Source organism: Hyperolius riggenbachi, chromosome 8, assembly GCF_040937935.1.
Source record: "Hyperolius riggenbachi isolate aHypRig1 chromosome 8, aHypRig1.pri, whole genome shotgun sequence".
NCBI lineage: Eukaryota > Metazoa > Chordata > Amphibia > Anura > Hyperoliidae > Hyperolius > Hyperolius riggenbachi.
In genome coordinates this window covers 37,090,989-37,214,718 of record NC_090653.1, presented here as the reverse complement: position 1 = coordinate 37,214,718, position 123,730 = coordinate 37,090,989, and the positions used below count along the sequence as shown (strand labels likewise).

The following is a 123,730-nucleotide window of genomic DNA, read 5'->3' as shown; positions in this document are numbered from 1 at the left end:
GTCCCTGGCGATGACGTCAGAGCGACCTCCAGGTCGCTCTGTACTGCGCCAGCCGCGCTGTCAATCACCGCCACGTGGGCCGGAGCGGACTGCGCAGTACTACTGTGCCTGCGCACGTGGCGGTGATTGACAGCTAGAGTTCGCTCTGACGTCATCGCCGGGGACCGGGACGGACCTGCGGCGAACGGCTGCGGGCAGAGCTGCGGCGAGGGACGTCCTGGGAGCTTGGAGCTGGAGGAAGCCCCCGGTAAGTACCACTTATTTTAGCATATTTCCCCTGATGACTCCTTTAAGTGTCCCTCTTTCTTATCTCAAAAATTTAGGAGATGTGCCATAACTAAAGAGAGGCTTTTACAGTAAAGTTTGGGAAGGGAGGAGGATGAGCTCAGTGCATGAAACATTTAAACACATAGAAAGGAATACAAGTGTTAGCATAAAAGTGTTTTGCGTGTCACATCCCTCTTCATCAGGCTCAAGTGCAGTAATTGTCTAATGACAACATAAGAGTCACAGCCGGATTGAGGATAAATGGGGCTTGGGGTTTGGTAGATGCTTTGGGCCATTCCCCACTGCTGCTCGGGCTCTGCAACCAGTAACCTAGAGGTGCGTACACACATGCGACTATAGTCGTTTGTAACGATCGTTCCCCGATCTTTACCAACGACGATCGTTACAAAAAACGAACCACCGACTATTAAGGCAAACGACGAACGAGCCAAATCGCTACAAAAGAAAGTTCTGTCTCGGCGGATTTTAACCAACGACGATCGTTTGCAAAAGTAGTACATCGTTGGAAACGATCGTTTGTACCAGGCTGGACATGCGCATTTCACTTTTTCTCCAGGGAACTTTACAATTTTATGCGCAGGCGCATTAAGTGCTTTTACGTGGTGTAACGTTCGTTCTAACGATGTGATCGTTACACACTTTTTAGAACTAACTTTACTCCGGTCGTTCTTTAGTCAATTAAAAGATCGTTCGTCGTTAACAACGCACGATCGTAGTCGCATGTGTGTACGTAGCATCGGGCTGGTTAAATAATGTGTCCAGGTGTATTTCCTAGCACTGCAGGTGTACGGCTCCTGCAGGTCTCTGATCCTCCTATTCAGTAATCTGATGCTCTGATGACAGCACTGCAAGCAGCTTCTGACTCCCTTTCAGAGATGGACAACATTTTCACCCTCTTCCATTATAAAGAGCTGCGGGAAAGCAATAGAAGCAGTTGGACTGACAGGGCTGCAGTCCTCTGACCTTTCCTATAACTGATCACTGGAAGTGAGGGCTGTGATGCAGAAGCAGCGGATCAGCGGTCACTCACATCGCTGTCACCACAGAGCTGTAGGAGCACCATCACAATACTGAAGAGAGGACCAGAGACAAGATGAAGCCATAGAGGAGAGCTCAGGTTTTCATTTCCATTCTGTGCTGGAGATACTCTTCAATATACTATAATATCTATCTATATATATAATAGACTAAGTGCCTCAACCTTGGAGCAAGAAGAAGAAGTACTTTGCATGAGAAAATTTATGCGTGCTCAATTACCAAGTTTAAGGCCTCTTTTCCACGGACTGTTGAGCTGTGTGCTCAGCAAGCAGTTACCAGGCAGCAGCGAGCAGTTACCAGGCAGCAGCGAGCAGTTACCAGGCAGCAGCAAGCTGTTACCGGGCAGTAGTGAGCAGTTGTAAGAGTTTGAGAGGCATTTTACTGCCTATCAACTGTCCGTGGTAAAGAGGCCTACCCTAGCAAGTCTGGCTTTGCAAATCTGGCCTAATTGGCTATTCATGAGGCAATGCTAATGCAAATTTGCTTTTGCATGCCAAACTATGCAGGGTCAAAAAACCAATACCGCAATGCGGTCGCCCTGCTACATGCCAGTGATGAGCGAAAATGCAAAAATTTGTTTCGACAAATTTTTACCGAATTTTCGCCTAATTTCGTTTTGACAAGCAAATTTTCCATCTAATTTTTTCGCGTTAATTTTCGCCTAATGCCAGTCATTTTCGCGTTACTTGCGTATTATTGCTGACATTATCCGCATAAGGGCATTAGCGTCCGCATTCAGAGAAGTTTCTTGCGCATCATTGCGGACATTTTTCCGTATAAACTTCCGCATAGACTGAATTTCCATGCGGATTATTGTGGACATTTTTCCGCATAAGGGCATAAGCATCCGCATACAATGAATTTTCGATGCTGGTCGAAAACGCAAATATTTCTGAAGATTTTCGTGAAAATTCGCCAAAACCGAAAACGGGATTTTCGATGCGAAACTGCTACATGCTACATTAGCACTATCCAGGAGCGCCAAAGGGAGGATTCCCAATGCCCCCTTTTTATACAACCAGGGGGACCGCGGGTCCCAGGCCCTCTCACTGCCTGGGAACCACAACGGCATCCCGGAGGGGGAGGCTAGGTGGTGCAGGCGACCCTCCCCCCCCCCCCCCCCCCCAAGCATGGCCAGTGCCGGGAGAGCCGTCTGCACCCACCTCCCAATATTAGAAACAGGCACTTACCTTAACATCCATTGCGTTCTGCTACAACTTAACTTGGGGGCACCACATGAGAAAGGAGTGAAGCATGGGTCACCCCAAGCTTTAGAGCTCAGGGCTGGCTCACATACAACACTCCAGAGGGGGGGGGGGGGGAGGACAGGCACAGACTACTCACTCCAGGGCTCACACCACCAGAGCAAGCCATCCACCACCTGCCTCCAAAGGATACAAACTGCAAAAAATGCTTTCCATGAGAAAATTAATGCGCATGTAGCAGAACGCAATGGACGTTAAGGTAAGTGCCTGTTTTTAATATTGGGAGGTGGGTGCGGACGGCTCTCCCTGGCGCTGGCCACACTTGGGGGGGGGGGGGGTCGGCTGCGCCACCCAGCCTCCCCCTCCGGGGTGCCACTGTGGTTCCCAGGCAGTGAGAGAGCCTGGGACCCTGCGGTCCCCCCGGTTGTATAAAAAGGGGGGCATTGGGAATCCTCCCCGTGGCGCTCCTGGATAGTGCTAATGTAGCATGAACTTATTCCCGCAGGGCGACCGCTTTGCAGTATTGGTTTTTTGACCCTGCATAGTTTGGCATGCGAAAGCAAATGCATATTTGCATGAGCATTGCCTCATTAATAGTCAATTAGGCCAGATTTGGAAAGCCAGACTTCCTAGGGTTAAACTTGGTGTTTGAGCACGCATACATTTTCTAATGGAAAGCCTAAAGGTGGGTACACACATCAGATAAAAGTCTTTGGAAAATGAAAGATCACAGACCAATGTTACCCCCTTCCATGTAGTATGAGAGCCATACCTACACAGTCTATTCTATTGAGCTGAACTCCCCATCAGATCAAATTTTTTTGCAAGATGCTGCACACAAAGATGCTGTACACATGCAACAGATCAGTATCTGCAAAAGATCTGTTCCTGCAAAAAATCAGTTTCTGCAAAATGCATTCATAGTCTATGATATCTGCAGATCTCATGCTGGGCATACACGGTATGTTTTCTACCATGTAATCGAGCCGCTGATGGCTCGATTGATAATTTCCGACGTGTCCGATACCCCGCCGGATCGATTCTGCGCTCGATACCGGCGGGCAGGACAAAAGAAGAAACGAGTGGAAAATAAGAAAGCGCTCGATTACACGGTAGAAAATGTACCATGTATGCCCAGCATAATACACACCTTGTTTGACAGACATTCATCTGCAGATCAGACAATCATCTGCAGATCCAAAGATCCATCCTGGTTGATCTGATCTGCAGATGATTGTCCGTTAAACAAGGTGTGTATGAGATCTGCAGATATAGACTATGAATGTATTTTGTAGGTACTGATCTTTTGCAGGAACTGATCTTTTGCGTCTGTACAGCATCTGTGTGTGCAGCATCTTGCAAAGATTTCTGTCTGATGGGGAGTTCAGCTCCATAGAATAGACTGTGTAGGTATGGCTCTCATACTACATGAAGGGTGGTAAGATTGGTCTGTGATCTTTGATTTTCCAAAGACTTTTATCTGATGTGTGTACCCACCTTTATTCTTCTTGCTTCAAGGTTGAGGCACGTACTCTATTAGATAGATAGAAGATGCGGCGTATGCTACGACGCGGGTCGGCTAGTAAGTGGTAAAAAGGCTAAAAGCTCAGGGGGTGTGGTGAAGATGCAGTTGCCAGCCACCTGGTCCTCCTAAACCCCCTTTTAGGCTCCAGGCAGGTGCTCTGAATGCCTTGTAGAAGAACCCAGCCCTGATGAGCACACCTCTTGTATTTGTTTCATTGGGAACATGGCTGACCATTTCATATGATAACAGAACATTCCTATCACTATAACATTTTCATAGGTAAGCATTGCACAAAACAACAGATGGAAATGTAACAAGCTGGTCTTTCGGGGTCGTTGTAGCCAAGAATCTAGCTTACATACAAGAGTCCAGGAAGGCTGTGTAAATATCTGGCACGCTGGATCTTTAAAGGGACTCCGAGCAGTGCGGAAACTATGGAAAGATGCATATCATTTTAAAGCTCTCTTTCTCCTCTTTCCAATGATATATAAACCACTGCCCTACGCCTTTTAGTTTTCGCGATTTTTGCGATTTAAATCGCGAAAATAAAGAAAACTAAAAGGCGTAGAGTGACGATTTAGGGGTCGTCAGAAAGAGGCGAAAGAGAGCTTTAAAGAGACTCCGTAACAAAAATTGCATCCTGTTTTTTATCATCCTACAAGTTCTAAAAGCTATTCTAATGTGTTCTGGCTAACTGCAGCACTTTATACTTTCACTGTCTCTGTAATAAATCAATGTATCTTTCCCCTGTCAGACTTGTCAGCCTGTGTCTGGAAGGCTGCCAAGTTCTTCAGTTTTGTCGTTCTGCTATGAACTCCCCCTTCCAGGCCCCTCTCTGCACACTGCCTGTGTGTTATTTAGGATTATAGCAGCTTCTCTCATCTTTTACAAGCTGGATAAATCGTCCTCTGAGCTGGCTGGGCTTTCACATACTGAGGAATTACAAACAAGGGCAAAGCTGTTTGCAGGAAGAAAAGAGCAGCCTGAAACTTCAGTGCATGGGGGAAAGAAACACACAAATGATCTCTTGAGATTCAAAAGGAATGCTGTATACAGCCTGCTTGTGTATGGATGTATTTTCTATGTGTGGACATACTGTACATCAACCTACTTCCTGTTTTGGTGGCCATTTTGTTTGTTTACAAACAAACTTTTAAAAACTGTTTTTAACCACTTTTAATGCGACGAGGAGCGGCGAAATTGTGACAGAGGGTAATAGGAGATGTCCCCTAACGCACTGGTATGTTTACTTTTGAGCGATTTTAACAATACAGATTCTCTTTAAAATGATATCCATCTTTCCATAGTTACATTGTATTACACAGGGCGACTTTTTCTGCTGAATGGAGCTGCTGACTTTGAGAAAAAGTCGTCCTGTGTAATACAATGTAACTATGGAAAGATGGATATCATTTTAAAGCTCTCTTTCTCCTCTTTCGGACGACCCCCAAATCGTCTCTCTTCGCCTTTTAGTTTTCTTTATTTTCGCGATTGAAATCGCGGCCGCGGCAATTTCAATCGCAAAAATCGTGAAAACTAAAAGGCGTAGCGCGGCGGTTTATATATCATTGGAAAGAGGAGAAAGAGAGCTTTAAAATGATATGCATCTTTTCATAGTTTCCGCACTGCTCGGAGTCCCTTTAAAGTGAACCTGAAGTAGAAATTTGAACAAAAGTTACCTCAAAAGAGGGAGGCCTCTAGATAGTCCTGCTGTTTCCTCCATCGCCCTCGCCGATCCAGTATTAGGACTCCCTAAGCAAATTCAAAAAGAGCTTGATGGATTTGCTCTCACAACCGCACTGGCACATAGAGTATGGTTCCCGCCTGTGCAGTAGCATGGAGCCACTCATACATGGCTTTTTCCTCTGTTCATGACCAAGCGGCTTTGTGTTACTGTGCAGACGTGACTCCCGCAGGCCCAGTGTGGCCGCGCTCATTCACAGAGGGTAACTCAGCGATGAAGAAGAGGGTAACGGCGAACGTCTGTGAAGGTGAGGAGGACATGGGTAGCCTCTGGATCTTCCAGAGGCTACCCTCTACGTTGATAAGCATTCAACTTTTGCTTATATTTAGCGGTTATCACGAGTCAGGCTAGGGGTGGAAAAACCAAGCCAGGAGCGGTAACCACAAGCATGACTCGTGGTAGCTGCTGGCAGAACTGTGCAAAGCATAGCGTGCACCGGCCTTTTCACTCATTCACCTCCCGGGGGATCCAGACGCCAGCAGTCATTCCCTTTCCTGTCCTCTGAGTCTCTGTATCGCTCGGGTGAGAGCGTCGTTTGTTGTCATGACGACAGATGGCAATCTCACAACAGGGTACAGTGCCACCCGAAGGACGGAGGGAGAATTGCAGCGCTGGATCCCAGGGAGGTGAGTGCTTGGGCTGCTGCAGATCTGTCTGCAGTGTGACTTTGTTTCCCGGTTTTAGGGTCTAAATGCCTGCAAAAAAATTGCACCGCTTTTAAAAAAATCTGGAAAGAATCAGACCGCCAAGGGGGTTAAGCAACACTGATGAGCAAATGCAGTAGGCTGCATGGTGGCTTAGTGGGTAGTGCTCTCGTCTTGCTGTGCTGGGTCCCCGGTTCGAATCATACCAAGGGGCACAGAGACTGTATGTTCTCCCCGTGTCTGCATGGGTTTTTCTGGGCACTCCGATTTCCTCCCACATATGTACAGATAAGTTATTTGGCTTTCCCTTAAATTGGCTCTAGACTACGATGCCTACACTACATGATATAGACATATGACTATAGTAGGGATTAGATTGTAAGGCCCTCTGAGGACCAGGTAAGTGACAAGACAATATACTCTGTAAATCGCTGTGGAAGCGTATAAATACTAAATAATAATAAAGTGCATTGTTCTCCTTATCCCACCCACAGGAAGCCATACTCAACCCCCTCCTACCCATAGCAACAGTACACAATGTAGGGTATATTGTACAGGGCTAATTGCCCGCTGTGTCAGCCTGATGGATCGACCTCCATACTTACAGGCTGCTTATAAAAAGTGCCTACTCATCTTTATGCAATAATTAAGATTCCAAGAATATTCACTTGTGAACAAAATCTTTGGAAGCTATAAGATATTCTGTTTCAGAAATCAATAATGCAATGCACATTTATTCCTTCACCTTTATTTCTGGATTTTAAATTTTTCAATCCTTTCTACAATGCACGTTTCCCTATCCCAAACTCTATAATAGACATCGAGAATTAGGGCTGTGTGTCTTACACACTAGTGCACATCCATAAACACCTTTTCTTCTGGAGGGTGAGGATGTAGGGAAGCCCACATGGGGGCGGGATCACAACATTCTTCTTTTACTTCATCGGTGGTTGCCTACATACAGTAACCCTAACAGTGTGAGTGAAACCATTGCCATTGTCTGTGACCTCACTGCTCTATAAGTTCTTCCCTTTGTTCTCTGCTGTCTTGGAGGTGTTTTTGAGTCCATCGGTTACAGGAGCGCTTCTCATCTGGGAAGCATCCAATAAGAAAGTCTGATGATGTCATCATTAATGATGTCACAGGGGTGGGGTATCCTACATCTGTAATGCCCGACCCCTTCCAGGCTAAAGTGGGATCCTCATTAAAATGTAATTGGTGGATGGCAGAACTAAGAGCCACTAACGTGGTCCACATTATTTTTTGCATAGATTCTACATAAGTAAAAATACATCTCATCCAATGTCGTCCAGTGATAAGTCTGATGTAACAGTGACATGTTGTGTTTGGCAAGGTGAGAACATTTCATACAAGGGGGACACAGTGATTGACGCACACAGAAGTTCCTGTAACAGAAAGATCTTCAGATTGCTCAGCAGCGATCACATGACCCTCTCTGTAGCCCAGGGCAATGTCCTGTAGATATATAAAGTGGTGATTGTTCTGTATCAGGCCAGATCACACTGAGCTCTACAGAGACCATTCTTCTCCTCCTCACTTACCATCTTCTGCTAATTCCCATCCTGGAAGAGGAAGAACACCATTAGGTTTGTGTATTCTGCTGCATCTTCTAGTTAAAAGGGACCAGCTGCCTAACCCCCCCCCCCCCCCACCCCCTTTAAAGAGAACCTGTAACCAAAAGATTTTTTTACCCTTCCTGGCTCCAGCGGGGGCACTGTTGCAGCTCTCCGCACGGAGATAGGCAAAAATAGCCAATCTCCGTCGGGTCCGCTCTACTACGCAGGTGCAGGAGACTTTCATCTGTGCAGTAGAGCGGCCCGACAGCGAGGCTGAGAGCCGATACTGCGCCTGTGATGGAGCCGGGAAGGTAAATATTTACATCCACGTTGTGCTTTTTCACGGCCGCGGTGGGTCCGAGGAGGACGGGGGGAGCCTCAATAGAATCTGGAGGCTTCGCCCACCCGAGGTGAGTACCCCCCAGGGAAGGTTTTTCTTGTTACAGGTTTTATTTAAGGACAAAGCCATTTTAAATGCGTGGAGGAGGGGTGTGTTGGGGGGTCAGGCAGCCGGATCCACAGTATAGTTAGCTAGGCATGGTGTCCCCAGTGTAGCCAGGTGTCCCCGTATTGCCAGCAAGCTTTACTCACCTCCCAGTCTCCAGCGATGAGCAGCTCTAGCCCCCTCCGCTCTTGCCGGCATTCCCACTTGCACTGCCGCTAAGTTCCGGGTCGCAGCTTGATGATGTCATCAAGCCGGGACCCGACACTTAAAGAGAATCTGAAGCGAGTATAAAACTCGCTTCTTCTCTTATATATAGCAGGGGCATGTGTGCCCCTGCTAATCCGCCGCAATACCGCCGCACAACGGGGGTCCCTTCACCCCCAAACCCACCCCAGTCCAGAGCGGAATCTCTTCCGCATAGAGGCAGGGCTAACTGCCGCAGCCCTGCCTCATGCGCGTCTATCAGACGCGTATCTCCGCCTCTCCCCCGCCCCTCTCAGTCTTCCTTCACTGAGAGGGGCGGGGGAGAGGCGGCGATGCGCGTCTGATAGACGCGCTGAGAGGCAGGGCTGCAGCCGTTAGCCCTGCCTCTCGGAGCAGCAAAATCTACGACCAATTTGGTCGTTGATTTTACGGGGGTGGGTTTGGGGAGTAAGGGACCCCCGTTGTGCGGCGGTATTGCGGCGGATTAGCAGGGGCACACATGCCCCTGCTATATATGAGACAAGAAGCGAGATTTTTACTCGCTTCAGTGTCTCTTTAAGGCAGAGTGAACGGGGATCCCGGATAGAGCAGAGCGGAGCGACGATCACCGGGGGAACATCAGGAAGGTGAGTCTCCGTCCTCTTCTTCCCATCAGAACGATCGGCCAGTGATCGTAGTGATCACATGATCAGGAGCCAATCGCGAGGGGAGATGTCAGCTGTCATATGACCGCTTAATCTCCCCTCTTGGGTGCGCATTATCACGTCGGGAGTGGAAATGGCAGGTGGCGTAAATCCTACACTGCATCAGAGTTAGGCAGCCACAAGTGCGGCGTAGGATTAATGCTGCACGGTCCCCAGAAGGTTAATCTGAATCGTCACATTCAGGGCCGGATTTACCGTAAGGTACTGTAGGCCTGATGATGGAAAGGCAGCTCACTCCTCTCTTCAAATGCCTCTCTCCCTCCCTCCCTATGCAGAGTACTTATAAGAGTATAAATTAGAGGTTCCTCACCCAGCTCTCAGCATTCCACTGATGGGATCTCCCTGCAGATGGGAGCACCTCTAGCTACTTAATACTGAGGTTCCTCAAGCTACCTAATACTTGAGGGCACCTGTAGGTACTTAGTATTGAGGATACCGCTGGCTACCTGACACTAAAGGGCACCTGTAGCTACCTATGAGGGGCAAGGAAAGTAAAGGAGAAGTGACAGCTGGGACAGCCAGCACATTTGTGGTGCAGTTTGGTGGGGGTTTGTAGGTCCATGGAGGGTGAAGTCTAGGGTTCCAGGACTCCTGTGAGGTAACTCCAAGCCTGCTTATGTTGCTGAACTGGTTACTCAAGTCTTCTGAAGAGATCCCTTCATTAAAGCTCACTGCAGACCCCACTAGTGAGACGTGAAGCTGCAGCAGCCAAAGGGGGCACATATGAAGAGTAGTGATAGAACATGTTAGCCAGAGAAAATTGCCGCAAACTTTACACAGAGTTTGCATTAGCCCTATACTTTAACACGGATCCATTTTTTTGGCAAGTGGGACAGGTCAACCAATTAAGCATTTTTACTACATGCCCTCCTTCCCCCATATTCACTTGCCATTGCAGTCTATAGGGCTTGCCGTGAACATTCTGTTCGCAAACTTTTGCAGAAATGTTTTCAAACAGTTGGCAAATGTTCATTCCTAGGGTAATGACATTGCAGAAGGGACACAGCATATACAAGAGCGGCCGCCACAGTGTAACACAGGACTAATGACACTGCAGAGGGGGGACACAGCATATAGCAGAGGGGCCGCCACAGTAACACAGGAGTAATGACACTGCAGAGGGGACACAGCATACAGCAAAGGGGCCGCCACAGTAACACAGGAGTAATGACACTGCAGAGGGGACACAGCATACAGCAGAGCGGCCGCCACAGTGTAACACAGGCGTAATGACACTGCAGAGGGGACACAGCATGGAGCAGAGCGGCTACTACAGTGTAACACAGGAATAATGACACTGCAGAGGGGACACAGCATGGAGCAGAGCGGCCACTACAGTGTAACACAGGAGTAATGACACTGCAGAGGGGACACAGCATACAGCAGAGCGGCCGCCACAGTGTAACACAGGAGTAACGACAGTGCAGAGGGGACACAGCATGGAGCAGAGCGGCCACTACAGTGTAACACAGGAGTAATGACACTGCAGAGGGGACACAGCATACAGCAGAGCGGCCACTATAGTGTAACACAGGAGTAATGATACTGCAGAGGGGGCACAGCATACAGCAGAGCGGCCACGACAGTGTAACAGAGGAGTGATGACACTGCAGATGGGACACAGAATACAGCAGAGCAGCCACCACAGTGTAACACAGGAGTAAGGACACTGCAGAGGGGGCATAGCATATAGCAGAGTGGCCACTATAGTGTAACACAGGCGTAATGACACTGCAGAGGGGACACAGCATACAGCAGAGCGGCCACTATAGTGTAACACAGGAGTAATGACACTGCAGAAGGGACACAGCATACAGCAGAGCGGCCGCCACAGTGTAACACAGGAGTGATGACACTGCAGAGGGGACACAGGATACAGCAGAGCGGCCACTATAGTGTAACAGAGGAGTGATGACACTGCAGATGGGACACAGAATACAGCAGAGCAGCCACCACAGTGTAACACAGGAGTAAGGACACTGCAGAGGGGGCACAGCATATAGCAGAGTGGCCACTATAGTGTAACACAGGCGTAATGACACTGCAGATGGGACACAGCATACAGCAGAGCGGCCACTATAGTGTAACACAGGCGTAATGACACTGCAGAGGGGACATTATAGTGTAACACAGGAGTGATGACACTGCAGAGGGGACACAGCATATAGCAGAGCGGCCACTATAGTGTAACACAGGAGTAATGATACTGCAGAGGGGGCACAGCATACAGCAGAGCGGCCACGACAGTGTAACACAGGCGTAATGACACTGCAGATGGGACACAGCATATAGCAGAGCGGCCACTATAGTGTAACAGAGGAGTGATGACACTGCAGAGGGGACACAGCATATAGCAGAGCGGCCACTACAGTGTAACACAGGAGTGATGACACTGCAGAGGGGACACAGCATATAGCAGAGCGGCCACTACAGTGTAACACAGGAGTGATGACACTGCAGAGGGGACACAGCATATAGCAGAGTGGCTGCCACAGTGTAACACAGGAGTAATGACACTGCAGAGGGGGCACAGCATATAGCAGAGTGGCCACTATAGTGTAACACAGGAGTAATGACACTGCAGAGGGGGCACAGCATATAGCAGAGTGGCCACTATAGTGTAACACAGGAGTGATGACACTGCAGAGGGGACACAGCATACAGCAGAGTGGCCGCCACAGTGTAACAGGTCAGGTAATGTCTGATTGCCTTATCAACTTTTGATGGTCCTTTCTCTACCATTGTTAAAGCTTACATCTGTTTTTTTAAATTACATTTGCTACTTGCTGTTCAGTACCTTCAACGAGAATCTATTATGGAGGGCAAGTCTGCCATTGTGACCACGGGTAATGGCCGGGGAATCAGGGTTCGATTCTGGTCCGGAGTTGGAGCCTGAGAAACGGCTACCACCACACATCCAAGGAAGGCAGCAGGCATGGCATGCACGTCCCGAGGTAGTGACCAGAAATAACAATACAGGAGGACTTTTAAGGCCCTGCTGTAGATGAGATGAATCAACTTTAAATACTTTAACGAGAATCTGTTATGGAGGGCAATGATGACACCACTTGCCTTTCACGAGAATCCTATTATGGAGGGCAAGTCTGCCATCCATTCAAGTGAAAGGTATGCACTGACTGCCAGGTATAATACAATGTGCAGTCACAGATGCAGTGGAAGGTATGCAGCCATTGATTGCAAACAGCTGTTTGTGTAGTGATGGCCGTGCTGGACTGGTACACACGATGGCGAGAGTGCAGGCGATGGGGGTTTTCAAGCCCATATGGTTGGGCTGAGGTAGCTCAATGACAGAACAGCAGTGACTGTCCAGCTGATCGTATTTGGTCTGTCCACAATGAAGCAATGACCTTGTCAACAGACACTCACTCATATAGCCGGTCATTGCTTCATTGTGATATGCAAGCCCCTTCAACGCGGCAAGGTAACGATCACGAAGGGGAACTGACACATGTACATGCCCTTTGTTTTGTTGTTGCAGCTGCAGCCGCAGCGCAGCCAGAAAAATTAGGCATGTACATGCACCAGAAACATTATTATACTTTTATGTAAGCGGCCGGTGCTAGCAGCGGCCTAAAAATTCAGGAATCCACCTAAAGTCCTGGACCCTGTTGGTGGTGGCGGAGAAGGCAATCAAGCGGCCTGCAGGCAGAGATGCTGTGTGGGGACCGACTTAGTCTTCTTGGGGCAGGCAGTAGTGGCCGGCAGGCAGGCAGAGATACCGCGAGGGGTGACTGACTTAGTCTTCGGGCGAGGAGTAGCCCTCCGGGATCCATGCCTCATTCATTTTGATAAAGGTGAGGTACTGAACACTTTTGTGACTTCTCTTCTCAGTGACAATGCCTCCAGCTGCGCTGAAGGTCCTTTCTGACAGGACGCTTGAGGCAGGGCAAGACAGAAGTTGGATGGCAAATTGGGACAGCTCTGGCCAAGGGTTCATCGCTGCTCACAGTGTCTACATCCACACTTAAAGCCAGGTAGTCAGCTACCTGCCGTTCCTGGCGTTGGTGGAGGGTGGATCCGGAAGGGCTAAGGTGAGGCATTGGACTAAAGAATGTCGGCATGTCCGACATCACTATGAGATCGCTGGAGCGTCCTGTCCCTGCCTGCGTGGACATGGTAGAAGGATTAGTGGCAGTGGTACCTTTATTCCGTTGTGCTGTGACATCACCCTTAAAAGCACTGTAAAGCATAGTTGCCACCTTGTTCTGCATGTGCTGCATCCTTTCTGTCTTCAGGGGAGTTGGTAACATGTCCGCCACTTTGGGCCTATACCGAGGGTCTAGTAGCGTGGCCTCCCAGTACAGCTCATTCCCCTTGAGTTTTTTTATACGGGGTCTCTCAACAGGCTGGACAGCATGAAAAACGCCATCTGCACAAAGTTGGATCCAGATGTACTATCCATCTCCTCTTGCTCTTCCTCAGTGAAGTCAGGTAAGTCCTCTTCCTCCCCCCAGCCATGAACAATACCACGGGAACGTCGAGCAGCACAAGCCCCCTGCTGCGGTTGTTCTTCTGTCGCCGCCTCCTCCTCCAAAGAAACACCTTCCTCATCATCTGAGTCTGACTCCTCTTCCCCACACCTCCTCCCTCTGTGCTGCCGCAGGTGTTGAGGAAACACCTGGGTCTGATGTGAATTGATCCCACAACGCTTCCGCCCGTAATTGTTCCTCTTCACGTTCCTCCACAGCTTGATCCACCACTCTACGCACGGCACGCTCCAGGAAGTAAGCGTACAGGATCAAGTCACTGATGGTGCCTTCATTGCGACTCACCAGGTTGGTCACCTCCTCAAACGGCCACATGAGCCTGCATGCATTTTGCACCAGATTCCAGTTGTTGGGCCAGAACATCCCCATCTCCCCAGATTGTGTCTTTTACTGTAATTATACAGGTACTGGGTGACGGCTTTCTCCTGTTCTAGCCAGCGAGAGAACATGACCAGGGTCGAATTCCAGCGAGTAGGGCTATCACATATCAAGCGTCTCACTGGCAAGTTGTTTTTCTGCTGAATGTCCGCAAAGCGTGCCATGGCCATGTAAGACCACCTGAAATGCCCACACAACATTCTGGCCTGCTTCAGGATGTCCTCTAAGCCTGGGTACTTTGTCACAAATCTTTGAATGACTAGATTCAGCACATGTGCCATGCAGGGTACATGTGTCAGCTTTCCCAAATTCAAAGCGGAAAGGAGATTGCTGCCGTTGTCACACACCATGTTGCCGATCTCCAGCTGGTGCGGGGTCAGCCACTGATCCACCTGTTTGTTAAGAGCAGCCAGGAGAGCTGCTCCAGTGTGACTCTCCGCTTTGAGGCAAGACATGTCTAAGATGGCGTGACACCATCGAACCTGGCATGCAGCATAGGCCCTGGGGAGCTGGGGCTGTGTAGCTGGAGAGGAGATCACTGCACCAGCCAAGGAGGAGGAGGAGGAGGTTGACGACAGCGAAGAGGATGTAGCAGGCGGAGAGGATGTGGCAGGAGTCCTGCCTGCAAGACGTGGAGGTGTTACAAGTTGGTCCGCTGCACAGCCACGTACTCCCTGCTTGCTATCGGTCACCAGGTTGACCCAATGGGCTGTGTACGTAATGTACCTGCCCTGACCGTGCTTGGCAGCCCAGGCATCCATGGTCAGATGGACCTGTGACCCAATGCTGTTCGCCAGAGATGACACCACTTGCCTCTCAACTTCATGGTACAGTTTGGGTATCGCCTTTTTAGAGAAATAATTCCGGCCTGGCATCTTCCACTGTGGTGTCCCAATGACCACAGGCCTCAGAGTCCACCAGCTGGTATGGTAACAGCTGGGCTGGCGAGCTAACAGTTCCGCCAAGCCAGCTGTCAGATGCTGGGCGAGGGGGTGAATGGCAGACATTGGCTTCTTACGCTCAAAGATTTCCTTCACAGACACCTGGCTGCTGTGGGCAGAGGAGCAGGAACCGCTCAAGGTGAGAGGCGGAGTGGAGAAGGGTGGCTGTGATTGTGAAGGTGCAAGGGAGAAAGATGCTGAAGATGATGCACCTGAAGGAGGAAGAGGAGAAGGAGGGTGGCTTTTCTTTTGTGTGCTGCTTTTGCTCAGGTGCTCTTCCCATTGCAGTTTGTGCCTTTTCTCCATGTGCCTCCGTAAGGCACTTGTCCCTAGGTGGGTGTTGGCCTTTCCACGGCTCAATTCTTGGAGGCTGAGAGTACAGATGGCATTGCTCTGATATGAGGCAGACACATTAAAAAATTTCCAAACCGCTGAGCCCCCCTGGGGTGATGGCACTATGGTGGCATCAGCAGCTGACATTGAAGGGCATGTTGGCTGGCTGTACATAGGTGGCGATACATGCCGCCGAACACTGCCACCAGCTGTTTCTGACGACGAGCTCCCCCTGCTTCTTTCAGGGACTCGACTCCTCCTACTCCTCTCTGACACCCTATCTGAACTGTCCCCTTGGTCATCTTGTCTATTAGGAACTCATGTGGGATCCGTATCATCATAATCATCCTGCCCAGCTTCGCTTGCCTCAGACACCTCCAAAACTGCACCAAAAGCAGGTACTTCATCATCCTCCTTCTCACACATTACGTCCATAGTGTTGCCTAACTGGCACATATGAGGTGGTGTAACTTGCTTAGCACCTTCATCTTGTTGTATTAGTAGTGGCTGTGGATCAGTGATTTCACCACCAAATAACTACTGCGAAGTGTCAAATGCAGCGGATGTGGTGCTTGTAGTAGCGCTGGTGGCTGCGGAAGATGAGGTGTTCTGTGTTAAATAGTCAACCTCGTCCTTACAATCTTGGGAGTTGATGGCACGTGCCTTCTTCTGAGCACTGTTCTTTGGGCCAGGGCCGTACGAAATCACATCAACACAACCTCGCACAGACCTCTGGGTCTGCCTCTACCTCTTCCTCTACCGGTTTTGTCAGTTTTGTCCATATCGGGGGGGATGAAGTGAAAGGTATGCACTGACTTGGCTAATACAATGTGCAGTCACACAGGTGCAGTTAACAGGTATGCACGGAGTGGTATATCACAATGCGTGCAATCACGTAGGTAGATGGGTGCACTGAACACAACAGGTAGGTATATATTATGCAGGGATGAGGTGGATGCACTCAACACAACAGGTAGGTATATATTATGCAGTGATGGGGTGGATGCACTGAAAACAACAGGTAGGTATATGCAGTGATGAGGTGGGTGCACTCCACACAACAAGTAGGTATATGCAGTGATGAGGTGGGTGCACTCAACACAACAGGTAGGTATATATTATGCAGTGATGAGGTGGGTGCACTCAACACAACAGCTAGGTATATATTATGCAGGGATGAGGTGGATGCACTCAACACAACAGGTAGGTATATATTATGCAGTGATGGGGTGGATGCACTGAAAACAACAGGTAGGTATATGCAGTGATGAGGTGGGTGCACTCCACACAACAAGTAGGTATATGCAGTGATGAGGTGGGTGCACTCAACACAACAGGTAGGTATATATTATGCAGTGGTGAGGTGGATGCACTCAACACAACAGGTAGGTATATATTATGCAGTGATGAGGTGGGTGCACTGAACACAACAGGTAGGTATATGCAGTGATGGGTATTACAATGTGCACCTGTCACACACACAGGTAGTCACTGAATGTGCTAGACCTGGTAGTGGCACACACACAGTATGATTTATCAAGGCTGTCTATGCAACAGAAGTGTCAGTGGGACACACAGAAAATAAAAATAGATCACAAGAACAAGATTAGCTCTCAAAAGAGCTGTTGTGAGGGGTGCTTTTTTAGCAATAAGAATCAGAAAGGAGCAAGCTAAGAAGCCTACAAGAGCCTAACTAATCTTTCCCTATGAGACAGTCTGCAGCAGCTTGCCCTTCTCTCACTATTGCAGGCACACGAGTGACTAAGATGGCCGGCGCTACCTGTCTTTTATAAGGCGGGGAGTGGCTCCAGGAGGGAGTGTAGCCTGATTGGCTACAATGTGCCTGCTGACTGTGATGTAGAGGGTCAAAGTTGTCCCTCATGATGCACTATGGGGGCGAACCGAACTTCCAGAAAAGTTTGCGGTTCTCTGTGATCGCGAACCCCGGAAGATCGCCGGCGAACCGTTCGGGCCATCTCTAATTAGATAGTGAGCCCCTCTGAGGACCAGTTAAGTGACAAGACAATATACTCTGTAAAATGCTGTGGAAGCGTATAAATACTAAATAATAATAAAGTGCATTGTTCATTCCTAGGGTAATGACATTGCAGAAGGGACACAGCATATAGCAGAGCGGCCACTACAGTGTAACACGGGAGTAATGACACTGCAGAGGCGGCCACTATAGTGTAACGCAGGAGTGATGACAATGCAGAGGGGACACAGCATATAGCAGAGCGGCCACCAGTGTAACACAGGAGTGATGACGCTGCAGAGGGGACACAGCAGATAATAATAATACTTACTGGCAGGTGGAGCATAAATTTCACGATTAACAGGAGTCCTCCCTGAAATGAACAGAAAATAATTTAGGAAATAAAGCCAGGAAATATTTCTATCCTGCATCCCCAATGTCCTCTGAGCATTCTGCTATCATCATTTAAAGGGAAGGTTAAGGGTGAGGCCAAAAAAAAAATCAAAATAAAAATCCACTTACCTGGGGCTTCCTCCAGCCCGTGGCAGGCAGGAGGTGCCCTCGGCGCCGCTCCGCAGGCTCCCAGTGGTCTCCGGTGGCGCGCCCAACCTGGCCAGGCCGGCGGCCAGATCAGGCTTCTTCTGCGCTCCAATCAGTAGTTCTGAGCCTGCGCAGTACAGCCCGGAGGACGTCCGATGACGTCAGCGCGCCGGCGTGCAACGCACAATGGAGCGCAGAAGAAGCCCGACCTGGCCAGGCCGGGTCGGCCATCGGAGACCACCGGGAGCCTGCGGAGCGGGCACCTCCTGCATGCCACGGGCTGGAGGAAGCCCCAGGTAAGTGGATTTTTATTTTGATTTTTTTTGGCCTCACCCTGAACCTTCCCTTTAATGAGTCTCTTTTCTTTGCAAATCATTTTTATTAATTTCATATGACATAAAGGAGAAATGATGACACTGACATCAGATATGAATAGGTGAAAGGAATATGCAGGGTGCAAGGTCACAGTGTACATGTTTCGCTGTGTTATAACGCTTGTTATAATCGCACTGTGATGCAATGTAATATTCCTACAATGGAAGCATTTGCACATGCAGGTCCATTCTGCAATGCATCAGATTCCATCATAAGAATGTAACCTGAGCTGTGCGCTTCTAATCACTGCACATGTTATGCCTGTGCTAGAGAACAACAATAAGGGCCCTTTTCCACTAGCGTGTTTGCGCTAGCTGAATCGAAAAATCGCAAACCGCTAGCGATTTTACAATCGCTAGGGTTTGCTAAATAACATAGGAATCGCGGTAGGTTATTTCCACTACCGCGATTCGTTTTTGCCTCAAATGCGATCGCGCCACGGAGCGATATATGCCGCGATTTTGCTATGCACTACAGCATAGCAAAATCGTGAACGCAATCGCCGGAGGTTTCCTGCACTTTTGCGATTCAGCTGAACGCTAGCGACTGCTAGTGGAAAAGGGCCCTCAGGCCTGGTGCACACCAGAGGAGTTTTTCTGAGTGTTTTGAGTTTTTAAATCTGCTGCTAATGTTATCCTATGTGTCTCTGCACACTGGAGCAATGAGGTTTTGTTAAAAAAAAAACCATAGTAATACATTGGGAAGAGCTTTTGAAACCTCTATCGCCCAGGATAACATTAGCAGCAGATTTAAAAACTCAAAACGCTCAGAAAAACTCCTCTGGTGTGCACCAGGCCTAATTCACTAAGCAGTTTAGACTAGTCTACTGATGGTTTTTAGTCTACTGATGGTTTGGTGTTAATCAGTTGCATCAAGAGGGAATTCACTAATAATTGCCAAATGTTTTAGACCTGTGTTTAGACCAGGTCTAAAACATTACACCAAACCATCAGTAAATAAAAAACCATCAGTAAACTAGTCTAAACTGCTTAGTCAAATGAGGCCAATATGGTAATGCAAGCCACTAATTTTGAAATCAGTTCACAATGCATTCAGTGTGAACTTAGCGTAACCTCCTTGCCGGTCTAATTAATACGGCAAGGAGGCAGCGCAGAACTTTTTTTTTATTTTTATTTTTTTAAAATCATGTAGCGAGCCCAGGGCTCACTACATGATAGCCGCTGAGCGGTGGCATCCCCCCACCCACTCCGATCGCCGATCAGAGTAAGCAGGAAATCCCGTTCAGAACGGGATTTCTTGCAGGGCTTCCCCGGTCGCCATGGCGACGGGGCGGGATGACGTCACCGACGTCATGACGTCACAGGGAATCCCGATCCGCCCCTCAGCGCTGCCTGGCACTGATTGGCCAGGCTGCGCAGGGGTCTGGGGCGGCTCGGCGCGGCCGGTAGCGGCGAATCGGCGGCGAGCGCGTACTACACGCAGCTAGCAAAGTGCTAGCTGCGTGTAGGAAAAACAAAATTATGCAAATCGGCCCAGCGGGGCCTGAGAAATCCTCCTGCGCAGGTTACCCCGAGCTGAGCTCGGGATAACCGGCAAGGAGGTTAAAGGTGGGTACACACATCAGATAAAAGTCTTTAGGTGGGTAGGATCAACAAAGGAGGATCCGCAGTCACAGCGAAGTAGTAAAAGCTGGTATTCTTTATTGAAAAACGCCACAAACTCTGTGGTCCTATATGTGTCATTTTTGTGGCGTTTTTCAATAAAGAATACCAGCTTTTACTACTTCGCTGTGACTGCGGATCCTCCTTTGTTGATCCTATCTCTGGCTTGGCTTGCCTGATCCTGCACCGGTGGAGTGTTTGCCTTTTGGGGGTTCTAGAGCGTTTGGCCTTCCATTCCTGTCTTTAGGTGGGTACACACATCAGATAAAAGTCTCTGGAAAATGAAAGATCACAGACCAATTTTAACCCATTCAATGTAGTATGAGAGCCATACCTACACAGTCTATTCTATTGAGCTTAATTTCCCATCAGATAAAAATCTTTGCAAGATCCTGCACAAAAAGATTCTGTACACATGCAAAAGATCAGTATCTGCAAAAGATCTGTTCCTGCAAAATGCATTCATAGTATATGATATCTGCAGATCCTCATACACACCTTGTTTAATGGACATTCATCTGCAGATCTGACAATCATCTGCAGATCCAAAGATCCATCCTGGTGGATCTGATTTGCAGATGAATGTCCGTTAAACAAGGTGTGATCTTTTGCAGATACTGATCTGTTGCATGTGTTCAGCATCTTGCAAAGATTTGTATCTGATGGGGAGTGCAGCTCCATAGAATAGACTGTGTAGAGTATGGCTCTCATCCTACATGGAAGGGGGTAAAATTGGTCTGTGATCTTTCATTTTCCAAAGACTTTTATCTCATGTGTGTACCCACCCTTTGGAAAAGGCAAGATCACAGACCAATTTTACCACACTCCATGTAGTATAATGCTGGGCATACACAGCCTCGATTATGCGCCGGATCGAGCCGCTGGGATCGAGCGGGGAAGCTATCCGGCAGGTCATCTGACCTGTCGGATATTATCAATCGAGCCATCAGCAGCTCGATTGATAAGGAGAAAACGCTCCGTGTATGCCCAGCATAAGAGCCATACCTACACAGTCTATTCTATTGAGCTGAACTCCCCATCAGATAAAATCTTTGCAAGATGCTGCACACACAGATGCTGTACACATGCAACAGATCAGTATCTGCAAAAGATCCATTCCTGCAAAATGCATTCATAGTCTAGGATATCTGCAGATCTCATACTCACCTTGTTTAATGGACAGTCATCTGCAGATCAGATCCACTAGGATGGATCTTCAGATATGCAGAAGAATGTCCGTTAAACAAGGTGTGTATGAGATCTGCAGATATAGACTATGAATGCATTTTGCAGGAACGGATCTTTTGCAGGAACAGATCTTTTGCAGATACTGATCTGTTGAATGTGTGCAGCATCTGTGTGTGCAGCATCTTGCAAAGATTTCTGTCTGATGGGGAGTTCAGCTCAATAGAATAGACTGTGTAGGTATGGCTCTCATACTACATGAAGGGTGGTAAGATTGGTCTGTGATCTTTGATTTTCCAAAGACTTTTATCTGATGTGTGTACCCGCCTTAACAGTCTACAGCAGTTTAGTATTCTGTAGATTTATATTAGATTTTATATAGCACTGACATCTTCTGCAGCACATTATAGAGTACATAGTCATGTCACTGACTGTCCTCAGAGGAGCTCACAGTCTAATCCCTACCATTGTCATACGTCCATCACACTCTAAGGGCTGGAACCCACAAGAGCGGTTTTGTGAGCATTTTGGCAGCGCTGCGATACGCTAGCGTTTTGCCAAAACGCTCAGCTGATGTTAATGGATGGGGCAACTTCCACAGGAGCGTTTGCGTTTCCCAAAAACGCGAACGCAGAACATGCAGCATTTTGGGAGCGTTAGCGCTTCAATGTTAAGTATATCATCGATGGCGTAATCGCTCATCAAAACCTGCAGGGAGCGATTTTGCTTGCGTTTTAAAGTTACTGCACACTGTAACAAAATTAAAATTAATTGAAAGGACCAATCAGACTTTAAACCGCTAATCGCTAATCGCTACACAACCGCTGGCAAATTGATACACTTTGTAAAATCACTTCCTAAAACGCTCATGAAACCGCTGACAAACTGCTCATACAAAATGCTAGCGCTTGCGATTAGCGATAGCGTTTTGCAGTGGGTTCCAGGCCTAAAGGTGGCCATACATCTAGTGATTTTGTGGCCAATTCATCATCTGATTCAATAATTATTATTGAATTGGAGGAAAATTGGTGCCACAACAAGCATGCTGGATCGGGGGTGGATCGCACATGCTGGGAATTCTCGGGCTGATGTAGTCGATCAGATGTGTGGCGGAAATGGCGACATTAGGATGAGCGATAGATGGGGCGGAACCCCCCCGGCCTCTGTCCCTCCAAATGTTATATGTGCCCCCCGGTGCCTGTGCATTAAACTACTTTACCTGCCACTCCTGCTGCTAGTGTCCAGCTGCTCCACATTCGCGCCCACTCACTGACAGCATATAGCATGTGACATCACACATGCGCCCCGTGCTATATGCCAGCAGCCACGTGCAGTGGCGGCTCCAGGAATTTTTTTTAGGGGGTGCTATGCAGGTGCTGGACCAATTCCCGGGGTAGCTGATAAAAAATGGGTGCGGCTACAAGGCAACAAATGGGCGTGGCCATGACCGGATGAGGGCAGGGCTAACTGTAATTTAACGTGAACCCGGGGTGAGAGTGATATGGAGGCTGCCATATTTATTTCCTTTTAAACAATTCTAGTTGCCTGGCAGCCTTGCTGATCTATTTGGCTGCAGTAGTGAACTGAATTACACCAGAAACAAGCATGCAGCTAATCTTGTCAGTTCTGACAATATTGTCAGAAACCCCTGACCTGCTGCATGCTTGTTCAGGGTCTATGGTTGAAAGAATTAGAGGCAGAGGACCAACACGGCAGCCAGGCAACTGGTATTACTTAAAGGGAGATAAATATGGCAGCCTCAATATTATTCTCACCTCGGGTTCCCTTTAAAAGTGCAACGCAAAGACAGAGGGCCCAAGTTTTGGTGACTCTTTCCCGAAAAAATTCACATAATTGTGCAGGTTTTCTGAAGAAAATACACGTAATGTGAGCAGATTCGAACAAAAACACGTTCAATAATTTAGCAGATCTGACCCCAATATGCACAATCGTTAGCAGATCTGACCACAATATGCACAATCCTCAGCAGTTCTGACCACAATATGCACAATCCTCAGCAGATCTGACCCCAATTTGCACAATCGTTAGCAGAAATGACCCCAATATGCACAATCGTTAGCAGATATGACCCCAATATGCACAATCGTTAGCAGATATGACCCCAATATGCACAATCGTTAGCAGATCTGACCACAATTTGCACAATCCTCAGCAGATCTGACCCCAATTTGCACAATCGTTAGCAGTTCTGACCACAATATGCACAATCCTCAGCAGATCTGACCTGACCCCAATTTGCACAATCGTTAGCAGATATGACCCCAATATGCACAATCGTTAGCAGATATGACCCCAATATGCACAATCGTTAGCAGATATGACCCCAATATGCACAATCGTTAGCAGATATGACCCCAATATGCACAATCGTTAGCAGATATGACCCCAATATGCACAATCGTTAGCAGATCTGACCACAATTTGCACAATCCTCAGCAGATCTGACCACAATATGCACAATCGTTAGCAGATCTGACCACAATTTGCACAATCCTGAGCAGATCTGACCACACTATGCACAATCCTCAGCAGATCTGACCACAATATGCACAATCCTCAGCAGTTCTGACCACAATATGCACAATCCTCAGCATTTCTGACCACAAGATGCACAATCCTCAGCAGATCTGACCACAATATGCACAATCCTCAGCAGTTCTGACCACAATCAGCACCACCTGAAAAAGAAAAAACATTTACTCACCTACAGTCAGAAGACCTCCTGTCCCGACCTCCTTGTGGCGCGCAGCTCCCACGATCCTCTTCCTTCCCGACGTCACGTGACTTCCTGCCTGTTACATTGAGAGTTATCAGGCATAATAAATGAAAATAAGTGCTAGTTACCTGGGGCCTCATCCAGCCCTAAGCTCCCAGCATGTCCCTTGCCGCAGCTCTGCAGTCAGCCGTTCGCTGCCACTGCCTCCCGGTCCCCAGCGATGACGTCAGGCTGACCTGGAGGTCAGCCTGTACTGCGCCTGCATAGTAGTTCTGCTCCGGTCCACGTGGCGGTGATTGACAGCGCTGCTCGCGCAGTACAGGCCGACCGGGAGGTCGCCCAGATGTCATCGCTGGGGACCGGGAGGCAGTGGTGGCGAATGGCTGACTGCAGAGCTGCGGCAAGGGACATGCTGGGAGCTTGGGGCTGGACGAAGTAATTTTTTTTGGGTTAAGCCAATTAGCTTATGTGTATGTTGTTGGGATATGGGAGTGCCCATGCAAACATGAGAACAAGAAGCCTAAAGCTGAATGGTATGGGAGTTTACCAGCTACCTCTGTAGACTGCGTCAGAATACTGCAGTATTTACCCATACCGCCAATCTGCAACCATTATAAAACATGTGCTACTTGGTCATGTGCACTCACCTTGCCTCTCATTTGTAGCAGTTTACTCACACCACTGGCACCAGTGAGCTGTACAGAATGTAAGGGGACAGATCAGGCACAATATGTCAGCACAGTGCTGCAGGGTTATGCTGGAGCTGCTGTTCTGCACCTGCACAGTACACCGAGGACTGAGACGCAGTATGAGGATCACCCCGAGGTCGGCCTCCGTACCGCCAGGAACACCGGGCCGGCGGCTGTGAGCGGAGCTGCGGCGTGGGACATATCGTCAGCAAGGGGCTGGAGCAAGCCTTTTTTTTCCTTGATGACTCCTTTAAGGACATTAGATCAAAGTTTGATCAGCCTGCAGTGTTTTTTCCACTTTAATTTTGAGTGTGACTCCACATCCAGACCTCCATGGGTTGATACATTTGATTGCCATTGATAATTTTTGTGTGATTTTGTTGTCAGCATATTCAACTATGTAAAGAACAAAGTATTTAATACGAATATTTCATTCATTTAGATCTAGGATGTCTTATTTTTGTGTTCCCTTTATTGTTTTGAGCAATATATATATGTATCCGGCGGAAGAAGGAAGTGCAAAGTGCTATAGTGAGTGGTGGAACGCGTCCCATAGGTCACGTATTACAGTGGTGACACGTATAGGATCCACAGACTTCTGGGTAAGTTAGCCCCCCCTATCCGGTGGTCACAGGAGCAGTAATTAATCTTCATTAGAATTCCCAATTCTAGTAGTTCAGTACTCAAAAGCCCATCCCTGCCATAAGAAAGCATAGAGCGCATAAGCAGGGCAGGTTCTAGACTTTTTGCTGCCCGATACAAACTTGTGAGGGATATTTGGGGAGGTGCAAATAATCACAGGGACACCAGACAATGGGTGGCAGAGCATGACCTCTTCTGCTGACCAACAAAGCAGCATACTACAGGGTGGGCCATTTATATGGACACACCTTAATAAAATGGGAATGGTTGGTGATATTAACTTCCTGTTTGTGACACATTAGTATATGTGAGAGGGGAAACTTTTCAAGATGGGTGGTGACCATGGTGGCCATTTTGAAGTCGGCCATTTTGAATCCAACCTTTGTTTTTTTCAATAGGAAGAGGGTCATGTGACACATCAAACTTATTTGGAATTTCACAAGAAAAACAATGGTGTACTCGATTTTAACATAACTTTATCCTTTCATGAGTTATTTACAAGTTTCTCTTTGTTTACAGCCATTGACATGTCGCCGAGTTTAACACGTGAGGAGCGGATAGAAATTGTGTTGATGTCTGGTGAACGCAGTAACCGGGTCATTGCAGCAGATTTCAATGCAAGGCACCCTACGAGACCACCCATCTCCCATGCTACAGTTAGCAAACTGCTTGCTAAGTTTCGGGAAACTGGTTCAGTGCTGGATTTGCCAAAATGTGGACGCATGAAATCTGTCACTAATGAAGAAACATCAGTGGCTGTCCTAGCTTCATTCAGCAAGAGCCCACAGCGTAGCACTCGCCGCATGTCACTGGAGAGTGGCATTAGTCGAACATCCCTTCAGCAGATATTCGCTACTCACAAATGGCACCCTTACAAACTCCAGCTACTGCAGCATCTCAATGAGGATGACCCAGATCGGTGCACTGAATTTGCAGAATGGGCAAAACAAAAATTGGAACAGGACCCTCAGTTTACGCAGAAGATTTTGTTCAGTGATGAGGCAAACTTTTATGTGAATGGTGAAGTTAACAAACAAAACCACCGATATTGGTCTGACACTAACCAACATTGGATAGATCCCTCCAAGACTGTTGGGACAAAAAAATTGATGGTATGGTGTGGTATATGGGGTACAAAGATAGTGGGGCCATTCTTCATCAATGGAAACCTCAAGTCCACTGGACATGGGAAATTGCTACATGACAATGGCCTCAATTCACTAAGATCATGCTGGAGATAATAAGGCAAGAGAAAACTTACCTCCACACTGTAAGAGAGTTATCTTATCTCTTCATTCCTTATGTTTCCTCTTCTGTAGTTAATTTACCTCCTCTGTAGTTAAGTTACCTCCTCTGTAGTTATTTTCACACGCAGTTAATGAACAGCCTGTCTTTAACTCTGGAGTTATTTTAAGGATTAAAGAGTTAACTTAAAGACAGAAGAGTTAACTTTAGGTTTGCCTGAGGTAAAATGTTTCCTGAATACTACATGCCTTATCACCATGGTAACAACTCTAGAAGAGTTATTAAAGACAGGAGATAAGCTTAGTGAATTGAGGCCAATGTGTTTCCCTCTTTATGCACTGAAGCTGGCACGTTCCCTGAGTTTTTCCAGCAAGATGGTGCACCACCACATTATGGGTGTCAGGTCCGAGCATTCCTAGATGAACAGTTTCCTGGAAAGTGGATTGGTCATCGTGGGCCAGTTGAATGGCTCCCAAGATTTCCGATCTGACCCCCTTAGACTTTTATCTTTGGGGTCATCTGAAGGCAATTGTCTATGCTGTGAAGATACGAGATGTGCAGCACCTGAAACTACGAATACTGGATAGCATTTCTCCTGCGGTGTTGCTATCAGTGTGTGAAGAGTGGGAGAAGAGGGTTGCATTGACAATCCAACACAATGGGCAGCACATTGAACACGTTTTATAAGTGGTCAGAAACTTGTAAATAACTCATGAAAGAATAAAGTTAAGTTAAAACCAAGCACCATTTTTTTTCTTGGAGATTCCCAATAAGTCTGATGTGTCACATAACCCTCTTCCTATTGAAAAAACAAAAGTTGGATTCAAAATGGCCGACTTCAAAATGGCCGCCATGGTCACCACCCATCTTGAAAAGTTTTCCCCCTCACATACACTAATGTGCCACAAACAGGAAGTTAATATCACCAACCATTCCCATTTTATTATGGTGTATCTATATAAATGGCCCACTGTAACACACGAGGCAGCTGCGGCGAACAGCACCGCCACCGCAGCTGCCTCCATCCGTCCTCCCGGCGTCTAGGACGCCGAGGACGGAACGTTCTTTTGATCAAGTGGTCGCCGTCTCGCGCGGGCACAGCCGGGACCTTTATGCGGGGAGGAAGCCAGTCAGCTGACCTGCTGGTCGGCTGACGTCAGGGGAGTCCCACGGTGCCCAGGATTGGCGGATTCAGGAGGGGCGGGCCAGTGGGGTCTCCTCTGCTTCTTAAGCCTCCGGGCTTCATTCAGAGGTTGTCTGTTGTCGTGAATACCTCGCGTGTTAGCGCTCAGACCTTAGACTAGATCCCAGGTGTTGATATCAAGGACTTCACACCTAGACTAGGATATTGTTATATTGTACTGATTACCTGTGTATGACTCTTGGCTAAACTCTGACTCGGATCTCGCTTTCTGATTCTGTACTTCTGCCTATCTGCCTTATTAGTTGCTGAACCTCTGCCTGATTACCGGTTACTCTCTTGCCTTACGATTCTATACCGATACTTACCTCTCTGTTGCTGAACCTCTGCCTGATTACCGATTACTCTCCTGCCTGACGATTCTGTATCACTACTTACCAGTCTGTTGCCGAACCTTGCCTGTCAGACCATTCTACTCACCAGTGGGCCCTCGCCACTGGTGAGGTGCTAGCTTCACCAGCTCCGCTGGTGAAGTTATTCTTTAATGCAGTACTGTTTGCGTTTTCTGCTCCTAGGCTGCAGTACAGTCTGAATCACCTGCTTCTCAGGCGATCATTAGTGCAGTACTGTTTATGTCTCCTGCTCCTAGGCTGCAGTACAGTCTGAGTCACCCGCTCCTCGGGTGATCACTCGGCTGCAGTACACTCTGAATCACCCGATCCTCGGGAGATTCGGTCTCTTCATTATTGTATTTCCAGCTTGCTGGAGCTTGAACCCTATTACACGGTCAGTGTATCGATAGTACCTCACCAGTCCCTCTGGTGAGGTCTCATAAAACTATTAAAGTTACGGTTGCACCAAACACTACACACTCAGCTCCTTGTGTTGCTATACTGGTATTATTGGTGATTTTGCAGATCACACATAATCAGGTATAGCATCTGCATTATTGGTGATTCTGCAGATCACCAAATAATCAGACATCTGAGTTGCGACACCCAACCGTTACACCCACCCTGTACATAGAGATCATTCAACAAAACATATACTGAAATAAGCATGGTCCAATACCAAACATCTAGAAAAGTGTGCCATTTTAGTACGCTGACCTTACCACTTTGGTACTATAGTGAATTTCCTGTATTCTGGGCTTCTTTATTTACATGCTTTTCTTTCTGCTTTATGCCATCCACAGATATGAGATGATCTATGCCCAGGAAGCAGGTGGAATACAAGCAGGAAGGGGAAAGGAGATGCAGAGAGGAATAATCAGATCTTATCTGCAGATCACTGATATGTGAGTAGCTTTCATGTAGAGATGGGATGCAGTGGGGGATTGCAGTGAGCAGGGAGAGGCATGGGAAAGCTGGCATAGTGCAGAAAGAACAATGCTGATTCGTCGAGTATAAAAATGTAATTGTGGCTATGTCAGGAAAATAAACAGCTGTATGACCATATAAATCCGTTCCAGCACTTACTTTTGTACACGAGGACTCCAGCAAAAACTGCAACGATAACAGACAGACAGCAGATGGCAATGGCAGCAATCACAGCAGAAGAGAGGCCATTGTTGGGTTCTGGGAGAGAAACACAAAGGAAACATGAGATGAGATCCTATCTGTCAATAGATCAGGACAAGAGACTCTAGAGAAATGGGTACACGATTCAACTTCCTGGTCAATGGGATTTAACAGATTATTTTTGACATGATAACGGGATTGATTTTGGAATGTTTTCATCAGAAAATTGATCCCATTATTGATCAAGAGCAGTTTGGACATGTACACATGATGCAACCTCGTCAGCTTACCCATTGATCTGGCAGGAAATTGAATTGTGTGTACCCAGCATAAGGGTGACACAATAATTATATAGCATCAGACTGGACTTTCTGCTGTACTAAACAGGAGCTTTCCCCACCTGATGCTCTGCTTCCCTATAAATGTGTCCTCTATGACATGGTGCTCGTCATGGAAAACTCAATTTAAAGTGAACCTAAGACGAATAATGTCTCAGGATTTATACTTACCTGGGGCTTCCTCTAGCCCCCTGCAGGCTGTTCGATCCCTCACCATCTCTCTGGGCCACTCCAGTCGTCCTCTAGCTGTCCCAGTATTCCTGTTAGTCACACTTCGTCACACATGCACGGCCCAGCAGCACACATGCACCCGTCGCCAGGAGCATCCTGCACAGTAGTACTGCACAGTCGCAGAATGCACTCAGCGATTGGGGCGGATCGGCGGCCATCCAGCGGGGACTGGAGTTGCCTGGGGAGACGATGAGGGATTGGACAACTTAAAGTGTAACGGTCGGGCATAAAATCAAAAATCAATTCTTTATTTTTTTCTGGTAAACAAGTAATAAGGATGCTAATCAGTCAATCCAAAAGTTAAAATCTCTTTTACTTTTCTTGTTTATAAATGATCATTCCCCAGTTTACCCGACTCTTATTTGGTACATTGCCGCACAAAGGAAGTTGCAGGGCATGCTGGGTTGTCCTTTTTTGCTTCTGCGCATTAGTTAAGTCTGAGGGGAAATAAAGAAGCAAAAAAAGACAACCCAGCATGCCCTGCAACTTCCTTTGTGCGGCAAAGTACCAAATAAGAGTCAGGTAAACTGAGAAATGATCATTTATAAACAAGAAAAGTAATAGAGATTTTAACTTTTTGATTGCCTGGTTAGCATCCGTATTACTTGTTCACCAGATAAAAATAAAGAATTGATTTTTTATTTTATGCCCAACAGTTACACTTTAAAGAAGATCTGTGGTGAATTTACAGCACATTCAAATAAACATATTACTGTTTCCTGCATTATTCCCCCTCTTCATTTATCCTATTTTCGCTGCTCCCTGCTGCCAATAAATAACTCCGTTAATAAAGTATCATTTTTAAACCTTTGGGCAAGATGGCTGCAATGTAAAGTGCTTCCAGGTCAGTACACCGTCTCCCTGTACTGCTGTGCACCAGAGATCAGCTGAAGCCACAAGAGGCAGATCTCCCTCCCCCTGCTTTCTGGAGCTTGCAGAAAGGTCAGGGATGACTCATCAGATGACGTGCAGCAGGGGGAGGTGTAGGGAGGAACAGCTGCTAGACTGTCTGCCTCTTCCTGCAGCACAATATTAGTCTAACTAGATGAATAATTAGAAAGGAGCAGGAGAGAGACAGCACAGCTGTTTCTACATGAGACAGGGAAAAAAGATTAGTACTTATGAAAGGAACATATCTCTTCATTTAAATTGCATTTTGAAAAAGGGCCACAGAATCCCTTTAAAGGGGGCTGGAGGAAGCCCCAGGTAAGTGTGTCTTACAGCTGCAGTATAGACTTGTGCATTTTTAATGCACATTTTGTGAAATATATAATGATTCGCAATGCATAAAGTTCTCCACCAAAACCGTTTCAACAATTATTTTTTTTACCTGGCTAGGTGGGTTTGCAAAACTAACTTCCAGTGTGAATGTCAGATGCAGTTTGAGGAGACTGAATAGCAGTCTGTTATCTGCCCAAACTCCTTCCCCTACCCCATCATCACTCATATGCGAGCGTAAAGGAGAATCTTGGAGGGGACATTAACCATCATTCAGTTTGAATACAGAGCTGACTCAACCCAACCCCTCTGCACTGTTGCTGAACTATTCTGAAATATTAACTCTTTGCAGATGGAATGGCAGCTCTGCAAAATTCTATTATCATTCCCTCTCTAGTTCCCTTCTTCTCTATTTATAATATAACATTTATGTATTCATGTATTTGGTTGTTGTTGGGCCAGGCCACTTTTGCTAACTTGGACACTCAGTCAGACAATGACCAAGTGTGTGAGCTCTGAGAATGGAAGTAGTTTACATTTTCCCATTTAAAATTCCCCTTGCAAATCAAAAGATTAATTTTGATTGTCTGTTGAAGGCTCCACTCACTTTCCTGAATATTAATGACCAGTCATCTAATGACCGACTGTAGCAGGTTTGAGGCCTCTGCCATTAACAGTGTAAGAGTGGCAGCAATGTAAATATTTCCCTTGCAAATCAATAGGTGATATTTGATTGGCTGTTGTAGGCTCCACCCACTTTTGTGATTATTCCCAGTCACCCAGAGACCAAGTGTGCCAAGTTTGAGAACTCTGTGATTAACAGTCTAAGGCCACGTTCACAGTGTCTGCTTTTAGAAAACGTAAACAGAAACGCATCAAAATTGCACATAGAAAAATGTGCGCTTGGATGCGTTTTTCTAGCAGAGGGATGAAGCCGGCACCATCAATAAAGTATTATGCTCTTTTATTCTTCATAGCAATCAGTCACATAGATATGCGACGTTTCGGGGGAATCCCCCTTTCTCAAGCAAGTGACAGGATATGAAATGACAAACATACAAGACAATTTATATATAGCCACCAAGTATTTCACCAATCATTGGTCCCAATTTTTTGACCAATCACACAGTCAAATGAGCTGTGCGGACCTGATGGGAAACTTAAAAGTTAGGAAGGGAGCCAATAGGAAGATGGAGACACTCACCCACATGTCAAAACCTCCGAAGACCGAGTCACGCCGCATCCATGTATGGAGGACGCCATCTGTGGCCGAGCACCGCTCCCAGGAGGCGCTCCCACATTGGTGCGCGGCCGGGGGAGCACCACGTGACCAGCTCCAAGATGAGCTGGTCACAAGCGAGGCCTGAAGTGGAACGCGGAAGCGACGCGTCACACGCAAGAACGCGTCACTCTCCAGCGTCCACGTGACCACGCCGGCGCCGCCCCAACCGCATCACCATAGCAACCACCATCACAGAGCCGCGCAAGAGCAGACACTTTGGCAGTGACAGTATGATGCAGCAGGGCAGAAGAGGAGCAAGTATATTGAAGAAAAGATACAGACAAGATGATCCTTGCATAGAAATAGGCATAAGTCCATATGTGATCACAAATAATATATCGTTCCCAATATGTGCGATATTAGTGACGGACACTAAAATATCCAATCAGGGCATAAGTTCTAGAACATGAAAATAAAAATAGATATAAAATACAAAATAAAAAATAAAGAATTAAAAATAAGAAATAAAGCAACAAAAGAGCTAGAAAAACTGAAACAAATATTAAAATAAAAACAAACAACAAAAACTTAACAGTGAAATAATTATAATAAAGGCGATAATTCAAATTCCCTGTTAAGGCCCCAAGGATCAAGGCAATCTAATGTCCTGATCCAATGGGCTTCCCTGTAGGCTGATGGTGTAATGGTTAAGGGCTCTGCCCCTGACACAGGAGACCAGGGTTCGAATCTCGGCTCTGCCTGTTCAGTATGCCAGCACTAATTCAGTAGGAGACCTTTGGCAAGTCTCCCTTACACTGCTACTGCCAATAGAGCGCGCCCTAGTGGCTGCTGCTCTGCTCTGGCGCTTTGAGTCCGCAAGGAGGAAAGCGCAATATAAATGTTGTCTTGTCTTGTCTTATAGTAATTTTTTTGTCCTACTACCACCTCTTCTCATAGGTGGAATTGCTTCGATAATTTGACATCTAAGCTGATTAACGTTATGTCCAAATTTTACAAAATGTGAGGGAACAGCTTGTTCTATCAATTTATTTCTTATAGCTGATTTATGAGCCGATAGTCTAACCTTGAATTTAGATGTAGTCTGACCTACATAGATGAGGCCACAGGGGCACTTAAGTAGGTATACCACATATTGGGAATCACAGTTATAGCAACCTTTAATCGGGTATTGTTTCCCTGTATAGGGGTGTACTATATAAGGAGATCTGATGATGGAGTGGCAATGCACGCAGTTAAGACAGGGGAATGTCCCCCTGCGAGAACGACACTCTGGGGGTCTCACCAAGGTCCTCATCTCAGCGTGTAACAATCTGTCCCGCAAAGTAGGGGCCCGCTTGTACGAAAATAATGGTGGGTTTTGAAATTCATTAATGGAGGGGAAGGAGCGAGACAACGTACTCCAATGTCTTTTTATAATTCTACTAATGGGATCACTCCATATATTAAATTTAGAAACAAAGGGTAATCGGCTGCCTACGCTCCCTCTCCCCCTATGACGCACAGGCGTCTCTCTCGCCTCCCTGCGTGCATGGGCCACCACATCACCAGGATACTGTCGCTCTAAGAATTTTTTTGTCATATCATCTAGTGGGGACTCAAGTTTTTCATCATCACCCACTATGCGGCCCAACCGCATGAATTGACTTTTGGGTATGGCACATTTAGTGCTTCTAGGGTGGAAGCTGTCAAAAGAGAGAATTGCATTACGATCTGTGGGTTTTATATACAGATCTGTATACAGTCTCCCATTATTAATAGTGACCAAAGTGTATAAAAAATTGACACTCTCCACATCACAATGTAAAGTGAGGCGGATTGTCTCACATTGTTAATGTAGCTGAGAGACCAGCTCCTCTAGGGCCGAACGTGGCCCCGCCCACACGCAAAATATATCATCAATATATCTTAGCCAAATTTTGGCATATTTTTTAAAATTTGGATTATTATAGACAAAAAACTTTCCTTATAAACGTTCATGTATATATTTGCGTAGGACGGAGCCACGTTCGACCCCATAGCTGTACCACGTACCTGTAAATAGAAACGGTCGTTAAAGGAGAACTGTAGTGAAAGGTATATGGAGGCTACCATATTGATTTCCTTTTAAGCAATACCAGTTACCTGGCTATCCTGCAGATCCTCTGCCTCCAATGCTTTTAGCCCTAGACCCTGAACAAGCATGCAGCAGATCTGGTGTTTGACATTTTTGTAAGATCTGACAAGATTAGCTGCATGCTTGTTTCTGGTGTGATTCACACTACTGCAGCCAAATAGACCAGCAGGGCTGCCAGGCAACTGGTATAGCTTAAAAGGAAATCAATATGGCAGCCTCCATATACCTTTCACTACAGTTCTCCTTTAAATACAAAATAATTGCATTTCAAAACAATATATAACAGATCAATTAAGAACTGGATCTGAGGATCTGAGAAATCCGAAGCTATAAAGAGCATATGGCGGACAGCCTCCACACCTCCATCATGAGGGATGGAGGTGTAGAGGCTCTCAACATCCATAGTAACCAGTAAGGTCTCCTCAGGAATATCCTGAAGAGACGCAATGGTGTCCAGGAACATGGTAGTGTACCTTAAGTATGACTTCTGTGCTATGACAAATGGGTGAAGAATGTATTCTAAATATTTTGCAAGCGGTGAAAGAACTGAATCTATCCCTGATACTATAGGGCGGCCTGGAGGATGTTTTTTTGTGGATTTTTGGTACCAAATATAGTACCGGTGTTCTTGTATATTCTATTTGGAGGAATTTGACTAATTTGTTATCAACTATCCTATCTTGGACGGCTTTGTTTAGAACACCAGAGATACGTTTTTGTATATCAGATAGGGGGTCACAGGGTAGTGATTGATAGGTGTTAAAGTCAGATAATTGACGCATTGCTTCAGACATATAGTCTTCAATGTTCATCACTACCACTGCTCCCCCTTTGTCCGCCGGTTTTATAATGATGGAATCGTTCAATTCAAGTTCCCGTAGTGCATGGCGTTCCTCAGAAGAGAGGTTGTGTTGGATATAAGTTCCAGGATTGCCTGTCCTAAATAGACTGTCAATGTCTTTAGATACATTGGCCTCAATTCACTAAGCTTATCTCCTGTCTTTAATAACTCTTCTAGAGTTGTTACCATGGTGATAAGGCATGTAGTATTCAGGAAACATTTTACCTCAAGCAAGCAACTCTTCTGTCTTTAAGTTAACTCTCCAATCCTTAAAATAACTCTAGAGTTAAAGACAGGCTGTTAATTAACTGCGTGTGAAAATAACTACAGAGGAGGTAGATTAACTACAGAGGATTTAAATTAACTACAGAGGAGTTAAATTAACTACAGAGGAGGTAAATTAACTACAGAGGAGGTAACTTAAGGAATGAAGAGATAAGATAACTCTCTCACTGTGTGGAGGTAAGTTTTCTCTTGCCTTATTATCTCCAGCATGATCTTAGTGAATTGAGGCCATTGTCTATGAAGTTATCAATGATTTGGCAAGAAGGTGGATTAAAGGAGCTTTTCAAACGAAGTGTAGAATCTCCTAATGTTAGCACAGACTCATCATGGTCACTAGAGTATGGTGAAAAACGGGGTAAGCTGAATAAGTGTTTGAGTTTCACGTTTCTATAGAATCTCTGCAGGCCCAAATCTAGTTGGAGACAGTCAGGCCAGTGGGTGGGGGCAAACGATAGTCCTCTATTAAGTACACGTTGTTGGAATTCAGTTAGAGTAAGTGTGGAGATGTTAACCACAATATTGTTACATGCTACTTCTTCGGCTTCTGTTTCTGGCGCAGTCTTTCTTTTATACCTCCTGTGGCGTCCACCACGCCGCTTTCGTCTTGACTGGACACATCTGTGGTGTCCTCTGGGGTACTGATTGGCAAAAAATCAGAGGAGCCATTCCCAGATGGTAGAGGTTCTGTTGGTTTAGATGGACGTGGTCCTCCTTTTGGTGGTCTAGGTGGATTTTTAGGCCTCCTCCTCATATACTTACATGTCTCTTAACCACGTGGAGTGCACCCTACCCTACTTCGCCACCATGGAGCCGGTGGATATGGATACGCTTACCTTTTCTTTTACACCTGATGAGACAGCACGGGCCGTCTCTTCTGTTCATTCTGGGGTGGCCTTTCTGGCAGCCACTGATGTGCGTACACTACGTAAACAGATTGAACGTATAGAAAAGACACGAATTGCCTATGAGTTACATGCGGCAACATTGGGAGAATATCTGAGAGTGGGCCGGATCCCAAGAGGTATAAGATCCCATGTAAGTCCGATCATGTTTCCTACTGATGCATCTTTCTGCCATACATGGTCCTTTATCTGGAACAAGGCTGCATTTGATTCTATGGTGCTGACCATTAACCGTATCCAGAGTGAAATTCCTAAACTTAATACACAACTTGAGAGCATGACACGGAAGCTCCAAGAGCTCATGAAGGAAGATGAATTTGATACATTTCAAAAAGAAATGGAAACATTTCGCAACACTATTACCACCCAGATTGAGACCATAAAACGGCAAAAATTCCAACGTGATGCTGCGGATTACAATTCAGGTTATGTGTACGTGTGGCAACAACCGTACAAACGACCAATAAGGCCTAAAAATCCACCTAGACCACCAAAAGGAGGACCATGTCCATCTAAACCAACAGAACCTCTACCATCTGGGAATGGCTCCTCTGATTTTTTGCCAATCAGTACCCCAGAGGACACCACAGATGTGTCCAGTCAAGACGAAAGCGGCGTGGTGGACGCCACAGGAGGTATAAAAGAAAGGCTGCGCCAGAAACAGAAGCCGAAGAAGTAGCATGTAACAATATTGTGGTTAACATCTCCACACTTACTCTAACTGAATTCCAACAACGTGTACTTAATAGAGGACTATCGTTTGCCCCCACCCACTGGCCTGACCGTCTCCAACTAGATTTGGACCTGCAGAGATTCTATAGAAACGTGAAACTTTTTTCAGTTTACCCCGTTTTTCACCATCCTCTAGTGACCATGATGAGTCTGTGCTAACATTAGGAGATACTACACTTCGTTTGAAAAGCTCCTTTAATCCACCTTCTTGCCAAATCATTGATAACTTCATAGACAATGTATCTAAAGACATTGACAGTCTATTTAGGACAGGCAATCCTGGAACTTATATCCAACACAACCTCTCTTCTGGGGAACGCCATGCACTACGGGAACTTGAATTCAACGATTCCATCATTATAAAACCGGCGGACAAAGGGGGAGCAGTGGTAGTGATGAACATTGAAGACTATATGTCTGAAGCAATGCATCAATTATCTGACTTTAACACCTATCAATCACTACCCTGTGACCCCCTATCTGATATACAAAAACGTATCTCTGGTGTTCTAAACAAAGCCACCCAAGATAGGATAGTTGATGACAAATTAGTCAAATTCCTCCAAATAGAATATCCAAGAACACCGGTACTATATTTGGTACCAAAAATCCACAAAAATGTACAACATCCTCCAGGCCGCCCTATAGTATCAGGGATAGATTAAGTTCTTTCACCGCTTGCAAAATATTTAGACTACATTCTTCACCCATTTGTCATAGCACAGAAGTCATACTTAAGGGACACTACCATGTTCCTGGACACCATTGCGTCTCTTCAGGATATTCCTGAGGAGACCTTACTGGTTACTATGGATGTTGAGAGCCTCTACACCTCCATCCCTCATGATGGAGGTGTGGAGGCTGTCCGCCATATGCTCTTTATAGCTTCGGATTTCTCAGATCCTCAGATCCAGTTCTTAATTGATCTGTTATATATTGTTTTGAAATGCAATTATTTTGTATTTAATGACCGTTTCTATTTACAGGTACGTGGTACAGCTATGGGGTCGAACGTGGCTCCGTCCTACGCAAATAACCAAAATTAGCTTACCTGGTAATGCTGTTTTTAATAACCCTCCAGGACAGGTGCTACATATGAGATTTAGGCCCGCCCCCAACAGGAAACACAAAGATCTAGCTCTCTATAAGTTCCACCTCTAATCTCTACCTGCCAGTCTGTTCCAATTAACTGTTCCGATAGAATACTTTAACTCCACATATTAATAACACTCTAACCATTTACTCCTTATTGGTCATGTTTACAACATATAGATAGTTATACCTTCATAAATTTAGGGTGGGTCACCTGTCCTGGAGGGTTATTAAAAACAGCATTACCAGGTAAGCTAATTTTGGTTTTTTCAAATAACCCTCCAGGACAGGTGCTACATATGAGATGATATGCAATAAATAACACTAACCTTAGGGAGGGATCACAGCCTGAAGAACTTTTCTTCCAAAAGTCTGTTCTTCCGCTGCTAGTAGATCTAGTCTGTAGTGTCTGATGAAGGTGTTCACTGTCTTCCATGTCGCTGCCTTGCAGATATCGGTTGCCGTTGCTCCAGCCTTGTAGGCCCAGGAGGTTGCAACTGACCTAGCTGAGTGTGCTGTTATCTCTTTTGGACATGGAACTCCTTTAAGTTTATAAGCTTCATTAATACAGGCTTTAATCCATCTTGCTATAGATGCCTTGGACATGCCTTCACCCTTCGTTGCTCCCATAAAGTTAACAAATAGTGCTGTAGATTTCCTAAAGTCTTTTACCCTATCTAGGTAAAAAAGTAAACATCTCCTAACATCTAACTTATGCCACCTAACTTCCCTAGGATCCGTGGCATTTTTGCAAAAGGATGGCAATATGATTTCCTGCATCCTATTGGATAGGGTAGCTACCTTTGGTAAAAATTCACTTGTTGTTTTTAAAACTACCCTGTCCTGGAGAACTAAACCAAATGGTTCTACCGAACTTAGAGCTTCCAGCTCACTTATCCTCCTCGCTGAGGTAATTGCTATCAAAAAAATTGTCTTCATTGTTAATAATCTTAACGAAATATCCCTTAATGGTTCAAACACATCACTCATTAACATATTCAAAACTAAAGTTAAGTCCCATCTGGGATACGAACGTTTCCATACCGGCCTGGAACGTTCTACTGATTTGAAAAATCTTACAACTAAAGGTTCTAAGGCTAACCGCCTATTAAGAAAAACCGAAAGGGCTGCAACCTGCACTTTCAAGGTACTTAGTGCTAACTTTTTTTCTATTCCATCTTGCAAGAATTCCAGAACTGTGGCCAGTCTATTGGATCTTAGCCCTTTATCCTTCTTCCAACTACAAAAAAATTTCCAATATTTTGAGTAGATTGCCCTCGTCACATTCTTTCTACTGTTAAGTATAGTCTCTGTGACCCTGTCAGATAGACCTCTTCTTTTCAAGATTTGCCCCTCAGAAACCACGCTGTCAGCTGAAGATTGGGAATCTGAGTCCGCTCTCCTTCTTTTCTGAGGATGTTGAGTCTGTTTTTCAACTGTACTGGTTTGTCCACCAACATCGATTTTATCATCGGGAACAAGATACGTTTTGGCCAGTTTGGAGCAATCAATATCAGATACATTGCTGTTGATTTTAGCTTCTGTAACAGTATTGGTAATAGAGGTATTGGAGGGAAAGCATATGCCATGTGAAAGTCCCATCTCTGGGCCAACGCATCTACCCCTAAAGCACCTTTTGGGTCTAGCGAGAAAAACTGACTGCAGTGAGTATTCTCCCAGTTGGCAAACAAATCTATTTGTGGATGGCCCCATCTCTGTGTCAGCTCTTTGAATATTTTTGGACTTAGACTTAGTTCTGAATTTGACAGTTTCTTTCTGCTCAGGAGATCTGCCATAGTATTTAGCGAACCCTTGAGATGTACCGCTGAGATTGACTGTAGATTTTGTTCTGCCCAGTTCAATATCTCCAGTACTAGTGTTAGGAGTGGTTCCGATTTCGTGCCCCCCTGTTTGTTTAAATACATTACTACTGTAATGTTGTCTGACCGGATTTGGAGATGGTGACCTCTTATTCTGTCTACTGTATGAGTCAGTGCCTCCTTTACTGCCCGTAATTCTCGAAAGTTGGATGATTGCGTCATCACTTCCCTTGACCAGATGCCCTGTAAACATATGCCTTCTATGTGGGCCCCCCAACCTGTGAGGCTGGCATCTGTCGTTAGTACTTTTGTTATTGGACACCTCCATAGACGACCACTTGTTAAATTGTCCTCCTGTAGCCACCAATTTAGGGACTGCTTGACAACTGTTGGCATCGAAAGAGTCCGATCCAGATCTGACTGGACTCCCTTCCAATTCTGCAGCAACCACTGCTGTAGTGGTCTTATATGCATCAGTGCCCAATATACTGCTGGAGCTGTGGAGGTTAAAAAACCAATCAGCCTCATCACAAGTCTTATAGTTGTACTTTTTTCTCCCTGACACTGATGTATCAAAGTCTGGAGCTTTATTACCTTGTCCTGTGGCAGATATAATCTCTGAGACAGTGAATCTACTGTGAATCCCAAAAATTGGATTTCTTGCGTTGGAATCAGATTTGATTCTTGTCGATTCACTAGCCACCCCGTCTGTTCTAAGAGATCCATTACTGAACTCTTGTGGTCCTCCAGTTTGTGTATACTGTCGGCCACTACCAGCAAATCGTCCAGATAGGGTATTATCAGGATGCCCTTCAGATGTAAAGCCCCCACTATCTCCGTCATTACTTTTGTAAATATTCTGGGTGCTGAAGAGATACCGAATGGGAGACAGCAAAATTGAAAATGTTCTAGACCTGAACTTGTCTTTACAGAAAACCGAAGGAAAGCTTGAGATTCTTTTCTTATTGGGATATGCCAATAGGCATCTGTTAGATCGATATTGATCATAAAACAGCCTGGAGATAGAAGGTTTCGCATTGTAAAGACTGTCTCCATTCGGAATCTCTCGTACCTTATATAAGGATTCAGAGGTTTTAGGTTTAGTATCAGCCGATACTTCCCCGTGGGCTTTTTTACCAAAAAGATTCTTGAATAGAACCCCTGTTTCTCCTGATCTACTGGGACCTTGCATACTACTTCTCTTGCCAGCATATCCTGTACTATTTGTAACATAGCGTTTTTTTCCTCTGGCACTCTGGGGGATTGAGTCATTAAAAATCGTTTGGGAGGAGATCTTGAAAATTGGATTTTGTACCCGTTTTCTATTAGGTCTAGAATGAACTTGTTCTTTGTCATTTCCTTCCAACCCAATAGAAATGTCTTTAATCTTCCTCCCACCTTGCTGGCGTCATGGTTTATCCTTATTTTCCGTTGTTCTAAACAACGGATTTTTCTTGGGGAACCCCCTATTGTTTGCCCAAGGCTTACGTCTCTGCTGTTCTCTGCCTTGTGTTTGTCTTCTCCGAAAAAACGGTTTCTTTTTAGGCTCAAATTTCCGTTTCTTGGGAAAAGTTGTCTTTTTACTGGCTGTACGCTCTAACACCTCCTGCAGTTGTGGCCCAAACAGTAAATCCCCAGAAAAAGGAAGGCTACAAGCCCTAGCCTTTGATGTCTGGCTACCATCCCATGTTTTCAACCATAGGTTACGTCTTGCATTATTTATAAGTGCTGTGGATTTTGCAGTTACTCTCAAGGATTCTGAGGCCGCATCAATCACATAATCGTTACCCCCTTCAACTACCTCAATTGCTTCTAGAATATCCTTTTTTGGTGCATCCTCATTCACCAATTTTTTTATTCTTTCTAACCATACAGACATGGTACGTGAAACGCAGGTAGTTGCTGCGGCTGGCTTAAAGTTAGTCGCACTGGCTGACCAGGCTTTCTTTAGTGAGAATTCAATCCTCTTGTCCCCTGGATCTTTTAAACGACCCAGGTCCTCAAATGCGAGTTCGTTATCTTTTTCTACCTGACTGAAAGCTACGTCCAGCTTGGGACATGACTCCCACAATTTAGCATCCTCTTCTGAGAATGGGAACCTTCTCTTAAATCCTTTTGAGATAAATAGTCTTTTCTCAGGTTCCTTCCACTGTAAAGATATTACATTTTTCATTGAGCTATGAACCGGGAAGCATAATTGTTCCGAAGGTTCCATGCCCAAATACAATTTATCGTGTAACGATTTCTCAGCTATCTTCCTTTGTGGTATGTCAAGGGTTGAGTAGATTGCTTTAAGCAATTCCTCCGTTTCTTCTGACGCGAATTTAAATCTAGATGATGTGAATGCTTCATCAGTTTCTTCCTGTTCTGAAAACTCCTCAGCAGACCTAGAATCCGGTTCCCCGGTCTCCTGATGACTTTCCTGCTCCTCTTCTGAGGAGTAGATTACTCTGGGTGACTTTCTAGTAGCCTTTTTAGGTTTACTTATCTGTCTCGTCTGCTGCTCCTGCCCTGAGGTGGTTGGCAAACTTTCCCTAAAGGCCTTAAAAGTTTCCACCATCTCTTGGCGCATTGTAAACATAAAGTCTTTACAGGAAGCAGTGTTATCTTCATTAATAATACTTGATATACATTTTTGGCATGATGCTTTCGGCCAGTGTAGTTGTAGAGGTTTATTACATAAAATGCAACTCCTGGGCCTATCAGAGCTATCAGACTCCATAGCATTCTGGAAAACATACAAATAATGCAATCAATACCGGATTCTGCTCAATGTTCCATACATGAAAATATTATATTGATAAAAATCCAGCTGAATCAGCCACTATTTTCTAAGTCACAGAGATGAATAAGACCATCATGGTCAAAACATATCTAAGACAGGATTATTGCATAATAACCCTTAATACATTGTGGCCAATAAGTGAACAAATGATTAAGTCTGTCTAGCTCTAAGGTAACATGCTATTATCCTACTCGAACACATGTGTTTAAATAGCATAACAATAACCCCCAATCACAGGGTATGCAGCAATGAATCAAAAACTGCCGTTTATCAGATATGCGCATATACTTGCTTCCCTGCTCAGACCACCAGATCAGACAGCGGCAAATAATATCAGCCATCATCCGCATGCCAGACCTGCATGATCTAGCCAGCAACATCAGACCTCGCAGATCAGACGGCCGCTTGTCCTCCGACTCTGCCCCACTTACCTGATCTGCCGTCTTCTGTTTCGCGTCCATCTCCTCCAAGAACGCCACCGCATGTGGAGATGGACGCCGCGACCTCTAAACAGGCGCCCGACCCGGATCCGGAAGTGACGTCACCGGACGTGACATCACCGTGAGGGCGGAAGTTCCACATCCACAGCGCTAATGCCCTCGCCTCCGCCTGGACACGCTGCAATGCTCACCGCTCCTTCCCGAGGCCACCATTCCGCCTCCGCTTGGTGTTAGCCTCTTCCGTCGGGCGTATGGCCTCCGCCTTAGCTGTCTCCAAAGTCGCTCCCCTGGCTGCCGTGCACCTGCCGACTCCACCAAAGGCTTCCACAACCGTGGATACAGGTAACCTCCGACCAAACCAGGATAGGGCTACCCCACATACTAGTTCTTAGATGGCCTCAGCACTGCCTGGCTGCTGACCACCTTCCCTAGCTAGAGAGCTAGGTGTTCCCCGGAACAGGAAACACAAAGAACTGGCAGGTAGAGATTAGAGGTGGAACTTATAGAGAGCTAGATCTTTGTGTTTCCTGTTGGGGGCGGGCCTAAATCTCATATGTAGCACCTGTCCTGGAGGGTTATTTGAAAAATATACATGAACGTTTATAAGGAAAGTTTTGTCTATAATAATCCAAATTTTAAAAAATATGCCAAAATTTGGCTAAGATATATTGATGATATATTTTGCGTGTGGGCGGGGCCACGTTCGGCCCTAGAGGAGCTGGTCTCTCAGCTACATCAACAATGTGAGACAATCCGCCTCACTTTACATTGTGATGTGGAGAGTGTCAATTTTTTATACACTTTGGTCACTATTAATAATGGGAGACTGTATACAGATCTGTATATAAAACCCACAGATCGTAATGCAATTCTCTCTTTTGACAGCTTCCACCCTAGAAGCACTAAATGTGCCATACCCAAAAGTCAATTCATGCGGTTGGGCCGCATAGTGGGTGATGATGAAAAACTTGAGTCCCCACTAGATGATATGACAAAAAAATTCTTAGAGCGACAGTATCCTGGTGATGTGGTGGCCCATGCACGCAGGGAGGCGAGAGAGACGCCTGTGCGTCATAGGGGGAGAGGGAGCGTAGGCAGCCGATTACCCTTTGTTTCTAAATTTAATATATGGAGTGATCCCATTAGTAGAATTATAAAAAGACATTGGAGTACGTTGTCTCGCTCCTTCCCCTCCATTAATGAATTTCAAAACCCACCATTATTTTCGTACAAGCGGGCCCCTACTTTGCGGGACAGATTGTTACACGCTGAGATGAGGACCTTGGTGAGACCCCCAGAGTGTCGTTCTCGCAGGGGGACATTCCCCTGTCTTAACTGCGTGCATTGCCACTCCATCATCAGATCTCCTTATATAGTACACCCCTATACAGGGAAACAATACCCGATTAAAGGTTGCTATAACTGTGATTCCCAATATGTGGTATACCTACTTAAGTGCCCCTGTGGCCTCATCTATGTAGGTCAGACTACATCTAAATTCAAGGTTAGACTATCGGCTCATAAATCAGCTATAAGAAATAAATTGATAGAACAAGCTGTTCCCTCACATTTTGTAAAATTTGGACATAACGTTAATCAGCTTAGATGTCAAATTATGGAAGCAATTCCACCTATGAGAAGAGGTGGTAGTAGGACAAAAAAATTACTATAAGACAAGACAAGACAACATTTATATTGCGCTTTCCTCCTTGCGGACTCAAAGCGCCAGAGCAGAGCAGCAGCCACTAGGGCGCGCTCTATTGGCAGTAGCAGTGTAAGGGAGACTTGCCAAAGGTCTCCTACTGAATTAGTGCTGGCATACTGAACAGGCAGAGCCGAGATTCGAACCCTGGTCTCCTGTGTCAGGGGCAGAGCCCTTAACCATTACACCATCAGCCTACAGGGAAGCCCATTGGATCAGGACATTAGATTGCCTTGATCCTCGGGGCCTTAACAGGGAATTTGCATTATCGCCTTTATTATAATTATTTCACTGTTAAGTTTTTGTTGTTTGTTTTTATTTTAATATTTGTTTCAGTTTTTCTCGCTCTTTTGTTGCTTTATTTCTTATTTTTAATTCTTTATTTTTTATTTTGTATTTTATATCTATTTTTATTTTCATGTTCTAGAACTTATGCCCTGATTGGATATTTTAGTGTCCGTCACTAATATCGCACATATTGGGAACGATATATTATTTGTGATCACATATGGACTTATGCCTATTTCTATGCAAGGATCATCTTGTCTGTATCTTTTCTTCAATATACTTGCTCCTCTTCTGCCCTGCTGCATCATACTGTCACTGCCAAAGTGTCTGCTCTCGCGCGGCTCTGTGATGGTGGTTGCTATGGTGATGCGGTTGGGGCGGCGCCGGCGGGGTCACGTGGACGCTGGAGAGTGACGCGTACACACGTTCTTGCGTGCGACGCGTCGCTTCCGCGTTCCACTTCAGGCCTCGCTTGTGACCAGCTCTCTTGGAGCTGGTCACGTGGTGCTCCCCCGGCCGCACACCAATGTGGGAGCGCCGCCCGCCTCCTGGGGGCGGTGCTCAGCCACAGATGGCGTCCTCCATACATGGATGCGGCGTGACTCGGTCTTCGGAGGTTTTGACATGTGGGTGAGTGTCTCCATCTTCCTATTGGCTCCCTTCCTAACTTTTAAGTTTCCCATCAGGTCCGCACAGCTCATTTGACTGTGTGATTGGTCAAAAAATTGGGACCAATGATTGGTGAAATGCTTGGTGGCTATATATAAATTGTCTTGTATGTTTGTCATTTCATATCCTGTCACTTGCTTGAGAAAGGGGGATTCCCCCGAAACGTCGCATATCTATGTGACTGATTGCTATGAAGAATAAAAGAGCATAATACTTTATTGATGGTGCCGGCTTCATCCCTCTGCTATTATACATCCGTGTGGTTTACGGACAGCCTAGCACATCATACATGTCTTTGGAAGGAGTGCCTCCTCCTCATATACTTGGATGCATTTTTCTGTCAGACATGCAGTGCACAGAACACTGTGTATTGCTAAATAATGCAATACATTAAAAAATGGGAGTATGAGCTTGGGAGTTAAAGCCCTGAGGTAAAAACCTCTCTAGACTTTTATCTTTCTTTGTGTTCCCATCTAAAATACATTTTCTCAAGTTTCTTTAGTGTGCGTTTTGTACATTATGAATGTAAAATGTAAAAATACACCTTCAAAACATATACAAAAGCTTTTGCTAGGCATCCATAGACTTGCATTGGCATGCGTTTCTGTGCACAGTGCACAGAAATGCATGCAACAATGCAAGTCCAAAACACGCACCTCTGCAACGTGCTACTGTGAATGAGGTGCATAGAAATTCATCGATTTTGTAATGACCTCAAAAATCCCATATTGCACACGTTGTAAAGCAGACAGCAATGCGTGCAATGTGAACGAGCCCTAAGAATGGCTGCAGTTTACATTTTCCCACTTACAATGAATGGTTGAAATTTGATTGGCTGTCACCAAGTGCCAAGTTTGGGGACTCTGGCTTTGTTACTGTGAGAATGGCCAGCCTTCCATATTTTGCCATCGATATCAACGGGGAAAATGTGATTGGTTGTTTGTCGTTCCGCCCAGGTGTGTGTTTGTGTGTGTATGTAATTGGTAGGATGGAGGCACCTAATGTGTGTTCTATTTTAGTATTTTAAAATACAAATAAAAATGATATAATAAAAAGAGAGGCTATTGCTTACCTCTCCAGAAGATATAGACACTAGTTCAACTTGAAAAAAAGTTTTTATTCAAAAAGCAATCTGGCAGCGCATTTCACAGGTCATGGCCCGCTTCCTCAGGTCAATACAAAATGTCTTGATAGCATAGGTGATAGAGTGTAGGTGCCTCTAATAGTATTAGTATCTAGTATTAGAGACGCCTACACTCTATCATCTATGCTATCAAGGCATTTTGTATTGACCTGAGGAAGCAGGCCCTGACCCGTGAGATGTGTTGTCGGATTGCTTTTTGAACAAAAACTTTTTTCCAGTTGAACTAGTGTCTATATCTTCTGGAGAAGTAAGTGATTATCTCTCTTTTTATTATATAATTTTTTATTTGTATTTCAAAATACATTGTGCACCTCTATCCTACCCATTACCAGTCAGGCCTCCTTTGGTGGTAACAGCTTTGCAGTTTTTCTGAGAAGTCGATCGTACTACAGGAGAGCGACCATCCAGTATCCAGCAGGACCTGGAATACCGAGCAGGGCTACAGGAGAGCGACCATCCAGTATCCAGCAGGACCTGGAATACCGAGCAGGGCTACAGGAGAGCGACCATCCAGTATCCAGAAGGACCAGGAGTACCGAGCAGGACTACAGGAGAGCGACCATCCAGTATCCAGCAGGACCTGGAATACTGAGCAGGGCTACAGGAGAGCGACCATCCAGTATCCAGCAGGACCTGGAGTACCGAGCAGAGCTACAGGAGAGCGACCGTCCAAATATCCAGCAGGACCTGGCGTACCGAGCAGGGCTACAGGAGAGCGACCATCCAGTATCCAGCAGGACCTGGAGTACCGAGCAGGGCTACAGGAGAGCAACCATCCAGTATCCAGCAGGACCTGGAGTACCGAGCAGGGCTACAGGAGAGCAACCATCCAGTATCCAGCAGGACCTGGAGTACCGAGTGGGGACGGTTAATTCCTTGCAGGCTTATATGGTGGTTGCAGGAACTGCAACCCACCTTTGTGAGTATATATCTATATAATTTTATCCTCCCTATACCTGACGATACTGCACCATTGGGCTCCCGGTCTCTCCCTACTTTTCACCTAGGTATTCTTGGCCCTTACGAAAATCACCAAAGATAAAAACCTATATGTTTGGGGGTGTGTGTGTGTACACCACCAAAAAAGTACATGATCGTATTGCTCAACATAGGTGCTCTGTCAGGGGACAGACTTCTGATATTCCAGTGCCTGTATTTTGTTGTGTGATCAAATAAAGAAGAACTATATGCTGCAACTCCTCGCTGGTTCTTATATGAACTTGAGGAAACTGGGCACCCTCATTTGCGAGCATACCTTACAGAAAGCCTGTGAAAGCTGCTTACTCCCCCTGGACATGGGCATCCGCAGAGGCAAAATGGGGTGGACGCCCCCCACCCTGGCTGTCAGCTGCAAACCCCCCCCCCCCCCCCCGGCTGTCCTGTCTACCTATAATGTAAAAGGCAGCATCCCAGTAGCCAGTGTCAGACCTCCGATCAGCCAGCGACCAGTAAGAGAACTCACGGATACCGCACTGATATGTGGAAGTGACATCATATGTCACTTCCGCATATGCAACGCAGTGTCCATGGGGGTACCACGCATCTACTTCACACTAATCAGATTCCAACAATGAATCGGCACCACACCAGGTAAAATGTTAAAGCTCTTTTATTGCATCACATCAATGGCACAATAAATGACAGATGCTGTTTCGGGCATAGCCCTTTCTCAAATTGCAATAGCCACAATAAAAACACAAGTGAAATGCCTTTAAATAGCTCACCCCCAGTAAAAACACCAATCAGTGTCATGCTAGGCAGGGCAAACCGTGGACCTGATGGGGAACAGGTAACCTAATATGCAAATATAGATTTAAGCCCATTTACCTGTCAGCTGTGTGATGGTCAAAAACCTGGAGCGCAAAACACCAAGCCCAACAAGCACATTCGGCAATCAGTGCATCTTACATCAGCGCCGTCCCTCAGACTGCCACAATAGCCAATCACCCCGAGCCGCGTCGCATATTACCAATTAGCGCATCCGCTGTATGTGAACACGGCCACCGCCCCTCACGTCAACACATCGACCAACCACCGCCGAGTCACGTTACTTCAAGGAGAGCCGTTCCATAACAGCACCACGGAACCACTTGCGTTCCAAAGCATACTTTTGAATGAGCAAACACGGAAGTGAGGTATCGTGATGCGGGCGGTAACCCTAGTAACGGCAATACAAAAATGTGAACCGTTTGGAATCATATGGATTTCTGCACGAATTGGTCATAATACGTGATCTAATCTTCATCTCAGTCACAACAATAGACAATCACAGTCTGCTTAAAGAGAACCTCTACTGAGTAAAAATATTTAAAATAAACACATGAGGTAACTTAAAATGAACACTGCATAGTTACCTTGCCATCAGTTCCTCTCAGAAGCTCGCCATTTTCTTCTGACAATAATTCCTTCCAGTTCTGACAATATTTTGTCAGATCTGAAATATATCAGTTGCTGTCAGTAAAATATCAGTTGCTGTCAGTTATAGTTGAGAGGAAAACTGATGTACCAGGTTAAAGAGAAACTCCGACCAAGAATTGAACTTTATCCCAATCAGTAGCTGATACCCACTTTTACATGAGAAAAATAATGATTTTCACAAACAGACCATCAGGGGGCGCTGTATGACTGATTTTGTGCTGAAACCCCTCCCACAAGAGGCTCTGGTACCGTACGGTACTCCTGGCAAACTGCCACAATGTAACAATGTTCAGACAGGAAATAGCTGCTTACAGCTGTCTGTTAAAGCCAGACCAGCTAGCAACAGCTCCTTAATCTGCCCACAGTAACAATGTCACCATGTAATACATGTCAGAATGTGAATCTGGGAGAGGAAAGATTTTACAATGAGCAAACACTGACTAAATCATGTATACATAATTATTGTAAAAATGAAGCACTTTTTTTATTACATTATTTTCACTGGAGTTCCTCTTTAAGTCTATGTTTCCCTATGGCTCAAGTGGGCGATGTTACAGTTTAACTGTGTGCTGACCAGAAAGCTGTTATGGGTAATGGCCATTTTCAAAATGGAGGACAGAAAATTCCCTTGATTACAGTGAACAAACAGGACGCGGGACAGGAGAAAGACACTGAGGAGTAGACAACATGAAAGGTAAGTATGACTTGTGTATGCTTATTTTGACTTTTAATTTTCAGTTCAGGTTTTCTTTAAGCTAATACCACACAAATAATTAAATGTTTCCATGTTTTTTTATTGATCACACCATGTAAACATGGTGCTGTAAAGATGACTGCAAGAGCACAGTGCAGAATGCTCAATGAGGTGAAGAAGAATCCTAGAGTGTCAGCTAAAGACTTAAAAAAAGTCTCTGGCATATGCTAACATCCCTATTAGCTAATCAATGATACGTAAAATGCTAAACAAGAATGGAGTTCATGGGAGGATACCACAGAGGAAGCCACTGCTGTTCAAAAAAAAAACACATTGCTGCTTGTTTAAAGTTTGCAAAAGAGCACCTGGATGTTCCACAGCAGTACTGGCAAAATATTCTGTGGACAGATGAAACAAAAGTTGAGTTGTTCGGAAGAAACACACAACACTGTGTGGAGAAAACAAGGCACAACACACCAACATTAAAACCTCACCCCAACTGTGAGGTGTGGTGGTGGCATGATTATTTGGGGCTGCTTTGCTGTGTCAGGGCCTGGACTGATTGCTATCATTGAAGGAAAAATGAATTCCCAAGTTTATCAAGACATTTTGCAGGAGAATGTAAGGCCATCTGTCCACCAGCTAAAGCTCAGAAGAAAATGGGTGTTGCAACAGAACAATGATACAAAGCTTAGAAGTAAATCAACAATAGAATGGCATAAACAGAAGAAACTATGCCTTCTGGAGAGGCCCAGTCACTGTCCTGAACTCAACCCGATTGAGATGCTGGGGCATGACCTCAAGAAAGCGATTTACACCAGACATCCCAAAAATAATGCTGAATTTGAAACAGTTCTGTAAAGAGGAATGGTCAAGAATTACCTCTGACCATTGTGCACATCTGATCTGCAACTACAGGAAATGTTTGGTTGAAGTTATGCTGCCAAAGAAGGTTCAATCAGTTAATATATCAAAGGGTTCACATACTTTTTCCACCTCTACTGTGAATGTTGACATGGTGTGTTCAATAAAAACATTTAATTATTTGTGTGGTATAGAGTGTGATTGTCTATTGTTGGGACTTACATGAAGATCAGATCACATTTTATGAACAATGAATAATTTTGGACTGGACACTTTTTGCTCAAATGCAAATAAAAGCTGAGATTTTTTTCCACAATAATACCTCTTGTACATCATCTTATTATCTTTTTGGAGACACCTATGTCATTTCCGGTCAAAAAACCACTTGCTGGTTGAATAAAAGTAACTGTAAGTCAAAATTTGCCAGGGGTATGAATAATTATGGGCAACACTGTATATAGATAGATAGATAGATAGATAGATAGATAGATAGATAGATAGATAGATAGAGATATCTATATATATATATATAAAATCGTGTGTGTGTGTGTGTCGATCACGGCTTGACCGATTTGAACGAAACTTGGTACACAGATCCCTTACTACCTGGGATGATAGGTTCTGGGGGTCTCGCGGCCCCCCTGCACACCTGGGCGGAGCTACAAACAGCAAATCAGATTCCACCCATTCAAGTCAATGGAAAAAATGTAAAAGGCTGCCATTCTCACAGTAATCGAGCCACAGTCCCCACACTTTGCACAGTTTGTCACTTGGTGACCGAGGTTACAAATCCAGGAAAAGTGGGCGGAGCATAAAACAGCCAATCAAATTTCAGCCGTTCATTTTAAATGGGAAAATGTAAACTGCAGCCATTCTTAGACTGTTAATCGCAGGGTTCTCAAACTTGCCACACTTGGTCACTGGGTGAATGAGATTAAGATTCAAGAAAATGGGTGGAGCCTACAACAGCCAATCAAAATTCACCTATTGATTTTCAAGGGGAATATTTAAACTGCTGCTATTCTTACACTTTTAATGGCAGAGGCTTCAAACTTGCTACAGTCGGTCATTGGGTGACTGGGGTCAAAGTTCACTAAAGGGGCGGGGCCACATACAGCCAATCAGATTTCCTTGGTGGATAAACTGCTTCCATTCACACATTTTTTATGCCAGGAACCTGACAGCTCACAAACTTGGTCATTGAGTGACTGTGTCAAGGTTACGAAAAGTGGGCGGAGCCAAAACAACTTTTACTGGGAAAATATAAACTGCAGCCATTCTTACACCGTTAATGGCAGGGTTCTCAAACTTTGCACAGTTGGTCATTGGGTCACAGATTAAGATTTTGGAAGGTGGCTGGAGCCTAAAACAGCCAATAAAAATTCCCCTTTTGATTTTCAAAGGGAATATTTCATCTGCTACCATTCTCTTATACTGGTAAAAGCAGATGCCTCAAACCTGGTACAGTTGGTCACTGGGTGACTGGGGTCCACATTCAGAAAGGGGGCAGAGCCACAAACAGCCAGATTTGTTTATTTTTCAATGGGAATATACAAAGTATTGATACCAAGGACCCCAAAGCTGATAAACTTGATAATTGAGTGACTGTATGTCAAGGTTAGAAAAAGTGGCCGGTGCCAACAACTTCATTTTTTACATTGCAGGGTTCCCAAACTTTACACAATTGGCCACTGGGTGACTGGGATGAATATTCAGAAATGTGGGTGGAGCCTACAACAGCCAATCAAAATGTACCTATTCATTTTCAAGGGGAATATTCACATTGCTACCATTCTTACACTGTTAGTGGCAGAGGCCTCAAACCTGATACAGTCAGTCATTGGGTGACTGGGGTCCAAATTCACTAAAGGGGTGGAGCCACAAACAGCCAATCAGATTTGCTAAATTGATTTCAGCCATTCTGTTATTGCCAGGGTTCTCAAACATGACACAGTTGGCCACTAGGTGACTGTGACTAATATTCAGAAAAGTGGGTGGAGCCTACAGCAGCCAATCAAAATTCACCTTTTGATTTTCAAGGGGAATATTTACTTTGCTGCCATTCATGCACTCTTAATGGCAGAGGCCTAACATCTGCTACAGTCAGTCACTGGGAGACTGAAATTTAAATTCTGAAGGGAGCGGGCCAAAAACAGCCAATCAGATTTGTTTAATTTCAATGGTAAAATGCAACTTATTGATGCCAAAGACCCCAAAGCTCATAAACTTGGTCATTAAGTGACTGTATGTCAAAATTAGAAATAGTGGGCAGAGCCAAAAACAACTTTTTACATGGGGAAATGTAAACTGCAGCTTTTCTTACACTGTTAATGGCAGGGTTCTCAAACTTCACACAGTTGGTCACTGGGTGACTAGGATTAATATTCGGAAAAGTAGGTGGAGCCTACAAGAGCCAATCAAAATTCACCTATTGATTTTCAAGGGGAATATTGAAACTGCAGCCATTCTCACACTGTTAATAGCAGAGGCCTCAAACCTGCTACAGTCGGTCGTTAAGTGTTTGGGGTTCAAATTCAGTAAAGGGGTGGATCCAAAAACAGCCAGATTTCTTTGCTGGATAAACTGCTTCCATTCGCACAATTTTGATGCCAGGAACCCAAAAGCTCACAAACTTGGTCATTGAGTAGTGCCTGTGTGTCAAGGTTACAAAAAGTGGGTGGAGTTAAAAACAGATTTTTCTGGGAAATTGTAAACTGCAGCCCTTCTTCACTGTTAATGGCAGGGTTCTCAAACTTAGCATAGCTGGTTACTGGGTGACTGGGATTAATAATCAGAAAAGTGGGTGGAGCCTAAAAATGCCAATCAAAAATCACATGTCGCTTTTCAAGGAGAATATTAAAATTGCTGCCATTCTTGCACTGTTAATGGCACAAGCCTCAAACCTGGTACAGTTGGTCATTGGGTCACTGAGGTTCAAATTCAGAAAAGGGGACAGAGCCACAAACAGTGAATCAGATTTGTTTCATTTCATGGGAAAATACAAATTATTGATGCCAAGGACCCCAAAACTCACAAACTTGGGCATTGAGTAGTGACTTTGTGTCCAGGTTACAAAAAGTGGGCGGAGCCAAAAACAAATGTCACTGGGAAAGTGTAAACTGCAGCCCTTCTTACACTGTTTATTTTAGGGTTCCCAATCTTTGCCCAGATGGTCACTGAGTGACTGAGATATTCAGGGAAGTGGGTGGGGCCTATAATAGCCAATCAAAATTCACCTGTTGATTTTCAAGTGGAATATTTAAATTGCTGCCATTTTTACACTGTTAATAGCAGATGCCTCAAACCTGCTACAGTTGGTCTTTGGGTGACTGGGGTTCAAATGCTGGAGAGGGGTGGAGCCACAAACAGCCTATCTGATTTGTTTAATTTCTATGGGAATATACAAATTATTGATGCCAAGGACTCCAAAGCTCACAAACTTGGTCATTGAGTGTTTGTGTATTAGGGTTAGAAAGTGGGCGGAGCCAACACCAGTCAAATACATACCCGGGCAATGCTGGGTCATCAGTGGGTGGAGACAAATACAAATTTCACTGGGAAAATGTACACTGCAGCCATTCTGTTAATGGCAGGGTTTTTAAACTTTGCACAGTTGGTCACTGGGTGACTGGGATTAATATTCAGAAAAGTGGGTGGAGCCTACAAAAGTGAATCAAACTTCACCTGTTGCTTTTCAAGGGGAATATTTAATTGCTACCATTCTTGAACTGTTAATGGCACAGGCCTCAAACCTGGTACAGTTGGTTATTGGGTGACTGGGGTTCAAATTCAGAAAAAGGGGTGGAGCCACACACACCCAATCAGATTTGTTTCATTTCAATGCAGATTATTGATACCAAAGACCGCAAAGCTCACAAACTTGGTCAGTGAGTAATTGTGTGTTAGGGTTAGAAAAAGTAGGCGGAGCCAACACCAGCCAAATACATACCCGGGCAACGCCGGGCAATCAGCTAGTACTGTATAATATATATATATATATATAAATATTTACCCTTATACTACATAGAAATGGTAAGATTGGATGAAAAAATTGTACCATGTATAGCCACCATTACACTGTTAATCGCAGGGTTTTCAAACTTACCACACTTGGTCACTGGGTGAATGGGATTAATATTCAGTGGGTGGAGCCTAGAACAGCCAATCAAAATTTACCTATTGATTTTCAAAGGGAATATTTAACTGCTGCCATTCTTACACTGTTAATCGCAGAGGCTTCAAACTTGCTACAGTCGGTCATTGGGTGACTGGGGTTCAAATTCACTAAAGGGGTCAGAGCATCAACCAACCAATTAGATTTCCTTGGTGAATAAACTGCTTCCATTCACACATTTTTGATACCAGGAACCTGAAAGCTCACAAACTTGGTCATTGAGTGACTGTGTCAAGGTTACAAAAAGTGGGCGGAGCCAAAAACAAATTTCACTGGGAAGATATAAACTGCAGCCATTCTTACACTGTTAATGGCAGGGTTCTCAAACTTTGCCCAGTTGGTCACTAAGTGACTGGGAATAATATTCAGGAAAATGGGTGGAGCCTACAGCCGCCAATCAAAGTTTACCTGTTGAATTTCAAGGTGAATATTTAAATTGCTGCCATTCTTACACTGTCAATAGCACATGCCTCAAACCTGCTACAGTTGGTGACTGGGGTTCAAATTCAGAAAGGGGTTGGAGCCACAAACAGCCAATCAGATTTGTTTAATTTCAATGTGAATATACAAATAATTGATGCCAAGGACCCTAAAGCATATAAACTTGGTAATTGAGTGACTGTATGTCAAGGTTAGAAAAAGTAGGTGGCACCAACAACTAAATGTTTTACATCAAATGCTGGAGGGGGCGGTTCCACAAACAGCCAGTCTAATTTGTTTATTTTTTATGGAAATATACAAATTATTGATGCCAAAGACCCCAAAACTCACAAACTTGGTCATTGAGTGTTTGTGTGTTAGGGTTAGAAAAAGTGGGCGGAGCTAAATCAGATTTCTTTGGTGGATGCCAGAAACCCGAAATCTCACAAACTCGGTCACTGAGTGACTGTCGTCAAGGTTATAAAAAGTGAGCTGAGCCAAAAACACATTTCACAGGGAAAATATAAACTGCAGCCATTCTTACACTGGTAATGCCAGGGTTCTCAAACTTTGCCCAGTTGGTCAATGAGTGACTGAGATTGAAGGACCACTGTCAAAAAAATCTTAATATTTAGAATATACATATATAAAAACATACAAATAAGAAGTATGTTTCTTCCAGAGTAAGGCCCGGTTCACATTAGCGGTCGCCGTCCGGAATCGCCGTGCCGGAGCCGGACCGCATGCAGAACGGACGGAACGGACGCACGGCATAGCAATGAAAGCCTATGCGTCCGTTCACATGCGTCCGTTTCGTCCGGACCGGATCCGGACTCCGGCATAAGACCCAACATGCGCTATTTTTTGGTCCGGCTCCTCCGGCAGCCGTATCCAGAGCGGAGCCGGACTGCACCATCCGGCCAATACAAACCAATGAGAACCGGAGAGCGCACAACACACTGGCTAAAAATCCGGATGTTCTACCCCACTTCCTATGCGTACTGTAGCGGCGATTTTGAATGGGGACACATGGGCAAGCATTTTGGAGTGGAGCAGCAGTGACTTTAAACGTGCTGGAGATGTTGGCAGTATGTCGGAGGTGGAGGTGAGTGCTAAACAGCGGAGGGCCTGATTCCACAGATCCACCTTCTGCTGACCTCCCAGACCCCAACATTTTTATTCGGTTTCTAGTATCTTTTGCCAAACGGATCCGGATCGCATCCTGATGAACACCTGATGCAACCTGACCGGATCCGGATCAGAACCGTACGGTTCCGATCCGGATCCGGTCCTTATCCAGTCAGGTCATCCGGACCGTTTGGCAGAGAACCGCAAGTGTGAACCGGCCCTAAAATGATCCATGAATTACGTTTCTCCTGTGTTGCTTTCACTTACAGTAAGTAGAAGAAATCTGATATTATGACAGGTTTTGGGCTAGTCCATCTCTCCATAGGGCATTCTCAGCATGGCCTTTATTCTTTTACAAAAACACTCCCTGAAGAGACTTATACAAAGATGCTGCCCAGCCTCCCTGCTCAACGTACACTTTTTTTAGCAGTTGGACAGAGCAAATGCCACTCGCCAAGTGCTTTTGAAAATAAAGAAATCTCTGAGAATCCCTCATGAGGAGATGGGCTAGTCAAAAATCTGTCAGTTATGTCAGATTTCTACTACTTACTGTAACAGCAACATAGGAGAAAAGTAATGTATGGCTCATTTTACTCTGGGAGAAATGCACTTCTTATCTGTGTATGTTTACATATATTTTAAATTTTAAGATTTTCGCGACAGTGGTCCCTTAATAAACAGGGAAGTGGGTGGAGCCTACAATAGCCAATCAAAATTCACAGGTTGAATTTCAAGGGAATATTTAACCTCCCTGGTGGTAAGCCCGTGCTGAGCACGGGATAAGCCGCCGCGGAGGATTGCTCAGGTCCTGTTGGGCCGATTTGTACACTTTTTTTTGCTGCACGCAGCTAGCACTTTGCTAGCTGTGTGCATAACTCGATCGCCGCCGCTCGCTGCCGATTCGCCGCTACCCGCCGCATTAGAAGGTCTCCTCCCCCCAGACCCCGTGCCCAGCCTGGCCAATCAGTGCCAGGCAGCGCTGTGGGGTGGATCGGGACTCCCTCTGACGTCACGACGTGGATGACGTCAGTGACGTCATCCCAATCGTCACCATGGCGATGGGGGAAGCCAAACAGGAAATCCTGTTCTGAATGGGATTTCCTGTTTGCGCTGATTGCCGGAGGCGATCGGAGGGGGTGGGGGGATGCTGCTGCACAGCGGCTATCATGTAGCTAGCGCTAGGCTAGCTACATGATTAAAAAAAGAAAAAAAAAATTCAAGTGCTGAGCTGCCCTCTGGCGGTTTTAAAGTGAATGTTTACCGTTGAAAAAAAGGAAAAGTCAGATACTCACCTAAGGAGAGGGAAGGCTCGGTCCTAATGAGCCTTCCCTCTCCTCTCCCGGTGCCCGGTCCCGCGCAGGATCCCCCGTGGCAGTATTCGATTAGTTCGGTCAAATACTGCCACTTCCGCATGCCGAAGGCTCCCTTCGGAAGCCTTCGGGAGCACTCGGGCTCCCGATGACGCGGCCGCTCCATACTACGCATGCGCGAGCGCCCTCTATGACGCGCTCACGCTTACGTAGTATGGAGCGGACCGTCTTCGGAAGCCCGAGTGCTCCCGAAGACCTCCGAAGTCCCTGCGGCGGCGGACGCGAACGGGGGAGCCAGCGCAGCACCGAGGGCACCGGGAGAGGAGAGGGAAGGCTCATTAGGACCGAGCCTTCCCTCTCCTTAGGTGAGTATCTGACTTTTCCTTTTTTTGACCGGTACCCATTGGCTTTAATAGACCTCCAGGGAGGTTAAATTGCTGCCATTTTTACATTCTCAATAGCAGAAGCCTTGAACAGTGTACAGACGGTCACTGGGTGATTGGGGTTCACATTCTGGAAAGGGGACGGAGCCACAAACAGCCAATCTGATTTGTTTAATTTCTATGGGAATATACAAATTATTGATACCAAGGGCCCCAAAACTTATAAACTTGGTCATTGAGTGACTGTATGTCAAGGTTAGAAAAAGTGGGCGGAGCCAACAACATTTTTTACATGACAAAATATAAACTGCAGCCACACTGTTAATTGCAGGGTTCCCAAACTTGACACACTTGGTCACTGGGTGACTGGGATAAATATTCAGAAGAGAGGGTGGAGCCTACAAAAGCCAATCAAAATTCCCCAATTGATTTTCAAGACTAATATTTACATTGCTGCTATTCTTACACTGTTAAATAGCAGAGGCCTCACATCTGGTACACTCTGTCATTGGGTGACTGAAGTTAAATTTTGGAAAGGGCAGAGCCAAAAACAGCCAGATTTGCTTAATTTCAATGGAAAAATGCAAATTCTTTATGCCAAGGACCCCAAAGCTCATAAACTTGGTAATTGAGTGACTGTATGTCAAGGTTAGAAACAGTGGGTGGAGCCAAAAACAACTTATTTTTTACACGGGAAAGTATAAACTGCAGCCATTCTTACACTGCTAAATACACACATAAATACACACACACATATATATATATATATATATTTTCAAAGAAGAGCGTTAGATTCAGGTTTTTATTATTGTTCCTCATTTCCTGTCTCCCTCACCTCCGGAGTTCCTGTTACAGCCTCAGAAGTCTATGTTGGTCTCTGGAATAAAACTAAGGGGAAATTTTCCTACTAGAAACATAAACAGCGGTGAAAGCTAAAGATTTTTATTTTTTTACACAACTTAAAAGAACAATATATCTCAGGTGTTGGGTTTTAAGCTGAATACTAATTTTAGTATACCGTCACATTCAGTAATAGCCCTGTATAACTAAACACAAGTCAGAATTATAAATGCTACTTACCTGGGGCTTCCTCCAGCCCCTGGCAGCCGATATGTCCCTCCCCGCAGCTCCAGTTTCCCAGGTCCCCTCCGCTCGCGCTCACGTGACCTGGAGCGTTTGGGGCGGAGGCACAAAACTACTGCGCCAGTGCAGAACGCTCCTGGCCACTGGAGCTTGACCACCAGTGGTGCAGCCACAGAAGATGCCAACCTAGCGAGGTTGGCATCTGCACAGGGGCCTACCAATAGGGGCTGCAGCCCTTGCACCCCACAAGGAGCCCCCTGGGGTCCACTCAGGGCCATTTTGGGGGGCAGGAGGGGTCACAATATGAAGGGAAAGCGTGGCCACACATCGGCGGGGAGGGGGGGACAGTCCCCTCTCTCCCTCACCTCGGGCTCTCCCCTCAGTGTGCTGCCCTCCTGCAAATATCAGTGGCAGTGGGCGGCAGACAGGAACACATACCTCCATGCGTTCCATGCACTTGGGGTTCCAATCTCTAAGTGTCTGACGCTATTTTCTGCGTGAAGCACTTAGAGGTGGACCTCCGTGGTGAATGGAGGTATGTGTTCCTGCCGCCGCCCGCTGCCACTGATAATTGCAGGAGGGGAGAGCCCGAGGTGAGTGTCCCCCCTCCCCGCCGATGTACGGCCATGCAGGGGGGGCTGGTGATTTCTAGTTACACCCCTGCATCTGCAATCAGGGCTGTGGAGACAGAGCAGTTTTGGGTACCTAGAGTCGGAGGGCTCAATAAAATGAGGAGTTGGATGATTTTTGTACAAACTCCACAGTCCTGATAAGAATTAAGCTAAGGAGTTGAGAAGTCAGAGCAATTTTGGGTACCTGGAGTTGGATGATTTTTGTACCGACTCCACAACCCTGTCTGAAACGGAGGGGACCCGGGACACCGGAGCTGCGGCGAGGGACATATCAACTGCCAGGGGCTGGAGGAAGCCCCAGGTAAGTAAATCCTGTTTTTTTTTTCCTCTGATGTTTCCTTTAAGTCGGAAAACACTGTGCCATCTCTGTCTCCTGTACCTCCTCTGTGCCTCCACTACAGTGCCCCCCTCTGCCCTCTGTACCTGCTTTAACAAGTTTAAAAGTCATTTTGTCTTTGAATTTTTTTTAAATCAATTTTCTCAAAAACTACAAGTCCAATTTGAAAAATAAAAAAAACATTTTTTTGACTTGTTCACACAAAAAAAAAAAATCGTAATTTTCTACCACGGCCAATTGAAAAATATATATTTACACATAAAAATATATATAATTTCTGTGTAGGATGTTGCAGGCATACACTGGCATGGGCAGACATGCATGTGGGCGGAAATGGGTATGCATGCTGGCAGTCGTGGGCATACATTTTAGTACCCATTTTTGAAAGGGCCTAATTGTCTAATTTATTAATAAATGCAAAATAGAATGTTTTTCATTTCCATTTAACAACAAAATGAGACATATTCCACATTCAGATACTTAGCTCTATGTCACTCACCCCATGGGACAGTGAGTGTCTCCTCCAGGCTGCTGTGCTCCACATGGCAGGAGTAAGTGTCGCCCTCCCTTGTTGGCACTTCCACACTGATTCTGGTCTGATAGGTGCCGTCAGGATGGGGGAGAATGGGACTGGCTTCATCTGAAGGAATATGGTCCTCTCCATTCCTCACCCACTTCACATCCACAGCTCGGGGGTGAAACCCGTACGCCAGACACTGAAGTCTTGTCACCCCGTCTGGCTGCTGACGGCCCCACACCTTCACCTCTGGCCGCACTGACAGGAGAGAGAACACAGTGAGGATCTGCTGGGAGCACAGAAGGGGGCGCTGTGTGTGCTGCACTGACAGGAGAGAGAACACAGTGAGGGGCTGCTGGGGACACAGAAGGGGGCGCTGTGTGTGCTCTGCAGTGACAGGAGAGAAAACACAGTGAGGGACTGATCGGGGCACAGGAGGGGACGCTGTGTGTGCTCTGCACTGACAGGAGAGAGAACACAGTGAGGGTCTGCTGGGGGAACAGAAGGGGGCGCTGTGTGTGCTCTGCAGTGACAGCAGAGAGAACACAGTGAGCGGTTGTTGGGGGCACAGAAGGGGGCGCTGTGTGTGCTCTGCACTGAAAGGAGAGAGAACACAGTGAGGGGCTGCTGGGGACACAGAAGGGGGCGCTGTGTGTGTTCTGCACTGACAGGAGAGAGAACACAGTGAGGGGCTGCTGGGGGCACAGAAGGGGGCACTGTGTGTGCGCTGCACTAACAGGAGAGAGAACACAGTGAGGGGCTGCTGGGGGCACAGAAGGGGGCACTGTGTATGCTCTGCACCGACAGAAGAGAGAACACAGTGAGGGGCTGCTGGGGGCACAGAAGGGGGCGTTGTGTGTGCTCTGCACTGACAGGAGAGAGAACACAGTGAGGGGCTGCTGGGGGCACAGAAGGTGGCGCTGTGTGTGCTCTGCACTGACAGGAGAGAGAACAGTGAGGGGCTGCTGGGGGCACAGAAGGTGGCGCTGTGTGTGCTCTGCACTGACAGGAGAGAGAACACAGTGATGGGCTGCTGGGGGGACAGAAGGGTCCGCTGTGTGTGCTCTGCACTGACAGGAGAGAGAACACAGTGAGGGGCTGCTGGGGGCACAGAAGGGGGCGCTGTGTGTGCACTGCACTGACAGGAGAGAAAACACAGTGAGGGGCTGCTGGGGGCACAGAAGGGGGCACTGTGTGTGCGCTGCACTAACAGGAGAGAGAACACAGTGAGGGGCTGCTGAGGGAAACAGAAGGGGGCACTGTGCGTGCTCTGCACTGACAGGAGAGAGAACACAGTGAGGGGCTGCTGGGGGCACAGAAGGGGGCACTGTGTATGCTCTGCACCGACAGAAGAGAGAACACAGTGAGGGGCTGCTGGGGGCACAGAAGGGGGCGTTGTGTGTGCTCTGCACTGACAGGAGAGAGAACACAGTGAGGGGCTGCTGGGGACACAGAAGGGGGCGCTGTGTGTCCTCTGCACTGACAGGAGATAGAACACAGTGAGGGTGTGCTGGGGGCACAGAAGGGGGCGCTGTGTGTGGTCTGCACAGACAGGAGAGAGAACACGGTGAGGGTGTGCTGGGGGCACAGAAGGGGGCACTGTGTGTAATCTGCACTGACAGGAGAGAGAGCACAGTGAGGGGCTGCTGGGGGCACAGAAGGTGGCGCTGTGTGTGCTCTGCACTGACAGGAGAGAGAACACAGTGAGGGGCTGCTGGGGGAACAGAAGGAGGCGCTTTGTGTGCTCTGCACTGACAGGAGAGAGAAAACAGTGATGGGCTGCTGGGGGGACAGAAGGGTCCGCTGTGTGTGCTCTGCACTGACAGGAGAGAGAACACAGTGAGGGGCTGCTGGGGGCACAGAAGGGGGCACTGTGTGTGCTCTGCACTGACAGGAGAGAGAACCCTGTGAGGGGCTGCTGGGGACACAGAAGGGGGCGCTGTGTGTGCTCTGCACTGACAGGAGAGAGAACACAGTGAGGGGCTGCTGGGGGAACAGAAGGGGGCGCTGTGTGTGCTCTGCACTGACAGGAGAGAGAACACAGTGATGGGCTGCTGGGGGGACAGAAGAGGGTGCTGTGTGTGCTCTGCACTGACAGGAGAGAGAACACAGTGAATGGCTGCTGGGGGCACAGAAGGGTCCGCTGTGTGTGCTCTGCACTGACCGGAGAGAGAACACAGTGAGGGGCTGCTGGGGGCACAGAAGGGGGCACTGTGTGTGCTCTGCACTGACAGGAGAGAGAACCCTGTGAGGGGCTGCTGGGGACACAGAAGGGGGCGCTGTGTGTGCTCTGCACTGACAGGAGAGAGAACACAGTGAAGGGCTGCTGGCGGAACAGAAGGGGGGCTGTGTGTGCTCTGCACTGACAGGAGAGAGAACACAGTGAGGGGCTGCTGGGGGCACAGAAGGGGGCGCTGTGTGTGCACTGCACTGACAGGAGAGAGAACACAGTGAGGGGCTGCTGGGGGAACAGAAGGGGGCGCTGTGTGTGCTCTACACTGACAGGAGAGAGAACACAGTGAGGGGCTGCTGGCGGAACAGAAGGGGGGGATGTGTGTGCTCTGTACTGACAGGAGAGAGAACACAGTGAGGGGCTGCTGGGGGCACAGAAGGGGGCGCTGTGTGTGCTCTGCACTGACAGGAGAGAGAACACAGTGAGGGTCTGCTGGGGGCACAGAAGGGGGTGCTGTGTGTGCTCTGCACTGACAGGAGAGAGAACACAGTGAGGGGCTGCTGGGGAACAGAAGGGGGCGCTGTGTGTGCTCTGCACTGACAGGAGAGAGAACACAGTGATGGGCTGCTGGGGGGACAGAAGAGGGTGCTGTGTGTGCTCTGCACTGACAGGAGAGAGAACACAGTGAACGGCTGCTGGGGGCACAGAAGGGTCCGCTGTGTGTGCTCTGCACTGACAGGAGAGAGAACACAGTGAGGGGCTGCTGGGGGCACAGAAGGGGGCACTGTGTGTGCTCTGCACTGACAGGAGAGAGAACCCTGTGAGGGGCTGCTGGGGACACAGAAGGGGGCGCTGTGTGTGCTCTGCACTGACAGGAGAGAGAACACAGTGAAGGGCTGCTGGCGGAACAGAAGGGGGGCTGTGTGTGCTCTGCACTGACAGGAGAGAGAACACAGTGAGGGGCTGCTGGGGGCACAGAAGGGGGCGCTGTGTGTGCACTGCACTGACAGGAGAGAGAACACAGTGAGGGGCTGCTGGGGGAACAGAAGGGGGCGCTGTGTGTGCTCTGCACTGACAGGAGAGAGAACACAGTGAGGGGCTGCTGGCGGAACAGAAGGGGGGATGTGTGTGCTCTGTACTGACAGGAGAGAGAACACAGTGAGGGGCTGCTGGGGGCACAGAAGGGGGCGTTGTGTGTGCTCTGCACTGACAGGAGAGAGAACACAGTGAGGGGCTGCTGGGGGCACAGAAGGGGGTGCTGTGTGTGCTCTGCACTGACAGGAGAGAGAACACAGTGAGGGGCTGCTGGGGAACAGAAGGGGGCGCTGTGTGTGCTGCACTGACAGGAGAGAGAACACAGTGAGGATCTGCTGGGGGCACAGAAGGGGGCGCTGTGTGTGCTCTGCACTGACAGGAGAGAGAACACAGTGAGGGGCTGCTGGGGGCACAGAAGGGGGCGCTGTGTGTGCTCTGCACTGACAGGAGAGAGAACACAGTGAGGGTCTGCTGGGGACACAGAAGGGGGCGCTGTGTGTGCTCTGCACTGACAGGAGAGAGAACACAGTGAGGGGCTGCTGGGGGCACAGAAGGGGGCGCTGTGTGTGCTCTGCACTGACAGGAGAGAGAACACAGTGAGGAGCTGCTGGGGGCACAGAAGGGGGCGCTGTGTGTGCTCTGCACTGACAGGAGAGAGAACACAGTGAAGGGCTGCTGGCGGAACAGAAGGGGGTGCTGTGTGTGTTCTGCACTGACAGGAGAGAGAACACAGTGAGGATCTGCTGGGGGCACAGAAGGGGGCGCTGTGTGTGCTCTATACTGACAGGAGAGAGAACACAGTGAGGGGCTGCTGGGTGCACAGAAGGGGGGATGTGTGTGGTCTGCACTGACAGGAGAGGGAACACAGTGAGGGGCTGCTGGGAGCACAGAAGGTGGCGCCATGTGTGCTCTGCACTGACAGGAGGGAGAACACAGTGAGGATCTGCAGGGGATACATCTACATGTGACATCAGGCTGGCCAGGACATTACTAGACAATCAGGTGGTGGGGTGGACAACAAACAAGTGCTAGGAAAGGGAACAGTGACATATCAGGGACATCACATGTTACAGCACGCTGGACCCTGCATTATGTTAGTGACACTCCATACACAGCAGGACTGGTTTATTACACAGTGAAATGTGCTGGGATGTAAGGAATTACTCACTGCAGGACTTGCATGGAAGCTAAACTAAAAGGGAAAAAAAAGCAAAAACAAATTTAACTTACCTGGGTTTTCTACCAGCCCCCTGCAGCAGCCCTACTATGCCTGCGCCGTCACTAAGAGCCCATTTCCACTAGAAGCGGTGAGATGCGGCTATATAGCCGCATAGCACCGCGGGTGTCCTGAAACACATGCACAGCAATTGAATAGTTTCCACTGTGTGCATGTTATGCGGAGCAATACGAGAATCTGCAGCATGCTACAGATTATCGCACGGCAGCATCCGCCCGCAGCCGCGTATTTCCTCAACTGACTTCACCATCGGGAGGTGCGGAAGTGACGCGACTGCAAGCAGAAGTGATGCAATGTGGCTAGGTAGCAGCATTCGCGTCACTATCCCTGTGGAAACAGACCCTAAGTGATCCTCCAGCCCCCTGCAGCTACCCTCTTCCGGTCGGCTGACTGAGCAAGTTGATGACCACTGCACATGACCTTGAACACACTCCCACTGACGGGAACATTCTGCACATGCGCATTAGAGATTTTTGCGTACTGCACATGCACAGAGCGCTCCCGTCCACGTCATCGAAACGAAAGTAAGCCGCTGCTGGGAAACGGAGGATTGCTTTGTGACGGCGCAGGCACAGGGCAGCTACATGGGGCTGGTAGGAGCCTCGGGTAATTTAAACTCTTTTTTCCTTCAATTTAGGTTCCCTTTAAAGCACCCCTGAAGTGGGAGGGATGTGGCTGCCATATTTATTACCTTTTAAATAATACCAGTTGCCTGGCAGTCCTGCTGATCTATTTGGCTGCAATAAAGTCTGAATCACACACCTGAAACAAGCATGCAGCTAATCCAGTCACACTCAAATCGGAGCATCTGGTCAGCATGCTTGTTCACGGTCTATAGCTAAGAATATTAGAAACGAAGGTTCAGCAGGACAGCCAGGCAACCTGCATTTTTTAAAAGGAAAAAGAAAATATGTCAGCATCAATGAAACCTGGTAATTGTAGTGCACTCTATGTACACAGTGTATAGTGGGTGCTGGATATATATTGTATGTATACATCAGGTATAACAAGGATTGTTTATAAATTGCTGATTATAAGGTACGGAACGTTTGCAGTCCTCCCAGGGTCATAACAGATCATAGTGAGGATTGCTGTGAGGTGAGGGATATAATAGCTGTATAGTTACAGTAACACACATTCTTCTGCACTGAGATGTGTTAGTAATAAATGGAGAAGCACCTGGATATATTATGGCAATCCTTCACTGCAGAAGCTTCACACAGCTACAGATGACTGCCATGTCACTCACCTCTCAGCAACCCTCACTGTGATCTGATATGACCCAGGTGAGGGCTGTACAGTGTTGCTGCCTAATAGCAGACAAGGTGTAACCCCTCCAGTGCTGGATTGTTGGTCACACCGGCTCTCCACTCCTCTCCAGCCACAGTAAATTAGGGCAACTGTGTGTAATGCCTCCCTTCCCCATACTGTATAAGGAATGCAGTGCTGTTTCTGTACACTGACCATATACGGAACACACAGTGCTACTTCTTCTAGTGAGGAGGAACCGCCACACCTAGAGAGCCATCACTCCAGTCATGTGACTGTACAATCCTGTACAGCAATCACAGCCGGGACCCCCAAAGGACAGCAGCTCAAAGCCGGGCCCACCAGGGAACAGCAGCTCACAGCCGGGACCACCAGGGAACAGCAGCTCACAGCCGGGACCACCAGGGGACAGCAGCTCACAGCCGGGACCACCAGGGGACAGCAGCTCACAGCTGGGACCACCAGGGGACAGCAGCTCACAGCCGGGACCACCAGGGAACAGCCGGGACCACCAGGGAATAGCAGCTCACAGCCGGGACCACCAGAGAACAGCAGCTCACAGCCGGGACCACCAGGGGACAGCAGCTCACAGCCGGGACCACCAGAGAACAGCAGCTCACATCCGGGACCACCAGGGAACAGCAGCTCACAGCTGGGACCACCAGGGAACAGCAGCTCACAGCCGGGACCACCAGGGAACAGCAGCTCACAGCCGGGACCACCAGGGAACAGCAGCTCACAGCCGGGACCACCAGGGAACAGCAGCTCACAGCCGGGACCACCAGGGAACAGCAGCCCACAGCTGAGACCACCAGGGAACAGCAGCCCACATCCGGGACCACCAGGGAACAGCAGCCCACAGCCGGGACTACCAGGGGAAAGCAACTCACAGCCGGGACCACCAGGGAACAGCGGCTCACAGCCGGGACCACCAGAGAACAGCGGCTCACAGCCGGGACCACCAGGAGACAGCGGCTCACAGCCGGAACCACCAGGGAACACGGCTCACAGCCGGGACCACCAGGGAACAGCGGCTCACAGCCGAGACCACCAGGGAACAGCGGCTCACAGCCGAGACCACCAGGGGACAGCGGCTGACAGCCAGGAACACCAGGGAACAGCAGCTCACATCCGGGACCACCAGGGAACAGCAGCTCACAGCCGGCACCACCAGGGAACAACTCACAGCCGGGACCACCAGGGAACAGCAGCTCACAGCCGGGACCAACAGGGGACAGCAGTCCACAGCTGAGACCACCAGGAGATAGCAGCTCACAGCTGGGATCACCAGTGAACAACATCTCACAGCCGGGACCACCAGGGAACAGCAGCTCACAGCCAAGACCACCAGGGAACAGCAGCTCAAAGCCGGGACCACCAGGGGACAGCAGCTCACAGCCGGGACCACCAGGGAATAGCAGCTCACAGCCGGGACCACCAGGGGACAGCATCTCACAGCCAGGATCACCAGGGAACAGCTGTTCTCAGCCGGGACCATCAGGGAACAGCAGCTCACAGCCGGGACCACCAGGGAACAGTGGCTCACAGCCAGGACCACCAGGGAACAGCGGCTCACAGCCGGGACCACCAGGGAACAGCAGCTCACAGCCGGGACCACCAGGGGACAGAAGCCCACAGCCGGGACCACCAGGGAAAAGCGGCTCACATCCGAGACCATCAGGGAACAGCAGCTCACAACCAGGACCATCAGGGAACAGCGGTTCACAGCCGGGACCCCCAGCGAACAGCTGTGAGCCGCTGTTCGCTGGGGGTCCCGGCTGTGAGCCGCTGTTCCCTGGGACCACCAGGAAACATCGACTCACAGCTGGGACCACCAGGAAACATCGGCTCACAGTCGGGACCACCAGGAAACATCGGCTCACAGCCGGGACCGCCAGGGAACAGCGGCTCTCAGCCGGGACCACCAGGGAACAGCGGCTCTCAGCCGGGACCACCAGGGAACAGCGGCTCTCAGCTGGGACCACCAGGGAACAGCGGATCTTAGCCGGGACCACCAGGAGACAGCAGCTCACAACCGGGACCACCAGGGGACAGCGGCTCACAGCCGGGACCACCAGGGGACAGCAGCTCACAGCCGGGACCACTAGGGAACAGCGGCTCTCAGCTGGGACCACCAGGGAACAGCGGATCTCAGCCGGGACCACCAGGGAACAGCAGCTCACAGCTGGGTTCACCAGGGAACAGCAGCTCACAGCCGGGACTACCAGGGAACAGCAGCTCACAGCCGGGACCACCAGGGAACAGCAGCTCACAGCCGGGACCACCAGGGAACAGCAGCTCACAGCCGGGACCACCAGGGAACAGCAGCTCACAGCCGGGACCACTAGGGGATAGCAGCTCACAGCCGGGACCACCAGGGAACAGCAACTCAAACCCAGGACCACCAGGGGACAGCAGCTCACAGCCAGGACCACCAGGGAACAGCAGTTCACAGCCGGGACCACCAGGGAACAGCAGCTCACAGCCAAAAAGTACAATAACGCCTCTACTTTTGAGAAACCTAAGGAGCGCCAACTTCCCACAGAAGCTGCTGGTTAATTTCTACAGATGCACTATAGAAAGCGTTCTGACCAATTGCATGACGGCCTGGTACAACAGCTGCACCAAGGCTACTAGAGAAACAAGTTGTTAAAAGGCAGAGGTCATTATCGGCACTGAACTACCATCACTGAAACGCTTGTATAAGCCTCGCTGTATGAGAAGGGCCAAAAACATTATAAAGGACAACACTCACCCTGGAAACGCCTTGTTTGAGCTCCTTCCATCAGGAAGGCGTTTTAGATCAATCCATGTACACACACAAACAGACTGAAAACCAGCTTTTTCCCATCTGCAATAAATTTCATAAACTTTGAATCCTCTCTGAAATAATTAAAGCTGTGTACAGTACAAGTTGTTTAAATGTTTGAAATACCTGGCATACTTGTATAATTTCTTCTATTTCTACCTTTGTTACTCTCACAATGTTCCCTGTATGGACGGTGGGGTTGTCATGAAAGGTAATTTTGTTGTGTTACACAATGACAATAAAAAGTGTTTGTAACTTGAATGATGCGATCAACAGAAGCCGTAACTCAGTGGAGCAGAGCGGGAGAGGAGAGGTCTGCGCTCGCTGCTGAAACTGTGGATTAGGTGAGCTGTGCTGACGCTAACTGTATTTACACACGGGAAGCGAAGGAGACATGCGGGGGAGGGGGGGAGGAGGACGACACGGGGAGAATACAGGGAGTCCCCGTCATCGCGGTGCGTCGGCTGTTCGTATCGTCAGTTGTATCGTCGTAACTCCCTGGACTTCCTGTATTCAGCATATAAGACACAGGGAGTATATATGGTGAACTTATACAGTATATATACAGGTCCTTCTAAAAAAATTAGCATATTGTGATAAAGTTCATTATTTTCTGTAATGTACTGATAAACATTAGACTTTCATATATTTTAGATTCATTACACACAACTGAAGTAGTTCAAGCCTTTTATTGTTTTAATATTGATGAATTTAGTATACAGCTCACATGAAAACCCAAAATTCCTATCTCAAAAAATTAGCATGGATGAGCAAAAAAGGATCCACAGACCACAACAGGTTGAAGTAAAGAGGCTAATAAATTTATTCGAAAAAATGCAATAAAATCACAGGATCAACTTATTTATGAACTTTCCTTGTTGCTCAAAAAATTAGCATATCGTGAAAAGGTTCTCTAAACGAGCTATTAACCTAATCATCTGAATCAACTAATTAACTCTAAACACCTGCAAAAGATTCCTGAGGCTTTTAAAAACTCCCAGCCTGGTTCATTACTCAAAACCGCAATCATGGGTAAGACTGCCAACTTGACTGCTGTCCAGAAGGCCATCATTGACACCCACAAGCAAGAGGGTAAGACACAGAAATTAATTTCTGAAAGAATAGGCTGTTCCAAGAGTGCTGTATCAAGGCACCTCAGTGGGAAGTCTGTGGGAAGGAAAAAGTGCGGCAGAAAACGCTGCACAATAAGAGGTGGTGACCAGACCCTGAGGAAGATTGTGGAGAAGGACCGATTCCAGACCTTGGGGGACCTGCGAAAGCAGTGGATTGAGTCTGGAGTAGAAACATCCAGAGCCACCGTGTACAGGCGCGTGCAGGAAATGGGCTACAGGTGCCGCATTCCCCAGGTCAAGCCACTTTTGAACCAGAAACAGCGGCAGAAGTTCCTGACCTGGGCTACAGAGAAGCAGCACTGGACTGTTGCTCAGTGGTCCAAAGTGCTTTTTTTTGGATGAAAGCAACTTTTGCATGTCATTCGGAAATCAAGGTGCCAGAGTCTGGAGGAAGACTGGGGAGAGGAAAATGCCAAAATGCCTGAAGTCCAGTGTCAAGTACCCATAGTCAGTGATGGTCTGGGGTGCCATGTCAGCTGCTGGTGTTGGTCCACTGTGTTTTATCAAGGGCAGGGTCAATGCAGCTAGCTATCAGGAGATTTTGGAGCACTTCATGCTTCCATCTGCTGAAAAGCTTTATGGAGGTGAAGATTTCATTTTTCAGCACGACCTGGCACCTGCTCACAGTGCCAAAACCACTGGTAAATGGTTTACTGACCATGGTATTACTGTGCTCAATTGGCCTGCCATCTCTCCTGACCTGAACCCCATAGAGAATCTGTGGGATATTGTGAAGAGAAAGTTGAGAGGCGCAAGACCCAACACTCTGGATGAGCTTAAGGCCGCTATCGAAGCATCCTGGGCCTCCATAAAACCTGAGCAGTGCCACTGGCTGATTGCCTCTATGCCACGCTGCATTGAAACAGTCATTTCTGCAAATGGATTCCCGACCAAGTATTGAGTGAATAACTGAACATAATTATTTGAAGGTTGTCTTTTTTTGTTTTAAAAACACTTTTCTTTTATTGGTCGGATGAAATATGCTAATTTTTTGAGATTTCCTGCACACGCCTGTACACGGAGGCTCTGGATGTTTCTACTACAGACTCAGTCCACTGCTTCCGCAGGTCCCCCAAGGTCTGGAATCGGTCCTTCTCCACAATCTTCCTCAGGGTCCGGTCATCTCTTCTCCTTGTGCAGTGTTTTCTGCCACACTTTTTCCTTCCCACAGACTTCCCACTGAGGTGCCTTGATACAGCACTCTGGGAACAGCCTATTCGTTCAGAAATTTCTTTCTGTGTCTTAAGGCCCATACACACGTTGGATTTTTTTAAACGACGGGTTGTTTGGACGTACACACGCCCACGTATCAGCTGAACGACGGACTGTACACACGCCCGATTTGACGTTCGGACGACTGAACGACGGGACGTCCAAATGACCCGTTGTTTAAAAAAATCTGACGTGTGTATGGGCCTTTTCCCTCTTGCTTGAGGGTGTCAATGATGGCCTTCTGGACAGCAGTCAGGTCGGCAGTCTTACCCACGATTGCGGTTTTGAGTAATGAACCAGGCTGGGAGTTTTTAAAAGCCTCAGGAATCTTTTGCAGGTGTTTAGAGTTAATTCAGATGATTAGGTTAATAGCTCGTTTAGAGAACCTTTTCATGATATGCTAATTTTCTTAGATAGGAATTTGGGATTTTCATGAGCTGTATGCCAAAATCATCGATATTAAAACAATAAAAGGCTTGAACTACTTCAGTTGTGTGTAATGAATCTAAAATATATCAAAGTCTAATGTTTATCAGTACATTACAGAAAATAATGAACTTTATCACAATATGCTAATTTTTTTAGAAGGACCTGTATATAGTTTAAACCTATGCAGTGTATATATGTTGCACAGTCACCTCTCCTCTCCAGATCTTCTCTCCCATTGTTGATGTGTTTCTTCAGCCACTCAATACAGATATTCTCCACATAGTTCTTGTCTCTCTCCCCCACTCTCATGTCCGGGCTGTTCCATCTCTGTGTGGTGATCTGAGCCTCATGCATGGCCGGGATGTACAGCCCTCTCTGTGTGTCCAGATACAGGAAATCTCTGCCGTCATATCCGTGCTGACTGTAACCCGCAGTGCTGCCGTCATCTCTCAGCTCACAGCCTTGCATCACCTGGAAGGAATGGATCCCTACAGACAGCACAGAACATGTTATACAGGAGCAGAGCGTGTGCTGTCATGTGTGGGATATGTGCTGGGGGAATGGTGATGGAGGATGGTATAGAGAAGGGTATGCATATGTACATGAAATGTGTTATAACACAGCTCCATGTATATGATGTCACAACTCTAAAGATATACAGTATGCCCTCCACTATGGCAGGATCTCCTAATGGATGACAGGACACACACCCAACATGTGACTCCTGGTGACACCACAGAATGGCTGACAGAGGAGTCACTCTTTCTCATCACTGGAGGGAGCTGCTCATCACTGATTGGCTGACCTGAACTGCCAACAGTTCTACTTACCAATCAGTTGTCACAACGTCAGACAAGCAGCTCACTGGCTGCTGTTTCCCTCCATTTTCTAACATCCAATCAGAAAATGATCAGGATTATTAATGACCATGATTCCTCCCCCAGTGATGGTCACATGACAGCTGTATGTTATAGAATCATATTATTTTCCATAATCATAGAGGCAACCTGGATCATGTGACCAACAATCCATACAGAGCTGAAATCCCCTTAGTAACAGCCACCTGATGTCACCTGAGAGGACATTACTGGCTGCTCTACAGATCCCATATTACTATTGATACATTTACAAAGATGGGGCCATAGATGGCAGCCACAGGGCTCTGGCCCTCTCTTTTTCTCCCCTTTTCCCCCTAATTCCCCTACCCTATTACCCTCATTTGGTCTCCGCCTGCCAGTGTGCCGATGTGCAGCCCCCAGCACTGCGGGCTTCAGCCCCCCAACACTCCGGATTCAGCGCTCTGTGACCGGCATTCATCACGTTGGCTAATCCAGTTGATCACCCATGTGACCTCAGACGCTCCTCAGCAGCCCAGTGACTCTGGCCCAAAGGAATTCTAAAGGTCCTTGTATCTGTCTGCTGCCGCTTCCCCCCAATCCATCCACTGCCTCTGCCATAGAAAACCAGGACACCACGAGCAGGAAACCACCCTGCCCGCTGAGAAATCTATCATGCCGGCCCCTCCAGCAGCCAGCCAATCCCTGCAGCCCTCTGACCTCCTGCCCTAGAACCATATCATCATAATTAAAACTGGGAAAGTCAAGGAGCCAATTACAGAAGCAGCAGGATGAGAATTCCGGGGTGTCCCATTCAGAGTACCGTTGTCACTGGTGAGATATTACGCATATTACGCATTTGGTAGTTATATAAAAACTTTAAGGCATTAAACACCTTCTGAAAGAAAATAAAAATGGTTTGCTTACAGCTTCTAAACATATTGGGCTTGATTCAGAAAAGAGTGCTAACTGATAGAACGTCCGTTTTCGCGCAAATGTTTGCATTTCGTGTGATCGCGAATTTTTGCGCGAAACGATAACATTTTCGTGTGCAAACGCGAATTACCACACAAAATCGATATCGTTTGCATGTGGAAATTCACATTTCGTTCGAAACCGTTATAGTTTCACGCAAAAATTTGCAATCACGCGAAACGCGAAAATTCGCATGAAAACGCCCGTGCTATCAGTCAGCACTCTTTTCTGAATCAAGCTCATTGTCTCTTATATATCTTCACCTAACGAGACTACAGGTGGTATCTCTCTATGGTATAAAGAACTAACAAGTGGCAACCAAAAACAGTTACTTAAGTACATACTATCCTGGTCAGATGACTTAAAATATCCAATCGAAAAATCAGACATTGGCCTCAATTCATAAAGCATTACCGCATGCTGTAATGCTGAAAACAGCAGACTTTCCCGAGCACTTAGCAATGTGTCAATTCATAAAGGCCGTTACCGCATGAAAAACTGAAATTACCGAGCAGCTAGGTAAATTACCGACTTGGCTGTAGTTACCTCCAACACGTCAGTAAATTGTCAGGAAATGTCAATTCATAAAGCCTTCAACAAGCGGTAAGCCTGACGATAGTTACCGACACCTCTGGTGAGTTCTTAACAATGCAAAGTGCAGGGAGCCGAAGTCTGTGTGAGTCATCTGTGCAGAGAGCCGTCTGTGTGAGTCATCTGTGCAGAGAGCCGTCTGTGTGAGTCATCTGTGCAGGGCAAAAGAGAGATATCGCCACACTGCTCTACCGCTCAATGGGCTGCGGTAATTTACCAACCTTCAAAGGCAGCTGGGGAAATCTTTATGAATTTGCACACAGACCGGGAAAATACCGAGTGCGGTATTTTCCCTCCCAGATTTTTTTTATGGCACTGCTTTTATGAATCGAGGCCATTGTAACTGCTTGTAAAACAATCCATCACTTCTCTGCATGCATTAATCATAGAGAAAATTTCCATAAAATACTGCAGAAGTGGTACCTTACACCTAGGAAACTAGCCAACTTTTCCTCTAATATATCACTGTAACGGGACTGGTACATTATTCCATATACTTTGGGAATGCCCTAATATCCAATTTTTCTGGAAGGAAATTTCCCAGACACTAAACCTGATTTTAAACTCTCAATTGGACTCTGCACCTAATGCTCCTACATATTGGTATAATGTCCATTCCCACTCAATTCCACCTAACAACCTCGCATATCTTATGTGCAGCCAGATGTCTGATCACTGCTAACTGGGTAGCTGTTACTGTCCCCACTCTTCAACAGTTAAAATGTCAGGTCGATCTTAATCTGCAAATGGAAAAATCCTTCAGATTCCAAAAGTCAAACCAGAGAATATTTTACACATTGAATATAGATTGGCCAATTGTCACTGCCAAAACCATACCCTGACACAGTAGCTGCAATTCCGGATCTGTTTAATCCCCTTGTTTTCTCCTCAGCACGCTCAATCTATTGCTGGACTTATTGTGTTTATCGTACTGTACTCCAATCTGATTACATACTGTATATTATTAACTATTTACTATGTAATGCTTGTTTGTTCTCTACATCTTATATTGGACTATTGCAATCTCCACGCTGTTTAAGAATACAGTTATTTTCTTTTTCTTTCTAACTCTATGATACATGTAACGAATATATGTATACACTCTTTTGTTATATACTTAAATTGAATAAAAAAACTTTATGACTTAAAAATAACAAACACACTGTAAGGCAGGGAACACTTGTTAGATCTGTGTGTAACACATGGCAACACTCGCACTGCCGCACTCGCCATTATAGCCCATGTCCTGCTCGAGAATCGCATGCTATTTGCATTTGTTCACTTCTTTCTACGCAATTTTAAATTGGAAAGCTTTCTGCTCTTTTCCACACTACATGCAGTCCTAATTACAATATATTTTGCTGGATTACTGTAAAAACAGCGCATGAGATTTGGGCACAGCCGGAGCCACCATAGGCCATAATAGGAATTACAGCTATAGCAGCTCTCAGTAAGTGATCTGGGCGCCGTCAGAAAACAGAGCACAAATCACTGCAAAAACACTGTAATTCAGCCACCAGCAGTAGGTGGAAGCCAACTTACGTCTTCCCTCCACTATCCATGGTGTTCTGGAGGGGAATAGTAATAAACGCCGCCGGGACTTGTGCAGCAGCAGGGTGAGCCATATATCGGCTTTCCCCTGCGCCCAAATCTCCCGGAGGCTATGTAATAGGGACACTATTTTGCTGGAATAAAAAAAAAAAAATTGCTAATAAAAGTGGAAAAACGCGTATAGAAAAATATTGGACAGAAACCCCTAAATCCAGTGAATAATCTTTATGACAAGTGTGTTCCCTGCCTGTCATCTGTAATGACAGTAAACTGTGATTTGTCCCTTCCTCATATCCATTGGTGTGGGCGGAGCCAGTGTCAGCCAATCCCATTCTGAGGTCTCTACACTAATGGCGGCCACTATGACACATGTACAAGTGACAGACCTGTGTTCATGTTGGAGGTGTCATGTGTATCCGCTGGCTTTATGTGCACTGAGCCGGGATGATCTCTTATGGCTGCTACACACAATGCAATTTCCTATCAGATCAACACATCGAACCGATAATTTCCAACATGTCCAAATTGCTCTTGATCGATTTCGGGAACAATTTTTAGATCAGTACTGTGCAAAATCGATCCCATTATTGATCAGGAGCAGATCTGGTGTGTGGGAAATAATCGGTTTGACTTGTCCATATGACGGTAAGTTGCATGGTGTGTACCAGGCATTAAGGTGTCCAATAACAATACAATCTTGATAGTACCATCTTTCCAAATGTATGTAATAGAAGGATTAAACTGAGTGCAGAGAATGAATGGATACTTAAAGGTGGCCATACACTGGTCGATTTGCCATCACATTCGATCAACAGATAGATCCCTCTCTGATCGAATCTGATCAGAGGGATCATATGGCCACCTTTACTGCACACCGATTGTGAATCGATTTCAGCCTGAAACTGATCACAATCTGTGGAGCTGCCCTCCCCCCCCCCCCCTGCATACATTACCTGTTCCGGCCGGCGCGAGACCCCGCTGTCTTCTTCTCCGCTCCGGCTACTGAACTTCCTGTCCAGGGGAAGTTTAAACAGTAGAGGGTGCTCTACTGTTTAAAATTCCTGCCGGGGCAGGAAGTTCTGTGTAGCTCTGGAGCCCGAAGCGATGAAGAAGACCAGGGGACTTGCGCTGGGATTTCACAGCCGTTTCGATCACTGTGATCAAAACGGCTGTATATCGGCGGGAAAATCGTTAGGTGTATGGGCCCCTTTAGGGAGTCCCTCACATTACATAGAAATGGCAAGATTGTACAATCAAGATTGTATCATTAGTGAACACCTTATGATTGCTGTGTGTCTGATTGCTGCCCCCAGGGACATCCTCACATGCCGGATATAAGCCCCACTGACTGAACCAATATTTCTCTAGTAATAACTCAGGGTGATCCTCAAACAGCAAATTATTGCAAGTGAATTGAGAAACTTGCAATGTTTTACACACATTTATGCAGATTGAAAATGGATCAACTGAATACCGGTGAGATAATAATAGTTGCAACAAGGAAAAGCAGTGACTGGCACACAAAGCACATCAACAGATCAGCACTGTAATGGCCACTACTGTACTCATAGCTGAAAACAGTTCAAATGTGGCAGATAGCGGTAAAGAGCCGGACACCACTAGCTGTAACCTTCAGTGCTTTTATTGGTTCATCAAAGAACAACCAGAACAGACATCATGGGGTGAAACATCAGCCTGACAGATGTTTCGCTGGGTTTCCTGCTTCCTCAGAGGCCTAGAGCGCTGGGTGTTCTTTGATGGATGAATAAACAGCTACTGGTGCCCGGCTCTTTACCGCAATCTTTAAAAGACCACTACCGTGAAAACCGTAAGTAGTTAAAAGCTGGAGGTTTTAGACCAGTCCATCTTATCATGGGGGCTTATCAAGCTTTTCTTTGATTTCAATAGCATTTCCTGAACGGCACTTGCTAAGTCTAAGTGCCAAAATAGCGTGCAAGTGAGTAGGGAGGCTGGCTGGTATCTAATGCTGGGTACACAAGTTGCGATTTCCCGCTCGATTAGCGGGATCGATTATTTCAGACATGTTCGATCGATACAGCCATCGATTTTGCATACTTAACATGCAAAATCGACGGCTGTAAAGACTGAAACCCGATCGAACATGTCTAAAATAATCGATCCCGCTAATCGAGCGGGAAATCGCAATGTGTGTACCCAGCATTACTGTTTTGGCAGTAAAGTTGCCATTCAGGAAGTGCTTCTGAAAACAAAGAAAATCCTGAGAATCCCCTATGAAGAGATGGACTAGTCCAAAACCTGTCGGTTCTGTCAGCTTTTAACTGCTTTCTTTTCTCTTACTTAGCGATAGTGGTCCTTCAATACCACTGAGGTAGGATTCTATTGGTTAATTTTCAAAATGCATCATCTCAGAATTATTTGCATCTCATTGACTATCCCTGGTGAGGACACGCCCCCAGTGTTAGTGTCATATGACTGGCTGCAACCCCCTGTGTACAGTGACAGTGCCGGCCACATCATATGACATCTGCCATGTGTAGTTATCTGCATTGTACTGAATAATGTGTGTAAGAATTGTCTCACCTCCAGTCTGGTTGAAGCGCTGCATCACTGTCTGCACATTGCGCTTGTCAACAGCCTCATTGGCTTGAGATATTTGTGTCTGTCCCTCCCAGTATTCCGGCTCCAGTTTCTTCATCCACTCAGTCTTGGGCAGATACCGGCGGGTGTCACTGTTATAATTCACTATCTCCCGATCATCCACATATCCCACCTCAGAGAACACAGGCAGCCCGGATCCTGGAGCTGAGACTGCTGTGTGATAATACCGCATAGAGTGACTGTCTGAGGAGACAACACACAGGGAGAGGGATTAGTGCTGTCACACAGGAGACTCATACACCCCCTCTGCTGGTCACACACAGTACTGCATGCAGATAATCCCTCCCCACACCACTTGTGCTGTCCCCACACACACTGCAATCTGCTGGGCGATACATGATATTGTAACCTGTGTGCAGCTCCTCTGATATTAGTTACAGTGTGTATCATCAGCACACCACACATACCGTGGGATGTGAAAGTTTGGGCAACCTTGTTAATCATTATGATTTTCCTGTATAAATTGTTGGTTGTTACGATAAATGTCAGTTAAATATATCATATAGATGACACACACAGTGATATTTGAGAAGTGAAATGACGTTTATTGGATTTACAGAAAGTGCACAATAATTGTTTCAATAAAATTAGGCAGGTGTATAAATGTGGGCACTGTTGTCATTTTATTGATTTCAAAACCTTTAGAACTAATTATTGGAACTCAAATTGGCTTGGTTAGCTCAGTAACCCCTGACCTACATACAAGGATGAATCCAATTAAGAGAAAGAGTATTCAAAGGGGTCAATTGTAAGTTTCCCTCCTCTTTTAATTTTCTCTGAAGAGAAGCAACATGGGAATCTCAAAACAACTCTCAAATGACCTGAAGACAAAGATTAAAATGAAGAATGGAACCGAGAGCCCAATATAGTGTAGTATTGTAAGGAACTTATCTGTGACTGGTGCAGATTGCACAGAGAGGAGGGCTGAGAGCTCCACTTCCGGGTCTCGGCCTTGTTTCCCGCTGATGACGTGCAGGCTGGGACACAGGCCGCACTTCCTGATAGGCAGGGGACACGTTTTGAGTACACCCTCCGCAAAGGTAAACAGCACGGTGTCAGCTGATCTTACAGTTGCCACTCAGGCAGGGTGAACTGCTGTTTGATTGGATGTGCGGAGTGTGGCCGGCCACTGATTGGATGGGAGTTGATTTTAAACGCTCTGAGTGCTCCCAGTCATCGCCCGTGATAGCATAGCTGTGGCTAGTTGCTGGGTGCACACTCTTGCTATATTGTTGTTATCTGGAATTGACCCTTAGCTTGTACCCGACCTTTGCTTGTTACCTGGATACTCTTGCCTGCTGCCTGGATCGACCTCTGCTTGTTACCTGGATACTCTTGCCTGCTGCCTGGACCGACCTCTGCTTGTCACCTGGACACCCTTGCCTGCTGCCTGGACTGAGCTTGCCTGTTACTAAGATCCTCTGTCACGCAGCTACCTGCAGCCATTGTGGGCTACATCCTCATCACCAGGGTATTACTACAGTTTAACACTTGTGAACTCTTGAACTCTGTTGATACTTGCCTCAGTAGGGCTCTGGGGGGTTATTGTCCACCCTACTTCAGTCTGCATGCCTTGCACATTAAGTCCAGGAATCAGTGACAAAGCTGAAGCTGTGCCAGGGCTGGATCTTTCAACAAGACAACGACCCAAAACACTGCTCAAAAACCACTAAGGCATTCATGCAGAGGAACAAGTACAACGTTCTGGAATGGCCATCTCAGTCCCCAGACCTGAATATAATTGAAAATCTGTTGTGTGAGTTAAAGAGAGCTGTTCATGCTCGGAAGCCATCAAACCTGAATGAACTAGAGATGTTTTGTAAAGAGGAATGGTCCAAAATACCTTCAACCAGAATCCGGACTCTCATTGGAACCTACAGGAAGCATTTAGAGGCTGTCATTTCTGCAAAAGGACGATCTACTAAATATTGATTTCATTTCTTTTTTTGTGGTGCCCAAATGTATGCACCTGCCTAATTTTGTTTAAACAATTATTGCAGACTTTCTGTAAATCCAAAAAAACTTAATTTCACTTCTCAAATATCACTGTGTGTGTCTCCTATATGATATATTTAACTGATATTTTTTATCGTAACAACCAACGATTTATACAGGAAAATAATGATGATTAAAAAGGTAGCCCAAACTTTCGCATCCCACTGTACACTATATAGTGCCATCTATCACATTATACCCCATATAAGCTGTGTGGTGGGAGGAGGGATAGTGATGATGCTGTAAGGTCCCCCAGTCACACTGTGTGTATTCCACGTTTCCTGCACACAAATACCCATTAGCTCTGATGATAATAAATGGGCTGCTTCACGTTCCACATTTTATGGTGCACAGAAGAATTCTTGCAGCAGCTGCTCTTCTACCCACATGATTCTTGTATTCAATGGTTTAACTATAAGAAGCAGCCCCCGCAATTGCATGAGGGTCCGTCGGGAAGAGGTTTGACCCCTCGGTCAAACTTGAGAACCCCATGTGGCCCTCGAGTCAAAACGTTTGCCCACCCTTGTTGTAGCCACTGGCATAACTATGGGGTAGTAGCCCCCACAATCACCCAGTGGGGAGAGGGGGCCAGGACTTCTTCCTTCCTCCATCAGGACCCCCTCCCATGCTCCCTTGGCTGTGTCCTGTCATCCAGACCCACAGATCAGCTCAGCAGAGGTGACAGCCAAGGCTTACCAGTTTCACCATCTGGTCTCTCTGGCGCTCCCGCTGCAGCCACTAGGTGTCCTCTGCCTTCTTCTCTGTGTTCACTAAATGAGGACACACTCACCGGCCATATCCCAAAAGACAATTGGGAGAAGCATGCAGAGAACCAGAATCCGGGCACCCCGGATGTATCTGCAGAAAGTATTGTAGAACTCTGCACCACTTCAAAGTTTAAATCATGATTTATTGTATCAAACACGAAAACAATTACCGGAAATATGCCCAATCATTATCTTTAAAATTGCTGTCACTGTTTCAAGGGGTCCAAAGTGGCCAAAAACTTCCTAAGTCCATGGCAGAGGCCCTAATAGTGGTCATTCCCAAACCGGGTAAGAGTCCTGACGAGTGCTCCTCCTACCGCCCAATCTCTCTCCTCAACCAGGATTATAAAATTCTAGCAAAAATTCTTTCCCTCAGAGTGAACAACATAATAACCAAATTAATCAATCCTGATCAATCAGGATTTATTCCTGGGAAGGGCACTGACATAAATATCAGAAGACTTACTACTAATCTGGCAATAAAACATGACAACACGGGATCAAGAGTGGTGGCCTCTCTCGACGCAGAGAAGGCCTTTGACTCCGTAGAATGGGTATATTTGTGGGAAGTGCTCCATAGATTCGGTTTCGGGCCTAAATTTATCAATTGGGTGCAAGCACTATATGAGAAACCTATAGCCAAAATCAAAACAGGGAATTACATTTCCGCGCCCTTCACTCTGGGGAGGGGCACTCGTCAGGGCTGCCCTTTGTCTCCGTCGTTGTTTGCATTGGCCATAGAGCCACTGGCAATAACGATACGGAATAATGTTGGAATTAAGGGATTAAGGGTAGGGGATATAACCGAAATTATATCATTATATGCCGATGATATCCTTCTGTACCTGGAGGACCCGGGTCCTTCCCTGGTGGAATCTCTAAACACCATTGACACCTTCGGAAAATACTCCGGGTTAAAAATAAACTGGAATAAGTCAGTTATATTACCGTTGGACCCCATTCCACCATTGGATGGACCACTGAGCTCACTAATCTGCGCAAAGGAAATTAAATACCTTGGAATAAGATTCACAACAGACCTAAAAGATTATGTAAAACTAAATATACTCCCGGCCTTGGAGAGTCTCAAAACTAAATGCAAAGCCTGGCAAGGTTTGCCATTAACGCTCATTGGGAAGGCCAATGCGGTCAAAATGAATCTTCTTCCAAAATTTAATTATTACTTTCGTAATACTCCGGTGGTGATTCCTAACTCGGTTTTTAAGGCAATAGACTCACACATATCCTCTTGTTTATGGAACTCTAAAACTGCTAGAATTGCATTACAAACACTCCAACTAGCTAAGGATGAAGGAGGGATAGCTTTACCCAACTTCAAATTATACTATTGGGCGGCAGTGCTGGTTACCTCGAGGTGGTGGTTTTCTCAATCCACCGAGAACCCATCTAACAGAATTGAAGCTGCAATAATGGGATCTACCAATGCCTTGGCCAGTCTTCCTTTTCGGGGCCGGAACTGCTCTCCCAGACTCACTAGCCCAATGAAAACAGTCATACAGGTATGGGAAGTGGCTCAAAAATCCCAATCCTTAGAACCACAATACTCACCATTCATCCCAATCTGGAATAATAAGGCACTTCCGCACTTTCTCACGGTCCCGGATCCTGGATTCTGGGTCGGGTTGGGAGTTACTAGACTCCGGGATTTGATTAGGGGGGGTCTCTTGATAACATTTGACCAAATGAAAGAACTATATGGTATCACTAATAAGGGGTTCTTTAGATTCCTCCAGATTCGGCATGCTTTTTCTGCCCAATTTGGAGGCATCATGACACCAATTAAGCTAGAATCCACCCAAATGGAATTGACAGCAGCCACTGGGGACCTACCTAAGGCGTTATCTGCCTTATATCAAGCCCTTAAACCGCAAGTCTCCCCTAAAATGGACAAGCTGCTCGCTGAATGGCAAACACTTGATGCAGACCTTGATCAGGAGGATTGGGAAGAAGCTCTAACTTTCTCAATCAAGGCAAGAATCTCAGCCAGGGATAAATTTATAATGCTTAAAATAATCCATAGGGCATATTACTCTCCCATCCGAATGCATAGAATTAAAAATGAAAACCCCTCTGCTTGTCCTAGATGTAACCATGAAGGGGCTGATTTTTTTCATATGTTATGGCGCTGTCCTCGGTTGCTACCCTTCTGGGCTCAAGTGCACTCCATAACGCAAAAAATGTTTCCCTCGCATATAATCCCAAATGCTCCTCGGCATTATCTATTAGGTGTTATTAACGACACAATTAAAACGGAAGCAGCAAGGTTATTGTTCAGAAACCTAGTATTTTATGCAATTAAGGCGATTACACTTAAGTGGAATCAAGACCTCCCCCCTGTGATACAGGACTGGGAAACCCTTGTTAGAAAAGAACTCCCGATACTGAAGAAAGTATACGAACAAAGGAAAATACCTAAAAAGTTTGATAAGGTCTGGGCAAGGTGGCTCAAACACTACAATATCTCACTAGACTAAGTGGATGGTAATACCATCTATTCCACCACACTAAGAGTTTGTTTTTTGATACCTGGGGTGAGGACCACACCCGCTGACAGCTCACTAGTTGATAGGTTTTAGTTGATGTTATGTTATGTTATGTTTTTTGCGGGCTGGACCCAGAATGTTGTAACTGGGGACCACCTGCTGTTGTTCTTCTTTTTCTGCATAAAACAATAAAAATTTTGACTTTAAAAAAAAAACACGAAAACAATTAAAGACAACCAGGGCTGTGGCGTCGGAGTCGAGCAATTTTGGGCACCCAGAGTCGGAGTCGTGGTTTCAGAAACTGAGGAGTCGGAGTCGGGAGTCAGGAGTCGGAGTCGCATGATTTTTGTACAAAATCCACAGCCCTGTTAAGTATTAGACTAAGGAATCGGAGTCGAGGAGTCGGAGTCTGAGCAATTTTGGGTACCCGGAGTCGTGGTTTCAGAAACTGAGGAGTCGGATTTAGAGTCAGAAGATTTTTGTACCGACTCCACAGCCCTGAAGACAACTGTAGGCAAAACAGTCCGCTGTGTCGGGCTCAGGGCCGGATTTGTACTTTCCAGTGCCCTAGGCCTGCTGTCACCAAGCCCCCCCCCCCCCCCCCATCACCACCACCAAAGAACATTCTGTCCAACTATCTGACTAGTGATCACTGGTTTGAATGGGCTCATTTCAGTTGTGCTGCTGTGCCCCTCATTGAACAAAGAATCAGTGGATGCTCTGTCCTCTCACGATGGAAATTTACGCTCCTACTCGAATGTGCACAGCAGCCGATAGTGTTCTGGGAATGCATACTTGAGAAATGACGCTGATGTATGACCGGTACTCGTCAAGAATGCATAACACTGTACCAGCCTCGGTTGCTGTGCACATCTGGGCAGGAGCAGGAAATTACAGGGAGTGCGAGTGGCCAGAGCATGCGCTGCTTCTTTGTCCTCTGTGCGACTGGCTGCAGTCAGAGCCACAGACAGGTAGCAGGGCAGTGCAATGGAGAGAAGCCCATCCAAAGCAGAGAACAGGTAAGTAGCAAACATCCTGTCAAGACCTACTTTGGATGTTTGGTTGTAATTAGTGGACCTGAACTCAGAACTTCCTCTCTGCTGTAAAAGATACTCAGCAATATAATAACCTTTAAAGAAAAAACATGTCTGTTACAGCTGATACAAATCCTGCAATAAATAGACAGTGTGTCTAATTCCTACTTTCATGGAAGCAGATATATTAACATCTTGTGCTTTAAAATAAGCTTATATGCTGTGGCAGTCAGGTGACACAGGGAAGATATCAAATTTGTGATTAGACACAGATGTGGAAGAATTCGAAAGGATCTCTAAATACATACAGGGTGCATGTCTCTGCATGTTTTCCTTCTGTCCTGTGCAAGAGTTCAGCTCCACTTTAAAGCATCTGAATTTTATTTTATTTTATTTATTTTATATTTGCTGAAAAATCTATGCATCTCTTTTGAATGCTGAATGTACATATGGTGGTGTGCTCTAACATATTGGCAGTATACGGGAACAAAGTCTGAAGAAGGCTTATTAGCAGAACGATTACTCTTTTTCTTTTAAGCCAATAAATGGTATCATCCTGATTCAAAACTCTCTGCTTTTGCTGATGGCTAAGATGGTGCAATGCTTCACTGCTACAGGAAAGCAGAAGGATGCCAAACCATACACACTAGCATAGAGGTAGTAACAGCTCAGGTGACAGTGACAGGTTAGCAATGAAAGGGAAGCAAACAGCATTTTTATTCCAGGCTGCAGCAGTTCTCATAGATGGTCAGAGCTGAAGGACAGAAAATGAGTCAGGAAAGAGTTAACTTAAGCAGAGACGAGATCACTGGCTAGGAAGAAAAAAAAACAATAAATTACGGCTAGATAAGAAAGTGTAATTTACAACTGCTGGGGTCAGTGCTGTGTCACAGCTGTAAAAAAGAAGGCAAAGAAACTAGCAGAAATGTTTGTGAATGCCTGCATTAGAACTCAGCGGAACTTAGTTTTATCTGCTTTGTAATGTAAATCCCTGGTATTTCTCACATACACTTGTACTGTATGTCGATCATATAGATAATTGAATCATCAGGTAACAGTTATGATTGATCCTGATTGTTATAACACATCAGGAAGTGAGAGGTGCAGGGATTGGGGAACTCTGGAATTCATCTATTAGTGCAGAGCAGGGCGCTGGCTGGCTGCGGGAACAGGGGAGATGATTTACTTTGACATATGACCTCTTCTCTCTCCAAGTCATGCCGCCCTTCTGATCTTATCTGATTTTATCGCCCTAGGCCATGGCCTTTGTGGCCTTTGCAGAAATCCGGGCCTGGTCGGGCTCCTGCCCTTCTTCAAGTTGCCCAGTTCACTGGGAACTTGAAGGCACTCATAACTGGGCAACTTGAACAGGGGAAGGAGCCCGAAGTTCTACAATACTTTCTTCTTCTCGGTCCTCCACATGTCACGTGAAGTCATGTAATGTGCAGGAAAACATAGATCATGTGGAAGGTTGAGGCCAGAGGACACTTTGTGTTACGCTTGGTGGTATATCCTCCACGGTCAGCACACAATGCGGATTCTGACGTTAAGGAGGTACACACGCTAGCACAAGGAACCAGGATATCCCCAGTTTAGTGGAGGAGAGGACTGACTCCAACAGGAGATATGGCGCACAGAGAAGGCGTAGATCCGAACAGCCACAAACAATCCTTTCACTATAGTGGCTCAGCAAAAGGTAGCGCTGAGCACATAACCCAGAACTCAGAAGATCAGGACAGGTAACAGAATGAACGCTTGCTTAACTTAGTCACTGCTTAAGTGACTGCAAGCGTCCATAACAAGACAGACTGGAATGAGGCAGCCAATGCGATTGCAGCGGTGGCGTGCCTCACAAGGACAGGACAGAATAGTCGGGAAATAGAGTCAAGAAGGCAGACGTAATAACACACAAATATACAATAGGTATGATTTCCTAGCGTATTACGATTATAGCTATCAATGAACTACAAACGACTAATTGACATATGTATATATCGGCGATAAACCGATATATGACATAAGCAAGGAACACTGACTAAGAACTGGAGCAGGACTAGGAACAGGACTGAACTAGCTAAGCACGGGTGATCACGATACGCGCAACCTACCAAAACGTGCTGGAAACTAACTGACTGAACACAGGATATAAACAGTTCAAGTACGTATACATCAGCGACACTGATGTATTAACGTAACACAAATACACGTAATACAAAGAAAATAACAAACGTGCTAGTATGCGTATATATTGGCGATGAACCGATATATGACGCAAGACAAGCAAAGTAACAACTTCTGATAACAAGAGCAGAACTAGGAGGACTCGCTGACCCCTTCGCAGGAGTCAGCGCAGTCCACACGGACTAGGAACGAGGTGGGGGCCGGACAGAGTAACAAACTGAATCTGAGACTATGATAGCCCATGGAGCACTGCAGGAAGCAGTTCTTTATACTGAGGTCATCCAATGGGAGCAGACATGCAGATTCCCACACAGGTGAATGGTAATTAATAACAGGCTGAAAGCAGGAAAAGGCAGACAATAATATGCAGCCTGCAAGAAAGGGATTGCCACTCCATTGCAGCAGACAATGGCCTCAATTCACTAAGATCATGCTGGAGATAAGAAGGCAAGAGAAAACTTACCTCCACATAAGAGAGAGTTATCTTATCTCTTCATTCCTTAAGTTACCTCCTCTGTAGTTAAGTTACCTCCTCTGTAGTTATTTTACCTCCTCTGTAGTTAATTTACCTCCTCTGTAGTTAATTTACCTCCTCTGTAGTTAATTTACCTCCTCTGTAGTTATTTTCACATGCAGTTAACAAACAGCCTGTCTTTAACTCTGGAGTTATTTTAAGGATTGAAGAGTTAACTTAAAGACAGAAGAGTTAACTTTAGGTTTGCCTGAGGTAAAATGTTTCCTGAATACTACATGCCTTATCACCATGGTAACTACTCTAGAAGAGTTATTAAAGACAGGAGATAAGCTTAGTGAATTGAGGCCAAAGTTTGTTTTCACAAAAGCATATTAACCTGTCATTAACTTCAGAGCGACTGCAGATGGAATCAACGCTCAGTGTAAGCGCACGCAAAACTATGCGAGCAAATGCGCGCAAAGAAATCAAAAACTGCTTGTCTTCAGTAAAACTGCAGCCAGCAGTACATGCTGCAGAAGTGATCATAACACTTAGGAGCTGCACTGGGAGTGCCAGCGAGATCTGATGGTGAAACTGGTAAGCCCTAGCTGTCACCTCTGCTGAGCTGATCTGTGGGTCTGGATGACAGGACACAGCTAGGGGAGCACAGGAGGGGACCCTGGTGGAGGAAGGAAGGAGTCCAGGTCCCTTCTCCCTGCAAAACCCCATGTAATCGTGGCTTCTACCCCAGAGTTATGCCAGTGGCTGAAGCAAGGGTGGGCAAACTTTGTGACTCAAGAACCAACTAGGGTTCTCAAGTTTGACTGAGGGGTTGGACAAGAACAGGATGGGTGTAGAGATGTAGCGAACGGTTCGCCGGCGAACGGTTCCAGGCGAACATTGGGGGTTCGCGTTCGCCTCACCAGTTTGGTGAACTTTGACCCTCTGCATTACAGTCAGCAGGCACATTGTAGCCATTCAGGCTACAGTAAGCCCTGGAGCCCCCCCCCCCCCCCCCCCCAGCCTTATATAAGGCAGGGTCCGGCGGCCATTACACTCACTCGTGTGCCTGCTATTAGACAGACTAGGGCGAGCTGCTGCAGACTTGTTCTTCTAGGGACAGATTAGTTAGGTTCTTGGCTGCTTAGTTTGCTCCTGGCTGATTGTTATTGCTTTTATAGCACCCTAGCTCTTTTCAGAGCTCATCCTGTACTTTATTTTTTTTACTGTGTGTCAAACTGACACTTTTGTTGTATGCACAGCCTTGCTAATTCATAGTGTGTGTGTGCCACTGCCAGCAGCCCAGCACATTCAGTGACTGACTGCTTGTGTGTGTGACAGGGAGCTGCACATTGTACTACCCAGTACTGCATATACCCAGTACCTGTTGTGTTTACTTAACCCACCTCATCACTGCATATACCTAGCTTTGTGTTGAGTGAACCCACCTCACTGCATCCTAGTACCTTTACTGTTCAGTGAACCCAGCTCACTGCATCCTACTACCTGTTGTGTTGAGTGAACCCAGCTCACTGCATCCTACTACCTGTTGTGTTGAGTGAACCCACCTCACTGCATCCAAGTACCTTTACTGTTCAGTGAACCCAGCTCACTGCATATACCTAGCATCCCCCCGAGATGGACAAAATGGACAAACCAGGTAGAGGAAGAGGTAGAGGCAGACCCAGAGGAAGGCCACCAGGCACCGGCAGGTCTGAGCGAGGTGGTGTTGCTGTGATTTCGTGCGGACCTGGCCCAAAATACAGTGCTCAGAAGAAGGCACGTGCCATCACTTCCCAAAATCGTGAGGAGGTGATTGAGTATTTAACACAGAACACCTCATCTCCTGCAGCCACCAGCGCTACAACAAGCACCACATCCACTGCATTCGACACTTCGCAGGAGTTATTTGGTGGTGGTGGTGAAATCACTGATTCCCAGCCACTACTGCCACAACAACAAGAAGGCGCAGGTACACCACCTCATACATCTGAGTTAGGTGGCGATAGTATGGACGTAACGTGTGTGGATGGGGATGATGGTGGACCACCTGAAGTTGGTGCACTTGAGGAGGTGTCTGAGGAAAGCGCAGCTGGCCAGGAGGATTATAATGACGATTATACGGATACCACATATTTTCCCGGTAGAGGAGATGACCAGGGGGACAGTTCAGAGGAGGAGTCAGAGAGGAGTAGGAGGAGACGACTCCATGATAGAAGCAGAGGGAGCTTGTCCTCAGAAACAGCTGGGGGCAGTGTCCGGCACCATGTATCGCCAGCTATGGCTAGCCAGCACACATGCCCTTCAACGTCAGCTGCTGATGCCACCGTAGCGCCATCACCCCAGGGGGGGCTCAGCGGTTTGGAAATTTTTTCACGTGTGTGTCTCAGATCGGAGCAAAGCCATCTGTTGTCTCTGCCAGCAAAAATTGAGCCGTGGAAAGGCCAAGTCTCACGTAAGGACAAGTGCCTACGAAGGCACCTGGAGAGAAGGCTATGGCAAGAACACCTGAGGAAAAGCAGCACCCCTCAAAAGACAAGCCACCCTCCTTCTCCTCTTCCTCCTTCAGGTGCATCGTCTTCATCCACTTTCTCCCTTGCACCTTCACAGCCACCCTCCTCCACACCGCCTCTTCCCTTCAGCGGTTCCTTCTCCTCTGCCCACAGCAGTACCCAGCTGTCCGTGTAGGAAGTATTTGAGCGGAAGAAGCAAATGTCTGCCAGTCACCCTTTTGCCCGGCGTCTGACAGCTGGCGTGGCGGAACTATTAGCTCGCCAGCTATTACCATACAAGCTGGTGGAGTCGGATGCTTTCCGTAAGTTTGTGGCCATTGGTACACCACAGTGGAAGATACCAGGCCGCAATTATTTTTCACAAAAGGCCATACCCAAACTCTACCGTGCAGTTGAGAGGCAAGTGGTGTCATCTCTGGCACACAGCGTTGGGTCAAGGGTCCACCTGACCACAGATGCCTGGTCTGCCAAGCACGGGCAGGGCCACTACATTACATACACAGCCCATTGGGTCAACCTGGTAACCGATGGCAGCAAGCAGGGAGTAAGTGGCTGCGCAGAGGACCGACTTGTCACACCTCCACGGCTTGCAGGCAGGCCTCCAGCCACCTCCTCTCCACCTGCTACCACCGCTTCGCTGTCGTCATCATCCTCCTCCTCCTCCTCGGCTGGTGCCGCCATCTTCTCTCCAGCTACACAGCCCCAGCACCCCAGGGCCTATGCTGCATGCCAGGTACGACGGTGTCACGCAGTGCTAGACATGTCTTGCCTGAAAGCGGAGAGTCACACTGGAGCAGCTCTCCTGGCTGCTCTTAACAAACAGGTGGAGCAATGGCTGACCCCGCACAAGCTTGACATCGGCAACGTGGTGTGTGACAACGGCAGCAATCTCATTGCTGCGTTGAATTTGGGAAAGCTGACACACATACCCTGCATGGCACATGTGCTTAATCTGGTCGTGCAAAGATTTGTGTCCAAGTACCCAGGCTTAGAGGACGTCCTGAAGCAGGCCAGGAAGTTGTGTGGCCATTTCAGGCGCTCTTACAAGGGCATGGCATGCTTTGCGGACATTCAGCGTAGAATCAACTTGCCGGTGAGACGCCTGATTTGCGATAGCCCGACTCGCTGGAATTCCACCCTGCTGATGTTCTCTCGCCTGCTAGACCAGGAAAAAGCAGTCACCCAGTACCTGTATAATTACAGTACAAGGACACAATCTGGGAGGATGTGGATGTTCTGGCCCAACAACTGGACACTGATGCGAAATGCATGCAGGGTCATGGAGCCCTTTGAGGAGGTGACCAAACTGGTGAGTCGCGATGAGGGCACCATCAGCGACTTGATCCCCTACGCTTACTTCCTGGAGCATGCCGTGCGTAGAGTGGTGGATACAGCTGTGGAGGAGTGTGAACAAGAAGAGTTAGGGCAGCAGGAGTCATGGGAGCCATTTACACACGAACCCGATGTTTCCACAACACCGGCGGCAGCACAGAGGGGGGAGTAGGAGGAAGAAGAGGAGTCGTGTGGGGAAGGAGAGGAGTCAGACTCTGATGATGGTGATGATGAGGAAGGTGTTTCTGTGGAGGAGGAAGAGGCGGCAGAAGGAGAACAACCGCGGCAGTAGGACTGAAAGATAAATCGAATTTAAATCGAAATCGTGATCACCAAGATCACAATTTCAGAATCGTCAAAGCGGCAATTACCGCGATCACGTCATTTCCACATGGGGAAGTTTGAAGAAGCGCCTTCAAACTTTCCCAACGTCCCAGTGCGTGCGGCCCGCAGCGTTGGACATACCTTCCGTCCTCTATCGCCCTCTGCTGGCTCTTGTGCTTGGCAAAACTCTGGGTTCCTCTATGTCACATGACATACAGGAAGTATTCTGTGCATTAGAGCCTGCAGAAGGTGAAGTGGATAGACGGGCATTGCTGGACTCGTGCTGGAAGCTATGTCCAGAACTGATGCAGCTTGGGGCACAGAGAGAGACACAGAGTAGGCACAGAGGCACAAAGGGGGCAAGAGAGAGACCCAAAGTAGGCATGAAGAGGCAAAGGGGGCACAAGGAGCGACAGGGGGACAGAGGGGGAACAAAGAGGCACAGTGGGGGGAACAAAGCTTGATTTGAAGGAAATCGTGAATCGAATCGAAATCGCAATTTCGGACAGAAATCGCTCAATTCAATTTTTTCCTAAAATCGTTCAGGCCTACGTGGCAGCCATCACAGGGGGCTTCTGCTGCTCCACGTTCCCGTGGTATTGTTCGTGGCTGGGGGGAGGAAGAGGAGTTGCGTCCCGTCACTGAGGAAGAGCAAGAGGAGATGGAGAGTACGTCTGCATCCAGCTTTGTGCAGATGTCCTCTTTCATGTTGTCCAGCCTGTTGAGGGACCCCCGTATCAAAAAACTCAAGGCGAATGACCTGTACTGGGTGGCCACGCTACTAGACCCTCGGTACAGGCACAAAGTGGCGGACCTCTTAGCAACTCAACAAAAGGCGGAAAGGATGCAGCACTTGCAGAACAAGCTGTCGATGATGCTTTACAATGCATTTAAGGGTGATGTGGCTGCACAACGCAATCAAGGTACCACTGGCAGTAACCCTCCTCCTCCCAAGTCCACGCAGGCAAGGACAGGACACTCCAGCGATCTCAGGGTGATGTCGGACATGCGGACGTTCTTTAGTCCAACTCCTCGCCATAATCCTTCTGAATCCACCTTCCACCAACGCCTGGACCGGCAGGTAGCCGACTACCTGGCCTTGAGTGTGGATGTAGACTCTGCGAAAAGCGACGATGAACCCTTGGACTACTGGTTGCGCAGGCTTGACCTGTGGCCAGAGCTGTCCCAATTTGCCATACAACTTCTCTCTTGCCCTGCCGCAAGCGTCCTGTCAGAATGGACCTTCAGTGCAGCTGGAGGCATAGTTACTGAGAAGAGAAGTCGCCTAAGTCACGACAGTGTTCAGTACCTGACCTTTATCAAAATGAATGAGGAATGGATCACGGAGGGCTACTGCACGACCGAAGACTAAGTCAGTCCCCACACACAGCATCTCTGCCTGCAGGCCGCTTGACTGCCTTCTCTGCCACCACCAACAGGGTCCAGGACTCTAGGCGGATTCCTGAATTTTTAATTTTAATTTAATTTATTTGCTAGCAGCGGCCACTACACTAATTTTTCTGGTGCGTGTACATGTGCCCATCCCCCTTCGTGATCATTACCTTGCCGCGGTGAAGGGGCTTGCGCATCACAATGAAGCAATGACCGCCGGCTATTTGAGTGTCTTGGGTGGGGGTGGCACACAAAAGATAATAAGGTCGTTGCTTCATTGTGGTCAGACCAAATTTGATCAGCTGGACAGTCACTGTTCTGTCATTCAGCTACATCAGCCGGGCGAGCATATGGGCTGAAAAGCCACCATCGCCTGCACTCTCGTCATGGTGCGCACCAGTCCAGCACGGCCGTCACTACACAAATGGCTGATTGCAGTCACTGCATAGCTTTCGCTGCATCTGTGACTGCACATTATACCTGGCAGTCAGTGCATAACTTGCACTTGAATGGATACACTTTTAAACAATTTAAAAATACAACCATCTAAACTTTCAAACAATTTAAAAATACAACCATCTATCATTTTCAAACAATTTAAAAAAAGGGTAAAAAAACTTGTCCTCCGTAAAGCATTCTTGGCAAATGCTTTCGACTTGGTTTGTCTCCCGCTGGGTCAAGGGTTCATCTGACCACAGATGCCTGGTCTGCAAAGCACGGTCAGGGCAGCTACAGCATGGGTTTCAGCAGGCTCCCACTTCGGCCGGAATCCAACCTTCATTCCCCGCGGTGACAATGGCAGACTTGCCCTCCATAAAGGATTCTCGCCGGAGACCAACCTGGTGAATCGCAGTGAAGGCACCATCAGACTTGCCCTCCATAACGGATTCCCGTTAAAGGATTTAAAGTTGATTCATTACAATTAGGGCCGCAAAAGGTCCTCCTGAGTCCTGTATTGTTATTTTTGATCACTACCTCGGGGCGGGCGTGCATGCCTGCCTGCCTCCCTCCTTGCCTGGATGTGTGGTGGTAGCCGTTGATCAGGCTCCAACTCCGGAACGCAATACAACCATCTACACTTTCAAACAATTTAAAAATACAACCATCTAAACTTTCAAACAATTTAAAAATACAACCATCTAAACTTTCAAACAATTTAAAAATACAACCATCTATCATTTTCAAACAATTTAAAAAAAGGGCAAAAAAACTTGCCCTCCGTAAAACATTCTTGGCAAATGCTTTCGACTTGGTTTGTCTTCCGCTGGGTCAAGGGTCCATCTGACCACAGATGCCTGGTCTGCAAAGCACGGTCAGGGCAGCTACAGCATGGGTCTCAGCAGGCTCCCACTTCGGGCCGGAATCCAACCTTCAATCCCCACGGTGACAATGGCAGACTTGCCCTCCATAACGGATTCCCGTTAAAAGGATTTAAAGTTGATTCATTACAATTAGGGCCTCAAAGTCCTGTATTGCATGCCTGCCTGCTGCCCTCCTTGGATGTGCAGTGGTAGGCGTTGCTCAGGCTCCACACCGGATTCCATCCCTCATTCCCCGGCCATTACCCGGGGTCACGCACAAATGGCAGACTTGCCCGCCTCCATATGATTCTCGTGAAAGGAATGTGGTGTCATCTTTGCCCGCCATAACGGATTCCCGTTAAAGGATTTAAAGTTGATTCATGACAATTAGGGACGCAAAAGGTCCTCCTGAGTCCTGTATTGTTATTTTTGGTCACTACCTCAGGGCGGGCGTGCATGCCTGCCTGCCTGCTGCCCTCCTTGCCTGAATGTGCAGTGGTAGCCGTTGCTCAGGCTCCACACCGGATTCAAACCCCTCATTCCCCGGCCATTACCCGGGGTCACAAATGGCAGACTTGCTCGCCTCCATATGATTCTCGTGAAAGGAATGTGGTGTCATCTTTGCCCGCCATAACTGGTTATCGTTAAAGGATTTAAAGTACATTCATTTCAAATACACAGCAGGGCCCTCGAAAGTCCTCCTCCTGTATTGTTATTTTTGGTCACTACCTCGGGGCGGGCGTGCATGCCTGCCTGCTGCCCTCCTTGGATGTGTAGTGGTAGCCGTTGCTCAGGCTCCACACCGGATTCAAACCCCTCATTCCCCGGCCATTACCCGGGGTCACAATGGCAGACTTGCCCGCCTCCACAGGATTCTCATTGTAGCGGTACTGAACAAGTACACAGCAAGTAGAAAATGTAATTTAAAAACAAAAAGTAAGCTTTTTAACAATGCCATGGAAAGTTGAGAAGGAAGTCACACATTACCTGACATCACTGAGTGAGGAATGTTATAATTTAAGTAGGCCTCAGTTATTTGGACTGAGTTAGTCAAAAAGGCTTGATGAGCAGACCTGTCCTTTAAGGGGATTTTCTCTGAAGAGAGAAAATCTGCAGTTCTGTCAGCAGAACTAGAACATACCAAGAAGCTGTTCTGAACAAGGCCGCGGGTCTCTCTGACCTGGGCATGTACCACCACCAGAACAGAAAACATTGGCCATGTTTACAAAACATCCACATTCCTGTAAGTAAAGGAAAGGTGACATTAAATATTAATCGAGTAGGCGGGTATGATGACACCACGAGTGGGTCCACCAATAGACTGATCTAGGGGGTGGCGAAAATGATGTCATATTTAACTCTTTCGTAGTCGCTATTAAAGGTGCAGGGAGCTACGAGAGCTCACTGCTTCTGCTCTTGACTTTCACGCTAGCTCGCCAGGCTGACTGGGACTCCTAAACATGTTATTCCTTCTGTAATCTGATATAATGTATGCTGTACATAGTTAGTCTAGATGTAACATAGAGTAGATACAAGAAGACCTGGGTATCTTCAGTAGGATAGATATTCAAGTAGCTGTAACGCAACATGGAAGTCTGCTTTGCCAGGAGATGAATGTATCTGTCTGTATTCCTGTTTCCTGAATAAATAACGTAAACATTGGAAAAAGCCTGAGAAAGTCTATATCCTGTTTGCGGTGTGGAGAGTCAAGTGATCTCACAGTCTGTGAGACGATGGTGTCGAAGCAAGGTGATAAGAACAGGTTCCAACAGTGGTGCCTGAAACCCTTTCCCTGCCTAGCAAAACAGGCAGACGGGGCCGGGGCCGAAGGAGGTTTCAAGAGATTCCACAGCAATATAAGCGGAATAGACGGACGCAGACGGTAAAGCTTATCAAGCTGATACTGATAAGTGTGGGAGTGTGCGGGAGCCAAGCACACGGCGGCAGTTCGAGAATCAGCGGCGAAACTCTTGGACGTTACACTGTGACTGCATTGTGCACGGCAGTCACTAGCCAAAATATGGGTCTGACGGGACGCTCCGAGGCCAGCTTGCAACTCGCTGTGGGAGATGTAGATCCACTGAGCCAGTCCAGTGTGGGGACGGAGATGACGGTGTTTAAACGCTCAGAAGGTTCCGGAGTCCATGGAAGTTTCGCAGGTGGAGTTGCGGGAATGCTGATGAAGTGCCAAGAATCTGCTGCTCAGGCAAGTTTGTTTGCGTTGTTGTATGGCGTTATCTGTATTTGGTGTTGTAACCAGGAGAGTATAATGTGTTAAGGTGTACAGTCTGTGTTAATTGCAGCGTGGAGGCTGCGTGCTTCATTTTTTTTTTTTGTGGTGTTCCTTCTTCTGTATTGGTTTTGTTTTTTTCTCCCCGTCCAGAGACTGGGAGTGATGCCAGCTGTGTTTTCGCTTAGCAGAGAGCTGCCCGCGGAAGAGATAAGGGGGGGCGGCTGTAGAGGAGGTGGAGGGGAGAGGAGAAAGAGAGAGAGATAGCTGAGTAGACGGGAGAGGGGATAGAGGAAGAGAAGAGGAAAGCGAGTGTCTTTCTGTTTGTGAGGTTTTAATAGGAGTTAATGCACGTGTTAGCTGTTGCAGTATGTTTTTTTCTTTTGTCAGGAAGCAGAGTAGACAGGAGAGAACAGTTGTGAAACTTAGCAGTAAGTTTTCTCGGTGAGCTGGGTTTTTTTTTCTAAGTAAGTTATAGTTGCAGCTGAGGGAGGTTTTTGTTTGTTTTTTCTCCATGCATTTCCAGTCAGAGATGCTAACATGCTGTCATGTTGTGTAGCCAGCTCGTCTGTTGTTTAGTCATGTCTGACTGATAAATGTTCGTCTCCGTAGTACTAGCTGTTAATGTGGTTTAGAGTTACGCTGCGCGCTGGAGTAGTTCTGATCTGAGTTATGGCGGAGATAAACTGCAGATGATTTGTGTAGAGTGAGAAAGATTCCCGCGTCTCTGGGGATCCGTATGTCTGATTGCAGTTCGGATTACAGCTGAGACGTGAAGGAATGCGGAGGCTGATCTGTGTGTGCATAACAATGTTTGTTCTGTGTGCATTTTGTTTTCTTTCCTAGGTTATAGGAAACGAGAGGCTGCTATGGGAGCAGCCATCTTAGCTGGCAGTCCAGGACTCAAAATGGCGGCAGTGGAGAGAGCCCGCCCCCGAGAGTCATGGCCCCCACACGTCATGGCAGGGGGGGGAGGAGGGGCTGGGGGATCCACGTCACGTCAGGCTGTGCTCGCGGCTCCGGGCAGAGCAGCTGAAAGGGAGGGGGGTAGAAATACAGAGACATGTTACTGTGTGTCTCGGGTCTCAAAGTATTTCCCCAGAGGTTTTCCCTGAGTCCGTGGAGAGGAATGCCAGGATACGTGCAACAAGCTATTACTGTACGATTAGCTGGAGCACGGATAGGAAAAGTGTCCCAGCTAGGGGCAGGGACACAAGAAGCAGTGCAGAGCAGGAAAGTGTCTGTACTGAGTTGCTGACGGGATTTGTCCTGTAAGTGGGGCACCTTAATGGGTGGTGCAGCAGGAGTTCCCAATAGAGTATAGGGGGGGACAGTGCATCAGGAGGGTGCCGGAGTTGGAAATAAGGGAGTTGACCAATTCCGGGTTTCCGTCGCTGCTGCTGCAGAGCGGTAACGTTTTTTCCGGTTTTTGTCGTGGACAGGGCCAGAGCTTGACTGAGAGGTCTATGCTGGGCTGTTTTTTTTGTGCGTTTTTTTTTTTTCATCCACTGATTGGTCAAATATGTTTTTTCCAGCTCCTGTCAATTGTAGCACAAAGAACAAGGACTGACAGCAGTTCATGGGGCAATTATACAGATGATAGAATTGCCGTTTACAGAGTGACAGTGTATCAGTACGGTGTTTGCCAGGTGACTACCTCCCAAGTGGGCATTCAGGGATCTGCATACAGGCATGTGACGCTGGTATGCTTAGCCCTGCACCCTGTGTAGTTTAAGTGCAAAGTGCTCCTTCCTACAGGGAGGCAGACGGTTTTTGTGAAGTCTGGGAGTGGTGGCACGGCAAACATTGGTCAGAGGGTACAGCACACAGAACTTCTAGCAGAGCTGGTATCGCAATGAAGTTCTGGATAAGTAAATGCGATGATGAGGAAGAGCATTGCAGGCTCACCTGCAAAGCAGCAACAGGTGTGGCATCCGTAATCTGTGCATGCGACGGCCGCGCATGGACAGATAGGGGGGGATGTGGAGTGAGCTGCAATGAGGTGAGAGCTTCCAAAGGGGAAGCGAGCTTCCAAAGGTGAAGTCCGCGGGAGCATATTTTAATCAGGTAAGTACTGAGGATAGTACTGAGGTAGGGGGGTGAAGTTTAACTCCAATCTACCAATAAGAGTAAACAGAGTTCATGAGAACCATAAAACGAGATCAATTACGGTATATATTGATCATTTTAAAGTGTACAGAGTACAAGCCGCAGGGCGAATCCCAAATCATTAATAAGAATTGATTTGTTTGTATTTCGATTTCAGGTGTTTGGCAATATGGAATTGAGACAGCTGCAGTGCTGGCAGCAAAGCTGGAGATGTCAGTCGGATAAGCGAAAGGTTCCAGATGCCAATCTAAGCTTGGAGAACAGCGAGATTCCTGAGATTGGAAAGAGACTAAAAAGCGAGATTCCTGAAATTGGAGAGAGACTAAAAAGCGAGATTCCTGAAATTGGAAAGAGACTAAAAACCGAGGTTCCTGAGATCGGAAAACGTCTAAAAAAACTGACTGAGCAAAGCATAGTGCAAATTGCTAATGTTTTTCTTTCCCAAGGTGGTGCTTTTATAGTGAAGAGTACCGTGCTGATAGTGATCCTAGGTTGCCATTCCGTCCTAGGAGAATGAAGAGAGGACATTCTCATGTATAATAAGGGGTTAATGAGAATGCAAGGCCCAAACATGTTGATGTTGGGGGACAAAGGTGCTGATCCTTTCACACCTCCCTCTGATTGGCACAGATGGACCAAGCAGGGATGGAGGGAAAGAGCACTTGTGCCAGGAGAAAGCAAATTTCATGGCACAATGTGGGTGAAAGGTCTGAAGGGTCAGGTGTGCGGGCAGTGGGAATTGAATGGCAGTGTAAATCTGCTATTTAATGTCACACTCCCAGAATCGATGCACCGATCCAAAGGTTTGTTAAAAGGTACATTGCAGTACAATGGGTACATGCAAGAGGTGGAGTGTGTGATTCAGAGGTACCTTGTCTTGGTTATGCAGAGTGAGATGGTTCCAGATTGGAGAGGAACGAGCAGGAGGCGTCAATTCTCTTACCAGAGAGACGCAGGGGACAACATCACACTCTGGAGCTACCAACAGAGAGTGCCTCTGAAACCACGATACACACGTAAAGGCTGGAAAGCCGAGGGTTTGTGGTTCTCGAAACAAGAAGTAAAAATCGAGATAAAGCCACATCGCCAGGTGACAAAGAGGGTGGGGAGAGCGGTCCCGGGGGGGGAAAGCCCACACAGGGAACCCCATTCACACCACACGGGTCACAACAGGGGACGATATTACACAGTCCATATGCAACAGCTTATCCTCATGATAGTTGGGTAAGTGAAGAGGTACTCTTAATCGAACGATTGCCGAGAGTACAGTCTTCCCGACCTCAGGTACATAGTGTGCCTCAGCACATAAGGGGGGAAGAGGTCCAATCAGGACAGCTGGGGACATATTTTGTCAGCGAGAGATTGGACAAGGGGAGGTATATTACTTTTCCTGGAGAAGGATCTTTTGCATGGCAGCTTCGAGATGTTTGGGTGAACAAAGGGAAACGGTGCAAGAGTCCTTTAGGCACCGCCACTTCCTTAGTTCCCACCTCAACCCGTGCCTCACACAAGGACCTGAGAGGTCAACCTTTTTTGGTGCTAGACGGGGAGGTGAAGCAAGTAGAGTTGTCCTCATGCGGGCAATTCTTGCAGAAGTACCTGCGTTGGCCGGGGCAAGTCAAATTTAGTGAAGAAGCCTGCAGGCTCAATAACGCAGAGTGCGAGGCTACCATTCAAAAGATCCACCCTGAAGCCCAACCGATAGTTCCGGTGGCGGAAGGAAAGGTTTGGTTTTTTAACATAAGTTCTAATGATACATTCAAGGTATATTCTCATAATTGTTCCGATAAGGGGGAGTTTCCAAGGGGAACATTGTGTGAGTGGAGATCCCATATGGATCCTGTCATCCAGGTTGGATGACGTTGTTTCTCAAATTGTTAAGAGAAAGGGTTTGTTTCTAAAGGTCAAAGTTTCACGGGTAGTTCCCGTCCTGAAAGAGAACACGACATGGGACAAAGGGGAACAGGGTTTGATCCAAGACGACCACATTTTGTTACAAAGGTTAAACAAACAGTACACTAAGTTAGAGGTAAGATTTCACCATGATACAGGTGATCTTCACGAGGTAGAACACAAAAATGAGCAGGTGAGTGCCAGTCTGACCTGGTGGACAAAGGTTCCGGTGATGTTCCAGGGACACTCGGACTGGGCCTCTGCAGTTCCAAAGTTCGTTCTACACCCACTGGTCGTCTGGATGGGGATGACAACGTTAGGCATCATTATCCAGGTGAGGTTGCGTGTTAAAAAGTACGTAAAACAAATTAACCTGGTCCAGAGATTGGTGCCTCATAAACAATCTCCTGAACCAATATTTTTAAATTAAGGGATATACAGGGTTACGGGTATAGGTTTAGTAGTACCTAGGAGCTGATTGTATAAAGGCGCTCTTTTAGAAGGCACCTGGCACTGCTCCGTTTTGTAACAACCAAATGAGTTTCACTTTTCTGTGGTCATGCAAGTTTGTGAGTGATACGCAAGTGACGCAAATGCTGAGCATGTGGTGTTGAGGGACTTAGAAGTTGGGCTTCCCCAGAGAGCCTGGTTACAGGAAGACCAAGAGGTCTTGTTCTCTCTCTTCCAGGGGTAACCGCCCAGAGCAGAGAAGTTGTGTGAGCACGAACATCCAAAAGTGAAACATAAAAGAAAAGAAACCAGGTACTGGGAGGTTCAGACGCTGGGATCTGCGGGTCAAGCCGTTTTAGGGGGGAATGTTATAATTTAAGTAGGCCTCAGTTATTTGGACTGAGTTAGTCAAAAAGGCTTGATGAGCAGACCTGTCCTTTAAGGGGATTTTCTCTGAAGAGAGAAAATCTGCAGTTCTGTCAGCAGAACTAGAACATACCAAGAAGCTGTTCTGAACAAGGCCGCGGGGGTCTCTCTGACCTGGGCATGTACCACCACCAGAACAGAAAACATTGGCCATGTTTACAAAACATCCACATTCCTGTAAGTAAAGGAAAGGTGACATTAAATATTAATCGAGTAGGCGGGTATGATGACACCACGAGTGGGTCCACCAATAGACTGATCTAGGGGGTGGCGAAAATGATGTCATATTTAACTCTTTCGTAGTCGCTATTAAAGGTGCAGGGAGCTACGAGAGCTCACTGCTTCTGCTCTTGACTTTCACGCTAGCTCGCCAGGCTGACTGGGACTCCTAAACATGTTATTCCTTCTGTAATCTGATATAATGTATGCTGTACATAGTTAGTCTAGATGTAACATAGAGTAGATACAAGAAGACCTGGGTATCTTCAGTAGGATAGATATTCAAGTAGCTGTAACGCAACATGGAAGTCTGCTTTGCCAGGAGATGAATGTATCTGTCTGTATTCCTGTTTCCTGAATAAATAACGTAAACATTGGAAAAAGCCTGAGAAAGTCTATATCCTGTTTGCGGTGTGGAGAGTCAAGTGATCTCACAGTCTGTGAGACGATGGTGTCGAAGCAAGGTGATAAGAACAGGTTCTAACAAGGAAGAGCAATCTCGCCATGTTGCGCAGTAGTCCAGCATGGCCGTCACTACACAAACAGCTGTTTGCGGTGCGTTACACAGTGAGTTTGGTGTGTCAGTGTGAAGCAGTACTCTAATTACACTCCCTGATTGATGTATACACATGCAAGATGTTTTAAAGCACGTTAGGCCTGCAATTTAGCATTCAATGTGATTTCTGCCCTTAAAACGCTGCTTTGCGTCACATCCAGATTTTTCCCGGGACTTTTGGCATGTATCCCACTCATCCATGCCCCCCTCCAGGTGTTAGACCCCTTGACATATCTTTTCCATCACTTTTGTGGCCAGCATAATTTTTTCTATTTTTCAAAGTTTGCCTCCCCATTGAAGTCTATTGCGGTTCGCGAACTTTTCCGCGAAACGAACCTTCCGCGGAAGTTCGCGAACCGAAAATCGGCGGTTCGCGACATCTCTAGATGGGTGTGACCATGATAGGATATGGGTGGAGCTAACTATAATGCAACAGTGTAACGCAAAGACAGTGGGCTTGAACTTTATCCCAAAACACAGGCAAAGTGTACCTAAAGATAGGGCTGGTGCACACTACCAGAGCTTTTTTAAACGCTAGAGATTTTAAAAGCTCTTGCTAATGCAATGCTATGGGGGATTTTTAAAAAAATTACATCACTCCAGTGTGAACACACACATCGGATAACATTAGCAGAAGCTTTTAAAATCACAAAGCACTCAGAAAAGCTCTTCTGGTGTGCACCAGCCCATAATTAGATAACTGTTCCCCACCCACAAACAGCAAATGGCGGCACTAAACACAAGCCAAGGGACAGCAGGCAGACCCCCTCAGTCAGCAAGTAGCGAGCAGGTTAAAGTGAAAAAATTAACCACTCTCAGCTATATGTTTGTCTTCCATCTATATGCGCAACAATAAAGGTGTCATGTTGGTCAGTACACAGTCTGCTATACCAGAATCTTTTTCAAAAGAGAATATTTTGGTATAATGAACCGTTCCATGTACTAACCAACATGAGTACTGTATTGTGCTTATATGTGTAAGAAAAACATATAGTTGAGTGACACAGCATATTAAAACACATTTTTTTAATCAGAAACCTGAGTAACCAAATGGCTACCTTGGGGTGCAATGAAATATCCTCCACCACAAACAGCAAATTTCAGCAGCCAGACCTCTTTGGCACCAAACACAGTTCCAGAGACAGCAGCCAGACCCCCTCAGACAGCAAGACATATTATGTAAACCTGAGACAGATGAAATTAAAGTTTTATACATACCTGGGGCTTCCTCCAGCCCCCTTCAGGCTAATCAGTCCCTCACTGTCCTCCTCCGCCACCTGGATCTTCTGCTGTGAGTCCAGGTATTTGAGCCTGTCTGGCGTAGTGCGCATGCACACACTCCGCCGCCGGGAGCGTACACCTGCGCAGCACTATTGCGCAGGTGCAGAATGTTCCTTGCTGTGGGAGCGGCATGCGGCCGGACTGCGCTGACTGGTTGAATTACCGGGACTCATAGCAGAAGATCCAGGTGGCGGAGGACGACAGCGAGGGACTGATTGGCCTGAAGGGGGCTGGAAGAAGCCTCAGGTATGTATAAAACTTTTCTTTTCATCTGTCTCAGGTACCCTTTAATTCGTAGTCACCAAACCAAATTTTAACAACATATCAAATTATTTGATTTCATCAGCAAAGGGAGTGCATACATTTGCATAAATCAGCATCAGCGCAGAATAATTTCCATCTCATTGACCATCTCTATTAGTGACTGTCACGGACGGTTGCGGGGCCGCAGGCGCGTCCTGGAACCGCCCGTGAAGAAAAAGCGATCGCACTCGATTCCCTGCATCGATTGCGCTTCAGATCAATAGAACCAAGATTTGATGTGTAGTATCCCTCTGCCTAGGAACAGCTGGGGGATCTGTGGTAGCTGAGTGAAAGCCTGGGGGGAGGTGTTAATTAGCTTGGACATATTCCCTGTGGAAGGCACAATTCCCCTTTCTGTTCTGGGAACCAGGTGACACCTAGCTGATCTCATGTAGATGTTAATTAACCAAAGGGTGATCAGGATGCCTAGGTGCAGCCAGGCAGGCTACGAATCTCCGGGAGGTCTTGACACCTTGCTCCCTGGTAAAGATCAAAGGGAAGTCAGCTGTTAGCTAGAACACATCCTGAATAACATGAGTCTCATAGCATAATCCATAACTTACCAGATCTGTCATATTTCTGGGGTTCCTGAGATGGCAGCTTCGCCAAACGTGGGGGAAGTGTAGCATGAGTCCCGGTGCTGGTTCTGAGGAAGTTTCAGAACATTCTGAGGTAAGGACTGCCAGTTAGGCAGTTTGAAAGTGCCCTGATGATACCACAGGGGTCCCACCCCTCATGTCTGGTATCAGGGCGCTGGGTAAATCGAGACAGACCTGAAAATGTTAATGAATCTGCCCTGACCTGTACGGTTCTGTGAGATAGAGCCCATATATGGGTAGATATGATTTCTGGTCCCCAGGACAAAGGGAGGGCTCATCTCATCTTCTAAGGGGGTGTGTGGCTCCCCGCCCTCACTCCCTCCTACTGGATCAGGGGCATAAGAATGGCAGAGGACCCAAACTCAGTGCCCTCCACCCTGAAAACATCTTGAACTCATCGGTGCCAGCTTGAGGATATGCTGGCATCCACCTGGTCTGAACTCTGAACTTTGATTGAAACCAAGAACTCTATGATTCTTCCCACAAAAAGGACATCTTTCCAGGAACTAAGTATTTTTCTCCCTTCTTTTATTTTTTATACTGGCTATTACTGTTTTAATAATTGTTGATTTTAATAATTGTCTGTATATATTAATTATTTATATTGCGTGAATAAACGACTTTCTCCAAGTCATTCACTGTCCGCTACCCTGCTTATCAGCACACACAGAACTGATCCCGGGTCTCTGAAGATACGCTACTGTTTGTTTGTTGTTGGCTAGACAGAATATCGTGTGTTTAACCGTTTTATTCGCAGGACTAGTCAGTCAGTAAATCGGGTCCACTGGCCCATACCAGTGGTGGTGGCAGTTTACCCTGAACCAGTGGGTGAAGTTGTAATCACCCGTATCTCACAGGCGCCCTCCTGGTTTGTCTGCGGCTATCTCTTAACGGTTCCTGCGCATTGACTGCGACCAGAGTTCGCACGATCTGTGCGCTGGCACCGTTTAGAAGGCTAATTGCGGTCAGCCACCGGGGCTCGTGTGACAGTGACACAGCTACACATCAGGCTTTATACTTACAGCATAGATGTTATTTAGTATATATAAGAGATTCCTGTGTACACATCATGTATACAGTCACAATCAGATGTGTATCTGACTTTAAAAATATGGGGACTGCTTTATTGAAGCAGCACAAGTAACTAATTTTGATTGGTTTATTTATTTATTTTTGTGGACTAAGCAAGGCTATTACTGTATATATAAATTATTTATGACTATTATCTGAGAAATAGAATATTTTATCATATTTTCTATTTTAATTACAGTTTAAATTCATTAGGAGTCGGTGCATTTTTCCCCGACTCCGACTCCAGGCACCCAAAATTGCTCCGACTCCACAGCCCTGCATAATTCAGCAGCGTTTGCCAGAAAATACACATAATGCACAGCATTTCCCCAAAATACACATAATGCGGAAGCATTTCCTCCAAATACACATAATGTGCAGCATTTCTCATAAAATACACCTATGTGGCCGCATTTATCACAAAATACACATAATGCACAGCTCTTACCCAGAAAATACACATAATGAGGCGGTGTTTCCCCAAAAAGACACATAGGGCTTGATTCACAAAAGAGTGCTAGCACAGCCGTTTTCGCGCGAACTTTCGCATTGCGCGCGATTGCGAATTTTCGCGCGAAACGAAACGAATTTTCGCATGAAAACGATATCGATTTCGCGGTAAAATTTGCGTTTGCACGCGAAAACGTTGTCGTTTCGCGTGAAAATTCGCGATCGCGCACAATGCGAAAATTCGCGCGAAAACGGCCGTGCTAACAGAACTCTTTTGTGAATCAAGCCCATAATGTGCAGTGTTTCCTGAAAATACACGAGGCAGCATTTTCCCCCTCAACCTTTTGAGGACCACAGGTTTATACCCACCTAGTAACCAGGCGAATTTTTACAATTCAGCACTGCACCACTTTAACAATTTATTGCTTGGTCATACAACTTACCACCCAAATGAATTCTACCTCCTTTTCTTCCCACTAATAGAACTGTATTTTGGTGGACTCTGCTTGCTGTTGCTATGTTTATTTTTAATTAATAAAAGAGTACCTTTGTTTTTTTTTTTAAACCGTATTACTTTTAACCCCCCCCCCCCCCCCCTCCAAAATGGCCCTAGACTGCAATCCATACACTACAGTACTCTCTCATAGGCATCAAACTATGAGAGGGATTAGATTGTGAGCCACTCCTGGGGACAGTGAAGTGACTAGGTTGTCCCCTGTACAGCGCTAGGCTAGATTGCAGCACTACACAAATGCAAATTGCTTTTATTTCTTTAATTCAGCCTGCCAGCTCGGATCGTGGCTGGCAGGCTGATCACGGATCCCAATTAATTGCAACAATGCCGCATGGTGTACAGGGAAATAAACTTTGCAACATGTAAAGATATATATATATATATATATATATATATATATATATATATATATATATATATATATATATATATATATATATATATATATATATATATATATATATATATATATATATATACACACACTGACTGAGGGAATCACACCTTTATAGGAGTGCATACATACTGTACATACAGTGTCAGCGTAGTGCTCGACATGTTTCATCTAAATAAGAGGAGCGAAGTACAGTGTCACACACACACACATAAGACCCCCACCACACAAGATCCCCCCACATACAATGCTTAAGTCTTGCTCTTACTCAAGCTCTACTAATAAATTACATAAAGTGTGTGTGTGTGGGGGGGAGGGAATAAGCAAAGACACCCACCTAGCACAGCTTTTTTCACGTTCTGAAGCCTTTTTTTTACTTTTTAAGTATTCTTATGCGATTTTTGATACAAATTTGTGCAGTAAGGGGTAATGATATATCTACCTATTAATCCGTCCAAAGAGGGTTTATTGAGTCAGTCCATGACTTACGTGTTGTAATGATCACGAATCCCGGAGGCAGCGCAGGGTTACGGGAAAATGGCGCCCAAATCCCAGCACTGGAGACACAAATAGACTCAATTGCTGTGGTGCAGACACCATTTTCCCACAGCCCTCTTCTTGCCAGAATCCACTGCCTGCAGCCAGCATCAGGTGAGCTGCGTCTGGTGAACTGGCTTGGTGTCGGTTGAATGCCGCATGTCTGTTTACTTCCAGGGGGAAACATAAGATGTGATTAAGTTATTTCTAATTAAATAGCTAAAACGTCAAAACTGCTCCTTAAAGGGAAAAGGTGTGACGTGGTTAAAGGGACCCAGGACCCTGAGCAGATGATAAAAACAGAATTTAAACATACCTGGGGCTTCCTCCCACCCTCTGTAGGCCACGAGGTCCCCTGGTGTCCTCCTGGCTCCTTCCCTGGTCCAGGTCCTGGCTCTGGTTACAGGAAGACTTCAGTCTGAAGTCGTCAGGTCTGCTTCCCACTTCCCTGGATTGCTACATCACACCAGCCGACTACGTGTCATCACGCCAGCTGACTTGAGAGTCCTGCCATGCATTCTCTAAGATTGAACCCAGTGTTCTCCCCAGGATCAATCAAGTGGCGGGCCGCCCGGGTAAAATCAATTACCGCCCGGCTGGCTGCGTTCCCAGCTGCGATCACCACGTGGCCGGCTATCGCTGCAAAAACCAGCGCTGTGAATCTGCACAGAGCAGCGCTGCAGAGTAGCAAAGTAGTCGTTACCCGTAGCGTAGCGTGTCCGTCCCCCTCCTGCACATACAGGCTCCATTAGCCGAGTGAACGGCGGAAGCTTTCACTCACCGCTCCTTGCCGTTCGGGTTCCCCTGCTTGCCTGTCACCGGCTCATATCTATGATGCCCTCTAGTGGCGAGGCGCCACTGCATAGCGTCATAGATGTGACAGGCAAAGCAGGGGAACCCGAACGGCAAGGAGCGGTGAGTGAAAGCTTCCGCTGTTCACTCTGCTAATGGAGCCTGTATGTGCAGGAGGGGGACGGACACGCTGCTGGTAACGACTAATTTGCTACTCTGCTCTGCCGGGGGATGTTTGAAAACTCGGGGGGACGAGGAGAGGGTGCGGGACATCTAACACATCAGCTCACTAAGCTGAGATTCTGTCAGCACGGTGAGCAGGTGACAGGCAAAGCAGGGGAACCCGAACGGCGAGGAACGGCACATCACTTGTGTGTAATGGATTTTTTTTTCCAGAAATTGTAGATGTAAAGTATACAGTTGAAAGATCTTTGTTTAGCTTCAGAATTTTTTTTTTACACCGTCTTTGTCTTATGAACATTTGCCTTCTCTTTATATAGCTATACAATTGGAGATCCCAGTGAGTTATACAGTATATACTTACAGCACAGTAGTCATCTGGTGTAAATAGGGGGAGGAGAACCAGTCAAATATTACTCGGGATAGTTTTAGTTTCTCTCAATGGACTTTGAGGTGAAGAATCAAACCACATGTCTCATTACTTGTCCTTTATGTTATGACTGACATTTCAGTTTTTTTTAGTTTAGTTTAAAGAAACTGATCTGACAGTTCAACTGAACTTGCATTGTTATAAAAAAAATATGTTAATTAATCCACTTGCTGTATGTTCAAGTATACTAAAGATTGCATACAAACTGCACAATGTAAGAAATATTGCTTTTCCTCAAATGCTGCTCAATGGAATGGTGTTACAGCAGAGATGTTTGATCTCTGCAGTGCTCATATATTACTGTACTAAGTGAATTTACCTGCAGAACTTTAAATTAGAGCCCATGGTTATGTTACAAACTGTGCCTCAGTGGAGCTCACAATCTAATGTTCCAGTCTGATATCTCTACCACAATCTAGGTGAAGGAACCAATTACCATATTAGCATGTTTTGGCATGTGGTGGTAAACAGAAGTGACCCAAGGAAACATGGGTAGCACATACTTGGGCTGTATTGTCTCTATTGTGATGAGACTCTGGATTTGTGTATTTTTTGGAAGTGCTTGACCTCTTTTGGGGATTATGCAGTGTTCTCCCCAGGATCAATCAAGTGGGCGGGCCGCCCGGGTAAAATCCATTACCGCCCGGCTGGCTGTGTTCCCAGCTGCCATCACCGTGTGGCTGGCTATCGCGCGCGCTGCTCCCGAATCTGCACAGCGCTTCCCGTCGAGCTTGTGCAGTCATTGGCTCAGCGGTAGTAAGAGGCGGGACCAGCGCCAGAGGCTAAGCCGACAGTCTCCAGAGGAACGCATAGAGGCTGTCATCGTGCACAGACACTACCATCAAGCCTGTAAGTATCCGCCACCTACCCCCCAAATGTGCAATGTGCCCCCCGCCCCTATACTTTACCTATCCGTGTGCACCGCTAGCTCCGGGATGCGTCCTTCATCCATACACATGCTCCACGTGGTTGCCATCGTACACATGGGCGCATGTGTGGGACATAATTAGTGCATATTTAATTTTCCACACCGCCAAATTTCCCCGTGCTGCCCACCCGGCTACTTTTTCATGCCACCCGACTGGAAAAAAATCCTGGGGAGAACACTGGGACCGCGCATAAGCAGGACTCTCAGGCCAGCATGATGACGCGTAGCCGTCCCGCGTGATGTTGACTACTTCAGGCCGAAGTAGTCCTGTAACCGGAGCAGGGAAGGAGCCAGGAGGACCCCGGGGCACCTCCCGGCCTATGGTGAGTGGAAGCCCCAGGTAAATATAAATTCTGTTTTTATCACCTGCTCAGGCTACCTTTAACAAAATAAATATTTTTAATAAATATTTTTTGTAAAGTTCTCACATACTTTTTATAACTTTTTTTTTTGCATTTTTTTTTTCATTATTTCCATTTTTATCGTGCTTAACAATTAACAATATGTTGGCCATTTTAAAGATATGTTTAAAAAAAAATGCTTCATTTTCATTATTTTCTTGTCCCGATATTCCAAATCCAACATCAGCAATCACCAAGAATTCAGGCACAATTTGTAAAAAAAAATGTTTGCAACATTTTGCACTGTTTACACACTGCTAATATTCTGTAACCTTTGAAGAATTCTCTTTCCATTGTAAGTTACACTTATGTATCTTGTGTACTATTTATAAAAGTTTTGCTTTATTCCTATTTCGTGGATAAAGCACAGGGCTGCCTATTCCCTCCAAGCCACCGGCTCTGTAAGGCATCCATTCAGGTCACTAGACTGACAGACAGATCTGACTACCTACACCTATAGGTTTGAATACTGCACATTTCACTTTCAGTGATACATACCAGCTGATTTTGACTATCCTATTGGCTAATTAGATGAAATGGATATCTGTAGCATTTGAGAGGAATTTACCCATACCCTGATTCATATTATAGTTTTAATTGCCTTTTGTCACGAACATTGAACTGTAACTGATTGCTTTTGAAGAAGGAGCTATTGTAAAAGCCACAAAACGTACGTTAGGCCGAATACTGCACACTGGCCTGACATAGGGATGTTTTTTATTGTATTTGTCACATATGTCACTTTTTCAAGTTTTGCAATTAAAAGTTACATTTTATAACTAGCATTTGTTTTACTGATAGGCTGGCTAAACCTACAATTAGGCTTTATACTTGAGGGGTGGCCATTACTATATTGACATACAATGCAATTTGTTTTTTTCTCCCAGGTGATATTTTCACAACTTGTAAATAAAATGCCTTTTACACCACCAGCAAGCAAACTAATACTCAAAATAATTGTGGCACTACTTTTTCACGTTTTTATGGTACTTTTTCCATTGCAAACTGCTGAAAACTTATTTTAAATCGAAGATGAAAAATTATCTCCTAGGTGAAAACTCAGGAGAAAAAGTGAATTGCATATGGCCCGTCATGTGAAAAGCACGAGATCTCAACTGCTCTGACCATTTTGATCATTATTCCGATGATGTATTATGTATGTATATTTTATCCTCATCATTTGTATTCCCGTGTATACCACCACATAGAGGGCTAGACCCGGCCATGAATAATTCTATTTCTATTTTTGCGCATTTCATGATCCCAGCTGTATATGAATTGATTTGTTGTAATAAACCATTTTTGAATGGCGTTTCAGTAACTGGCTTCACATAATGGATGTTCATCAAACGCTTTTTCTGTTCCTCGCCAATAGATGGCGGTGCTCGTATTGTGAAACAGTTTCAAGAGAGTGCCATTAGAGGACTCTATGGTTTAATATTTGGTTTAAAGCGCAGAGGCCGGGAGTGCGCTCCACAGGCTGAATCTTTGAACTGGTAGTTACTGCGAACACTCATGGTGCACTCCACATGGATGGGGCAGCCCCTTTTAGGTAAGCAATGGCTCTCCCCCAAACCCCAGCCGCCAACAGAGTTATAAAACTCCCTTATTTGAAGGCTTATTGTACAAAGAGGTGTCCCAGATGCTCAGTGCATGTTAATCACTGCCGAGACATGTTAAATTTGGCGTGTGCTTGCCAGTAGGTCACCTGATGAAGGTGTTAGGACACAAACATGTTGTGAGACCGCTGCCATGCCAACAGTGTGAGACACGTGTGATCCAGCATCCCGATCATCGGAAGCTAGTAACCACAAACCACAACACCGGGCTGGCAGACCATGCAGAACATCTTCACCATTACACTGAATCAATAAGTGAATTAAGATAGGGACACCAAGAGCCAAATATAGTGTAGTATGTACTGGTGATGGATAATGGGATGAAGTTGGTAGAGTAAGTACAAATAAACTCACAAAGCAGGGTTACCTCAAAGGCAACCACTGTGACACCAGGTGGGGAGATTAGTCCTGACCCCACTCAGGATTAAGAAGTCACTCTCCGTAGATCAGGAAAAAATGGGATGACACCCCTCCACCAAAGGTGGACTTAGAACAATGTAACAGGGATACAGAGATGCCAGAAGAATGAAAATGTCTAAAAAGTTTAAAATTTGTGGAGGCAGTGGTGGACTTACCCCCTCCAGACACAAGATTTGCCCACAAAGTTTAGCAGAACAAATTTACATACTCCAGAGGAAAATGCAACATATTTCGCAGAAATAACCCCGCTGTAACAATCTTACCTCAAAGCGTCTCCAGCGGGATTCACTCACGCGGAGGGTCTTCCGTGCCGTCTTCCTCGGGGGCATCTCCGACACCGCTGCGGCGGTGAGCCAGGACACGCGTGTGCGTGGTGTCTCTAGTCGCAAGCGCGCGAGACAGAGTGGCCTTTACAGGCTGAGGAGGCGTGTCTGAATGGTACACCGTCCTCCTGTGGGCTGGGCTGATCTCCTCTCCTAGGTATATTAGACCAAGCGAGTCAGTCACTCGCTGGCCTTGATACTAATCAGTACGCCGGTTATAGGTCTAGCTAGCTAGCTATAATGAGTTACATTTATATATTGTGTAGACGCACAATATATATGTACTCTAGGTAGTCAGCCTTGTATTTTGTAGTATTTATCTTGTAAACTATTTCAAAATATTCTAGTAATATATTAGTAACATCTATTGTATAGTCTAGTACTATTATAATACTTCTATTGTATATTTATCTGTGTACCGACCTTTTGCCTGCCTCCTGACCTCGCTATTGTCTCATCCTTCTGTACCTCAGCCACCTGATACACGTGTACGACTCGGCCTGTCCCCGACTCCGCTATTGCCTGATCCTTATAATACGACTGACATCTGTCTTATGTGTATGATCCTGCCTGTTAATTAACTACGAGATTGCCTAGTTACTCTGTACCTCGATACCTCTGACTTTGTTTACGACTACGGCCTGGACCTGACTAATCTTACTCACTATTGCTTGTACTGACTATGCTACCTGTTCACGCTCCAGCGTGATACCCGATTCATCAGGCAATAGGTAGGAGTAGGTACAATGCAGGTCTGTAGCTGGGCCAAGCACCTCAGAAAAAAACAAAAATAAAGACTCCAGATCTACCCGGCTCCTGCATCCACGTGGATGAACCACATGGGCATCCACACCACCGCTGCCAAAGGAAATGAAAGCCACATTTAAAAGGAACATTGGCTGCTCCACCTCCACAGAAGGTCTGATGCTGCCGCAGCTGCCTGCCCACTCCCAGGCCATCATATGCTGCCGCAGCTGCCTGCTTACTCCCCCAGCTAACCAAAAATACATGTTATCTGGCAGAGGCTCCTCCAAAATACAGATAATATGGCAGTGGTTCCCCCAAAATAGATGTAATCTGGCAACAGCAGTTCCCCCAACATACACATAATCTGGCAGCAGTTCCCCAAAATACACATATTCTGGCAATGGATCACCCAAAATACATTAATCTGGGAACAGTGGTTCCCCCAAAATACACATAATCTGGAAGCAGAGGCTACCCCAACATACACATTCTTGCAGCGTTTCCCCAAAATACACGTAATCTGGCAGCACAGGTTCCCTAAAAATAAAGATAATCTGGTAGCAGTTTCCCCAAAATAGGTGAACCCAGTATAGGTAGCCAGGTCAATAGGTGTCTCCAGTGGAAGTATCCAGGGCTATAGGTGTCCCCAGTATACAGTGGCTTGCAAAAGTATTCGGCCCCCTTGAAGTTTTCCACTTTTTGTCACATTACTGCCACAAACATGAATCAATTTTATTGGAATTCCACGTGAAAGACCAATACAAAGTGGTGTACATGTGAGAAGTGGAACGGAAATCATACATTATTCCAAACATTTTTTACAAATAAATAACTGCAAAGTGTGGTGTGCGTAATTATTCAGCCCCCCTGAGTCAATACTTTGTAGAACCACCTTTTGCTGCAATTATAGCTGCCAGTCTTTTAGGGTATGTCTCTACCAGCTTTGCACATCTAGAGACTGAAATCCTTGCCCATTCTTCTTTGCAAAACAGCTCCAGCTCAGTCAGATTAGATGGACAGTGTTTGTGAACAGCAGTTTTCAGATCTTGCCACAGATTTTCGATTGGATTTAGATCTGGACTTTGACTAGGCCATTCTAACACATGGATATGTTTTATTTTAAAGCATTCCACTGTTGCCCTGGCTTTATGTTTAGGGTCATTGTCCTGCTGGAAGTTGAACCTCCGCCCCAGTCTCAAGTCTTTTTCAGACTCCAAGAGGTGTTCTTCCAAGATTGCCCTGTATTGGGCTCCATCCATCTTCCCATCAACTCTGATCAGCTTCCCTGTCCCTGCTGAAGAGAAGCACTCCCAGAGCATGATACTGCCACCAACATATTTGACAGTGGGGATGGTGTGTTCAGAGTGATGTGCAGTGTTAGTTTTCCGCCACACATAGCATTTTGCATTTTGGCCAAAAAGTTCCGTTTTGGTCTCATCTGACCAGAGCACCTTCTTCCACATGTTTGCTGTGTCCCCCACATCGCTTGTGGCAAACTGGAAACGGGACTTCTTATGCTTTTCTGTTAACAATGGCTTTCTTCTTGCCACTCTTCCATAAAGGTCAATTTTGTGCAGTGCATGACTAATAGTTGTCCTATGGACAGATTCCCCCACCTGAGCTGTAGATCTCTGCAGCTCGACCAGAGTCACCATGGACCTCTGGACTGCATTTCTGATCAGTGCTCTCATTGTTCGGCCTGTAAGTTTAGGTGGACGGCCTTGTCTTGGTAGGTGTACAGTAGGGCTGCACGGTTTTTCGGTTTTAAATTGAAACCGCGATTCATTAGAAGACGATCTTCTGATCGTCAGTTTTTTGTGAATCGCGGTTTCGCCTGCCCGTACGGCTCTGCCCGCCCGAATGCATTAAATTCTGAATGCGGAGGGAGGCTGGGGGCGGATCCAAAGCTGTCATGCATAAGATTGCTGCTGATTGGGCAGAAGCTGCGTACAGCTCCGCCTACCGCCTGTTAGCGCATGCTGCGGGTCATGGGGTGACACAAGTGAACTAGGAAGTACGGAGGGAGGACTCTGCCGCTATAGGAAGTACGGAAGCCCCTGAGGACTCTGCCGCTATAGCGGCTGACCTCAGCCGCTATAGCGGCAGAGTCCTCAGGGGCTTCCGTACTTCCTAGTTCACTAGTGTCACCCCATGACCCGCAGCATGCGCTAACAGGCGGTAGGCGGAGCTGTACGCAGCTTCTGCCCAATCAGCAGCAATCTTATGCATGTGTCCGGTGGGATCGTGCTGATGCCTCCCATGATCAAAGAAGGAGATGAAAGGGCCAGCGGGGAGGATAATTACAGCTGCTACTGCTATCCCACTTGGAACCACCGGCTGGGGATCACGCTGCTGCTGGGCTAATGCCGGTAACCGGGTATGATCAAAGGGCCACATTGTGGATCATTACCGCGGCTATTGCCGCTTGGAGCCACCATGGATCACGCTGCTGCTGCCGCCCCACTGCGCACCTCATTGGGAACATTTGGACCAGCCTGGACCCCCAGACAGCACCCAGCTACTGCCACCCAGGCTGGTGAGATATCATGTAATATAACTGTAGTGGCTAGTTACTGTAGCTGGGAGGGGGAGGGGGTTTTATGTAATGTAATGCAGTGTAGCGAAAAAAAATCGTGAAAAAAATCGAAATCGCAATTACTGAGATAAAAATCGCAATTTCAATTTTTACCTAAAATCGTGCAGCCCTTGTGCCATACTCCTTCCATTTCTGAATGATCGTTTGAACAGTGCTCCGTGGGATGTTCAACGCTTTGGAAATCTTTTTGTAGCCTAAGCCTGCTTTAAATTTCTCAATAACTTTATCCCTGACCTGTCTGCTGTGTTCTTTGGACTTCATGGTGTTGTTGCTCCCAATATTCTCTTAGACAATCTCTGAGGTCGTTGCAGAGCAGCTGTATTTGTACTGACATTAGATTACACACAGGTGCACTCTATTTAGTCATTAGCACTCATCAGGCCATGTCTATGGTCAACTGACTGCACTCAGACCAAAGGGGGCTGAATAATTACGCACACCCCACTTTGCAGTTGATTTGTAAAAAATGTTTGGAATCATGTATGATTTTCGTTCCACTTCTCACGTGTACACCACTTTGTATTGGTCTTTCATGTGGAATTCCAATAAAATGGATTCATGTTTGTGGCAGTAATGTGAAAAACTTCAAGGGGGCCGAATACTTTTGCAAGCCACTGTAAGTAACCAAGTCTATAGTTGTTCCCAGTATAGGTAGCCAGGTCTATAGGTGTACCCAGGATTAGTGGCCAGGTCTATTGGTGTCCCCAGTTTAGATAGCCAGGTCTATAGGTGTCCCTAGTACAGGTAACCAGGTCTATAGGTGTTCCTAGTATAAGTAGTCAAGTCTATAGGTGTCCCCAGTATAGGTAACCAGGTCTATAGGTATCCCCAGAATAGGTAACCAGGTCCATAGGTGTCCCCAGAATAGGTAGCCAGGTCTATAGGTGTCCCCAGAATAGGTAACCAGGTCTATAGGTGTCCCTAGAATAAGTAGCCAGGTCTATCGGTGTCCCCAGAATAGGTAGCCAGGTCTATAGGTGTCCCCAGAATAGGTAGCCAGGTCAATAGGTGTCCCCAGCAGGAGGGATGGCAGCACAGTGAATGGGGAGCAGCGGGCACAGAAGCGGGCAATGGGGTGCTGTCTCCCCCCCTCCCCCATCCCTCACCTGGGGCTCTCCCTTCCTCACTCCCCCCTCCAGAACTAAGCATTGTGGTCAGTTGGCCGCGGACAGGGACTTACCTCTGGTACAGAAGGAGAAAAAACCCTCAATAGTGAAGTGGTTAAGTCTGCAAGCTCATATAAGTAATAAGTTATCCCCACAATGCATCACTTCACAGCTATGAGTAAATCTGCAAATCATTTGGGCTTCCACATAAATCTTAGGCTGGGCACACTTCGGCTGTACAACATCTCAGATATTTTGATGATATTGTGTTTTACTTTGTGCACGTTTTTGCACGCGTTTTTTAAATTTTTGGTCAAGTAGCGTTCAGCACCATCACAAAGTAAAAAGCTCTTTTATTTATTAAATAAAAAATATAAACTAATCCTATATAATCAAACCGCAGGTGTCCCTGTGTCATCAGTGTCTGTGTGTCCGTGTGCTTTTCCACTGTGCATGTGCGCAGCACGGACAGCCTAGGAGAGGAGCAGGACGTTCCAGGGGGCTGGCTGGGTGAGCAGGTGTGCGCACCAGCGGCGGGCGAGTGTGTGCTGGCATGTGACGATTACTAGAGCCCGTTTTTAAACAAGCTAAGGCCACTAGCACAGTATAAAAGCATAGACTATAGCTGTAATAGTATATGTTTTAGGTTTCTTGAACACTTCTCAGCGCAGATGGCCATGCGATCAGAATGCAACGGCTGCGATCAGGTGCCATCTGTGCTGCCGTGCGTTGCTGATCCCTTTTACTACAGTGAATGGGTCAGCGCTGCATTTTGTTGGGGGGAGGGGGGGGGGGTGCAGCATCCCATCCACGGTCTGATAGGACTCCTGTGTTCACACTCTGATTTGTCAGTGCCACCTCTTTTCCTATCTTCTTGGCAACACTTTCCACACATTATTCTTGGTTCACACTGAGCCTCCTTAACACTTCCTGTTGTTTGTATCTAGGACTCTTTTTCTTTCTACTCTTTTGGTCTACCCTTTCGGGTTTTGGTCCTTTCTTACTTGATTCTAGCACTTTTTTGCTCTTTCACTATAGTACTTTAATCATTTTTACTAAGCACCTATATATTATCAGTGTTCATATTTATATCCCAGCAATCGGTCACTTTATTTATTGATTGGACTCTACTTGGTTTATACTCTTTACGTAATGTTGTCCTACAGGTTTACATATTGTGAACTTATTATTTATGGTGGATATCATTTTAATGCCACCTGGGAAGCCCCTCCCTGCTAACATTGATGTTTTTATTATATCTGGAGTTATTGAATAAAATGGTGTGACTAATCTGCCTATTGGTGAGGTGCGGTGCTGTGAGGCTTATGCTTTCTGTCGATTACTACAACTGAGGTACTTATCTACACTTTCATTTGCTTCAGTATTGCTTTAAAGAGAACCTGTAACAAAAAAAAGTTCCCCTGGAGGTTACTCACCTTGGGAATGGGAAGCCTCAGGGTCCCAATGAGGCTTCCCCCTCCACTGTAGCTTCAGGCAATACAGCGCTGGCTCCCCCGGAGTGTCCCGGAATCCTCCCTCGACAAGCCTAACAAGCGCTGATTTATTTACCTTTCCTGGCTCCAGCGGGGGCGCTGTTGCGGCTCTCCGCACAGAGATAGGTGAAAATAGCCGATCTCTGTCGGGTCCACTCTACAGCGCGCCTGCGCAGTAGAGTAGCCCGACGGAGATTGGCTATTTTTGCCTATCTGCGTGCGGAGAGCGATACTGCGCCTGCGCTGGAGCCGGGGAGGTAAATATTTACATCACCGCCGCTCCGGGAGGATTTTCTCCGCCGCCGTGGGACCGAGGAGGATGGGGAAAGCCTCAATAGGATCCGGAGGATTCCCCCACCCAAGGTGAGTACCCCCAGGGGAGGTTTTCTTTAATTTCCCAACCCTTCTACACAGGGCTGTGGAGTCGGTCCAAAAATCCACCGACTCCGACTCCTCTAATTTGCATATTACAATTTTGTTGATTAAAAGTATGTAACGTGAAATTCGTCTCTTAACTGCCAATGCTTAGGAATTTTACAAGACAACTGAAGTGAGAAGGATATGTAGACTACTATATTTATTCCCTTTAGACTAAAACTAGTCCTTGGTAAGAGTACTTGAAAAAAGGTAAAAACCGGAACAAAGAACATCTATCAGGCCCTAGGCAATGTAAGTGTGGGTACATGTAAGAATGATGTGCAGGTACTCTGCAGGGGAATGAGGAGATTCTTCCTCTATTACACATTCTTCATGCACAATCTGAACAAGGTTTATGGATGACAGACAACACCTCTCTGTTCAATGTGCACAACATTCTCAGTGGATTCCCTGCAGCTCTGTGGGGAGTGCATATGTAGAGTATAGTACTACTGTGTAACAAAGTAAACCTGAGACAGATGAAATTAAAGTTTTATACATACCTGGGGCTTCCTCCAGCCGCTTCAGGATAATCAGTCCCTCGTTGTCCTCCTCCACCACCTGGATCTTCTGCTATGAGTCCAGGTACTTGAGCCAGTCGGGAGTAGTGCGCATGCACACACTCCGCCGCCAGGAGCATACTACACCTGTGCAGCACTATTGCGCAGGTGCAGAATGTTCCTGGCTGTGGGAGCGGCATGCGGCCGGACAGCGCTGACTGGCTGAATTACCAGGACTCATAGCAGAAGATCCGGGTGGTGGAGGACAGCGAGGGACTGATTAGCCTGAAGGGGGCTGGAGGAAGCCCCAGGTATGTATAAAACTTTACTTTTCATCCGTCTCAGGTACCCTTTAATTTGTAGTCACCAAACCAAATTTTAACAACATATCAAATTATTTGATTTCATCAGCAAAGGGAGTGCATACATTTGCATAAATCAGCATCAGTGCAGAATTATTTCCATCTCATTGACCATCTCCATTAGTGACACAGCTACACATCAGGCTTTATTCTTACAGCATAGATGTTATTTAGTATATATAAGATAATATAGTATATAGTATATAAACTAATTTTGAGCTATTACTGTATATATACATTATTTTTAATGACTATTATCTGAGAAATAGAACATTTTATCATATTTTCTATTTTAATTACAGTTACAAATTCATTAGGAGTCGGAGTCGGTGCATTTTTTTCCCGACTCCGACTACAGGCACCCAAAATTGCCCGACTCCACGACTCCGACTCCAGGCACCCAAAATCGCCCGACTCCACAGCCCTGCTTCTACACCCACTCAAAAGAATTGCCTTAAAACAAACCTGGGGAGAGGGAAGCCTGTGGATCCTTCAGATACTTCCTGTCTCCCTCCCTCTCGCTGTTCCAGCTAGCGGCTGTGCTCCAGTAGGAGAAGGAATGCAGCCGCACTGCACCTGCGCAGCAGCATGGATCAGCTCAGGCTTCAAGGGAAAAAGCCAACCTCGATCGGGTTCATACTATTGCACAGGTGCACAATGGCTGGTCAATGGTTTCCTGAGGACACAGTGCTGGAATGGAGGTGGAGGAGGGTGGGGGAGAGCTTCCCTTTATTGAGGGGAGTATCCATTTTGGGTACTTTTTGTCACTACAGGTACACTTTAAGCTGGCCATACACTTATAGATTGCCACCTAATGTGGCCAAAGGATTGATTCCTCTCTGACCACAATCGGTTCCTGCCACACAAAGCACACTGATTGTCAGTAGATTCCAGCAGGAAAGCGATGCTCTGTCCATGATACTTCTGTGTCTGTTCCAAGCTGCTCATCACACATACAGTATCTAGATCTGTATAAGTTACCAGACAGAGAGACGTCACTGCTGGATATCTCCTCTGTACAGCCTACCTCCCAACTTTTTGAGATAAGAGGGACAGCTTGAGACACGCCCCTGCCACACCTCTAACCACGCCCCCACCACACCCCTCACCATGCATATCACAAAGAATTCAGAATCAAAAGATTTTGTTTTATCTTTCAAACCACACTGGTCCTTTCTATCACGCTGGGGCTAGCCGCCGCAGGGAATCACATGGCCCCGGGAGTATTTTTTGTAGCAAAATGTGGTTTATATCTGTTAACTAGCACTTACCTAGCTAACTATGTTCCCCAAGTGCCCCCCCAGATCACCGCCGTAATACGTACCCCGCAGGGATCCCGCAATGGCGCCACCTCCCAATCAGCTCCAGGCCTCGCTGTGGCGGCGATCAGGACTGCGGATGACGTCAGCTCCGATCGTCATCATAGCGACGAGTGAAGCTCAATGGGAAGCTGCGGCTCTCGAGGGATCATGTAGGGGTACGTAATTGCTGGTGGTGATCGGGGATGGCTAAATGGTGCAGCGGGGCTTAGGGAACATAGTTAGCTAGCTAAGTACTAGCTAGTGATGGGTCGTTCGCGAACGAGCCGGCTCTTTGTTGACGAACGACAAGAGCCGGTGCTCAGTTTAAAAAGAGCTGATGCCTGTGAGTCACTCACCAGTGCGCTCTGCTCTGTAATAAAGGGCGCTGAGGCATGCCGGGAGATGTAGTCCTCCCCCTGTAGCTTGTAGGGGTGTATGGGGTGGAGCAAAGCAGCAGCAGCAGGAGGGATTGCCCCACTCAGAGAAGCAGCCTGTAGTTGTCATGGAGACGGGGCTTTTCTTCTGTATCTGAGTGGCTTCTAATGATATTAAATGAAGAGTCGTTTGAGAGCCATATGAGCCGGCTCTTTAAAGAGACACTGAAGCGAGACTAAATCTCGCTTCAGCTCTCATATATAGCAGGGGCACGTGTGCCCCTGCTAAAACGCCGCTATCCCGCGGCTAAACAGGGGTCCCTTCACCCCCAACCCACCCCCGCAAAAGTTGGTCGGAAAATGGTCGCTGGTAATCTTCTTCCTGGAGGCAGGGCTAACGGCTGCAGCCCTGCCTCCAGTCGCGTCTATCAGACGCGCATCGCCGCCTCTCCCCCGCCCCTCTCAGTGAAGGAAGACTGAGAGGGGCGGGGGAGAGGCGGAGATACGCGCTGACAGACGCGCGTGGGGCAGGGCTGCGGCGGTTAGCCCTGCCCCAACCAGGAAGCGCTCCCCGGGTGTATCGAGGGGGATTTGGGGGTGAAGGGACCCCCGTTAAGCCGCGCTATAGCGGCGTTTTAGCAGGGGCACACGTGCCCCTGCTATTTATGAGGCAGACTCTCTTTAATGGGAGCCGAGCCAAAAGAGCCGGTGTTCCAACATTTTAGCATACATTGACAGAATAGCATACATTTAAAGTGATATACCCCTTGTTAGTAGAATCAGTGTCCCCTTGCCCGCACGCTGGGCTGCGGGCTCGGTCCTCGCTTCGCTCGGACAACTTTTTATTCTAACTCTATGTCCACTTGGATAGTGGGGATTGCACGTCAGCACACAGGCAGCTAACTGGGGTTGAAAAGGTTAATGCTGCTGATGGGTATTATGGGGTTAATGTATGCCCTGCATGACTTTGCACATGCTCAGTAGCATTTGTATGCTATTCTGTCGGGTATGCTAAAATGTTGGAACACCGGAATTCCCATCACTAGTGCTAGCTAACCGATATAAAACACATTTTGCTACAAAAAATCCTCCCAGCGGACGCAGCCTCTGAAACTGCGTTCCACAAGGGAGGTTAACTATCCTTCATTTTAACATTTGAAAATATGAAATATAACCATTCAATTGAGGTGAATTAAGTTTAGAGTCGAACACATTTTACAGTAGAAAAATACCTATATTTACACAGGTCTGTACATGAGTCCTGAAAGAGGGACAAATAAGGAAGAAAGAGGAACAGTTTAGAGCTATGGTACAATTATTACTCTCTCCATACTGAGCCCAGCAGGATGTCCCATAATAACCCCTCCCCTCTACTCACCACCATACACTCCTGACACCCCCAGGATAAGCAGGAGGAGGGGGGCCATCTTCTCCCTCCTGGGGGGACACTGAGACCCCCAAACACCAGCAGAATCCCCCATAATAACCCCTCCCCCTCTACTCACCACCATACACTCCTGACACCCCCAGGATAAGCAGGATGAGGGGGACCATCTTCTCCCTCCTGGGGGGACACTGAGACCCCCAAACACCAGCAGAATCCCCCATAATAACCCCTCCCCCTCTACTCACCACCATACACTCCTGACACCCCCAGGATAAGCAGGATGAGGGGGACCATCTTCTCCCTCCTGGGGGGACACTGAGACCCCCCTATACCAGCAGAATCCCCCATAATAACCCCTCCCCCTCTACTCACCACCATACACTCCTGACACCCCCAGGATAAGCAGGATGAGGGGGACCATCTTCTCCCTCCTGGGGGGACACTGAGACCCCCAAACACCACCATGAACTTGCAGCAGCTCAGGAAGCGTCACACAGTGAGTCCGTATCTCTGTGTACAGGAGGGCGGGGCTCTGAGGTGATTGGAGGAGCGCTGCTCTCTGTCCAATAGGAAAATGAGTAGAGAGGTGTCAGCAGTTGCCGGGCAGAGAAATACTGGGAAGGTTGC

At 46.8% G+C, this 123,730-nt stretch overlaps 1 protein-coding gene across 2 annotated transcripts; it reads right to left on the bottom strand.

Moving 5' to 3' along the window:
• Positions 1-7,176: 7,176 nt before the first annotated feature.
• LOC137528726 (class I histocompatibility antigen, F10 alpha chain-like) lies at positions 7,177-123,310 on the bottom strand. Of its 2 annotated transcripts, none has more exons than XM_068250238.1 (8): positions 123,222-123,310; positions 78,821-79,081; positions 72,515-72,793; positions 60,991-61,266; positions 29,164-29,262; positions 17,841-17,882; positions 8,007-8,027; positions 7,177-7,920 (listed from the first exon to the last, which is right to left on the bottom strand). In XM_068250238.1, exons 1-8 carry the CDS (start codon positions 123,268-123,270, stop codon positions 7,877-7,879), a joined length of 1,071 nt encoding a protein of 356 aa, XP_068106339.1. In that variant the 5' UTR covers positions 123,271-123,310; the 3' UTR covers positions 7,177-7,876. The 2 variants fall into 2 exon arrangements, with proteins under 2 accessions (XP_068106339.1, XP_068106340.1); XM_068250239.1 differs by lacking the exon at positions 123,222-123,310 and adding an exon at positions 123,095-123,183.
• Between the last annotated feature and the right edge of the window lie 420 nt (positions 123,311-123,730).

Excerpts from the sequence above, each read along its gene's own strand:
- LOC137528726 (XM_068250238.1), bottom strand. The coding sequence starts at position 123,270 with ATGGTCCCCCTCATCCTGCTTATCCTGGGGGTGTCAGGAGTGTATGGT. Across the intron at positions 17,883-29,163 it reads TGGAGTCCTCGTGTACAAAA|GGAGGACTCCTGTTAATCGT; the intron begins GTAAGTGCTGGA and ends TGTTCATTTCAG. Across the intron at positions 7,921-8,006 it reads ATGGGAATTAGCAGAAGATG|GACATTGCCCTGGGCTACAG; the intron begins GTAAGTGAGGAG and ends ATATATCTACAG.